This window comes from Protomyctophum bolini (assembly GCF_963924005.1).
Source record: "Protomyctophum bolini genome assembly, chromosome: 17".
Taxonomy (NCBI): domain Eukaryota; kingdom Metazoa; phylum Chordata; class Actinopteri; order Myctophiformes; family Myctophidae; genus Protomyctophum; species Protomyctophum bolini.
Genome location: NC_137878.1, coordinates 14,666,141 through 14,801,780, shown reverse-complemented (window position 1 = coordinate 14,801,780; position 135,640 = coordinate 14,666,141). Strand labels below are relative to the sequence as shown.

Below are 135,640 nucleotides of genomic sequence, written 5' to 3'. Positions count from 1 at the left end.
ACACACAAACACACACTCACACAGCCTTGTCTGGCAGTTAGTTACTGATTAGCAGTGAAAAGTCTCACAGTTCATTTTCCTCCTTCACCTCAATGATGCTATTCTATTCACTCCATTTGTTTCCAAAAGTTAGCAAAAAGCCCCCCTGCTGCTCAATGCTGTGTCTTCAGTGCTGTCCTTTCTCCTCGGAGGATGTGAGACAACAACAGAGCTAATAAAAGAAAGCACAAGAGATAATTACGGCCCGCTGATGAAGTTACCACACACCCCTACGCCTGAGACATAAAACAAAACATACGCTAAATACGACTTCTTTTGTTAAAGGCCACTCTCTCCCTCCCACCCCTGTCCCTCATGCTGCCACCCTTTGCCACCTTGCTCGTTATCCCGTCATCATGCGTGATCATTCGAGGTCTTGGGCAGTGGTTCCTCCCAGATGGTGTGCCGTAAGACAAGTTCAAGGGTGCTTTTTAATTGGGTGACAACCACACGTTATTATGCAAGAGATACAGCTACACAAAAAGTTATTATTGCAACATGTGAAACTACACAAAAACCTTGTTTTGTTTTGCACTAATTTACCAATACAGAGATCAAATTATATACGCTAAAAAAACACTTTCAACCAGAACCAGGTCATCATAGGCGATAACCAAAAGAGGAAAATAACACCCCTGCACTGCCTGTCTATAGTGTCTCATTGTCTGCTACAATGTCTGAAGAATCAAAGTAAAATGTTATGTACCTGTCTGTACAGTGTGTACACCATACGTAACGATAAAGAACATGCACCTTGACCACAGTCTTTGTTCATCTCAATAACATTATGTTACAATTCACATTAGGCCTATATGGGATGAGTAGTGAGTATAGGCTTACCTGCATATTCATACAGAATTACACATATATAATTATACTTATAAAATGTGTGTGACTGACGTGTGATTCTTTATTTATTGGGTGTGTGTGCGTGCGTGTGGTGAGTCCAGAGGACTGGCTTGCCATCCTGGACTCAGCCATGGTAGACTATGAAAAATAAGGTAAAGACACCGACCTCATTTTCGCTATCACACAATTCCAGCGAGACTGTAGATCTGCTATCCATGAGCTCATCACCTTTACTGTGTCTTATTCCCAGCTCTTCATCCATCCGTCCATCCATACACTGCTTGTCGATTTATTTTATTATTTTACTTTTGCTTTCCTCGTGGACCTACGGTATAGTAGACTGGCTAATATAAACCAGACCGAATCAGCCGTTGGCAAAAATAAATTGCCTGCCGGCGACAGTGTGATATTAGTCTGGCTTATTAGCCAGGCTACTACGGTAGGCCCAGGTAGGTCACCTACCTGTGGATTACCAGTAAAGCAACCGTTTGTGGAACAGGCCTATATATGGGTGAACTTGACACTTGCAGATACTCTGCACCTAACCTCTTTTGGGACCCTTGGTTTCCTTTTCTGTATTTTGGACGGCGGTACCTACAGTATAGGGTCCCTTGAAAGTAAATCCACTCTCCAATAGACCGCAGCTGTACTACTCATGGTCTGGTCACGGACAAATATAGCGTATAATATTGCTGCATTCTTTTGTTTTAATGATATTAGCTATTTTTGACAGGGGGCAGGGGCATTCGAACAAGTGGCTAAATATCTTCTTTTTGTTCCAAGATTTATGGAGTTTTCTTTATTATTATTTACTATAGTCCTATAGACCCCAGGAAATTATATCTGGCCACAAGAGATCACGGGATCTATTGAATCATGTGAAGGAGGATGTGACAAACTGACATATTGATCCTACGTAATCTATGCATCCCCCAGTAGTCAGTTGTTCGTTCAGACACATGGAAAACAACTACTGTGGCCAGATGTAATTTCCTGGGGTCTAGTAGGACTACAGTAAATAATAATGAAGAAATCGCTGTAAAGTTTGTAAAAAATAATACATATTTAGCCACTTGTTCGAATGCCCGTCCCCTCTGTCAAAAATAGCTAAAGAAAGAAAGCAGCAAAATTAAACAAAATTTACGCTCATCTTTTACTTTAAAAACTAAACTAAACTAAAAAAACAAAGTCCCATATCCCGCCTCCCGCACCGCGTTTGGCTAGCTGACTGACTGCATGTTTCTGTATCTGGGCTCATTTAAAAACACAGTTTTAAAGAGGAAACATGTCCTCTTCTTATTTTGAAATGAACAAAAGCTAAAGATCGGCCGGGCCATATAACAGGAGTTATTAAATAGACCCACAACACGACAGCATTAAAAACATCCAGCATGTACGTGGTCAGTCAATCAGAGGCAGTAACTAGGACGTGCAGATAGCCAATCGTGGTGAGGGAGGCGGGACATGGGAAGTGAGGAAGGAATTTTAGAGAAGCCAAAATTTCAAAAATAGATTTAAAATACTTAACGGCTAACTCTGCACCTAATCTCATGGACAACGCACTGAAGATTAGACGGACAGACGATCAGACGGATAGAGAGACAGACAGACCTTCTGCACCTGGACTGCATGGTCAGATGTAGACTGTGGTCAAAGAAGGCGAAAGTAACATTTGCAAATCAATAACAAAAACGATATATATAAAGACTGGAAAGAAGACCCAGGGACTGACCCGGCCTGTGCCAAATTAATATGATTTGCAATATGATTTGCTATTTGCGAAAAAGGTTAGCAGGCAAGTGAGCCAGCAGGCAAGCAGGCAGGCAGGCAGGCAGGCAGGCAGGCATAGGCAGGCATAGGCAGGCAGGCTGAGCAAGGAACAGAATAAGGAATCAAAACAAGAACAAGGTCCTAGCCTACTTTACACACATAGCATATCTCCATCCAAACATTATGTACAATTGTACATGATGAGGTTTAATGAGCATATTAGCGTGTACTGTTCATGACATATACGTAGACATCAGTGAAGAAGAGTAACCTACTTATTTTCCTATTTATTGTGTATCCTTTCAGGTTGTTTAGACCCAAGGAAGACTGCTTTAATACTGTATGCAGACAGACAGACAGACAAGACAAAAAATCACTTACCCTACCTTAAATTCCGACTCTCATAAAGGGGTGCATATTACATTGGTTAGACATACTAAAAGTCCGACAGGCATTAAGTCCGACAACACCGTCGCTCCCGACATGCACGGGGGTTAAAACTAACCCGTGGCTCCTGACATGTGTGGCAGGTTAAAACTAACCCGTGGCTCCTGACATGTGTGGCAGGTTAAAACTAACCCGTGGCAGGTTAAGATTAGGGTCCACGGTAGGGTACAGGATTTGTGTATTCATTTATTAGTATTATAAACCGATAAAGGAATCTTAGATCGCCTTATATAAGAACTGTGTTTGAAAAGTACACAAATCATCCCTGTTTCACTCATATGGATATGAAGAATCAACTGACTGAGAGAAAACGTTAATGTTACTGCTGCCGAATTAGTTAAATATGAGTGACTGACTGTCGTAAATGATACAGAGACACCTCCCGAACAAATATCGCAGAGACAGTTTATTAATCTTTGGACCACAATTTTTATATGAGACGATGAGACCAATGTTATATATATATTCTCCATACAGAAAACCTCTGCGAACCCCTTGAACCAGGGGATGAGCGAGTGACATCAGGATATCGGTGCTCAATGCCGGCTTGTGGTGGACACCCCCCCCCCCCCCCCCCAGACTCTTAGCTCCATGCAGTTGGGTTAGTTCATGCCAGGGTGGATTTGGGGATCTCAGGGCGTAATGGCTCTATTAGATCACTGCAGGCCTTGGACCCCTGCTGAGGAGGATTGTTGTGAGGGGGAGGAATGGTGTGAGTGTGTGGCAACAGGGGGGGGGGGTCAACATTGACGGCGGGGGTCTCCGCTGTGTGCACGTATGCACACGTGAGACTGGTGTGTGTGTGTGTGTGTGTGTGTGTGTGAGTGTGAGTGTGAGTGTGAGTGTGAGTGTGAGTGTGAGTGAGTGTGAGTGTGAGTGTGTGTGTGTGTGTGTGTGTGTGTGTGTGTGTGTGTGTCTCTGACTGCATGGATATAGGCAAGTGATTGTGCATGTGTGTGTGTGTGTGTGTGTGTGTGTGTGTGTGTGTGTGTGTGTGTGTGTGTGTGTGTGTGTGTGTGTGTGCGTGCGTGTGTGGGGGGGGACAGATTGTCCACGGCTATCAAGTCCATCAGGCGAATGGGGTAGCATGGGTCTGGGGTAGAGGGTAAAGTATTTACATTTACTTAAGTATAATTTCAAGGTTTTTCTACGTTATTTCACTATTTTCATTTTGTTTAATACATACCTCTACTCCACTCCACTCCACTCATAGAGGCAAATATTGTTTTACTTAAGCAAATATTGTTTTACTTAAGCAAATATAAAAATTATATACTGAATGAAGTTATTTCCGCGCCCCCCTCTCCCCGTCCATCTGTTACCGTGGCAGCAGCAGTGGTGGTGACCAAGGTGTTGCCATGGCGAGGTGGACACAAAACCACAAAAGGGGGGTGTGGCGTGGGAACGGGTCCAGGGTGTCAGGAGTGAGGTCAAGGGGTCAAGGGGTCACAGCCAGCTGGACAGCACTAGCGCACAAGGGTGAGAAAAGAAGGAGGGAAGGTTTTGATTTAGTTTTCGCCCCCTTTCTCCCTCTTTCGAACTCTTTTCTTTTCTCCTCTCGCTGATTTTCTTTCATTTTTTTTTGCAGAGGGAGGGGGTGGGGTGAAGTGGACAACCGCTGGACATTAACATTGAACCGCCGTGCAGATGAAAGCACGGGACGCAGGAGGAGCCAATAAGAGATGCAGACTGGGGGAGGGGAGGGGGTACGTTAGGGGGACCCCACCCCCCTCAAGTATTCTTTTTCTGGGGGCATTGGGTTGTACACCTACTGGTGCCTAATCGCGTATAGCATTTGACAGGCAATTGACTCTTGTCAATGTAGGCGCAAATGCAACTATTAAGGGGTTGTGTGCGACTGTGAGCGCGCACGTGCGCGTGTGTGTGTCTGCCCATCTGTGTGGCCATGGTCTGAGCTTAGCCAGACGAGTGAGACCCACAGACGAAGACAATAGGCCATTTTGCTTTTATCGCAGGAATTCAACTCCTTTTGCAGATTTGGAACAAACACATTCCGCCACTCTGTATTTATAGTCAGTACTGTTCCAGAATATTGGATCGTTCTAAAGTTTGTTTTATTAGGGTGTTATTGACTTGACCCTGGCCTTGCATCTCTTACTATACTGGTGGTGGCGAGGTAGGATTGTATATGCTTATTCTAATCTTTTCCACTCTTGTAACTTAAGCACGTAAACTCTATACAGCACAAGGTCAGAAAGTTAAAGAGTGTGGCAGCCACACTCATGACTCAATGTCAATGCTAATGGATTCTATGTACAGGGTGCATGTGTTTGTTCCGACGTACCCTAACCTAACTCTAACCTCACAGGGAAGCCACAGGTGAGTTTTAACCGGCAATGCATGTCGGGAACCACGGTTGAGTCTTGATCAGCCACGCCTGTGTCGGACTGAGTCACGCATGTTGCAGGTCATTTTGGAAAGAACTTGGGCCCCTTCCCAAGTTCCTTCACAGGTAACCGGTGATACTAATGAAGTGTCCAGGCCATTTGGCCTTCATTAGTAATTACAGGTCCATTTGGTTCCATTTGCACACTCTCAAAGTTATGGGGGTCCTTGACTCCTTAGAAGGTTTGAGAGCCATAATAATTACTAGCATCATTCAATCTCATTAGTATCATTGGTAGTTAGTCTCATTAGTATCATTCAGTATCATCAGTATAATTCGTATCATCGGTAACACCTGTGAAGGAAGTAGGGAAGGGGCTCGGAAGTAAGAAGAGTTATTCCGTGTGCATAGCATAGCATCGAGTAATCTCTTATGTCACTGTGTTGTGCGACGTCTCACCACTATTCTGCTATAATATTGTCCACTTGTCTGTGCTTCTGTTCCAGGGAATACACTGCTGTTACCCTCTGTCACACAGCTGGAGGTGGCACAAACATGGGGCAAATTTTAAATATATACTAATGTTGTGTTGGCTGGGGTCCGTGCAGGGGTCCATGCTCATTCCACTCCCCCTTGTGAATACAAGCTTATTTGTAAGAGCTAGAGCATTTCTACTTTGTGGCATTGATACCTTTACTTAAGTAAAACATGTGCACTTCTTCCATCACTGTCTAACTCTGAGATTCTTTGAAAGGACTGGGCTGTGTCAGTGATTAAACCTGTGACCTTTTACTAGCAGGACCATTTGTCTAACCACAGTCACAGATACCAGAATGAATGATATCGGCTTCTGCACGGAGAAGGGAACTTCATTTACATTTTAATGTAATGTGCCATTTGATTATAATGTAATACATGTTCTGCAGTATATTCATGTCCCTACATTATGTGAATAGCACTGACATGATACTGCTCAGGTGTGGTTGTCTATTTGATTTTTAATCGATGAACATCTGTTCTGTGTGTGTGTATATATATATATATATATAATATATATATATATATATACACACATACAGAACAGATGTTCATTGCAACGTTTTGCAAAAATTATGTTCACTATTAACATTTAACAGAGAGCTGGCTAAACAGAGAACAACAGTGGATCATGCACAGATGGTCAACTTCATAAAAAAGCCATTAAAAGCGGGAAAGATTTTAGCGTTGGCAATTCAAAAATAGCAGACATAAAGTACAAGCTCACAGCGTGTCACTTTGTGCCGCGCTGCGAGCTTGTACATCTGCTATTTCTTTGAATTTTTGAAAAACCTTGAAAGTGTGAGAACTATACTGCCTTACAAAGCGTGCAGTAACTATGAAAAATATTTTAACTGATGAATGGAATGGGTTTAAAAGTGTTTCAACTGGTGAAAATTAAATGAGATATATCAGCATATGTGTATCCCCCCAAAAATGAGATATATCTGCATATGTGTATCCCCGAAAATCACAAAGACTAATTTGACATTTGGGATATGGCTTTGTAGGGCAGTGTACTGATTTAGAAGGCATTTGTAGAATCAATATACCTCAGGTTTTAATGGGCTAATGTGAGTTATTGAGCTATATATTACGATTCTATAGCGGGTATTTTGGGAGATTGAAATGTTCACCCGGCTCCACCGTGGCAAAGCCAAGAAGACACCAATACCCTGAACCGCATCAGTGGATAACACGTTATGACAACATGGATAAGGAATAGCTTACAATGCAATTACGCACCGGGCGCACGGACAGGCGCACATGATCCACACTTATACTCACACACAGAGTAAAGAAAGTGAGCACACATGTCACACACACACTCACGCATGTGCGCACGCGCACACGCACACGCACGCGCACACGCACACACACACACACACACACACACACACACACACACACACACACACACACACACACACACACACACACACACACACACAGACACACACAGAGGCCCCCATGGCCTTTAGTGATGCAGGGAGATGAAGGGAGGCCAGTATTCCTACTCTCTCCTCCACAGTAATAGGATTAGGCACAGCCTCAGGAGAACATGGCAGGCCAAGTCCAAAGCTCCGTTTGACACCTTTTGTGTCCTGGGCGCTGAGATGCCTGCTCGCAGCAATAGGACGAGGGACAAAGGACTTTTTAACATTGTGTTGTAGCTACAAATATACCCTGATGGGAGAATTCTGAGCTCACCGGTTCCACAACAGATACAATTAACGGAGGCCGAATTTGATGGCTCAATCGGTTTTTAAATTCATCTGCTCCTCGGATTGGAGTGTGTGTATTGTACGTGGTATACAGTCCTCCTATGTGGTTGATGTTTCTCTATCTATCTTGCGTTAATACTGCAGATAATTTCCAGAATCTGTCTGCAACCAGACAAGACAAGTGAAACATTGATTCGGGACAATTCAGAACGCGTCATTTGAACAAAACAAAAAATGTTCACTTTCACCTTTTTTAAGGCAGCAGATGCTCTTAACCAGAGAAACTTACAAAAAATAAGAGACTACATACATAGTAGTGCCTCAAACTAGCATAATAGGTAAACAATGGACATATCATCTCTCTAAATAGCATGCTAAAATGAAGGTGGGTTGTGAAGTGCTAGGTAAGGTGGAGTCTGCATGAAGAGGTCAGTCGTGAGTCTTCAACTTACGGCAGAAACATTGGGAGTTCTGCAGTTCTGGCTTTCCTTCCAAAGCAAAACCCTGAATTTAAATAGAGGAATTGTATAGGTAAAAGTATAGGATTTACTTTCAGTTTTTCCTCACTCATTGTAATTCAATTCAATATATAGGGTACGAAGAATAGAAGACAAAACAATTAAGTTAGCACTTCATTGGAAGCAACTAAGAAATGACTTATTGGAATTAGTTGCAAGCAGTGACTATAGGCTCAAGCAGTGACCAGGCTCCCTCTGTCAGCACCTAGACTCGGTCCTAGCCTTACTCATCTGCGAGGAGAAAACTGGTCCAACTTTTGGAACTTTTAACCACTTAAACACTAGTCTATACTTTTCTACTTCCTTTCCCCCTCTCTCTACACCAAATCTCGTCACTGGAAATAGCTGATCTACAAGATCACAACACAACCATTTCTGAACTTATAGATTGGCTATTTTCTCCAAAGCTTCACCTATTAAAGATTGGCACGAAGTAAGTAAAAATCATGAAAGGTTCAAAATCAAATCAGGAGACTTGCAGACAACAAAAATTGGCAAAATGTACAACTGAAGACAATACAACTCAGAAATCAAATACCACATTTTAATGGAGAGACAAAAAGTGTCAACCTCTCCCCCATGGCAGCCTACACTTCTACTGATAACCAGTACAATAGCAATCCATCGACGGCGTGCCCCATGTTCTAATCAATCAGGATTAACAGGCACCCCTCAATCAGACTACAGCTACTAGGCTTCAACAGGCCGCTCCCCCCTAAACAGCATCTTCTCCACCGTACAGACAAACAAAAAATATATTAAAGAGATTCCAGGCACAACACCATGTACAGCTTCTGTGTGAACAGAGATACAAATTAGTCTGTGACATTTCTTACACCCTCTCCCTTGCAGAAAAAGAATGCTAAGTTTCATGTGGTCAACATTCTGTTCAGGCATCTTTATAGACAACACAGCTGTTGGGCTACATTTGAAACTGACATTGCACTCAAGCCTGCTACCTACAGAATTCACTCAAGCCTGCTACCTACAGGGCGGTAATACCATGTGGTGGTATTTTTACACTGTCGTACGCCTGTGTCGCTCAGTGTTACGATGCGTCACATTTTCAGCTTGTCAGCAAGTGACACCGCCGTACGATGGAGTCAAAATCGGGCTTTTGCTCTCAAACTGTCTGAGCCTGTGGGGCGCACATGTTATTGACATTCCCTGCAATGTCTTCCCCTGCCAGGCCATGGTGAGGTGACACAGAGACCTCCTTTCTGCTCGGCCGTCAGTCCTCCTCCCCTCGTGTTGCATTCTGGGAGAGAGCCACCAAGGAGCAGTTTTATGACTCGAGCGAGAAACGCTGCCACTTCCTGCCAAGAATCTGCAGGAGTGGAGTTCAAAGTGATCGGTAACACACACACTGACAGATGCATGTGCACGCCAACGCACATGCACGCACGCGCACACACACACACACGCGCGCGCACACACACACACACACACACACACACACACACACACACACACACACACACACACACACACACACACACACACACACACAAACACACTTTTTCTACTCCACTATATAATATTGTACTTTTACTCCACTGCAATTAATTTAAAACTTTATTTACTATAGTTACTTAGTAGTGTTGGATTATTATTACAAAACAACAATTAACCACTTCCGCCCTATATACATTTTGGCCATTTGAAAATAGCCGACCTAAGCTCAAAATTGGTCTCGATGCGACGCATTGGGAGCTTGTAGAGCAGCTATTTTCAATGATTTTTAATACATTTTTAACTTGTGAAATGGGACAGTCTACACAATGAGTGCTTTTACTTTTGGTACTTTAAGTATATTGTGATGCTGTACATTTTTAATACAGGGCATACGGTATTGTCAACATTGCAGTACTTTTACTTAAGTAAAAGATGTGAGTACTTCTTCCATCACAGTATACCACCATGCATCTAGGTTACAGTATGTGTTGGCTTATACGTTTGGTCAGTTATCGGAGCCTGTGTTTTCTCACATCCAAACTGTGCATTGTGTGCGCTAACACGTCATGTTGCTTTAAACGTCTTGACACGCAGTGGGAAGAGATTCTTCCCACTGCTGTAAGGAGAATATGATGAATCAATAAAAGCGGGAAAATGTCGGAGGGAGAGAGAGAGAGAGAGAGAGAGAGAGAGAGAGAGAGAGAGAGAGAAAGGGATATTGCAGAACAAGGGCCACCGGTCGGCATTGATTAAAATGGAAATTGGGAGAGAAAGAAAAGCTTACGTTTTCAAAGCAAAGTCGTGTTTCTTCCAAAAGAAACCCCTCCTCCTCTTCCAAAACAAAATTGTGTGAGAAAGAAAGTATGGAGATAGGAAAAAAAAGAGCGGTGCATGTGATTATTATCAGACAAGGGGCCTGCTGGACAGGGGTCGGGGGCCGGGGTCCGGGGCCAAGCCTGCAGACGAACGGGGTGGACAGAGAGAAAAAAGGGAGATATTTTAGCCCATTTACCTTGAACTCCAATCGTCCCGTCTCTGGGGCGGGGTCAGGTATTGTACCCGCGGTCTGACAAGGTCAGGAGGGGATGGACGTAGACGGGAGAGGTGGCGGGGACAGGGACAGAGGCCGTCTCTAGGGTCGTGTGGCGGGGTGGGGGTGACCCCAATGGAAAGGAGGTGGAGAGGGGGGCCCGAGAGAATGTGGGAGAAAGGGTGGAGGGTGGTGGAGAGGAGGTGTGGGGGCTGGGGGGGAGGGGTTAGTATTGGCAGATTTTCGGGGAGGCAGATGCTCAATATGCAGTTGTCTAATCGAATTGTGTGCCGTTGAATTGGGGTCCCCCCCACTTCCCTGGCTGATTTGCATGAGGACAATCCCTGCCAGTGGCCTGGGGGTCAGCGGAGTCGCCCGGACAAAATGAGCAGCAGCCCCTGCAGACGCCCCTGAGAACGTGTGAACTTGAAGTAGACTTTAGTCGATGACAGGGATATTGATTGATTCGGATTTTGGTCTGTCTGTCTGTCTGTCTGTCTGGAAGGGGGGCGGGGGGGGGTAGAGTGTCTGACATCTGCAACCTAGTTGAACCTACCCCCACCCCGGCCCAGCCCACCATCACCACCACCACCACCAGCAGCGCTGCACGCGGGCAATTTGTTTATCACAGAAGGAAATGTAAGAACGTTTTAGATTCTATTTAGCTGCCACTAAATCCTGTCCATTGACTTAGCGGGTATAGGGGTTCGAGCTTGAGGACATTTTAGCTTCTTGGTTACACAACAGCTTGTGTAACCACTAAGTCAATCATACCCCGGCACAAAGTACATCATTAATGTAAGGTGGTGTACGTGATTTAGTTTTTCTGTCAAAATAAGTAAATAGCTCTATATTCTGATTCATTCTGTTCAGCATGGTCACCCCATGGTCTCTCTGGCAAGATACACAATACAAATAAAATACGTCCTACCGGGGAAACTGCCCCCAGTCAGGTGACAAAAGGCGGCCTGCTCACTCCTCATGCATTGAAGGAAGCATGAGCTCAGTTCGTGGCTCTCCCCGGAATGGCAGAGGGAGAGTAGCACCCAGGATTACAGATTAGGCAATTGGCACCGGGTGAAGAATGGGTTACAAGTGCTGAAATGAAGAAGAATGAGCACACAAAATTGGAACATGAACACTGCTAAGTGATATTTGTGGAGTTCTATATCCCAACCAGAAAATGTGTACACCAATAAAATCGCACAAAGTTGAACTGGCTTTGTGGATGATGTCATTAAAACCTGTCGTTACTGGCCTGGGCCGTGGCTCAGCGGTCCAGGCACCTTCATGGCAATCCAGTCTGGCAGTGTGCTGCGGGTTCGACTCCCGATCCTTTACTGCATGTAACCCCCCCCCCCATCTCTCTCCCCATTTCCTGTCAGCCTGCTGTCTATCCCTCCATAAAAAATATAAAATAAAGGCGAAAGATAATAATAAAAAAAGTTACTAAAATGTTTACATCACTTGGTGTTAAACCAAATTCAGTCAGTGATGTGGGTTGTAATATCCTGCTCACTGCTTATCACTTTGTTATGGTGTGGTCGCCACACATACAGCTGTTCATTTGTATTTGAACCCCAGCATGGAACATTCGTCAAAAATAGCTACAAGGTCACAATGCAGGTTGCAACGCAGCACTGCACGTGACCTTGTAGATCGGCTAGTTCTGGCGAAGAGATTTGGTGTAAACGGAAAAGAGCGGTCAGAGGACAGTTGTACTGAACCTCAAGTCTGTTTCACTAAGACTAGAGGCTATAAATTAGACTAGCTTTCGCAGAAAATAGCAAATAGATCTGATATTTTCAGCAAAGGCCTTCCCCACAATAACATAAAAAAGACTAGTATAGAGCTCTGAGGAATATCCATGATGGAACCCAACCATGCGTTAATTGTTAAGCCACTTTTAGTGCTATGCCCTATGGTACTATACTTCGGCAAGCAACAAAAAGTGAACATCACCATGTGTCACGATGTGATGCGTTGCCAAAGCTTGTAAATCTGCTATTTTGGTAGAAAAGAAAATCACACACGTGTGAAGTGAGTGGCGCTCTTATGATCATCGTACATCATGATGACGTAACAACAATAACGTCTATTTGCTCAGATACTATGACGTAAAATTGTCCATTCATTGTCAATGGGAATTTAATGTTTGTGTAAGACAAAAATCTACACTAACAGCTAGGAGGAGCTAGCGCCCCTCAAAAAAGAAAGACAAAATTAGGCTAATGTGGTTATTCTGCTAAATCCTTTCACTTCTGGTGCAGCAGCTGTCTGGTTCTGCTGCTAATCACCAGTATTGTAGATTAGAACATGCAGGTCTTTTGCTGGAGTCACCTCATCAGGCACACGCTGTTCCTGCCACAATTCAATAAACCTTTCTCTTCCAGCTCAATAGGCATTATTGGTACATTTCAGGAATAGTATAGATAATAAAGGATACATAATATTTCAAGGCCAGGTACTGCTTGGCTCTCATTGGCTGTTGCTTGGTACTTTCTTCAAGACCTTATAGCCTTCTTAATTTTTTATCTTTTGGGCTAGTCTTGGCAGTTGGCACAGTGAAGAACTAGAAAAAAAATGCCCTTCTGGGCACAGGTCTCCACCAGGAGGATAGGAGTGTGTGTGATGTTTGGCAAAATGTTTAGGAGTAATATAAAATATAAATATATATATTTTTTTTTTTTTTTTTTTTGCAACAATTATCCCTTAGTCCCTCCAATAGGCCCGTTATTGCTATGCTATCAAGTTTTTGTTTTCCCCCTCTTTGAACAATGATTAAAATAAATAAATAAAATAAAGACAAAAGACAATCAAAATAACTGTTTGTTGCCTTTGGCAGGATATGTGGTGACACCATCAATCATACATGGTATTCATTTTGAAATTGCCCTTGGCTTTGTTTACCTATTGCTTGCCATTTTATATTTATTTCATGAATTTTATTTTATTTTATTAAAAGTGCAATTTTTTGGTAAGGCATTGAAAGGGAAGGGATGTCCGTGCACTGTTTCACTGCTCCCAGGAAAATATTTATTGAAGGTACAACATTTCGACCCTTGTGGGTCTTCGTCAGGCGGACATCCCTTCCTTTTCATTGTAGCCTATACGTATATTTTTGACCAGAACCTGTAGAATTTCTGGAGATGTGCGTGCTTCCTGCATGTTGGATCTTATCTGTAACAGTTTGGTAATGGTAAGGCATTCCACATTTTCTTGGCATAGAAGGAATTCTGTCTGAGTCTGAGGTTGCCTCTCGTGGAAAACAGATTTTTGATGTCAGCTGGATTAAATAATTAAATGAGAGGGGGTGGGGGGCAGACCATGACAATGCTGAATGTTGCTACTCTCCTGTCATTCTCATGGTTCAGACCTTCAGGGTCATGTCACCCTCCAGTGGAAGTTTAGTGAATTACACACTCCAAACTAAATCTCCATGCAGTCACAGAAGGCTTGCATAGAAAGAAAGAGTGCATTTGATTGCTTACGAAATATGTGGCTATGGAAGATATTTAAAAAAAGAATACTATATAACTAGGCTACTTTATTATCCTGTGAATGGGATTATGATGCTGTTATTTTCTTATTTTATATAGGCCTACCTAAGACCGGCTGTCACAATTTAAAACAGGTCTAACAAATAATTGGAGAGTCTGGATTGGTTGAGCTTAAGAGCACACTTGTCGAAGAAGCATGGCGTGGCTTCAAAACCAAATTTACAGTACTGAACAACATGGCTCAGCTGGACAACCTATAAAAACCACTGAAACAAGCTAAGAAACACTGTTACTGCCATGACCAAATCCGCGAAAAGAAACTGTATCAATGATAAAGCTGAGGAAAACAAAAACAATACTCGGGAGCTCTGGAAGCTTGATGTGGCCAACTACTTGAACATCTTCTTTACAAACACAGCAACAACGCTGGTTAACAAACTGCCCTCCCACTCTGGGCTCTTTGGTGTATAGAGCACATTAAAACCTACAGAACCCTCCATTTTAAAATGGTAATGGTAACAACTGATGAGGTACGTAAGAAACTGAGTGCCCTTCAACCCAACAAGGCCACTGGCCATGACAATATCCCCCCCAAATTTCTCAGAGACTCAGCCATCTCTATAGCTCCAATCATCACCGACTGGCGACATAATAAACCTCTCCATCAAACCGGGACAGGGCCCCCATGCAATCTGGCTTCAGAACATCCCACTCCACTGACACATGCTTCCTCTATTTGAGCGACCACTCCATACTGGTTAACAAGCTAAAAGCAATTGGTTTTGATAGCACATCAGTGAGCTGGATGCAATCCTACCTGGAGGGGAGAGAACAAATGGTGGCGGTGAACGGAACACTGTCGCTATTGTAAATAAGTGTATGCCTTATGGCAGTGGTTCCCAAAGTGGGGTCCCCTTGGAACTCCTTGAGGGAGTTCCATCGGGTCCCCAGCTAAATGATAGTTGATAGTTACATTGAGTTTACAATCTAAGTTGGGGTCCCAGAGATAGAAATGCCCGTAGAGGTTCAGGTCCGTAGACTAGTGCATGTTAAACTGGGGGTCCTTGAAATGAAACGGGTTGAGAATCACTGCTAGAGCCGTAAACACCTTCTCTCATGGGGGTCCCTGGCATATCTTTTCAAATGGGGGTCCGCGCACTCCGCGGGCCAATTACTGTCAATTTGGGGGTCCTTGACATGAAAGAGTTTGGGAACCAGTGCTTTATGGTGTCATCCACAGTTAACAGTTTTGTATTGAGTTGTTATTGAAATGTACTGTAATTCTCCAATCTGTTAATAAATTCTTCAATTAATCAATCAATACCGTAGTCTGATTCTTTAAACATAGTTTAAAGGTGGGTATATTTTTGTTAAAAGGTTAAAGTTCTAAATTCTGATACTGAAAATTACATGGCTGGCAAAATTACATTTCAGCCAGTCAGGAGAGATATACTCATTCATCAGCTTTATTTTTCTGAGAGGCACTAGCCTCTCCTATACACAGGTTTAATGTTTGTCTTTAGTTCAAAGTTTGTTTTAGTAAACGCATTGACAATAAAGGGAAAATGTACATCATAATGTGTCGTTTACGTCATATTGTCTCTTTTTTGTTAATGGCGTTTAATGTTTGTGTTGGCACCGTTTGTTTACACCACCGTTACATCACCTAATCAACATGAGTTAGACTTTTATATTAGCATTTAGCGCCCCTCACTTTTTTAATAGAGTTAATAGAGTTCCAGTTTCAACTTTGTCAGCTCATTTCTTCGTGTCATATTCCTGATTGGACAAAATTGGTATCCTGACCTGAAAATGCATACATTCTGTTTTTATAAAGAGCTGGAGGGACATGGTTCTGTTACTGAACAATTTAACATCTATAGCAATGAGTACTATCAGAATATAAAGCTATTTAACACATATTTAACCAAAACAATTTGTACTCTACCTTAAGCAAACAGCAGGCCTAGACCGGTGCAGGGGGTGGGGGGTATGCCTGCTTCCAGGATGCTCCTGTCCTGCCCTGCCTGATACGAAAAACTAACGGACATCTTCTCGCGATGTTAGATGGATGTGCTATTGTCCTCCTACGGCGAGGTCGGCAGTCGCGCGAGATTTTGATCAGTTGACTAAATGCCACGTCTGTGTCTCTCTCTGTGTGATAGAATGAAACAGACTTCCAGACTCAACAACAACACTGTCGTGGACCAATAACAGTTCAACATTTAGATCTGATATTTGCCACGTCGTATAATAAAGAGTGTATTCAACGGTTTCTCCAGGCGCTGGTCATTAGGAGCAGCCAGGTAAGAAAGAAAGGAACATATAAGGAGCAACATGTCATGATGGTAGCAAGTTGTTTAGCCAGGGCTAGCATGCTAGCAGCTTTGATGAACAACTTGATTGATTGAGTTGGACTTTGTGTTTTGTTTGCGATCAGACTTATTTACTTTGCTGTTGTGAGCTTTGCGATCAACGAATAATAAGGGCTTAAACCAACTAGGATAATCAATGCAATTACACATAAAGATAAGCTAAACGAACATCACACACTGACTGGAGTTGTCTTGTCCAGCCTGCACGTTCCAGTTTAGAACATTATGTAGATTACCGGTATGCCCATGCCGTATGTTAATCATGGTTTGAGATAGCCTAAGATTATACACACACACACACACACACACACACACACACACACACACACACATATCAGGGTCCTCCATTTTCAATTCATCAGAACATTTTAAGACTTACAGATATACACTTTCTACTGTAAAGACATGCTTTCTGTGTAAAGACATTCCGTACATGTGATTATTTTCCAAGTGTTTTCAATAACGCAACCTCCTGCATTTATTATGTGCAATTTCAAAACAGGTCGTACAGGGCCGTTACCAACGAGTGCTTCCAAACTCCAACACTTGGAAAATAATTACCTGTCCTGCTATGAATTTATTGACACAGTCTGTGTTTTTGCATAGTATAGTCTGTCATTAATGTCATTCAATGTTTTGATGAACCCCAATGGAAACAAGCCATAGTGCTTTCTCAGGTGTTTAATACTATTAGCACTATAGCAGCAGACCTTGTATTGAACTGTACTTTCCTGTGCTTGTCTTTGCAAACTGCAATATTCAATCAAAGTGAACTTGTGTGATTCTCAACCCTTTACTACTGTTGTTGTTCTGTTTGTTACAGGTGGGTTAACTATGGCCTGTGTACGTCTACTCACACTAACACTGTTTACATCATTGCTGCTGCTGCTGCTGCAAGCGACACAGCTGACAGTCGCACACGGCCACTCCCACGATCACCACGGACACTCCCATGGTGAGGGAGGTTGCCATGGACACGGGCCTCAGGTGAAGATGCACCACGGGGCGAGCAAGTATAGTGCGCAAGCCAACCTGGACCCAGAGGAAGAGGAGCACCACGGGCACGCTCACGGGCATGCCCACGATCACGGGCACGCCCACGATCACGGACACGCCCACGATCACGGGCACGCTCACGATCATGGGCACGCTCACGAGCACGGACACGCCCACGATCACAAGGACGTTGTCCGCGTGCACAAGGAAGAGGAGGATCACGGGCACGGGCATGACGGAGGGGAGAGGGTGAAGAGGGACGCGGAGGGAGAGAAGAGAGACCTGCTGGAGCTGTGGATGCAGGTGTGTGATCACATTGAAAGAGCCTTGGTGTTGTTGATTCATTATCCCATTAAGACCGGAGGCAGATTCTCAAAAATAGCAGATGTACAAGCTTTCAGTGTGGCACAGAGATTTTATTTTCCACTGTTAACAATTCTAGAATTCAGTCATACGCAATGAGGACATGTGAGAAAATAAATGTCCTCTTCTAGCCTAAATTAATTATATTATTATGTTTTAGCAAGTTCTTTTTGGGTTATACTACTAAAAGATGAGAATAACAGACCTGTAACCGTCCATTTGGTTCCTAACTATCAATAATTTAGCATGGCCCATTGTGCTGCTCTTCTTGTTCATGGCATCATTGCATGTCCCTGCCCTGTTCAGTGCTTCCACTGGACAGTTCCCTGGTGGGATTGTGTGTAACTGTGTCAGCGTCAGAGCATGTGCTCTCCTCTCTCCTTTCCCTAGGTAAATAAAAGATTACAATTAAAGTGTTGTCCAGGATGTAGGAGTGGCTCTGCTGAGCAGGGCAGCCACTTTCCCCTTGTTCTCAACACAGACATACTTTTACCTAATTGGAAATCTGAGAAAACGCAGAGGGCCACATGTTTTTGGCAGATGAGTAAAAGGTGCTCTTGATTGATTGGGACTTTGTCGACCTAGTCACTCTGTGGAAAAATGTGAAAGGCTTTATTGTATTGGCTAGACTCTAGCCAATACAATAAAGCCTTTCACATTTTTCCATGTGCATTTTAAGGCTCTAGCCGCTAGAGCCTTAAAATGCACCAACTGTCATAGCGTGACTATACATTTGTGAGGATTGGAACAAATTAGTATTATATAGAGGGTAATGGTATGTGTGTTCATGAAGTGAGAGGCAAAGTGAGTGGCAATTGGCAAAGTTTAACGTTTCACGTCATTTAATGCAATCAGCTAGAACTTTTCTGTTTGGATGTATGGGATGTGAAGGCCAGAAAGTAGTTTTCTGCCACTCAGTAGGCGTTCCCGCATTTTCTGGGTATGATGATGTCACACGATGTCACCCTCTAGGAAACGTCATCATAGTCTCATAGTCATTACCATATTAGTTTTGAGCAGGTGACCAGATAAAACACACGTGTATGCTACAAAATAGCCTGTGTAAAACGGTAAAACCCACCATGGAATTATTGACGTCGTTCCGGTTGTTTCTCCATTCTCCAGGCTATAGGGGCCACCCTGCTGATCAGCGCCGCTCCGTTCCTCATCCTCTTCCTCATCCCGGTGCAGTCCAACTCCGACCAGCACCAGAACCTCCTCAAGGTGCTGCTGAGCTTTGCGTCCGGAGGCCTGCTGGGAGACGCCTTCCTTCACCTGATCCCCCACGCCCTGGGTTGGTGGATGACCCGCTGTCTGTGTTTCTCTCCACGTGTCTCTCTCGCTTTGTTTTTCTCTCACTTTCTCTCTGTTTTAACACACCGCATCGCTTGCCAAAAATAGTAGATCTACAGTAGGCCTGTCACAATTATTACATTATCGTCTAATCACAATTATTTGAGATAATCGCAATTGATTTGCATAATCGCCATAATCATTTCCATGTTGGGGGGGAAAAAAAACAAAAGCAGAAATAGCAAGTAAGCTTGTAGATCAGCTATTTCACTCTTATTTAAATAAATAAATAATATAAATATAAAATTATTAAATGTCAGTAATTTCTTTGTATATTTTAGTTATTTGTCGTATGTGCCCTGTGCATTTTTTTAATTATGAATCCTAAAATAAATAAGAATATAGTTTTTTTTTTCATATACATACAGTACAAGCTGTTGCGTAATGCTGCATGCTGCTCAGATGAGTGACACATGGCTAGGCCTGTCACAATTGTTACGTAATCGTCTAATCATCGCACTTATTTGAGATGGTCTTCATAATGTTTTGCATAATCATAATTGTTTCCATGTGACAATTAATCGTCAAGTAAAATGTCATAATCCCTACACAGGGCTTTGCAAACAAGCAAGCGCACATGCATGTTTCACCCGTCTTCTGCACACGTGCCCGCGCACACTCAAGTAATGGCACCTGTGCACTGTACACAAGCATTTCATTCCACTTCTAAATTGCCAGGCATACGACACAAGCTTACATGACGATAAAGCATATGTTTTGTATGTCTTCCTATTTGCTCCTTACAGCGCCACACTCGCACCATGGAGGCGAAGAACACGGCCATTCAGTCGCCAGTGAAGAGTCACATGACCATGGCCACTCCCACGGTATGGAATCATTATCTGATGGCATAGAACAGTGGTATAGGTCAATCTAACTCTTTGTGTACTACACATGGAACCAAACGGACCCTTACAGGTCCATTTGGTTCACACTTGAGGTATGGGGGTAAGAAGGGGGCAAAGAAGAAGTGCTGTGTACTGCGGTCAAATGCCACCAGTGATTTCCCCCTGTAAAAAATCTCTCAAAACTCTAGTATTGTTTCTGTGTCTGTCCAGGTGCGGCCCACGACCACATGATGTCAGTAGGCTTGTGGGTTCTGGGTGGGATCATCGCGTTCCTGGCGGTGGAGAAGTTTGTTCGCCTGATGAAGGGTGGCCACGGGCACGGACACTCCCATTCACATGGTACGCTGCTGTTAGAGCTGTGCATTTATCAAATATCAAAAATGTGTCAATGTTCCAGTAATTGACTGGTAGATTTATATTTTATATTTCTATTCCCCATTATCAGATATATGGAACAGATATGCAAAGGGAAATAATTATTTCTTGATTATGCAAGTGTATAAAAATTAGGTGGAAAATAATCGATACGTATCGGAAAATCTATACAGACGTGCGTGATGCGAGTGCAGCGGTTCATTCATTGTATCGGATACAATTGACGGGTGAAATCGCGATGCATCGTTCACGGAGTGCTTGCGTCGGTAAAATCCAGGGTTTTTTTTTTCATGTTGAATTTCACCCTAGACTGTGTTTACGAGGCGCATTGAATGCACCATCAGCAAAAGGGAAAAAAAGACGACTGTCCTCTCTCTGCACACTGCAGCGGCTCGCTGCGCGGCCAGAGTCACTGAACACACAAGATGTACAGACAGACAATAGACAAGCACCCGCGACTACAGAAGTACAGTACAGAAGTAGTTAAAATATGCAAGAGATTGAAGAGAAGCAACACGTAGCTTTATAAAACCCCTGTGTCCAAGTGTCCGTTGATTAGCAGTGGCGTTTAGCGATAGTGATCGACAGCTGCATGTTTCTTCTTCTCGTCGATTTGACGCAATTAATTGCGATAATTTTGTAATTAAAGAAAGCTTCTGCACACATGAACAACGGCAACGCTAAAAATGCTAAAAATGCCTAAAATAGCAGACCTACAAGCGTGGATGCGACGCGTTGTGAGCTTGTAGATCCGTTGTGTTTAAAAATAAATTGGCTAATAATGCTGGATTATATCCATATAACAAGACAGGCCAGGGTCTCAATGTTTTTCAGGTCAAGGACCCTTTAGCTGAGAGAGAGATCAAGCAGGGACCCCTAGCCTGGCTTGGCCAGCCTCATAGTGGGGATTCACTGAAGATGCGGGGAGGAAATGTCAGTGAACCCTCGCTATGAGTCTGGCCGCACCAGGCTAAGGGACTCCCACTACATAGTCTATTATATTATAAAACTGTGTTTAAACTAGACATAGACTTGATTGACAGCACTATCGGTGTGTGACAAATTCATGTTTTGTGTTTATTTGTTAATTTTCTATTAATATGAAACATAATCCATTAATGACATTTAACCCATTTAGACCTACGTTAGATTCTACAAAATGTCTTCTAAATCATGACTGTTTTCAGAAAAAACAAATTTTTCTATGTCAGTGGTGCTCCAGCTATTTCATGTCAAGGACCCCAGAAATTATATGTAATTGGTCGCCGACCCCCATCTGAAAATAGGTAGTTCCAGGGACCCCCCAAGATTTGAGTTAAAAACGTTTGCTCTGAAAGAACATATATTCAAAGATTTGCGCCACATTTTCACGATTACAATTTTTTCAATAGTTAAAAGTATGACATAATGCTTAAAACACCAAAAGGGGATTCCGCCCAAAATGGGTTAATCTCTTAAAACCTCAAATTGACCTTTGGAAAATAAAAAAGGTTCCTATCACACAATATTTGGAATCCCCCCCGCCCCTGTAATAACTTTGAGGACTATAGGGGTCCCCTGTTGAAGACCCATGTAATAATATATACTAATTATATCCTATAGGCTACTATATAATTAGTAATCAGAATTTTGGTCAGAATTTTATTGAAAGGATAGCCCCTTGAGATGCAGCATCTCATTTTAGAGGGGGTCCCATACACAGGGAAAAACATTACATACAGTACAGTGCAGTTGTACAAATGGACAGTGCACAATAGACAATACAGACATGTACAGATACAGTTAGCTTGCTCATCCTCTCCCACACACAATCAAACAATTCTAAACCAGCAGAGAGCTGACCCTTTGATTTCTTACAGAATTCTATAATTTGGGTTGTTAGACAGATGCAGAGCCTATACTAACCTACAGTAAACCAATAAATTGCTTTGAATTTAAATTTAATGCATTTTTAGTAGCCTACATATTGTGTCGAATTTGACTGCCATCATATTGCACCGTATCGCATTGGGGTGAATCGTATTGCATCGCCAGGGGATTCCATGTATCGCTGGAAGTCCATCTAGATGCGTATTGAATTGGCCTCAGTGATGAGATTCACATGCCCAATAAAAATGTACGGGCTCATGCACAAGAATATTTACTACAGTGTAACCTACAGTACACAGTATGTATCATATCGTTGCTGTTGGCCAGAAGAACCCTTGTATGTCCATATTGCTTCTTTTCCAATGGCATTACTCAAACCACCGTTCTGTTGTTCTCAGCTGCTGCCAAGGCCAAAGACAGCGACACGGAGGAAGATAAGGAGGATTCGAAGGATGAGAAGAAAGACAAGAAAGAAAGCAAAGAAGAGACGGCACCAAAAACAGAAGGTAAGAGCAGCACAGGTGAAAATAAAGATCTCATTGATTCGAATGATTTCGATGATTTGATCTTACTAACTTCAAACAGGCTGACAAAATCACTAAACACATTTCAGACAAGCACACAAGCAACCAATCAATCACAACAGAAAACACTAACAGCTTGTGCTGACAATCATGGTCAAGTGACCTTAAAGGTGCAGAACACAAGCGCCTCTGAACATCCTAATGCATCATTGGAAATAATAAATTACGATAATGCACGTGCAGGGAAATGAACATGTCATGCCAAATTAACTATTATATTCCTGACAACCCTCTGGCCCCAAATAAACTAAAACATCTGTTTCTGATCTCCCCAAAGTGCAACTATAAAATAAAGTGAAGAAAATGAATATGCAGTATATTAATTAACAAATGCAGAGACATTTACTTACTAAACTTTGTTTATGTTGTTTATCCTAACTCTTGATCTTAGTCCCAGACATCAAGGTGTCTGCTTACCTGAACCTGGCTGCGGACTTCACACACAACTTCACGGATGGTCTGGCCATCGGGGCGTCATTCCTAGTGGGGCCAGCGGTGGGAGCTGTCACCACCCTCACCATCCTGCTGCACGAGGTCCCCCACGAGATCGGAGACTTTGCCATCCTGGTGCAGTCGGGATGCACCAAAAAGAAGGTACACCGGCTGACAGTGAATGGGTGTTACTGTTTAGCACAGTTTTTCTGCCTAAGACAAGATTAAAGTAAAGTAAGTAGCCTTGCCGAGCCATGAGGCCCATAGGGCAGGAGCCTATCTCCTGTTTCTGTAGCATGAGGCAGCTTGATGTACAAGTACACCCCCTGGACATGACTCTAGTATGTCGCAGGGACCCCCAATCCAACCCTTGATGCTGAGTGTCAAGCAGGGAGGCATTGGGTCCCATTTTTAGAGTCTTTGGTCTTTTGGCTAAGACGAGATTGGACGACTTTAATTTATGATCACAGATCGCTTAGGGCGAGATTGGACGAGATAAGGGTTTATAGTGTTCAAAAATGAATTTTACCGGCTTTTGTTGTGATCGTCGCTTGGCAATGGGTCCCTTCCGCGATCGTGACATCATTGGTTATTTATTTTCCATGCACTGGTCCCCTTTGTATTGAAATTGAGCTCAGATTGATGTGATAATAGAAAACATCCATGTTTTCGGAAGGCAATAAAAACCATTTGTGACCGTGTGGGACGGTTTCCAGTGCTTCTGATAAAAAAGGAAGTATGTGCCCTGTCCGCAGTGTCCGGTCTTGCACACCTCATGAAGAAAGTTTAAATTCAAGTTTAATTTGACTCTTTAGTTTATAGTTTTTTATAGTGATGCACCGAATATTCGGCAGCAGAAAATATTCGGCAGAAAATGGCTAAAAATGCATTTTCGGCCTATTCGGTTTCGGCCCCAAATAGGCAGAAAATATATCACCGAATAGTGGATGCAATTAATGCATTCAAAAGAGCTGAATATATGTTTTATGGACCCATAAGTGATTATTATTTAAGTGAAGTTTTGCATTAACCATTTATTTTGCCATAAATCAGGTAGCTTTAAGGTACGGCCATGACAGCAATGGTAGGAAAAAAGATATATATTATTATTTTCGGATATTCGGTTTTCGGTTTCCGGCGAACTGTTTCCTATATTCGGTATTCGTTTTCGGCCAAGAATTTCACTTTCGGTGCATCCCTAGTTTTTTATTTGATGTACCTTGGTGGTTGATTTTCTTTCTGAATTGAAATAATCATTATTTCAATTAAATTTCTCTTCTGACCATTACCCATCAGGCCATGTGTCTGCAGCTGCTGACCGCGCTGGGAGCTCTGGCCGGCACAGCTTGCTCCCTATTGGCCGAGGGCGTGGGTGCCACGGCGACCGCCTGGATTCTGCCCTTCACAGCCGGCGGCTTCGTCTACATCGCCACGGTGACTGTGCTTCCCGAACTGCTGGCAGGCCGCTCCAGCTTTGGCCAGTCACTGATGGAGATTCTGGCCCTGCTGTTTGGCGTGGGCATGATGGTGCTGATCGCAGAGTATGAGTGAGACGGAGGGAGAAAAAAAAGAGAGGGACTGATGCTAGCGTAGGGCAGGAGGGGAGACGGGGAGAGAGAATGAGCGACAGATGGTTGGAGAGAAATAAAAAGATCATCATACAGAGACGAAATGGAAGTTAAAAGGGCTGAAAAATGGGATTGAATGTAAAAATGATAAAATAGCTCTTGAGGACATACTTTTGTCTTTTATCGATTCAATCCTTTCTGACGCACATCCCCTGTCGAAACGGATACATTTGTCATTTTGTTCTCTCGTATGTACTCCTGCTCCTGCTGATTTATTTTATTTTATTTGTACCTGTTTACTGAGAATGAGCACTGTGGAATTCAAAGAGTGAAGCTAAGACGGTAACTTACAATTGGGGGGGGGGGGTTTCATAGTGTCTCATTTTTCCCAAGAGACATTAGCCACTTTCACTGCATTTTTCCTGCCAAACAAATTCTTGCTCTTACCCATGACGGCACTCACAACTGTAATACTTAGTAAATTGATTAGTAAAAAAGAGAGGAAGAGAACGAAAACATTACTTTGCTGAACCTTATTTGCTTGTCTGCTCTGTTGGATGGCTTCACAGTGAGTCAGGTCTGCTCTGTTGGATGGCTTCACAGTGAGTCAGGTCTGCTCTGTTGGATGGTTTCACAGTGAATCAGGTCTGCTCTGTTGGATGGCTTCACAGTGAGTCAGGTCTGCTCTGTTGGATGGCTTCACAGTGAGTCAGGTCTGCTCTGTTGGATGGCTTCACAGTGAGTCAGGTCTGCTCTGTTGGATGTCTTCACAGTGAGTCAGGTCTGCTCTGTTGGATGTCTTCACAGTGAGTCAGGTCTGCTCTGTTGGATGGCTTCACAGTGAGTCAGGTCTGCTCTGTTGGATGGCTTCACAGTGAGTCAGGTCTGCTCTGTTGGATGTCTTCACAGTGAGTCAGGTCTGCTCTGTTGGATGGCTTCAACAGTGAGTCAGGTCTGCTCTGTTGGATGGCTTCAACAGTGAGTCAGGTCTGCTCTGTTGGATGGCTTCAACAGTGAGTCAGGACGGAGGATATCGGGCATTTCATTTTTGGTAGTTTCGTTGCGACCTCAGAATTGTACGGTTGTATTTATAGACATTCAAGTGAAATGGAATATGACATTGTATTGTAATTGGTGTTTATTGATGGCTTCTGTTTTCAGTCATTGTCGACAGTCAAGAGACCAAAATGTCCTAGCCGAGAGACATTGTGGCATATTGTCATCAATGTCATCGTCATTGTCACGGAGGAAGGTTTACATAGAAAGCGTAAAAGGTCTATGCTGCAGTTACTTTTGCCACTTTTTCACACCAGTCCATTAGAGGGCACCATTCATATTACATTTTAAATTGAAGGTTCAGCAGAGCTTCAAGTGTTGGCTGTTTGAAGCTGTGCAAGTGTACATAGTGTTTCAGATCCCATGTTTGTGCTGACCTTGAAGTCCAATATAATAATAATAACACAATACTGTTATCTGATTCCGAATAGACAAATCCACAGAGCGCTGCCCTGTAGTTGTTATGTAGCTCATTATTTCCGCCTGACAACGCTGTTATGATTGCTGTTCTGTGCATTCGTCTATACTGTTAATTGTGTGCAACTCTGCAATAATATCAGATTAGTCGTGCATTCTGACCCATTGGTTGACAAACTAGAACAGTCATCACACATGTGGTATTGTGGTTGAGGAATATGATCAGGTGTAAAGTCTTGTAATTGGGGATAAAGTTGGGTGAGAAAACATAATCAGCTCACATACCCATGGTTACACAAAGGTTGCCGGGAAGTGAAGAAAAGACTACACGATGTAATTGTAGACCCGTTCCATTCTCATTTGATTTTGTGATGTAATTGTAGACCCATTCCATTCTCATTTGATTTAGTGATATCTGTATCTTGGAAACATCAGTGATGTGGCCTAGTTGAGCCATATCCACAGCCACCATCAGTGCATCAACACCAAGCAGAATCCAGGTTATATGGAAATGACATTTTAAATGCACATTCAAACTGGACGAATGCCTTTTGCAGCACATTTGTAGACATAAGATTAGCAGAATGACTTAAGTTGAAACTTAATGGGTTTCTGATTTATTTCATTTGAATCATTCCAGATTTTTTTTTTACCTTTGCAATTCCAGAGTAGGGTGTACTCAATTAGGACAATTCAGATAGTGATGTATTGGTTGTCTTTTTTTCTCACAGTCAAATTGTGTACTGTAGGTATAATATTTTACCATGTTAGGGGTTTTCAACAATGATATTGGCAGATCTACAAGGCAAGCTGTGTGTGAGTGTGACCTGAGTTTGTACATGTATGGCTATTTTCACTTTTTTTTAAAGTGAGGCCCAAAGCCATGAATGGCTCACCCCCAAAGCGTGGATATCTCGCCCCACGGCGTGGATATCTCGCCCCAAAGCGTGGATATCTCGTCCCATATTTATTTCATGTTTATTTTACCTTATTTTCCACCTGTCCTAGTGCACACGTTGATGGAGAAGATATTATTAGGCTAAATGTATCTGGGTCAGCTGGCTTGGAAGCTTGGCAGCTGTGGTGTTTCAACAGTGGTTGCCAGTAGCTGAAAGAATACACCTGTTGGGCCAACAAGGTGAAAGTTAACTGCATCGTTTCTCCTCCCAAATATTATAGCATCACCTTAGCACAGAAAAAACTGCTTTCTTTGTCTTGTATTTTGTCATGAAGGAATAAGTAACGGTCACAATTTACTCCTGTTGTCATCACTTGACATTGGCATCACCATGTGATGGTTTTAAAGGATGTTCTGTGTCCAAACGATGATATTTTTAAATTGGGAGTGTTGGTTATGGGTCTGTAGTGCATGTTTTCTTTCTTTCTTTTTCTCTTCATTTTGCCGAGTTCTTCATTTTTCGTAGAAAATATTAAATGAAAATGTGAACACAGTGTCATATTGAATGTTTTCCGTTTTATATCTGCTGAATCAAATAAAAAATATATACCAACTAGAACTGCACTCTGTCGAGTGCATACTTGCTTGTTGCACACTAGTAGGCCATAAATGGCCTACTAATGCGCAAGAAGAGCGCGCAAGTACTTTCGACCGCTACAAACTGTCACATCTCAGTTTCTCTGTGAAGGAACGTTTGAAATGTTGAATTATTAGGTTTAACTCTTTTCTACCTACCTACTTTATGCATGTAACGTAATGACTACTTGTGCCTGATATGGCAATGGTGCCAGATTACATACATGTATACATAGGAGCATTACCTTTAATCCTCCCAACACTAAAACATATCGTCATTACGTCACCATCGAAAACCAATTACACTCTGGCATTGGGTCCTTTAATCCACATCTTTATTACGTCATCATTGAGAGCTAGTTATACATATACTATGTATATGTAATTTGTAAATTGATTAGCGGTATACTGTGGTTACTTTGCACCGTCCCGCCAATTTTGATGAGTATGCACCGTCCCAGCGATTTTGATGCGTACTTCGAAAACCATTGATTTTATACATATACATAGTATATGTATAACTAGCTCTCAATGATTACGTAATAAAGATGTGGATTAAAGGACCCAATGCCTGAGTGTAATTGGTTTTCGATGGTGACGTAATGACGATATGTATCAAAATTGGCGGGACGGCTGGGACGGTGCATACGAGTCCCGGGCGAAACTAGTACTTGCGCAAGTAATAACAGATCTGCAGAACTGAAGGTGAGACATATCCAGCTTGCGTGTGTAGTTTCATTGGAAAGCCTAGAATTGACATGTTCCCTATGTAGGCCTACCTCTAGGCATTCAGATAGTCTGGCCATGCCAGGCTAAGTACTAACACTGCATATATATTAATCTAGATTCTAGAACTTCTGCGTGGAAGCAAGACAGTCTCACTTTGAGGGGACCAATCTCCCCAGGGAATCTTCTTTTCCTGTGGCAGATTTGTCTGGTTTTCAGGCTAGCGTTCAGAAAGTGATCTATGATATCAAATCAAAGAAAAAGGCACCCTGTCTGGAACTTTATCTTTCTTTGATTTGATATCCGTAAGGGTCCATTTGGTTACCAATTCTCCATCATTTAGAACCCCCTCAAGGACCACTGGTTGAAAACCACTGTCCTATGCTCATGTCAGTTGTCACTAACCTTTGAGGTGTCCATCAGCTCTGTGAAGTAAGTAAAAATTATTGAATATACTTAGTCTCTAAATACAAATGTACTTGAGTAAAACAAGTATGTGCACAGAGGTGGGAGAAAGAGACTCACAGGTCCTCTTACAGGTCCTCATTTGGCATCTTCCTTTAAACAGCATGCCAGTAATACCAGGGTCATCTGAAAAGACAACAATGGGATTACAATTTGTGGACAGACACCATTGTATGAAATCTTCAGTTTCCTGCATGGCTGACTCTGTCTCTGTCTCTGACAAAAGCTTATTTTTCTTCTTTTTTGCAAAACAATAGACTGGTGTGTTGCTGTGATCCTTGGGTGAAGCCTTTTAAAGTATCAATTCCCATCAAAAATGTAAACATTTCTGTGTGATGTTGTGGAAGCGAGTGAATTTATGCAGTCCCTTTGAACCATTTTTCATTCAGTACAATGCGCTTCTGATTGGCTGTCGCTCTGGCTCGCCACACATGCGGCAGTGGTAATTGATAATCGATAGGTACTTGGATTACATGATCATATTGCACCCTATTGCAGTGGCTCTTTTTTAGTTCCATTTGATTGGCACCTCTCTGATCTGTTTATTTAAACTAAAGCCTAGATACTTTAGTCTTCACCTCCTCTACAACACCACACCCTCCGCTAAGCAGCAGAGGTGTAAAAAAGAAATTGGCACGAGGTCAGATGTCAAAAAACGTCCCACTTCCAGACTAAAGTGGATCGACTAGTGTGACATACGCACAGAGGAGGTCTCCCCGGAGGTCTCCCCCAGTGTCCACTTTGGTCATTTATTTTTACTAGTGATACCACATCAAATAATGATCATATCTCAGAGATTGAAACTCTTCACAATGACTACTTGTTTGGCTAAAGTCTGCATGCCTTTTATGGTGTTGACAGAGGCGTGGCCTATGCAAATGCTCTGAACGGGCACCCACATCCGATACAATTTAGTGGTATACCTGGGCCACATCTAGGGGCATTGCATGTTTTTCACAGGCTCTTCTATCAAGACAAAAGGTAAGAAGTAGCCTAGATTTTAGAAAGGTTTTGTGAATGAGGCCCAGTGATTTCTTTTGGTGATGAATAGCACTACTTTGTTGCAGTGATGTCAGGTAGATAGAAATATGTCAATGTCACATAATGATATAGTTATTATTAGAGCATAACAGTTCCTGACGGGAAATGTGTCCACAATGTGACCATTTGGAAAAGGTTCATGAATGTAAAACTGTTATTATCAGAATTTTGTGCTTTAACATTTTAACCAAAAAACAAAAACAAACGTTTTGTTATAACCAAAAAACATTTTGTCAAAGTTGTGTCACATCCTGGAAACCAGAATTGTCAGTGCCAAGGGCATTAAACAGGGTTGGTGTTTTATCCAGTTCTGGAAATCTTTAAACGTTACATTAATTGATGGGTATGATTGGCTGCTGACTAGAGGTGCTCCGAGTGATCGGCCGATTTTCATTCCAAATGACTCGATCGGTGATCGACAATTTACCCGATCTGGAGAAACCGATCTTTTATACCATTTAAGTGGTATAAAAGTCAATCAGATATATCGTTTTGGATCTTTGTGACAGGCCTAAACATTCTCCCCTTCCTCCCCACACACACAGGATAAGATTTTTTTTCCCTTTTTTGTTACTTTTCTGCCTTCTGCCTTTCTGACTTTTTCACCCCTGTGCCAATCATCTACTGTGATCCTGGGCTCTACACACCCTCCGCCAACCTGGGGAGAGCAACGGACTTAACTCATGCTCCCTTCATGCCTGAGTGTCCAAGTTGCTCCTTTACACCTGACAGGGGGGAGTTTCCCTGGTTGGACGTAGCGCGTGGAAGGAACACGTTATTCCAACCAGTTCCTTTCCCCTCCATCAGGCGCCCCGGCTGGCCAGGGGGAGGCAGTTTAGAGACCAGGATTACTGCATGTTTTTGTGAGGGTACCTACCCTAGGGGACACGGGGAGAACATGCAAACTCCACACAGAATTAATTTTTTGATAGTTTCAAGTTTCAGGAAAGAGGGAGAGAGAGAAGGGGAGAGATTTGATTACTTTATAGAAAAAAGGATTTCAAAAGGATTGAGTCACAAGAAAGCCGTTAGGCTTGTTTCCGTTGTGGTCCTCTTGGGGAAAGGGGAAGGGGAGCAAAAAACAAACATTTATTTTCTTTTTTCCCCTTATTTTTTTTAATTTGTGCTATTTATCTATTCTACACTATTAAAGTCAGTATATGAGACATGCAGCAATTAAGGGTCATCATAAAATAAAAGTCGACAGAGCTCGACCTGGACCAGATGTGGACCAGACCCCTCCACGGAGCCCACCTGCCTATTTCTCTGTCTATTTCTCTCTCTGCTGACAGTAGAATGGAAGCATAGGATGATATTCAGCAAAGCAAATGTAAATATTTATAACTCATCTGTTGCTCAGGACACATTCATCATCCACAGCTGGCATGTCTGAAGAGAAGCACATAGTGAAGTAAGTGCACCTTTGAATATTTGCATGCAGCTCACACATGCACGCGCACACTCATGCACGCACGCACTCGCGCACGCACACACGCTCGCACGCATGCACACACACACACACACACACACACACACACACACACACACACACACACAATACTGTACTGTATGTATAGGCTACTCAATGTACTGTATAAGTGGCAGGAATTATGTCATTCCAGCACTGCTATATTGTGTGCAAAGCAACACACATAACACACATGTGGTGTGAATGCTGATTTGTTAGCTTAGACAGCTAGCTTAGGTCATATTATCATTCCCTATGGAATTCCCCATGGTTAAACAAATTCCCTGCAGCATACCAGTAATCCTAAAATCACCTGGCAGAAATTGTCATGTTTTGATTGAAAAAATAAAAAAACTGATTATTTCATAGAAGTTGTTCAGTAATCACTACTTTGTATTGTAATCGTAGAGCTATCTTTTCTCTGGTATTTGGTGTACTGTATAGGTAACTGCAGACCTATAACTGGACCTTCCATGTTAAATAAAGTAACACATACAGTGTAATTGGTGTGTGTGATGTAAAAATACTGTATTTCTTAATTTGTTTGCATCAGTTTTCTTTTTTAAATCAAACAACACATGTTGTGTGTTAATCCTTTATTCATTAGTAGACCTTGGGACACTTGCCGTCAGGTGCCAGTGGTCCATGATGAACAGACGCCTTGGAAATTGATCAAGTTGCTTAAATTTGTCACTTTGTGTGTGGTGACACTGATGGTGTTTGGACTGGCAATATGCAGCAAGGTACCACACAGGATTCATATTCCGAGAATATACAAAAATATACATTATGTTAGTTATTTTTTGGTGTATTATGACGTGCTAAATCTACTAATACTGTATAGCGCCTAACTAGTGTAATATTGGTATCCTTGGTCTTAAAGGAGTAGTTCACCTAAATAAATACTTATTTTCTACACACACCCCACGAAGCCTTGAATTCATGGAGAATGTTTTGTTATTGTCGCATTCCGAAGCCTATAATTTGATGACCGGCAGAGTCGGGTTCTGGTCGGAGATTCAAAGAGACTCAAAGAGTGTCCTATACTGAGCAGCCACCCGTTCAACGAACTTCACCACTTTTCAACCTATCCACTAATAGCACAAAATAGCACCATTTTCTTCTACTTGGTCTGTGTGGTCTTCTACTTGGTATACTTTCCTTCGCCTGGAAAGGTGTCAGCTGAGGTGGTTCGGGCATCTGGTTAGGATGCCTCTCGGCATCCTAACATCAATGGATTCCCCATTGATGATGTCACTGGTGGACGGGCTTCTGAACTGCCCACAGCCGTGAGGACCAATTATATGAAGATAGGTTAAAAAGTGGTCCTTTAAGAATGTGACAAAAAACGAATAATCTCCATGAATTTAAGCTTCATGGGATGTGAACGTAATGCTCATTCTGTGATTTCAACTTCTTGTGAGGTACTGTGGAATGAGTGCTAACTAAATAACAATGTAAACACATTTATATCAGCTTGTATAAAATGACTGTGTTTTGACTGTTTTCAGACCTCTCTCCTGCTGCTCATCACGTTGTCAAGTAATGCCATGCACATGGTGCCAGCAGACCACAAACCCCTGACCCTGCTGTGTGTGGGCTGCACCCTGGTCACTCCCAGCATCCTTCTGCTCTTCAAGAGCCTCTGGAAGGCCTGCTTCAAAACCTCCAAAATACCAGCCAGAGCAACTGCTGTCTTTGTAAGAAACACTGATATTAATCCAAGTGCTTGAATTGCGTGTATTAAGGTATAAGAGTACAAAGGTGCATATAACGATGCCCTACTTGGAATAATGATGTATGCAGTTAAATTTCAGCTATGAAAGAATAACATGGCATATTACTAGTTGTACTTTGTCTCTCCCTATCACTCTCTTAGTCATTGTCTACCTCTCCATATTTCTCATTGTCTGGGTCATGTAATGACAAGGTTTTGGGGTTGGGTGTGAGACTGCAAGTATGAGAAGGCATTACATGGTGCAACCAGAGTAGATACTGATAGGCTATTATTTAAGACACACATACGGCTATTTGAGAAGGTGGTCCGGTGGAAATTTCCAACTGTGAATAACACAGATATCAGCTTTACGTTTGTGAGATAAATAGTAGATACAGTATCCTTTGCTGTTCTAGCGCAAAACTATTCCTGCTGCAATCTCTGGGCCAATTCTGAAGGGTCACCATACCTGTGATTAAAACGAATATAGGCCTACAAGATAATACGATAAAGGCTTGCCTTGCTACAAAATATTTTTGTGTGTGTTTAATCGCAAGTAAAGAAGACAGAGTGCAGGAGTTGTTTCTTTCACGCTGAGTTGTCCACCCACAGTGTACAGTTGAGTACACTCATAGAAATGTTTTAATGTTTAAAGACTGGCAAAAGATTACAGTCCTACATTTCAGATTTTCAGTCTAGGGTGGTCACTGTGACACTGACTGCATAATAATAATCTTCCCTACACTCCATATGCATTTGAATTGAAGTGAATTGAATAATACAGTTTATTGGGGTCACACACTGTCTATAACCATAGCGAAATTATATGTGAACCCCAACAACATTTCCCTATCACCCTATCCACTATAGACAAAAATATGTTTCTATAATATGTCTTCTTGTCAACCTCCTTCACTTATACCTGGGTATTATAATCTTCCTCTGATTCATGCTTTTTCTCTGTGTTCTTCTGATCTCCAGGTTCTCTTCATAGACATCCTGGTGGCACTGGGTTCAGCTGTCCTCCTCATCGTGGTGATGCCATCCCTGGATATCATCACCAATGTGATGCTTCTTAATAGCATTGCTCTCCTCTCCGCTGTCTTCCAGGTGGCAGCCCAGTGCTCTGCCAGGGATGGGAAGCGTTTCCTTTTACCACCCATCTCTGCGTTCGTTCTCATCCTACTGGGACATGTTCTCTTTCTTCTCTCAAGTGGAGAGATACTCCTATGGTCGGGCGTGGCTGTTGTCGCGACCGTCTTGGTGTCACTCAACTGGTGGGAGAATTATGTTAGCTTGTTCAGCAGCAGCAGGAACAGCATTGGTACCTCATTGGGTACAGGTGGACATGGCTTTTTCTACCGGCTGTCTGAAGATTTAAACCACTCCCAGAACATTCAACACATCATGTCCAGTCTCATGAGGATCGTGGTGACGGCTGTTGTGCTTGGAGCATTTGTCCCTCTGTCCGGTAGAGAATGGACCTCGCTCGCCACTGTCCCTGTCGATGTGAAGAAAGTGTTGCTGACCCTCACCGTGGTCCAGCTCGTGTCTTCGGCCCTGTGTCACTGGTTTGCCGTGGCGGCCTGCAAGATGCATGCCGTGCGGCGGAGTTTCCTCCTGCCCATGTACCTCGCCTCCCTGGCCGTTCTGGTTCTTTTTGTTTCTCCGGTGATGGTTTCCTTTCAGAACCACAGAACTGACAACAAATTGACCCATAACTTCACCTTCACAAATTACTGCAATGACACTGTTCGTGTTTGGAACAGAGATCTTCAGGGCGGTTGGTACCAGCTGTTGGTTTTGGACACAACGCACACTTTGTGTGGTCGAGACCTAACCCAGGTGACTGAGATGGTTCTACTAGGAGGTATGAGAGTAATATTTGTCAAGAATTTGTTATTTTTATTAAATCATAACATAAGTTTCATGTTCACAAATACAACAGAGCCAATTTGACTAGACTCTAATTGCCATTGTTGGTTTGTAGATCTGCTCTTTTGACTTGTTTGGGTCCCGGGGAGACCTCTGGGTCTCAAGCTAAAGCTGGTGGAGGACACCGGTTTTAGGGCCTCGTAGTTGTGTGGAGAATATATATAAATGTGGTGGTCAGCATTAAGTGATTCTGTTTGATGATTGATGATTGGACAAATGGGAGAAAGAAATTCCGATGTCGTCAAACTTCTTATCGAGAGGCATAGGTCTGAAACTGTACAGAGTGAATGAAGGAGTGAATCAAAGTGGGAAGAGGTCATCTAAGACGTGTTTGCCCAGCTCTGAAGGTTTCAGATAACCAAGGAGCTGCCAGATACTGCTGGCTTGCAAGGGAGAGGACAGTCACAGGAGATGAGGATGTCGCAGAGTCCGTAGAGAGGGACGAGAGGAGAGGATAGAAGAAGAGAGAGGAGGGGTTTAGTTTAGAGAACGCAGGTTCCATCGAGACAGTTTGAGGTTGGATTCAGGTGGGAGAGTGAAGCGAGATAAATGGATAAGGTTATAAAGTGGTGATCTGAGACATGAAGGGGAGTGTAGGTATACGAGAGGGCGGAGGATACCGGAGAACACTAGCTCCAATACATTACCACTGCCAGCCCTATTTTAGGAGGGGAAAGGAGGAGGTTAAAGGAAGACAAAAGAAAAGCAACAAGAATATCTATGTGGGTAGAGGTGCCATCTTTTGTGAAGGAGCTGAAAAGAGCTATCCTCACTCATTGGCATCCGTCAGTCTCGAGAGACTATGGAGTCGCGCTCTGGATAGGGGTTCTTCGGCTTTTGGTGCAGCGTTCAGTGTGTCTGAGTAGACCAATGCGGGATTCGCACTCCCTTCCGCACTTCACACAGGGAAAGACTGATGCAATAGACGTGCTCGTGCCGTTATATCAATGAACATACACATGTCTAAAATGTGCTGTTCCTTAACTTATCTACTCACTTTGAATTACATTTATCTCTCTCTGAAATGGGCATCACTATAAATCGATTTAGTCTTGATGGCATGCTTTAAAGCTACTCTATTGTACTGTTCCATAGGTTCAGCATTGGCTTGGTGGCTGGGTCTTCTGCTGTCCACCATCTACATTAGCTCTCTGAAGCTGCAGCGTATCCAGAGAACAGAGCATCTGTTTGTCAGGAGAATGTACGAGGGAGCATTTCTGGAGCAGTCCATGCTGCTCAACACACGCTTTGAGATAAAGACGACTGGCACACGCAAGTTGTATAAGTGAGTGTGTGTGTGTGTGTGTGTGTGTGTGTGTGTGTGTGTGTGTGTGTGTGTGTGTGTGTGTGTGTGTGTGTGTGTGTGTGTGTGTGTGTGTGTGTGTGTGTGTGTGTGTGTGTGTGTGCGTGTGCGTGTGCGTGCGTGCGTGCGTGTGTAACATGCTTTACTGCATGTCACTCCCCCATTTCCTGTCAGCCTACTGTCTATCCCTCCATAAAAAATATAAAATAAAGGCGAAAGCCACAAGAAAAACATAAAAAAAGGCAAATCTACCAGTAATAGGCTCTAAGGCTCGATCTGATCTGACCTGTCGGACCCAATTGACCACAATACAACACACCCAAACCGGTTAGGGTTTTGTCTCGGTTCGGGAAGAGCAGTGAAGACCTATAGATTTGTACACTTGTATTTCTTCATAAAATCTTGTTCTAGTTTCACAGAATCAGTGACCGTGTTCGTGTGTGCAACCATGTGGCACGAGACTTGTGATGAAATGATGAAGATTATAATATCACTATTCCGGTGAGTTACTGTATGTTGTATGACACGAATCTGATGAAACAATAGTCCAATTAGACAGACTATTGGTTCAGACCATTTTCGAATGCTAATGCAGATGTAAATAGTTTATTTACATACATACACAATTACACATATACTCACATACACACACATACATATACAATATACACATCCACATAATTTATATTCATGTGAATACCACATTTCACATACCTGCTATATGCCAAATGTGTCCAGGTTGGACCGATACAGACCAAAGATGGCTCCAAAGACCAGCGATGTGAGTTTTGAATGCCATGTCTACTTTGACGATGCTTTCAAAGACGTGCCAGGGAGTCAAGGCCGCCATGTCAATGAATATGCAGAGGTCCTTGTGGAGGTCATCAAAGAGGTTTACAGGTACAATGTCTTCACATTTGAGTCAATCATAAAAAAAGATTATTTGACTTCTATTTGATGTTTGGAATATAAAACTATAATTACACAAACTTCTAAACAGTTTTCTGAAATACGTGTGTTGCTATATCAGTATAGTTCTCAAACCTTTTCATGTCAAGGACCCACAAAATTATATGTATTTGGCCGCCGACCCAATCTTAAAAAAATGTAATACTGTTTTTATTAGGCATTTTTTGAAGAAATATTATCGACAATGATAACGAGTAGTTCAGTTAAATAAAATTAAAAAAATAACAGGCAATGTAAATGTTCCACATACAATACATAATAAAAAAGACATAAATGTGATAAACATGAAAAAACAAAAAACAGTTAAACAATGAGTTTACAGACAAACAAAACAGACAACAGGACAGACACTCTTGCTCTCAAACTTTCCCAACATGTTGTTGTAAATTAAGTGAATTACAGACATTCTTTTTTTAAATGATACAAAATAAAATAAAGAAAAAACACAAATTTCCTTTTTTTTTTTTTTCAATTTTCTATTGTGCTATCTATTGTGTAGGAGGGGTTAGCGTGCACCTATTGAAATATTCAATGAAGGGTTGCCATGTCTGGTAGAATCTTCACTCTTCACTCCCTCTCAATTCAAATTTCCAATTGTAAGTAGTGCATAACATCTCTCATAAGTGAAGTGTGAGTCGGAACCTGTGCCAATTCAACAGTATCAGTCTGCGAGCCAGTAGAGTCACATATTTTACCATGTTATATTGGAAAGTAGACAGTTTGACCCCGGGCCCCCTGACTCCCATAACTGCTGTCAGTGGATCCGGGTCAAAAGGTCTTCCAACAATGTCTGACAGTGATTTAAATATACTTTGCCAATATGATGTTAGTTTAGTGCAATGCCAGAACATATGAGCTAGAGTGGCCTGCGCCTGGCCACATCTGTCGCAGGCTGGATTCACATTTGGATACATTCTGTTGAGTTTTTCCTTTTCTTAAAATATTTTTAAGCAAAGATTTGAGTTTAAAAATAAATCACTTTAAAAAAATGCTCACATTTTTATGATTTTTCAATAATAACAGAGCTACAAGCTCATAGCGCTGTCACTGTGTATATCTATTTTTGAATAGTCCAAGTATAAAATATGGTTCAAGTGCTTAGGATGATTGTAACACTACTACTACTACTTTTGTTGGAGGCCCCACAGGTAATTCAAGCCTATACCTAACTGTCTTTGATTTGATGGTCAGTATTTTCACACAGGTCAGTGGGAGACTGTTCACATTCAAGCCACCGATACCTGGACAGCGGCTGCTCAGGACGCCGTATGGAGGACGCCTGGAGGTCACAATGCCTCAGGGGAACAGCCTGGTAGTTCATTTTAAGGACAAACACCTCATACGCCACAAGAAGAGGTGGTCCCAGGTATATACATATTTGAGGCCCTATTTTCGTCAGTGCCTTACCCCTTATTCCTAAACGTCTTTGACTTTTTCACAACGTGCTGATGTAGATAGGTTAGTTGAACAAAAAAAGGCTGTTTAGGGATAAGGTGTACAGCATGGCGAAAATAGGGAACTAAATGCTTATGTAGTGCCCCAGACAAGACCAGGCCACAACAACTCAGCTCTAGTGGCATGGTCTTCAATATATTTTCAGGCCAAAGCCCCCTAGTTAAGATAAAAATATGATAAGACTGGTTGATTAACAAAGATTCCTGGAAGACCTTACTCTATGAAAACAAGTGAAATTTATTTTTGTCAGGTGAAAACCTGACCTAACAGGCCAGTTTTTAATAGTGACCTAGTCTAGCTAGTCTTCATCAGTCATCATCATCCTCATTCTGCCTACACCAAAGGGAGTCTGACCCCATACCTTCAAATGCCACCTAAGCCAATGGGAGTCTGACCCATACTCTGAACCACAGCCAGAAACACAGCCAGCCAATTCGCGTAGTATCATTGCCTGCCTCCGAAGCTATGACACACACACTGTGGAAGGGCTGATTTTCGCACCGCAGCCAGCCACTCTACGACCGCAACTGAACACAACGGAGGCAAAAACACAATGGAGACAGCGTTTCTTTCACCTGACAAATATGACTATGTCATCCTTTCTTGTTTTTGTTTTATTTCTCAGTGAAATCTGTTGGTTTATTGTTTTCTAGGTCATGTACATGTACTACCATCTGGGCTGGAGGCTAACCACTAAATACTGGATGAGTGGACGGAATATGAATGAGCTGAAGAAACAGATGCAGGTTCAATAAGTAGAAAACATACCTGCTCTTATATCAATATAGAAGTACATAATAATACAAATGCTAATATTACTACTACTACTAATACAGTACTACTTACTGTTACTTACAATTTGTGTCCCCCCCCACCACCCCAGAAAGAGAAAGAAAACACTTACATCCTGGCTTTAGATGGAGACACAGACTTCCAGCCATCTGCAGTGATGGTGCTCGTGGACCGTCTCAGACAGTACCCCCGGGTCGGTGCAGCCTGTGGACGCATCCACCCCACAGGGACAGGTTGGTGCATGGGAATAGTAGGACATTCAGAAAACTAAAATCACACCCGTGTGAAGTGAGGGGCGCTAATATATAAGTCTAACTCATGTTGATTAGGTGATGTAATGGTGATGTAAAACAAACGGTGCCAACACAAACATTAAATGCCATTAACAATAAAGAGACAATATGACATACATTGAACAAAAAAAAAACTATTGTTGTCATGATTACTGTGTTATGTAAGGTTTTTTCTTTTTTTTGTTCTGTTTGTTTTTTGTATATGCATGTTGAAGTTGTACAAACTATTATGATGTGTTTGATGGGTAAGTAAAGTATGCTTACTGGAAATTGCTCTGGATTAAGAGCGTCTGCTAAATGCCTAAATTGTAATTGTAAGTAAATATTATGTTCCATGTATGCCATGGCCTTTCTCTTGAACTTTTGGATATTTGCTTAAGCTAGAAACTTATTTGCTTAAGCTAGAAACACACAAAAACATATCAAGGATGTTTATAAGGTGTTAATAAGAATCATAGAGCGTTTATTATTTTTCACTGACTCATATACAAGCATCGAAATGTTAATGTGTGTTCTGCATAACTGTGCTAATAATTACAATATAGGCCTGGCTACACAAAATAAGAATAGAGCAAATACTTGATTAACTGAAAAATAAGGCAGGACCCACATTTTAACACATAAGACACCGTGGAAAGCATCTGTGTTCATTTTAGATTTTAGTGTTTAAATTAATTAAAACATAGCATACACAAATTACACAATACAGGCTCACAGCATGTCACTTGTACATCTGCTATGTTTGACATTAAACATAATGTTTATGTCATCCTGTCACTCAACCTCTACTGTCTCACTCCATCAGGTCCCATGGTGTGGTTCCAGAAGTTTGAGTATGCAATGGGACACTGGCTGCAGAAGACAGCAGAGCATGTGCTGGGCTCTGTGCTGTGCAGCCCAGGCTGTTTCAGCCTGTACAGAGCAGCTGCTCTCATGGATGACAATGTCATGAAGACATATACCAGCAAATCCACAGAGGCCATACACTACATACGCAATGACCAAGGTAGGGGAGACGCTTATAGTCTCTGTTGGTCTCTGTCTGTGTTTTTTCTTTTATACATAATATTTTGTCACACGCCTATCACTATAGTAAATGAGCAGTGAGCACAATGAGCTGAGCACATTTTCAGACACCAGACTCTCACGTACAGAGCTCAGCTCACAGTCACACGGCAACAAGAGGGAAACAGGAAGGGGTGGAGGACAGCGAAATTATCATTCATTTCTCAAATAAACCGCCATATTTATTCCCCGACCCCGAAATACAGAACCAAGTGTATCAGTAACAATCCGGGCGTGTCTTTTAGTTTTCAAATATGGGAAAATGTATTTTTTACGTGACGTTTAGTAACCTTACTTGTAGTGGTCTCACTATTATAGGCTACTATACTCACTATGAGTGTAGCGTTTGTCTTTCTACTCATGGAGACATGCTGTGGATGGGTCAAAATCGTGGTCTACCTGCCAATAACATCATGGCATAGCGTAGTGCATTTTAAGCCCGTTCGCTATTCTCAGACATTCCATTATTATGTAACTCATTCATTCTACCCATATCCCCGTTTCTCTGTTTGTGTTCAGGTGAGGACCGTTGGCTGTGTCTTTTGTTACTTCGGCAGGGATGGAGAGTGGAGTACAGCTCTGCATCTGACGCCTATACCAATGCTCCAGAGGGCTTCAAAGAATTCTACAATCAGGTGAGGGCACGCTAATTCAAGGCAAAGCCACTTTGTCACTTTGGATGAGAGTGTGCGCTAAATCTATCTGGTAAATTCCTAGCGTCGTCGATGGGTCCCGTCCACCATGGCCAACACTGTGGAGTTGCTAGGCTCCGCCTTTCTGACCTCTACGAGGAACCCATCCATCTCCAGACTCTACATCTTTTACCAGCTGATGACCATGGTCACAGCCATACTGGGGCCTGCTACCATGTGCATCATGATTGCAGGTTGAATTTGATTTTCCTTTAATGTAACGTTGAGAGGAAATATATAATTTAACCTTCTGTACAAAGCTCTCCCTATCGGTTTATTACCAGACCATGTCTTGCAACTTCTGGTTGCAATAAAAAAACAAGCACTCTCAGTTTGTATAAAATGCAGTTTACAGTTGCCAGTTAATTTGTATGTATGAGGAAACGCTGCTTGATGCTGAAATGCGTCCCTGTATGCTGTGACTGTCCGTGCGTATATGAATTAAAAGTACCAGAAGAACATAAGTTCGGTTTGCTGGCTATTACTTTCTTACTGTGAACTTATGGTTGCAAGCCAACAGAAGTAAAAACAGTAGCTTATTTATTTTATCTTGGGAATGGAGAGTCGATAGATCTGCAGGACAGTGATTATGTAGCAAAACAATAAAGTGTCGTGTTCTCTCCAGTGCCCATACTCGAGGCAGGGTTGGCGAAAGGGCCTTTCTGTGTGGAGTTTGCATGTTCTCCCCGTGTCCCCTAGGGTAGGTTCCATCACAAAAAACATGCAGTAATCCTGGTCTCTAAACTACCTCCCCCTGGCCAGCCGGGGCGCCTGATGGAGGGGAAAGGAACTGGTTGGAATAACGTGTTCCTTCCACGCGCTACGTCCAACCGGGGAAGCTCCCCCTGTCAGGTGAAAAGAAGCAGCTTGGACTCCTCATGCATAGAAGGAAGCATGAGGTCAGTCCGCGCTGCCTCATGCACGCCAGGATTACATTAGATAATTGACACTGGGTGAAAAAATGGGTTGCAAAATCCTAGGATAAAGAAATAATAATAAAACAAATAATTTAATTATTTCTACACCCAAATAACATCCTAGGCTATAATGTGTATACTTTATAAATTAATGATGGTTTCAAATTGTCACATTGATGACGTTACTTTAAGGAACATGCCAAAAGACTTGTGTACAGTTTAAGGGTAAAAAAAAATCATTCTTTGGGTATACTCACACTGCATGCACTTTGACTTCACTACGCACGCAACTCCAGTTAACCTAACCTACTGTTAAACTAAACTGTACTTTTTATTTATGTATTTATTTTACTTTCAGGAGGTTTGACATTGATGTTAAACATAGAATTCAACGGTGCATTGATCCTGTCAGTATTACCCCCTGCCATCTACCTGGTTCTCTGTTTCAAGCTGAAGTCAGATACACTGGTCACTATTGCTGCTGTCATGAGTGTCGCCTATTCTATATTGATGTTGGCGCTACCCATGATCTTAATGGGCAAGTAGTGATTCAATTGCAGATTCAATGCTCACGTATATGTGTGTAATAGGCTTTATGAAAAGAAAAGAGAAATATTTTCTTTATACTTGAATGAATAATAACAATCTCTATTTCTTTATGTACACATTCTTGTTTTCAGTGTTTTATTTTCATGACCATCATTGCTGTTTTAACAGACACCATGATAGAGGAAGACACCATTTTGAGTCCCAGCAGTCTTTTCTCCGTCTCCTTGGTGGTCATATGCATTGTGACTGGGCTGATGCATCCACAGGAGATCCACCTTTTGGGCTACGGCGTCCTCTACCTCTTGAGCGCCCCCAGTGCCTACCTCCTGCTGATGATCTACTCCATGACCAATATGAACAATATTTCCTGGGGTACCAGGGAGTCCATGCCCTCTTCTGGGGCACAGAGGACTGCACCTACAGGTTCCGTATATTTCCAAATAGTAGCACTACTGCAAATAGCCAGCCAGTTTATTTTAAACGCCCGGGGTCTGACACTATTTCGCATATTAAACACCCGTCCGAATAAATGCCCCGGTCTGTAACAATTCTAACAAACACCAGGGCTATTGTAGTTTCTTCAACCTATGTTACATAATCGGGGTGATTATGGTAATTTGGTTATTTATCAGTCGCATTTATCAGTAATAACCCTAATAATAGCCTAATTTAGGTCTGTGCAAACATCGGGTGGCTATTATTTACTTGGAAGCGAAGCACAAGTCTTAGCTGTATATGCAATGTTATCGGTAGAACTTGTATAATAGTAAATTAGACATTTAATTTCTATGTCTTTTTCAGTTTTTGGTAGGAGATTCCTTCATACCCTCACAGATACGAGTCCAAGCTTGACCAAATGCTGTAATTGCCTCTGCTGGAAGCCTAGTAAAGAGAACATGGTATCTATAGAGGTAGTGGAGCCTGTGGATGGTCCCCATTCCATTATAACAAAACACATAGAACTGGAAGAAGAGAGGCAAGTACTCATGGTTGGATAATGGCCATTTAGGATGTAGATTTTATTTTAATCATATGATATGCTATGCTATATGATATACTGGTACTCAGTTTTCTGCAGTATACTACGGTACTTAGATTTAAAATGATATATATGTATGCCACTTCCATGGTTTTTATTGTGTAAAGAAGGAAAAAAATGGAAAAGAAATAATAAATATTTATTTTGATGAGATAAGGACTTGGTGAATTGCTCACATTAAAATCAGTTAAATATAATAGGCATGAAAGCTGGTAAATAGTAAATACAAATAAATATGCCCATACAGTAACAGTCTACTATTGGTGCACTGATTAGTCATGGATGACATTGGTAGTTATTGTAAGAGTGATATCATAATATAATACAATAACACTTACATTTTATTTTCCTCAGGGAAGATCCTCATTTGACACGTGTTCATCAAGGTAAGACCACAGATATTCCCTCGCTTAAAAACACATTGAATTCATGTCATCTGTGTTGACAACATAAAAGGTATTCAGATATCAATTATGAAATATTACCTTTCTTCTTTATGAATTACATTCATTTATACTCTTGTTTCTGCCTCTTTGACTTTGACTACAGACTGGATCATGCAGTTACAGACCTTGTCGGATGAGATGTCCCTACATGAACATACACTTGACACAGTGAGTGGAACATTTTATTTGGTCTCACATACACTTTTAAAGCAATTGTAGCTGCTTATACTTTTATTAAAGCTTCACGTGAAAGGGAGGCGGAGCATGTTACATACTGGCTGTCGGCTCGGCTGCTCTGGTGACTCACAGTGAAATCGTCCGTGTCGAAACACATATCAATCCTATTGTCACACTACTGACTCACCTGCCAGTGAGGAGACCCCACCGGGAGGACGTAGTCGTAGAGCCTTCGTCCTTCTCCTGCCAAACACTCCCTGCTGACAGGTGCCACTCCAGCCCGTATGAATATGTGCAGTGATTAAAAAACAATGTAGGAAACAAACAAAAAGAGGATATTTACTCGCGAGTCACGACCCATTCAAATTGGTCCACGGCCTAAACATGGGTCCCGAGTTCCAACCCAGTGTTTGGGAACCAGTCAGTGCAGTACAGTATACGTAGGCGTTGCACCTCATTTAAGAGTTGCTTTGTGTTTCTCCACAGGAAGAGGAGGAATTTTGGAAGGAGCTACAGAAGAAGTATCTTGAGCCACTGGCAGAGGACAAAGAGAAACAGATGAATATCACAGAGAGCCTCAGAGAACTCAGGAACAAGGTCACCAAATTTAAGAACTTGAAACACATCTATGGAAATCTTTTGCGTGATCACATCCACAATGTACACTGAATAAAGAATTGAATAGAGGAAAGTATAACTCAGACCTTCATCAGACATCTGAATGAAGTTCTGAGTGACCAAAACATTGTATTTAATACATTTTTGTAAGTGAAGACAGTGTGCAGGACTACATTTTTCTGCTCTTCAACTTCATTACTCCGACGCACCTATATCTCCGTAAGTGTGCAAAAGGAGATATGTGCCCCCACCCCCTTTTTATTTTAACAAATGGAGCATACTGCCAGACTGGATTACCAGCCAAGGTGCCTGGACCGCTGAGCCACGGCCCAGGCTTGACAGCACATTTTAAGTTTACTTAGAAGTTGTTATGGCTTTTTACACTTGGTTGCATGCTGAAAATAGCCGATCTACAGTATAACTTCACAATGCATTGCAACGTGACGTGTTGTGACCTTGTATTACATCTGCTATTTTCAAAATTACTTGTCTTTTAGTTCTACTGGATCTCTTCTCCACTAGTCCCTGCCTAACATTTTTGTCTAGTTTTTATTTGTTGACGGAATTGTCAGTATATTAGTCTTAGATTTAGTTATCATAGCTTTGTCTGTTGTTAATGTTCGATGAACATTTTTCATCAGTTTTAGTCGACAAATACAACACGGATAAGAATGTAATTTAATTGTTCTGTCGCGCAGGTGTCTTTTGTGTTCTTTTTTGCAAATGCCTTGTGGCTGTTGGCAGCATTCATCCTCCAGTTCATCAACCTGAAGATTCCCATCCCTAAACTCAACCTGACCATCATGGAACACACCGGGGACTACATTCACATTGACCCCATCGCCTTCATGTCTCTCTTCAGCTTTGCCTTGTTGATCGCTATTCAGTTCCTGGCCATGCTCTATCACAGGTGAGAGCACCGCCTTTGTTTCGCTCTCAGTGGTTATGTTCTGATTCAGTGTAAAATGATCACAAATGACCACATTTGAAATAAGTATGTCATTATACTCTAGAGTCTACAATATAATATCTAGAGTGTTATCCTTTGTATGATTTATATTGAATTTTACATAAAGTTTATATCAAATAAAATCCCATCCATCCTAGATATGAATGATTATGTAATTTTGCTCATTGCCCGGCATCATTGATTTCCAAAATATGTTAAATATATTTATTGTTTATGTGACTGCTATATTATGCCAGAGGTACTTATATTTAATGTGATTTGCATCTAGTCAAGAAATGTTTTACCAATTGTATGCCCTTGAAATCCATACAGTACTATTTTTAAAACATTTTTCATTCGATTGTCTGTTTCTTTACTTTCTTGTCTGTCCAGACTATACACACTGATCCATTATGTGGCCTTTGAGGACACCGAGTCCAAGTCGAGAAAACAAGCTAAACAACATCTGGTATATTTACCACAGGACAATGAGGTAGTAACAGCACCACAGCTACTGCTAGCCTAAGTTGGTCATCCATTATAGAATTCCCATTTAACTATTTGTTGCCTGCTAGAGTACCAAATTGGCAGTTATCGTATTGCCTTTTGGGGAAAGCGTCAACCATCGGTGCAATCTTTTACCATTTCAACAAATAATTTGTCAATTCTATTTGATCCAGGTCCATACAACCCTTTCCGAGACCCTGAAATCTGACATTGAGGATGTAGCACTATCTGAGGTATCATTCATATAGAACTATACAATATCTTTTCAGGTAGAAATATGTTGTGAAGTCCAGTGTCTTCGTGAATGTATTTTATATTTTTAACTTTTGATGATTGAAACGGTGCAAATGAAAAATAATTTACAGTGGATCCTTTCTTTCTTGGGTGTTTGACTACCTTTGTACACTTAAATATGTTTGTTAATTCTGTCGTATTAATAAGTTGTTAATTTGGTATTAGTAATATGTAAAGCAGATGTAGTACATTTTGAGATTTCTCGTCTACTTTTCATAGATCCCGGACTCTGACTTTTATGAAGCCACCACTGACATGTCACTCTCAAGCGACTACAGCGGGTCCAATGATGGATCGAGTAGAGCATCATCAATCGAGTACCACACACGAAAAACAGTCTAAGTCCAAATTTCATTCTGACCCCTCCACGAAAACGCCTCGTTGTCCTGAACCCTTATCTATCATTTATACATTGTGGATCAATAGTGTGTACTTAGACAGTTTTTCGTCTGTGGCATTCATCATCATCAAATGAAGATCACGTATAGCAAACGTTTGCTATGAGTGAGGTTTAAGTAGTGACTTCTGTGACAGAAAGGCTCTGTGATCACATCGCTATCCTGTGTGATTATGTAGCCTCGACTAGTGTAAACATGGGGTTCCCACATTTTCCTCTGTCAGAATCCCCCACATTTTCTTTTATTTTTGTCAGGTCTAGAAATGTCTACATCTTGAACAATGCCTATACGTCCATGCTGTCTCATCGATGGCCTGATAAAAAATAATAGATGTTCTTTTTAAAAAGGAGCAATTCTCGTCTCCTTTTTTTTATTCATCATTGCTGCACATTCTGAGGAAGGATCCAAAGATAATATATACAGTAAATGCATTTGTTTTGTATTGTATTTTGTAAAACCTTATATAGCTCATATTATGTACTTTTTATATTTGGTATAGTAAGAGCAGGATCAGTTTGGCTACTGTACTGTAATGTTTCCAATGATCTAAATTGTTTAGCTGAGCTTACTTTGAATACAACTTCTCCAGGGGTCAATATGTCTGTACACGGAAAGTCCGTGGCAAAGAAAGACTCATTTTAGATTTTGTTTTTTTTTACACTTACAATGTTCTTATTTTGATCAATACCCAATTATGTATGACTTGAATATGTATGTTACTGATTTACTATGACACATGTGAAACTAGTACTAGTGGTTCTCAAGGACCCCCATAACTCTGAGTATACAAATGGAATAACATTCACCCATAGGGTCCATTTGAACACTCTCAGGTGTACAACAGAGCTGTTTATATATTTCAGGGCTAGCCCTTATTTCTGATAATATTGTCGCTCATTTTGTTTGTTATGGCAGAAAGATAATTTTGACAAAAATGACCACCACAACATCCACAAGTCGGCATGGTAATGACCTGATGTTCCTTATACGATAAGGAGAAGGTGGTGCACTTCTATGCAACGTAGCACCTTGAAAGAAGACATTTTGCCCCAGTTCTTGCTTCAAACCTGCTTTCAGTGAAACAATAAACTCAATAAAAGGTTTGATGCTTTATGAACTCATTTTTGTTGGGGAATCCCCTGGAATCCTCTCAAGGACCCTGGACTCCACTTTGAGAACCCCTGCTCTCATCTGTGCAGTTGAAGCATATTTTGCACACTGGCGCCCCCACCTGTAAGTTGCCGTGTCAGCTAAACATGACACAATTAGAACTTTAAAACCACTCTGGATAAGAAGGGCAGCCAACTAGCTCAGATGTAAATCATAATACAAGAGGATCAAAGATTGATCCAAGTAATTTAGATATTTATGACAATTTACTGAAACAAGGTCAACTGGTCAACATTCAAGAGCAACACATCATAATGCAGTATCTACAACAGCAACACATTCAATTCAATCACATTTACAATCACGTGAAAAAAAAACAAGCATTCACAAGCATACCCATGTATAAAAGAAGACAGAAACATGAGCAGCATGGCAGTCAGAACGCTGCACTCTTATAATTGAAATGTTTTTGGCACGTTTAACCCATTCATTATAGGCCAGTCAATCTAAGCTAAAAGGGACCCAAAATAAATTATTCAAAGTAGGGTCATCCAAATAACATTAAAATTTGTTGTATTGAAAAATGGTGGATCATGGTAAATTCAGGGGTTGAAGGTTATATATATATATATATATATATATGTTTTAAGTAGAATGTCAAACTAGGTTTTTCATGATTCTGAACCCATTCCAAGCATTAGTTTTGCACGAAAAACACTCCTTGGGCTAAATTCGGCCATAGCCACCTGCTCAAATGTCACATTTGTGATGACAGCCATGGCCATTTTTTGTCGAAAGAGTGTTTTTTGTGCAAAACTAATGCTTGCAATTGATTCAGAATCATGAATAACCCATAGTTTGACACGCACATGCTACTTAGCATAATTACATTTATTATTTTTTGCGTTAAACAGGTTTTCAATGGTACCCCAACTTTCAACCCGAATTTACCATGATCCACAATTTTTTAATGCAACAATGTTTTATAAATTATTTGAATGACCATACGGATCATAAAAAACCTTGAACGATTACTATTGCAATTTCTTTTGGGTCAAACCTTAAATTGACTAGCCTATTAAGACCCCCCCCCATATGAAAATGCCAGGGGGTGAGAAGATTTGTATTCAAGATTTTTCTAAAATGTTCAAAAATAGCACATGTACAAGCTTGCAGTTGCAGTGCGGCACAAAGTTACGTGCTTGTGAGCTTGTATATCTGCTATTTTTGAGAACCACTGTCCAAAACCACTGTTCTAAATCCTAAGAGCTTTCTGAAAAACGCATGTTGCCAATATACAATATAAAGCTTGAATCTAAAATGACAGATGCATTCCTGGTAATAACGGGTTAGACTAGAGTCTGTTAACACGCTTTTTTTTTTTTTAATGAAAGGAATTCATTACGATAATCCAGGGATTGTAGAAATGGTATTCCATCCAAGAAGAAGATATAAAGCCTATTTAAAAAAAATAGAAAAAGGAAAGAATGTCAAAGAATAACAGTAAATAATACACACATGACTACGGTAATAGTAAAATACAACAAATTCTTGTCTTTAACAGAAAAATGACAAGGTTCTCCCCACTATTAGTATTTCCTTCTTTATTGAGACAGGAGTAAAGTTACCTTTCCAATCCTAGACCTTTGGCCTTTTTTGTAAAATACTGCATTCTGCAGCCTTTTTATTTTATTTTCAAGGGTGGCCAACTGGTTTTAACCCTTTTATCAACCAATTTAGTCACCATTGAACCCACCTCCACACATTTCTGCATTTGACACTGCTGTTGTACACTACAGGAACCATCACCTGTCTCTACACCCGACCCAAGACAGAATTGCAATGTTTTTCAGCAAGTCTCAATTTACTTCTGCTTTCTAAGAGAATCCTACCTGAGAATTCAACCACCTCGTAAACCCAGGGTCAGCGGTGGTGGTGAGTGCGGATCTTGCGGCTGAGGGTGCGAGCCAGATGGTCGATGGCATTGCCGATGTGGCCACGCTCTTTACGGGAGGAAAGACCCTCAATGTTCCCACTGTACCACATCACCCAGCCCGCAAGGGACATTAGTACAAAGAGGGCCCCTGCAACGACACGGCAAGGGGGTTATGGAAATATGGCCATTATACGTTCATAATGTAGTAGTTCAATAATACAGCACTACAGGGCTGTGTTTTACACTTAGCTTTCAGTTCACTGTTGTTTCATTGTATATAATGTATGTATACCTTACATTTGTATCTACCGGAACAACCCTTTAAAACAACAAAAACAATAACATAGTACCTGTATAAACAAGCAGGTCTCCAAAGTCTCGACCTTTGATTTCCAGGGGAGCAAAGACTCCGACCAGCAGGGCTGCACCACCGAATATATCCATCAGCACAGCAAAGACCAGGGCTATCTTACAGTGGGACAGGCGGTCACATAAACCCATGATGAGCTGAAATGAGGATCACGTCAGACTGTGGGACCTGCAAAGGAGAGGTTGCAATGGAAAACTTGATGAACATCAGAATTACAAGTATGAGGGTAGCAGTTAGGATGAGGCAACATAATCATTATACTGACATCAATGTGACAATGTCATTCATATTCTACGTCTCCTACGTCTCAAAGCTGGGACAAAGGAAAGGAAGGGAACTCAAAATAGGCAAAAATTGATGATGATCACTAAACATTATGTATGGCCAGACAGTTGTGACTCAATGAAAGGCAATGGAAATGCCTTTCAGCAAACAAAAGCGTGTGTGTGTGTGTGTGTGTGTGTGTGTGTGTGTGTTTAACTGGAGATAACACAACATTCTCCAGATTCCAATAACCAAGATATAGTAGGGGCCTATAAATACCGTTATCTACCTGCATGTTTTGAGTCTTTGGATGTAGCCTATGACGCACAATAATGATGAGCTGCATTATGCGAATACAACTTGTGCTTTAAAAGTAACCTTTGGCTGTGATCGCTAAGCTAATATCGCTGTCTGTGGCTGTGCAGGCAGCAGCTTAAAGTGTAGGGTTTATACATCCCTTTACTACAGTACAATACGCCATGGTGCAGACACGATCGTTGCAACTTAATTGTCAAGCGTTGCAGTCTGCAGGCGTAAATAAACGCAAATCTATCGATTATTTTAAATTGTATTTCAACTCACTTGGTTCCGTGTACCTGCAAGAAGACGCTGGGTCGTGTTGTTCTATTCTGGAGAAGTTTTTGCGTTCGTTCAGTATATATCTCTGGGCTGGAGGTCTGAAGAATCACCTCCGATCCGTCCAAGTTCCTTCCGTGTTGTTTTTTCCCCTTCCCTACCGCTACCTGGCTGTAACCTGCCCCGGAAAGCCTGGTGACGCGAGGTTAGCCTGCACCACACCCAACGGTGTCATGTTTCTATCTGGCTGTTGGATCTAAGGACCCCCAGGCCAGGGGTCTGCAGGAGAAGGTACAGTCCCCAAGTTCCCAACCAAATGAGAATAGTAGTTTATTGTTACTAACTATTATGTCATTTTAAACAATTTGATGTCCCAAACCTTTGTACCTACACTATGGCTATCTAGGGAGGCCATACATTTGGGGTCCCAGTCCCATGCATGGTCTAATCTCAAAGTTTGAAATCCACATGGTAGCCATTCTCTCCTTCCTCTTTATTTCCAGGTGAGGTCAAACTGACCCCTAACTGTATTTTCCACACTGCAGTAATGTGCAGTTAATTATGTTCAGTTGCAATAGTGTAGCCTAATATAATAGGCTTATATCTATAGGCCTACCATCAACCTTGGAGGTATGTGGATAAGCAACCTGAATGGAGATGTGTTGATTCTACTATATAGATCTCCCAACCAATGTAAGTTTACTCATTACTATTTAATAGTAAGTAGCACACAGTACAATTTACCTCTGATATGAAGCTATTGGCATGAAAGTAGCCTACAGTTGACAGCTTTAATTATAGTTACTTTGCACAGTTTGCAGATTCAGAAAATAGGCCTATAAAACTGAAAACTTATATTAACTAATTATGTATTATTACAGCTCCACAGTAGGCTACAAAGTAGCTAGGCTAATTAAAATCATGATAATCATCCAACATTTTTACCAGCTGCAACGTGGGCTCATTCGTGTTATATTTATTACAGTCCAATAAAAATGATTATGAAATGGGCCGTTCTGCATAATAAGTAGATTTGCTACTGTATGAATATTTTGCTGCCCATGCTTTTGTACTTTTCCTCAAGTAAAGATATTCAACTTTAAATGCAGGACTTTTACTTGTAACAGAGTACAAGAAACATTGTGTGTCATATTAAATCAGTACTAAATGTCTAGTTTTGGATGGTTAAGAGGCGACAGTCGTGTGCGCATGCGTACACGGAAGCGTTCCAACTGCAGTGAGTTGTCTTAATAAGCAGGTAATTGCAGGAGACCACATGTGTGCTGCAGTGAGACTGAAACACATTACTGCACTATTACCAAACACATACGCACACTTTACAACGTTCTTCTGCGCCAAACAGACGCGGTAATAGTGGGTTCCTGCGACAGTTTTTCGGTTAAACATTCACTTCATTCATTAAGTTAAGTTTTGACGGAGTGAGAGAGATGAACCCTCCGACTACTTCACGGAACACCAACCCTGCAGGTAATAACCAACGACTCAATGAGCTACCTAGCTGGTACCTGCATGCTTGGCTGCTTCCACGTTTTAATGTAATTCCACCAGTTTATTAAGCTGTGTTGTTTAATGGTTTGTTTGACCACTTGCCCGGCGTCCCTAGTTTGGGCATGTGATAAGAATATATCTTAAAATAACACATCGCCGCACGGATTCACACGATACGGATACGCGAGCTCTTGGATCTGCAATTTTCACTAAAGTCGTAGGTAGGGCAAAGCAAAGTAGAACAAGTGGTTGGAGGTGGGAACCGTGGGATACACTTATTTTCGTTGTTGTTTTTGTTAATTTTTGTTTTTGTTTAATTTTTTGTGTCACTCTCAGGTCATTATGTCCCTCGAGGACCTGTAGGAGTTGTAAGTGGAACAGGAGGTGGAGGAGGTGGAGGCTTGTATCTGGACGCTTATGAGGTCTCCTTTCCTTATGAGGAGAGAATGGATAGAACACCTGGCCGCTTCCACCTCAACCTCAACCAGAGCCAGCACATAATGGAAGGTATGATGATGGCACGTTGGACGGTTGGAATATATATATTGGAGCTCACTAGTTCTCAACCTTTTATAGTTTTATACTTTCAGTTTGAAGGACCCACAAACTTAAGTAAACCCTGTCAAGGAACGCCCACTTGGAGAACCACTGGTGTAGTTCATTGAGTTATCATGCTACAGTAACATAGCAATTATGTTATAGCCTATTGATGGTGATGCCAATATTTACAGTGTTAATACTAATTAGACCAAGGCCCGGGATTCATGAAACCTAAGCTATAAAGTCTAACATTCTTCAGAGTTTCTTCTCTTCTCTTCTCTTCTCTTCTCTTCTCTTCTCTTCTCTTCTCTTCTCTTCTCTTCTCTTCTCTCCGTCTCAAGGGAACTTGTACTGTATATATAACACTGATGAACATGACCATAATGTGCTGTTTGCTTAGCTGTTCCAGTGTGATAAATAAATACTCGAAGGAAAACAGCATTGTGTCTGGCTGTGTGGTTGTTCCAGAGCCTCAGCCTGTGGTGCTGGAGCCTACTCCTCAGTACAGTCCGTTCATGCTGATCTCCAACCTGCGCACCCACCTGTACGTGTCACTGGAGAAGAACGCCTGGCTGCAGAAACGCATAGAGGAACTGGAGGAGGAGCGAAACTTCCTGCGCTGCCAAATGAGCTGCTTCATTTCCAACATGAGAGGCCACTCAGGCCAGGAGGGTAAGTATTAGCTAAGTAGTCCCAAATGGCTACTGTGTGTCATATTATGTTCAAATAGCACAATGAATTGTTGCATTTGTGTTAACAATAACATTTACATTGTAGGATTAATACGTCTATTTTCATTGTCTTCATGTAATGTAGACACTTGGTTTGATGAAGACAAGCCTACAACGTAAATGGTGCATTTATATAGCACCTTTATCCAAAGTGCTTTACAATGTTGCATTTCATTCACCCATTGACACGCCGATGGCAGAGGAATCCATGCAAGGCACCAACCTGCTCATCCGGAGCAGTTATTGGTTAACTTTGTGATGCATTGTGTGACCTTGTAGATCTGTTTGTTGACACAGGCGTACAATTATAAGTAATGTTACAATATGGAAGTCTACATGGCTTCTGCCCTATCTGTGTATGATTATTTATTTGTTTTCTTTTTGTCCCCTCTTTTCCTAAAACGATACGTATGTATAGCATTTAGGAAATGGCCTGTTATCCCTTACTACATCCATATAACTGCCTGCTCTTTGTGTTTCTTCTCTGTGGAACTGGTCTGGGTCTGGGAACTCCCAACTGAGAAATTGTTTTTTCTCTCTCTCTCTCTCGTCTCTGTATGTCTGTGTCTCTTTCTCTCCCTCTCTCACTGACCAGTGGACCTCCAGCATGGCGTGACAGTGAAGGAGCAGCCAGCCAGTTCGCCATCTCCTCCCTCCCCCATGACCACCAGGTCTGGGATGACCCTCAAACGCCGGGCGCTTCCTCGCCCCCGACGCAGCAGCACCGCCACCATCCCTGGTGAGACTGCATGCCGTGAAGGGGAGGGCTTATGGGCCGTGAACATGTACACAACTAGGGATCGTTAATCAATGAATCGATCGTTATTAAATTATAACTATCATTGGACGGTATTCTGTGAATGTAATGCTCTGAGCGTGTGTGGCCGAGGAACGCACATGTATGCTGGTTAAAAAAAGTCCCCCCCCGGCCCGGGCGGTTAGCTCAACCGTCTGGGCACCGTGCCGCGGGTTCGACTCCCGATCCTGACGGCCTTTGCCGCATGTCTTCCAGTAGTACACATGTACATAAAAAAGTACTTATGGCTTTTGATTTGCTAATAATCGCTCCTTGACATATTGTATGTTGTTTATTTTTATTTTATTAACTTGTCTATTGATCATTTTTTTCTTGGTTGTAGCCAAACAAGAATTTGATTTGATCATTCTTTTGTTTTCCCATAGTCAAGCAAGAGTACTACGCAGAGGAAGAATACATGGAGGAAGAGGAGACCGTGGATGAAGAGGAGGAAGACTCTTCCGTGGAGAAAGGGCAGAGGAAGAAGGGCAGATGCACCAGAGAGCCCATGATGAGGAGGGTGTTCAGGATCACCCATGGACGCGAGAGGCAGAGGGGTGAGTGGGGCTGATGCCGCGCCGGAGAAAACAAGAGAATAGACTAGAAACCTTTTTAATTTCCACATATACATTATACATGGACATTTTTCCACTATGGTATAATTTAACCACTTAAGCTATATTTTATAGGCTATTCAAAAATAGCTCATCTATAAGCTCACTACGCATCTCGACTACATTGTGATCTTATACAGTAGATCGGCAGTTTTTGATTCTTAAAAAAAAAAAAGCTGACTATCAACTGATTTTCAACTATAATGACGTGCCCAAAATATGAACGCAGGGGTGAAAGTGGTTACAAACTGATCCTATACGAACACAACAAGATCTACTCACCCAAAAAAGTATTATCCCATTGCTGAAAACAGCAGCACTGGTGTTGCATACTATAAGACAAACACACAGTCATATACACTAGTTATTTGTATATGACTTTGTATTTGTATTGCATTTGTATTGTGTGTTTGAGCTGACAGGCTCTTTTAATCAATCAGTCACCTTAATTCAAGTAGTTTTTTTTAATGATATATATTTTGGTGCATGTCATATGGTCTACCTGCAAAGCCTTTGTGATCTACTGGTAGATCGATCGCGATCTACCTTCTGGGCACCCCTGCCTTAGATTACCATCTACTTGCAACCTCTCATTATTAATGCATTATCCTTCCCATATCTCTCACACCTACAGTGAAGGACCCGGACGGCGTTCTGATGCGTTACAAGAAGATCCTGTCGACATACCAGCGTGTGAGGAGCATGTCCCGAGCCTTCCAGGTTCATGGGGTCGACCGCAACACCATGGCCTCCACCTCCCCCATCGCCGAGCTGCTGCTGGTCGCACCAGAGAAGGTACTCCTGGCTCTCCCTTTCCTTCATCTCTCTCTGTCAGTCTGTCTCTTTCTTCTGTCTGTCTGTCTAGATCCCCCTCATCCTTTCCTTCATATCTTTGTCAGTTTGATTGAATACTTTTATTAGTCAGAAATGTAAACGGCACAAGGTACAGTCATAGAATACATATCATTTTAGGGGGTCCATGGCACAAAATCTGTGAGAATTACAAATTTTAGAAGGTAAATGAAGAATCGGCCTCAGGTCTTAATGGTTTATAAACCTTGTGAACTTCCTTGTCCCCAGGTAGCTGAGGTGGGTGAGTTTGAGGCCTCGAAGGAGAAGCTCTTGGACTACGCCAGACGCTGCTACAAGGCCATGGACGAGCCGACTCACCTGCATGTCCAGGCCATGAAGAAAACCCATAAGCTACTGCCCATCTCCTATAGGTTCCGTAACTAACTGACCTGTGGCACAAGAACAAGAGTTGAAGCCTAATTTCGTTAGCCTCATAGCATAATTGCCCTAAGCCAGATTTTTAAAGATGGAGTGCAGTGATTTTTGTACTGTTTTGTGTCAAGAGGCCCAATCGAAATACACCACTTTAGTGTGTCATCGTGAAATCATCCCCTCTCCTAACCCCTCCTCCATTATCATACAACAACAGCTTTGGGTGAGGCTTAAGTTCAGGTGGGTGGTGCTCAGGTGAAAACCAGGTACATGTAATGAACTGGTGGGTGTGGCCACATAAAACATAATTTTAACAATTTCTGTACACTTATTTTTTTGTTGTTGAAACAAATAGTATAATCATAGCACCTGATGATCACGTTTTAGGGGTGTAAAAAAATATCATGGCACTCCATCTTTAAGGTTTTCAGCAAATTAGAAGGAAAACTATCCCTTAATTTTTTTGTTTCCTACATTTTGTTTTGAATTAATATTATTGAAATAAATATATATTAAAAAACAAAACAAGCAAAATATTTCATGAAATTACTTTTTCAATTAATTTCATGAATAAATAAATAAAATAAAAAAGAATCTAAGAAATTCTATAAATTAGAAAACATGTTTAAGAAGTAGTGAAAGTAATTTGAGTCCCGGGCAAACATCTAATTTCTGTTTTGAGTCAAAGGTATGGGAACCACTGATCTAGTTGACTTGGGCAATCATGAGACTTTTTTCATTTCTTTTTTTTTACCTAAGTCCTGTTTATCTGCCTTTTATCTATCTGCCGCAGCCTAACTACTCCTATCAATGCCTGTTACATAAAAAAACCGTTTCTGCCTAAGACAAAAAGTTGACTTAAACAGAAAGTGATTTTGTGTAGCAAGCATTCTGATAGGCGGAGGACATGGGCAATAAGTCACAATGGAGCAGCAGTGTTAGGCAGAAATGTCAATTTGGCCCAAAAGATATTGGGCAATTAGGCTATGAGGCTGTCACACACCGGTTTTGTGTGGCAAAAACGGCACCTCCGGTGTCGTGAGATTGTAGGTTTGTTACTTTTGCCGTGCAACTAAGTATGAATCAGATTTCGGTAAAACAATGCTCTATTGTAACAAAGATGTCCTACAATTACATGTACCTCAGCATCACGATTTCATTTGATTATTTATTTTACGTTTTCTTTCCTATAGCGTAGTCTAAGTTGTAATTGAGGGGATTTACTCCAAATACTGTATACATGTGCAGATTGTTTTATTTCCCCCCCCATACCCACGTAATAGATGGGTAAAATGGACAGTTGTATATTTTGGATTACTATAATTGTCAATAAGTTCGCTATACATTATTTTTGTAGAAAAGAAAAGTTGTTTGTGGTAATATTTTAATTTAATTTTGTTGTGTGTGTATGTGTGGTTGCTAAGCTTTATGCTAATCTGTTAATGTTGTAAGAAATGACTGACGATCAGTCCCACAACCCACACAAATAAAAGCACTTTGAAAACAATGACGTCTTAAATTACTATATTATAAAGATAGTGATTATGTAACATAATAAACGGGTGACATTTTGTTAACTTATTTTCTCAACTGAGACAGTTTGAAAAGATCAGTATAGTGCAGTTCTCAACCATTTCAGGCCGCAACCATATAATCATATTTGAATTGGACCCCCGCCAAAATAATTATATTACAGTGACCCCCAGGGGTCTTTCTTTGTAGCTCCAGGAGATCCCAGAAAAACGAAGAACAGTTTACTTTAAGCCCTTATTTTTTGGGCTATTTGAAAGTAGCCGATCTAAGTTCACAATGTATTGCACCACGATTCATTGTATGATTGCATATATAAAGCTATTTTTGTTAAAAATTAAATACTTGACAAATCTTTATACAGCTTTATCTTATGGGGCTCCCTGGTACAGCCTTTTTTCAAATGGGGGGTCTGCAGCCAAATTAATAATACATACATTTGGGGTATTTGACATATTTGAGAACCACTGATCTAAGTATCCAGAAATGCACAATAGAAGATGTGTGTATATTTTATTGTCCAGTATGTCCACACTTCTGAAACAAAAAGGAGCTGAGTTTGATGGGCTGAAATAGGCTGAAAGAGATGCTGTGAAATCAAGCTGTATACTGTCACCCTGTGGCAGAATGGAGTACTACGCTCCAGATACTACACATTTTGCTTTTGAGGGCCAGACTTTGACTAATAAATATGGATGTTTTATATTTGATAAGATATGATCAAACTTAATCAATCCACTGGGGACATATTGGTAAAGAGCTCCTTGGATGATTTATTTTGTATCAGCCCTGCACTTATTTGCTCTATACTCCTCATCTTTTCCATAATGTTCCTCGGTACCTAGGCTTTTATTTTCGTTTGCATAATGATTTCATCACTAATACTATTTTCTATCCATGTGTGTTTAATCATATTAGGGAACTGCCAGGAGGTCTCAGTGGTTCTATTCATGGCTAGGGGAGCCATATTGAAGAGGTGGGTGGTTTTGAATGTTTGGAGGGCCTTTGAGCCAGGCATTTCTGTGGTTTGAATAACAGGTTTATACCTAACCCAGTAGCCACAATCCCTGGTCTGAACATGATATTGGGTAATTGTAATGGCAACTGAATGTGCCCAGCCATCCCCATTGGTCCGGTAGGCAGCATTATCTCACACAACCTCACAGTTGAGTGAGTTGACTCAAACAGAGAATGCTAACCCTCAGTGGTGGAAAGTAACTACCGGTAACGGTAAGTATACTTAATTATAAGTACAACTTTGAGGTATATTTACTTTGGCTTATGGCAAAGCTGTTTGTTGTTTTGTTTGTTGATCATTCATCATTGTCTTTCTATCTTGAAGTAAAGCATTCTTCGGTTGGGTTGCACAAAAGGCACTATATAAATTCAACTTCAAGCTATTATTATTGCGACCATAGGTCGCATTTGGCATTTAGCCTACTATGAAAACCTACATCTCCCATCCGTCAGTTAGTGTTATTCACCCACGCCTTTCATAGATACCCTTAGAAGTCCATCACGCCTCGTGACATCATGCCTTGTGGCACGCTACATATGTTAATCTGACATCATCACCCTCTACCCTCAAGACATGCTATAGAACCCTGGCCATACTTTTTTTTTCATTGTGCATTTTTTGGTCAAAGTTGATCCCATGCCAAAGCGACAGCACTCACCCAGGATATCCAAAGCCATACATGGAGAAGAGTGGAACATCAGGCTACTTCACTACACCTCAGACAGGCAAATATTGTAGGCTACTTTTCCCTCCACTACGAGTTTTAGTTACTAGTTAACTACTAGCTCACCTTGCATAGGGAAACTTATAGATCAGCTATTTCTGAAAAAAGTAAAACATGAAAAGAAGGGGAAAGAAATAAAAAGTGAAATGGGTCATTAATAAGTTCAGTACTTTTGAGACTTTAAGTATATTTTGTTGCCAATACTTTTGTGTTTTTCATTTTAATAACATTTTGAATATGTTTGATTGAATATATTTTTATATTATGGAATTGGTACTTTTCCATAAGTAAAAAACAAACAAACTAACAGTACTTCTTCCACCACTGGTATCAGGAGACAATAAATAATGCAGTACATCTATTAAATAAAATAATTGTGCCCAACAGAGGGGGGTGTGCTCCTCTCCAAAAACTCATGTTTTACCTTTCACCTCTCCAATCCGTCCAATCACCGCGAGACTTGCGCGGAAGGAAGTAGAAAACTCCGTCCGCCACGAGTGACAACCGAGCCCAGCCAATGGCGCGACGGGGACGGCCGCGAGCGGCCAATGGGCCCCCGCGGGAGGCGGGACCGCGCGTCCACCAGGGCATCCGAAAGAGGAGGAGGTGTTCCTGGCAGCCATCTTGGATGTTCAGAGTGATTGTTTAGCGAAGGGAATTTAATAAAAAATAAAATAAAAAATAAAAACGGAGAAAGCACCGTTGCACGGGAGAGGCTCACGTTTTAGCAGAGTGGAGCGCCCAGGAAACGAGAAATTAACCCGGGAAGACCCAGGTAAACTAAAAAACAAACCAGAGACGGTTATTTATTTACCTTTTTTTGTCTCTCTCTCTCTCCCCTGTGTGTGTGTCTGTCTCTCCTCTTTCCACAGCACATCACATAAGATAAACCCAGTTGCTTCTCAAACTTAATTTTTTTCCCCAGGTCCCCCCATAACTCTGAGAGTATACGAATGGAACCAAATGGACCCGTTCCATTTGTATATACTCTCTGAGTTACAGACCTGTAAAGGGGTCCATTTGGATTGGAACCCCCCCTCTCAAGGAACCCAGAGAATATCCCTGATGGATTCCCCACTTTGTGAGAGCCAGTGTCACTGTCAGAGGCAGAGTATAGCCCGGTTGTAGATGTGATCTCCGCATTCACGGGTCAAGTTGCTTGTTGATCTTTTAATAGGAGATGCTGAACTTTCTTTGTGCCAACGTGGCTGCTATAACTTTGGCTGAGGAGGAGTGAGTTCTTGTGGAAGTGCCATACTGTCCACACACACTTATGTGGCACATAGTTTTGGGTGCAGATCAAGACCAGTCTTATCTTGTTGCATTTTACAATTCAGGCATTCTTATCAGACGCTCAATAATAAGCAAGATAAATGATCACTTTAATAGATGGCAGAGAGAACAGTGGCTGAAAGAAACTAGGTTACCACCAGGCAAAACCACGAACTTAGCATCTGTCTAGACATCATGCTATCAAAATGGGGTGCATACATATAGCATTCTGTACATTTAAACTATGGGTCTCAACAACATGGCATCTCTACATTCTGTACATGCATTGAAACTAATGGGATACCATGCGAACAATGAACCTAGTATCTAAACAACAGGATATCTAAATTGTGTACATTAAAATTAGGATACCAGGTGTAAACCATGAACCTACAGTAGCATCTGTCTAGTAAATGGCATGCTATTTATTTAAATCATATTCGATACAACTCTAAGATACCAGGCAGTCTAAACATCAGGCTATCTATTAAAAGGGGAAAAAACATTATTTCCAGTTGTTTATTGGTTGGTATTCTCTAGGATTATAAGATTCCAGTTCCACACAGAGTACAAATGGAACCAGTAAAGGTCTATTTGGTTTCATTTGTATTTTGTACACTCTCAGAGCTATGGTGGTACTTGAAATTAAAGTGAAAACCACTGGATTGGGTAGCAGACGTAAAGTCCACATAAATTACCAGATAGTGTGACAAAACCGTTTCCGGAAACAGTTCCAACTTCCAAGTGTGAATGATGAAATCGATTCCGGTAACTCAATGTTGGATCCTCGATTCCTCCGGTTCTAGTCCCCAACCCTACAGTTGTTGTAGTAGTGGTGGTGGTGATGATGATGATGCCTGTGTTGTTTATAAACACTTCATGTGAATGATCTCTCTCTTTCTGTTATAATGCTGACCACACACTCACTGTCTTAATTTGGAGTCGACCAAATCGGGTGACTAGAGAGAACGCGCTCGCCCTGGGTCAAATCCGGCGACCTCGGCGGGGTTTCCACCAGCCAGAGCCATAGAGTAAGACAGAGTTACGCAAACTCCGTTCACTTCATGGGGCCAGTCCAATGGCGGCTCCTCTACATAGACTTCTATTGAATGGGGACAACCGGAAGTTTACGGAATGCATTGGACTGGAGTCTATGGGCCCCCTCACGCAACTCTTCTATTAGATCCCACCAGCTATTCCAAATAGTAACCTCAGTAAAACCTAAACCTAAACTTAAACTTATTCCAAAACTATGCCACAGTAAAACAAATAGAAGATTGCGAGGACCGCCGGGGGGCGAGCGTGTTTTGGGGTGAGCGTTCCGGTTACCCCTGGGCTGTGATGCTTGAAACACACTTGTTTGCAAAAAAAAAAAATGATACTCGAGCTAATGAGCTGCTTTGTTGCAGTGTGTTAACATGGGTTCAGTGTTGGTCTGTTGGAACATGCAGAGTATTTTGATGTATGCAGACTTTGATGTTGGCTGGTGGGCTCCTCGCCTGTTAGATCCAATTTTCTTTCGTGTGTGTGTGTGTGTGTGTGTGTGTGTGTGCATGTGTGTGCAACTGGCTGATGATGACTGTAACAACGTTATTGAAATGGACACCGGCTGTCGATAATGATGTGGACTGGCTGGGATGCAGCTAGCCTAGGGGACCATTCCGCTGTATATAGTATGGAGTCTATGGACAGAGTAGCAGAGGTGTTCATAACTCTGCTCCATGGGGCGCCGATGGCCGAGTGGTTAAGGCGCATGCCACATACCGTATTAGGCTCTAAAATGGTAAATGGTGCATTTATATAGCGCCTTTATCCAAGGCGCTTTACATAGATTGTGCATTACATTCACCCATTCACACACATTCATACACCGGCGGCAGAAACCATGCAAGGCAAGGCACCAACCAGCACATCAGGAGCAATTAGGGGTTCAGTGTCTTGCTCAAGGACACTTAGACACTAACTCTGGGGGAGCACGGGTTCGAACTGGCAACCTTGGGTTGCCATCCAGCCATTCTACCCCTGAGCCACCACCGCCTAATGCAGCCTGACGGCCGGTCGCAGGTTCGATTCCCAAGCACAGTGATGTTTGCGCCAATGCTGCGTGTCACTCTCTCAGTCAGTCTCTCTCCTTTTTCCTGTCACCTCCAAAATATATATTAGAAATATGTATAACTCTGCTCCATCATGTTGCTCTGGGTCAGATCTGGGATATTAAACCTTTTTTTTAAAAGTACATTTTTCATGCTTTGGAATGGTCAGAAAATAAATAAAAAATAAACTTACAGGTCCTATGTAAGGATAGTGTCAGGCAAAAGTTTCTCCAGATTAATTTTCAAGATTTGTTTTACGCTTTTGTGCCTTTTTATTGGTAGTCACAGTGAAGAAAGAGGGAGAGAGGGACATTCAGCAACGGTCGTCATGAACAGGACTCGAACACGCGACCCGCTGTCAGGCCAGAGCCTATATGTGGCATGCGCTTGGACCTCTAGGCCAGCAGGCTCCCCAGATTCAGTTGTTTATTATAGTAACAAACATATAGTATTACTATTAATAAATATAGTATTATTATAGTATCATGCTATCATTATACTATTATTATAGTAACATTTCACATGTCATATCTACAATGCTGTTTAGATTGCTTCAAATCTGTGTGCTCACAACAATAAACACAGACCTCTCTTTCCATCTAGGCTTCCAAAATAATTTCACGTTCATTTAAACTATTGAATTATTCAACAAAATTGTCAGAATCACTTCAATCACCTGAATATATTCATCTGTTGGAAAAATGGTGAAAATACCTGATCTGCAAGCTCTACAACTCATCATCGCGACATTTGGGCTATTTCAGCTATTTATTTACGAAAACCTATACAATTATTACATGCATGGCCTGTTTTGGTCATTTTCTATTATTGCTACTGGACTACCGGTCATTGTTCAGTCATTTCTTTGTTTATTAAAGTTATGTCATATCTGCCCTGTGCAATTGTTTTTTGACAAAGTCTGAAACAGCAAAGATTGATCTGTTTAGTAGAAAATGTGAACCCAAGTTACAAATAAAACTAAAGTGATTATATAATAATTGTGACAGGTCTACCTGTATCCGGAACTAGAAGCCTTTCCTGAGCTAATGTGAAAAGCTTGTTCCTTCCCCTTCACACCGTGTTTGTCCTCGCGCCACCTGTCCTTAACTTCGTTAGCTCAAATCAACAGAGCTCAGAGGGTTCGCCGCCACAATCTGAAATGCAATGAAAAAGTAATGTGTTCTGAAGTTGTTGTGGTAGTGAGTTAACAACATGCATGGACTGAGGAAGGCTTGGACTTTAAAAAAAGGACAGGAAAAATTAAGTGGGATGTCTTCTTTAGTGGTTAGAGGGACAGTTAAGAGAGGTTTGTTAAGAGACGATGTGACCGACGGCAGCCGCATATCGACTCTGTGGAATGTCCAATACTGTTACTTACTTACAAATTCAAAATAGCAGATTGGCAAGCTCTAAACACGTCGATTATGTTGTGCCGCATTTCAAGCTATTTAGTTTGTGTCATGCTGTAGTAGTATTATCAAGTAGGGGGTTAGGGTGTTAATTTGAGGAAAACACAATATGGAAATAAGAAGTTTGTGCCCGACAGCAACGATATCTTCTGGTTTGTCAGTGCCCTTGAGCAAGGCCAATCTCAGTCGAATCATGATTTATTTTCATTATTTTTTGCATGATTCGAAAGAGATTTGCAGTCGAATCAGACTCGGTCAATCGATTTAGTCGACTAATCGAGGTTAGGTTTAGTAAAAACAATACAGTATTTAGTTTTCTGTACATTTCTTCAAATATTGCCCTTAGGTGCAGGTTTCATATCAATACTCGTGCTGTATCCTTGTGAAGCTCATTTCATGCATGTCGTAAAGCTAAGCAATTTTTCTTTGTTTTTGTCCACCCACAGTGAAAGAAGGCATGAAGACAGCATCCTAGTTTTCAGCCATGGCCGATAAACGAAAACTACAAGGTGAGATGAATTTCTCTCTCTGTCTGTCTGTCTGTCTGTCTGTCTGTCTGTCTGTCTGTCTGTCTGTCTGTCTGTCTGTCTGCGGTGTGACGTGTTCTGTCTGTTTGCGAGTAGAGCCAAATAGCCTTAGCATTTTTCAAGTCGTTTTCACAATTAATCGAATTTTAATCGTCATCACGATTTTGGCTTCACACTAATCAATTTTCAATGATTGATTGATTGTCCAATTAGTTAACATTTGATGTATTAATCTTTTAGCAGGAATGTATAGGCCCAATGCGAAATCAGTGCTCTGCTGGTTGGTTTTCATTTTGTGCCAAGTTTTGGGTATTCATTCTGAGATGCACAGAATTGACAGAAGGAGTGAATAATGAGACCCAATTTTATTTTGATTCAGAAATGTGTACAGTAGCATAACATGAATGTGGAAGCAGTGCTGTTGTGTTTATCCCATTATTTGGATGTTTGCAGTGGGTAGAGGTTTGGAAGGTACAGCACAAAGTAGAAAGTTGAGACAGTAACTGCAAAGTATTCGAGATTGGATACATGGATTAAAGTCGCCATGACTGATTTCAGTCATTTGAATTCCATAGAAGTCTTCTATGGAAGACTGTTCTGTTCATATCTATCTACTTGTAGATGGGCTGTTTTTTGGTTATTATTTTAAGGATTTGTAGTGGTCAAACTAGCAATGTGTTCAAAAGCATTGTCCATAATATCTTAATAGTCTTGGTCTCTCAGACATCTTTTGTATAAAAGCAAAGGTTAAGTCTCACTTCTTCACCTGGTTGGCAGTTGGCACTGTCTCGGACCGCAAGAACAATATTACTAAAATATCATAATGTTACATATTGTGGTAACTGTTTAGGAATCAGCGCTAGTGCCCTGTTTCACAAATCTCACATTAGGAAGGACTTGGGGTCATACAAACATTTTCAAGCCGTGAGATTTTACTTTGCTTTAATCCACGTGGACAACTTGTTGGACCTTTGCTGTGACTCTCACTGTCAGCTTTACCTGTAGCACGGTGTGCATCACCTTGATTCTAAATGGAACCTCCAGCCAGCCAGCAATCCCCTATAGTGCTGGACCTTTACCCCACAGGAAAACATGAGGCATTAGCACTTCAGCAGCTGTGACAGATAGTAATGTATTATTACAGAGGAGGTTGGCTGCCTCCTGCTAAAAATATCACCAAGAAGACGGCATCTGCCCAGGCGGTGGCGTAACCGTCTGGGCACCCGACTGGTAATCCAGTCGCAGTGTGCCGCGGGTTCGACTCCCGAGCCCGACACGGCCTTTACTGCATGTCTTCCCCCATCTCTCTCCCGTTTCCTGTCAGTCTACTGTCTGTCCCTTCAAAAAACCAATAAAAAGGCGTAAGCCGCAAAAAAAATATCTTAAAAAAAAAAAGAAGACGGCATCTAATGCCTTGGTTTATACTTTGGTCGTGTGCCGGCCCACTGTCCTTGTATGCCTAAAATATCCGATCTACAAGATCGCGGCGTGTTGCGGTGCGACGTGCTGTGAGCTTGTAAAGCTGTAAAAGGCTAAAGTCGTTTACAGTGAGACTTTATTGAATGGTCCTCCTAGAGAAGTATTTTTTGTCATTTCACTTGCTGTCTCTCCTCAGTGACACCTCTCACATTCTTGCTCTTCCTCTTTATATATTCATCATTAGACCCCCCTTCCCCCCTTCTCTCCATCTCTTTCTCAGCCCCCTCCCCATTCCCCCGGCCCCCATCATGACAAGAGAATGTCTGCTCACCAAGCACGATAAACAACGATAATTATGTGAGCGTTCAAAAAGATGAACGATAACAATGTTATGCAAACAGTGGCACCAAGCACTCACTGTGTGCAGTCCAGCAGCCTGTGTCACAGAGATCACACGGAGGGGGGAGAGACCACGAGAGAGATTTTGTGCGCTAAAAGACACATGCAATAGGACAGTGGTTCTCAAACCTTTTCATGTCAAGGACCCCAACATGATATGTATTTGGCTGCAGACCCCCATCATCTAAAAAATATTTTGTGCCAGGCGCAAAGATTTGAGTTAAAAAGAAGAGTTTTTATATCTGCTATTTTTGAACAGCCATATCAAATATGGTTTAAGTGAAAGTGGTTAAAATGATTGTGACGCAATATAAGCAAATTTAGCTGGAGACCCCCTGGTACCTAACCTGACTCTGCCAGATTGCGGCAGTATTGAGTTCACAAGTTCCCTCCTCCTGCCTGGATCTGGGCTCTCTCAAGCAGATACACCGGAAGCAGCGGGACAAAAATGATTATCTCAATAATAATTTTGAGTTGTAGTCTTGTTAGGTTGTGTTTACATTTGCACTGTGGCAGCGCTTCAATACGTCATCAGTATCGCATTGATCCTGCCTCTAGCGGCCGCATATCTCTCCGGTCAGAAATGCCTCGGAGTACATCGTCTCTGCCCGAGAGGGACCAGATTGGGAGCAGTTGGAGGAACTCACTGCTGCCACCAGCTGGCGGAGTCAGGTTACCTGGTAACCCGCCCGAGTTGAATTATTTAATTATTCTTAATTATTTGGGGGCCCACTTGCAATATCCTCATGGCCCACATGTTGTGAATCGTTGCCCTAAAGTAAGAATCAGTCTGTCTCTCCTGTCTACATCATCCCCCTAACCTACTTCTAGAATCACTGCCATTGTCTCATCTCTCTCTCTCTCTCTCTCTCTCTCTCTCTCTCTCTCTCTCTCTTATCAGAACTAATCTTATTTGTTCATACTCGTCTATCCTCCTTGTTTTCCTCTCTGCTTGTAATCTTTCTCTTATCATTTTGTCACACTCTAATAATCCTGAGTGTGCCCACAGAAACTACAGTAGACCACCTTTTCATTCGAGTTTTATTCATTCTAAAAGAACCCCATCACAATACATCAGGAAAAGGAAAACAAAAGGTATACATGTGAATTACATAGGTTACAAATAGTTACAAAGAAGACAAATTTCAAAACGCTCTAAAAACAGTTACATATTGTCTCTCCTGGAGTTTCTCCTGGTGCTCTACCTCTCCACCTCCTCTGTACGCCTCCTCCCCCCTCTCTCCTCCATCTGTCTGTCATTTCTGATCATCCTCCCTCCCCCCGCTCTCTGCCTCTCATCAAGTCACTGATGTCTGGCCTCCTTCACTCTGCAACACCCCCCAACCCCCAACCTGCCTCAGCTGTGCCACTCTCAGTCACTCACTGTTACAAGAAAGTGTATTAAAATGTTTACTTTGAGAATAAAAGTACAAAAGTATTACCATCAATCTAGTTCTACTGCATATACTTGATGCCATCGCCCCGCGACAAGCCATGAGCTTGTTAATCGGCTGTTTTAGAATAGCGTGTGTATACAATTGGGCTTAAGTGGTTGTTGTATGTTTTCTAATAATTTTCCTATATTCAAATTGCTTAGAGGGTGGGTGGACACATGGACTGTGGACGTCACAATCATAAGGTTCGGACTGCACCGAACTTGACATTGTTCAGGGGTCTGCCATGAGGATAGTCACACCAGGGGCCATGTTGTACAACCCAGCTTACTGCTGCCAGTGGCAGCTGGAACGCGTCGCTCGCCCCAAAACACACGCGCCCCCATTTATTTTGCGGCCCGCTTGCCCATAACTGTTCTTGGATTCTAAGTTCAAGGTTAGGAATAGGTTCAGGGTTAGGCATAGTTTTACTGAGGTTAAGGTTAGGACTAAAGCTAGGTTTATGTATAATTTCACACTGGTTACGCTTAGGAATACCTGGTGGCGGCAGGCGTTCTTGTATCCCCCCCAGGGGCCTCCATTCTGCACTAAACTTGCCATGAACAGACGTCTGTCATGAGAATAATCACACCACAGCAGGGTTGGAGAGCAGTGTGTTTCAGATGGCCATAATGTGGTCACCTGACCATTGCTCTGGTGGTCAGCGCAATTCAGGACTTGATTTGAAGGCTTGAAAATCTAGCAATAACTAATAACTAAAGCTGTTGTGTGGTAGTGTAAAAAGATACAATATTTGCCTCTGAGATCTAGTTAAAAAAGTATCAAAATTGGAAATACTCCAATACTAGTAAAAATATCTCAAAATTGTAGTCAAGTACACAGTACTTACTTGAGTACTTAGTTACTTTCACTACTGCTCCCTCAACACATTCCTCATACTCCTCGACACCCCCCCCCCCCCCCCCCCCTCTCCAACCAGTGTTGCCATTTCGGCTTATTATGAGCGACCTTTTCTGTAATGTTGCTTGTAAATATATGTATATATTTTTGGGGCTTGTTTTTAAAATGTAGTTGCTTTTTTGAGCTTGCTCAAACATTTTCATGTCAAGGATCCCCAAAATACAATATATTTGTCCGTGGACGCCCATCTGGAATTACAACATTGTAGTTGATGATTAATTGTCATACAAATAATAATTGTGATTAACGATTACATTTTTGGCATTTCTGATTTTGGCATTGAACATTGGAACACATTTAACAAATTATCCAGAGAATCGTAATATAACATTGCACAGGGCAGATATGACAAATAACTTTTAAGTATACAATTACAGTAATAATGTTATACTTGATGATCTATAAGCTTGTATATCTGCTATTTCTGCTTTTTTATATTTGAAAATGCAACAGTTTTCAACATGGAAACGATCATGACGATTATGTAAAATGATTGCGATTATCTCAAATAATTGCGAGATTTTCTCGCGACTAGATGTCTGATTATGTAATAATTGTGACAGGCCTGCAGATCTATACAAGCTCACAACGTGTCACATCGGTGATCGGCTATTTTCAAATAGCCAATGTATATATATATAGGTTTAAAGTGCTCATGTGGCCTATATTAGTCTCCTCTTTTGGGCTTGTTGTTTTCAAAGACCTGGCTGCTTATTTCTCGCGCAAAATCTGGCAACTCTCAGCGTCCAACCTCCATCGTCCTTCTGTCCTTGGTTCCCGCTCACCCGCCTGTCGCCGTGACGACGCCGACGGTGCATTTTTAACCACGTCCGTTCGTGGTGACACATCATTCCCGCCTGGGATGAGGGTGGTGGGGGTTGGGTGTTCTCCCGCTTGCTTACAAGAATGTGCAGCTTTTACGCCATGCATCTTTGATGAGATGCCAGCCATGTTCCGGAAGAGAGAGAGAGTGTGTGTGTGTGTGTGTGTGTGTGTGTGTTTGTGGGGGCGCTTAATGTGAGCTTAAATTGGTTATTATTAATGAAAAATATTAGCAAGAGGCGAGCTTGTGACTAAATAATAAATACATTGGTGACTTAATGCATCATATACTGTCGGTGTATCCTGTATTATACTGTGTGTGTGTGTGTGTGTGTGTGTGTGTGTGTGTGTGTGTGTGTGCGCGCATGTGCATGCAGGTAGTCCAGGTGTGTACACATGATGTGATTGGTTCTGAAGGCACTTACTGTAAACACTTACACCCTTTATTACTTCCCACAGGGCCCTACACTAGTGGCTTTTACATTAAATTGCTCTGAATTAAGAGTGTCTGCCAAACGCCTACATTGTAAATTGTAAATGCACGCCACCCGACCCCTGCATAAATAGTACAGAAAATGTATTTTCCCCCATCTCGGTGGTGTGATGAGGTATGAATTACCGGTAGGCCTAAGCTTGACGTTTGCTCTGTGTTCTTCTCTTGCCCTCTACATCCAGGTGAAATAGATCGATGTCTGAAAAAAGTAGCGGAGGGGGTGGAGCAGTTTGAGGACATCTGGCAGAAGGTAAAGGAAGAATTTGATTTGATTTGATTTCTATTAAGGATCCCCATTAGCTGGTCCATAGCAACCAGCTAGTCTTCCTGGGGTCCACATAAGAATAAACATTACAGTAGACATACAATTACAAATACACATTTGTTAAAAAGTCAGTATTCATTCAACTACATTTGTTCGGATAAAATAAAAATAAAAATTGCTAAGATTACAAGTGAGAGCGTGAAAACAACAAATAAATAAAAACACACAACACTTCACTGTATCAAATGGAATTTTAGATGCTTTTTAAACGTTAATTTACTGTAAATGCAACAGAGGACGCAGAGAAGACCTTGGGGATATTGGGGAAACAGGGGCGTGACTGTTCTATTGTAGCCTAAGCTGTTTTGCCTTTTTCCATGTGATATCCTGTTCCTGTTTTTGACTTGCCAAACATATGTGCGGCTGTTTTGGCGTTGATCGATGCTGCACTGTTCGAATCCCAAGATTAGTTGCTGTGTTCCTCACACTTTCAACCAGGTTTGTCCCCATTTTGGGCATATTTTGTGGAAAAAGAAAGAAAAGTAAAAAAATGTTCACATTCAAACTGACTCAACTGTTAGGCACTGGCACGCACAGCCCTTCTTGTTCTCATATTGCTGTCACCAGCATGCAGAATTCTGCAACTGCCGATATGAGTTTGGTCGGTGTAACTCATATCGCCAGTTGCAAAATTCCGCAGCAAAGAATCAATATTTCTTTAAACAAAAAAGAAAATCCTTATTACGCAACATCCACACAGTTGTCATTGTGGGTGTTGGGTGCACATTGTGTCTGAAGCCGCCTGTTCCTCGTCTGCCCCCCACGCAGCTTCACAATGCAGCCAACGCCAACCAGAAGGAGAAGTATGAAGCCGACCTCAAGAAAGAGATTAAAAAGCTACAGGTGAGGAGGCAGTTTTCACTGGGGCATTCATTTTATATGTTTGAGTTATTTGTGTTTGAGTTGAGTTGGAATGAGTTGAGAGGTTAAAAGCATTGGTTCTCAAACGGATTTGTGCCAAGGACCCCCAAATTGACTGGATTAAATGGACCCCCCCCCCCCCCCACACCTGAAAATATGTTTTGCCAGGGACCCATACAGAATAGAAGATTTGTGTTATAAAAATACAAAATTATTAAAACATTTTGTGATTTACACACACACACACACACCACTCACTCATTCACACACACATACACACAAAAGCTCATCTTCTAACTATTGTGTTCTTTTGTGTCTGGACTAGCAGTGTGTGTGTTTGTTTGGCATGACAATGTGTGCTTATTCATGTTAAGTGATGCAGTTGGTAGTATGTATGTGTACACAGTCTGCGCGCCAACATGATTGTTAATGCGCAATATATTCAATATCATAGCAGTCAGCCATGGTGTTACCATGAACACCAAACACTACCCCAAGCCAAGCTCTCTCTCTCTCCCCCACATAGGCACGCGCGCGTGCACGCACACGCATGCCATCCCTGACTGCACATGACCAGTCCCTGCATGCTGAAACCTTTTAACTCGACTCACTCTCTCTGTCTTTCTCCCTCTTTCCCTCCTCATGTCGGTGGTGTTCTTGCACTTCCTGTCGTTCCCCAGCGTCTTCGAGATCAGATCAAGACATGGGTGGCGTCCAATGAGATCAAAGACAAACGGCAGCTTGTAGAGAACCGCAAACTCATCGAGACGGTAAGTAGACGCAAAACGCATGTTGGCACGTTTGTTGTCAACTTCCTCCCAGCCAGGTGACTTGATGATGACGCCACAGGTTGTGTCGCTCAGTGGTCCGCAAACGTTTTGGTCGTTTTGGCCTCCCTATCAGACAATTTCTGTCAGGGAACCCTCATGAAAACTTTTGCTGGCAAAAATAGATAGATAGATGGATAGACTGATTTATTATCCTGCAGGCGGAAATCAGTCGCCTAGAGCCGGCAAAGCAGTTAAGGTTACAAAGTTATAGGTAAATGGTAAAAAACATAAAAAGCACTGTTGTGTACAGCAATACAAGGCAAAAAAAAAAGAGGAAGCGTCAACAATACAAAGCAACCTTAAAACGGAGGTAAAAACAAATAGTGTGCATCACAGTCAGCGCCTCATAAATGTCTCAACATATCCCGTCGACATAAAAGCAACATATAAAGGTCAGAAGTGCCATTGACCTTCTGTGAAGGGGACTTGTGCACAGGTGATACAAGCACTGCTGTGAGCCTCTTGCTCCTGCCTGCTCCACTGCTCTCTGGGGGTGTTACTACTCTATTGGTTGTAAGATGCAGATGTGATATATAAGCAGTGGCAAAAGCAAGCAAAAATTTAAGGAAAACTGTAACAGTCATTAACAAATTAATTTCCCCCGTGAAATGGACACTTTGACCCGTCTTAATCGACACATTGCAAGCCAGGCCTGGAATCGAACCTGGGACAACTGGAGATCCTGCTCCACAGGCAGACTATCTAACCATTCATCTGTGCCAGCCCCAATTACAATGGTTCTGGTTAAAGCTAGTGGAAATGTGGGCCGGTTCGCGAGCATGTTGCGTATTTAAATAGTGAAAATAGTAATCTACAAACTCTCAATGTGTCCGAGATGTCAACCCTGGTGATTATGAATGAGTATGGATCTAAAGAGCCCTGTAAAGTGCAGAGGTATTTGGGTTGTATTAATGTCCTGGTTAGTACAGGACTCTCTCCTGGTGTAAGCTGGTCAATGATCTTGAAGGTTCTAATCTTAGAGATAATGGTAGCTTCTTTGCATCCCCACTGAACCGGTGACACACTCGTGACATCTCCCTGACGACTAGAGGTGTTCCGATAGATCGGAACACATTAGGACTTGGCCAATGGCCATACGTTAATTTATTTTTATTTTTCTTTAATCCTTTGTTTTAACTGAATCAAACATGTGGCCCTACGTTATGGACTGAACTTACTTGGGCTTGGTTTAATTTCCCAAACCGGAACTGTCCACTGTTAACACACAAACGTGTTTTCATAGCCCAGGGCTTTGAATTTAGTCAATTGGGTTATATTTCATTATAGCAGCTTTTTGTACACTCTCAGATGTTATGATCCTATAAGGGTCATTTTGGACCCACCCCTGTTTTGTTTTTTTGAATAAATATCAATTTAGGGGTCCTTGCCTTGATATAGACCTAACTAACGTTCCCCCCGTCCTCCTCCTCCTCCTCCTCCTCCTCACAAACCCACACAGCACATGTTCATTATGGCTCTTCTGGTTTCAGTGAGCCAGTATCAGGCCCGATCCGCTAAACAAGACACCTGGTCTTTAGCGTACTTCCCAAGTTCCCTGAGGTCACGCAGTCTCCACAGAAACACTTTGATGAGAGCTATTGAAATCTCTTTCCAAGCCAGCCACCTGGCGCTTTGCTCTCATCCTGATGAGCGGCTTTCATTCCCCGCTCCGCTATTCAACTCGCCTTTTTCTCTCCCTCACAGGAGGGTTTCGTGGTTGACCTGAAATGAAACATTTCGTGGCTGTCGGGGCAGAAACCTCCTATCTCCATATTGTAACTTTTATTCCCCCCGTAAATGTTTGCCCCTACTTGAGCATACCACAGCGTCACAAAAAAGTATCAGATCCACAAGCTCGAAATACGCCACAAAACGACACCTTCTGAGCTTGTAGATCTGCTCCTTTTGCTGCTTTTGGATTTGAATCCTGAAAACACTTTGCGGTTTTTGGACATTGGAGGTTTCCACCCGACAGACGATTTGCTTTACAAGCGACACACATTACTGCAGGAATGGGCTGGCATGGAAATAGCTGGGCAATGACATGCAATGCAGCAGGGCAGGGGCCCAGGCTAACTGTCATGTTGCCTTCACTCTCACTCACCTTGGAAGTCATCTGTTAATTATTTTGTTGGCCGTTATTCTAACAATCTTCTTTATTTTAACGATTTCTAATATTGTTATATATTATCTACTAATCAATGTGTTGATTAGTCTGATTAATTACTTAAAGGAGCATTTCACCCATTTTCATCTTCATGTAATTCATGTAACGATCATTATAAGACATTTTTTGTTGACTCGGTCTGTGTCTCAGAGGAGGGCTGTGGACAGTTCAGAAACTCGCCTACCATCACCATCATCGATGGTGAATCCAAACTAATAGAAACGTCAGACTTTCTATTCCCGGAAAGTTGCTATTAATGAATGATGGAAGCCAGAGTTCTCGTGGTAATAAAAGTCTAAACATGTTGATTGGTATCCTCTGTCGGGTGGAAAGTGGAAACCTCATTACTGTTACTTTACCTCTGTCGGGTGGAAAGTGGAAACCTCATTACTGTTACTTTTCAGGATTCAAATATAGCAAAAGTAGCAAATCTGCAAGCTCCTCAAAACGTGTCGCGTGCAGATTTGTATGATTTTTTTGTATGATGCTGACTGTAGTGTGATCCTCTGTATGTATGCATGCCTGGGAGACACCAAACGTATCTTTTATTTAGCTGTGTTTCAGAGAGGCCTCTATGGGCAGGCTCCATAGAGGCACGCACACGCACGTGATCTAAAGCATTTATAGGGCTCAGATTGAGCTAATGGACGATGTTTAGACCTTAATAATACTTTAATCCGACCTCACCAGTAGAAAATCATTGTTTACACTGAGAGAAGACTTCACCGAGTTAAGCTATGACTCATCACACAACTACTTCTGGTTCAACGAGTTCACAGCTGTCCAAGTTTTGTAGTTTAGAGCTGGAATCTGGCACCATATCGCGCTGCGCGGCATGTAATTGCCGAATCGGTTAATGGGTTAATTACAGACAGTACTTTAGTAAATGTACTTAGTTATTTCCACCACCAACATGCATCATGCACACATCCTACTGTATTTGACCTGGTGTGGCCTCCAGTCAGTGTGGTATATCAATCTTTAAACGGCATCAAGCTGAACACACTTTCACACATAACACCACCTGCCGTCTTTATCACCACGTCTGCCATGTCTGTCAGTGCTGGCATTTCCACCACCATAATCTGATAATGGCTCAAGGGAAAGTCAAGAATATCAAATATCAAAATAAGTGTGCGAATCCAATAGTACTTGCTTAGTTTACTTTAGAACACTTTAGAAGACGTAGAAGATCTTTTGGCTGTGGAGCTGAAAAAGTTTGGGGAAACTGAGCACTAACCTCCTATAACAGCTTCCAGGCTTCCGTCAAATATGAAATGTCTATCTACAGAAGTGGTTCCCAAACCTTTTCATGTCAAGGAAACCCTGATAACAAACTGATATGAATTTGACTGAGGACCCCCATCCAAAAATATTTCCAGGGACAAACCAGCAATATAAATACCCATTCAAATTGCTCATAAGGTAAATTGATGTTCAGAAGCATCTTCCATAAAAGCAAAAGTTATCTCGGAAATTTCATAAAAGCAAAGGCTGAACCTCAATTTGCACTTTATTCAATTGGTTGGCTGTATGTAGAACAAATTATTTAGGAAACACAGCACTAGTATGGCGAACTCCTTTCACTCATGAATCAAAGATTGAGACTTGGTCAACAAACAACAAAGAGAAACAAAGATTTTCAGTACTAAAATGTGTATTTTTCCCCCCACAGCAAATGGAGCGGTTTAAGATTGTGGAGAGGGAGACGAAGACCAAGGCGTACTCTAAAGAAGGGCTGGGTCTTGCACAGAAGGTCGACCCCGCCCAGCGCGAGAAAGAGGAAGTCGGGACGTGGCTAACGGTGAGAGATCATGGAACTTATCTGCTCAATCCAACAAATACATGTCTGAAATAGTCCAGCTACAAGCTTAAGTCTTATGTAAATGTGACGTCTGGTAGAAATGCCTGGGGAACCCGAGGAGGCCAGCCAGTGGGATCTCAGGTGTACGGTTTTAACAATGCTTTGTTTTGTCTCTTCTTCCCCCCGATGCAGAACACAATAGACACGTTGAACATGCAGGTGGACCAGTTTGAGAGCGAGGTGGAGTCGCTCTCAGTCCAAACGCGGAAAAAGAAAGGAGACAAGGAGGTCAGTGCCCGCCCCATGTGCCCCTAGGGGCTGAATGCCCGCCCCATGTGCCCCTAGGGGCTGAATGCCCGCCCCATGTGCCCCTATGGGCTGAATGCCCGCCCCATGCTGAATGCCCGCCCCATGTGCCCCTAGGGGCTGAATGCCCGCCCCATGTGCCCCTAGGGGCTGAATGCCCGCCCCATGTGCCCCTAGGGGCTGAATGCCCGCCCCATGTGCCCCTATGGGCTGAATGCCCGCCCCATGTTCCCCTAGGGGCTGAATGCCCGCCCCATGTGCCCCTAGGGGCTGAATGCCCGCCCCATGTGCCCCTAGGGGCTAAATGCCCACCCCATGTGCCCCTAGGGGCTGAATGCCCGCCCCATGTGCCCCTAGGGGCTGAATGCCCGCCCCATGTGCCCCTAGGGGCTGTATCACCATTACAAACTTTTATGTTGACGATTATTTGTCGTTCAAATAATTGCGATCAACGATTGGATTGTGTTTCTGCCATTGAACATATGAATAAAAAAGGTTTGGCCTTTAAGATATTACAAATAAATTGCATTGCTGACATATTTAGTCATTTTATATAGCTGATCTACAAGCTTACAATGCGTCAGGATTAGAGATGCTCCAATCGATCGATTCACCGCTAAAAGTAAAAAAGATATATAATAATAATAATTAAATAATAATTATTAAAAGAATCGGTGATCGGTATCACCCCCCAAAAACGTGATCGGAGCATCTCTAGTCAGGATGTGAACTGCTATCCTACTAATGCACATTTTATTTTGTTCACTAAGCTCACAATGCGATTCGAAACAAGATACAATTTATTTTTAAACCAAATTATTTTCCAGACAAATGACCCAAAAGTATTTTTTTGTCTCTTACACAAATCCAGTATTTTCTTTCTCTTTTCATTTTCTTATCCTCTTATCAATAAAGTAGTAGTAATGACTGAAAACTAATTTTTATCAATTCTCTTAGAATCTAAGAGAATTGATTGTCTAAGACTTAGATCCTGTAATTTTCTTCTCTTTTAGTACGTGTTCTCTGCTGTTTGCGACACGATTCAAACCATTTGCTGAGGTTTTAATATGTCATCATCACTATCAGATATCAAATAATAATGAGAAGCAGCACAACGCCAACGTTTTTAAATTATATTACATGTTCATGAGAGAAATAAATCAAATATTTATGTTTTTGGACCATACAGTTTGCGCTATCATTTTTACATCATGTCACTCAGCTGTAGAAGTTGGTTAATATTTAAAAAGCAGCATCCATCCTACGTGCCTCTGCCCTCTACACTTGACCTGCTGTGAATGAGAAAACTGCTTCTCGACATCAGGTTCGGGGACCACCAGGGGTCCCAACTGGACCCTTACGGGGCTGTAACTCTGAGAGTTAAATAAGCGCTGAGCGCTGAGGACTTTTGCAATGTAGGTTGGAATGTTAGTGTAGTTTTTAGATCAGTGATTCTCAACTATTTTAATTTCAAGGACGCCCAATTGTGTATGCAATCAGCACAGCTGATTGGCTCTTCCACATGTTTGGTTTCTGCAAAACGCCAACACAGTGCCTGGGTCTGCAGAAGAATGGCACCAGGTGGACATCTGGTGGTTCCATTTTGTACACTCTCAGAGTTACAGACCCCATAAGGGTCCAATTGGAATTGGTGGTCCCCCGAACAAGTTGAGAACCAGGAAGGCATTGGAAGCTTTGGACAATAGTTAACATTAGTTAGAATGCAAGCACTCGTCAGCTAGTAATTCACTTATCAGATGCATGGCTCTGAAAGGAAAAAAGCACATTAGCCAAGGTTGTGGATCAGTTATTAAAAATATATATATTTGGAAAAGATTTTGGAAACTTTAGACTATAATTACATGCCCTAAATAGGGACGACAGGGTTAACGCTAACCTTCTTTTGCAGCTTGTCTTGGAGGGGAGGCCAAAAGTGGATAGAGGAGCACTTTTTAGCATAAAAGTTTTAAACATAATGAATTAATTAGGTCCCATGGGTTTCTGTGTGCACATGAAGATGTTCCCGCTACAGAAAGAGTGTGAACTTGGCACCATTTCAGCTGACATAAGGAACTTTCTACCGAGTTGGAGTTTGTTTCATGTTCATTCGCAGATCTCTTTTGATTTTATAGATCTAGTTTAGGGGAGAAAAAATGTACTTCTACTTTCGTACTGTATAGAGCTGTCATAATTATGACATTTTACTTGACAATGAATTGTGATTAACGATGTGTTTCTGTGTTGCTTTCAGGCTTTGTAAACAACAGGTGCTCAGGGCATATATGACAAATAACTTCATTCATTTTAATTTAGCTATTGAAAAATAGCAGATCTACAAGCTCATAGCGCGCCACCGAGTGGCGCACTACGAGCTTGTAGGTCTGCTATTTTTGAAAAATCGTAAAAATTTGTCGCAAATCTTTGAATATATATTCTTTCAACTTCTTTTTAACTCTGGTCTAAATGGGTTAAATGAATAGTGGAAATAGCCAAAGTTTTGAGCTTGTAGATCTGCTATTTCAGGTCCAGTACCGTACTTTATATATATATATTTTGATGCAAACAATTGCTCTTACTCAAGTAAAAGGTTGATCACAGGCCTTTTACTTGCAATTGAGTACTTCACCATTGACGTGTTGCCACATTGACTTAAGTATAACATCAGAGTTTTTCTCTCCCCCCCCCCCCCCCCCCTGCTGTGTGACTCCATACTAGAAACAGGATCGCATTGAGGAGCTGAAGAGGTTTGTGGAGAAGCATCGGTTTCACATCAAGATGCTGGAGACCATACTGAGGATGCTGGACAACGACTCCATCGTGGTGGACTCCATCAGGAAGATCAAGGTTGGTTGTCTAAAAGTCTACTTCAAAACAGCAAATTGTCAGCCTGTGGGCTGCGAGGATATTGCAAGCTTCACATTCGAACATAATTATGTAACCAATGTAAAACCAATGTATTATTTTGATATTGATTCGATACCGATATGATGACCCCGATTAATTGTTCATCCTTAACACCCTGAGCGGCATAAACGGAGTTCTCCGTCCTATCAAATTGGCACGCCCAGCGCTCAGGACGGAGATTAATAAAAGGACGGAGATTTATTGATATCAAAACCGATAGCATTGCTCCACAGGCTGGGAGCGTCTGTTGGGCAACATTCTATGTCATTTCCGGTTGTTATCCAAAATGTTCCCCCCCATTTTAGTGGATGAGTCAGAAAATCTTAGAATGTGAATAACTCTTGATCTAAATCATTCCGTCCAATTCTAAGCAAAGATTATGTTTTAGACAGGCCATCGCGGTCCCGTCGCTAGTCACGTTAGAATTCATCATACGTTGTTTTCAATCGCCTCGGGGGTGTTTTGGCTAGATCTAGCTACTTCAGCTACATCCTGGATAGCTAAATGTGCTCCGTTGCTGCAAATCGCTGGGTGCTCTGATTTAATGGTCCTAAATACCCCCAGGCGTTCGTGGTGTTAATAGGAATGTAATGTTTGTTCCATTGAACCGAAGCCGGAACACAAATCAACAGCTTTGACAATGCATACGAGCCATACCACCCAGCTGACCGCTTAAAATGGCAGCCAAATGTGGTACCGTATTGAATGGATGAAACTAAGTTTATGATTTACATTTTTGACCCCCTCCCTTTGATCTTTGCTGATATATTGACGATATATATACGGCCTACAGGACGACGTGGAGTACTACTTGGACTCGTCACAAGATCCAGACTTTGAAGAGAACGAGTTCCTGTACGACGACATCGATATGGAGGACATTCGTACGTTTGTACTTTTTAAAGAGACATTCCACACACGCACGCACACACACACACACACACACACACACACACACACACACACACACACACCTTACAGGTCGTGAATGTAAAACCATTAACCATCTTGTGCATCAAAGCATAAATGAGAGCAAATGACAAAACGGACTAAAAAAAACATCTTTATTTCTGTTTGGGAAAATTAACATCCAGTAAAGGAATTGTACCGAGGGATTCACCAACAGAATAATGATGAATGCTGGTGATGCATAATAAAATCCTTCTACTGCTCCATTGCTATTAGAATTTAAACTCTCTCTCACACTCACTCCCTCCCTCCCTCCCTCCCTCCCTCCCCCCTCTCTCTTCTTCCCTGCTTCTCTGTGTGTGTGTATGTCTCTCTCTCTCTCTCTCCCCCTCCTCAGCTCTGAATGTGGTAGCCACGTCTCCACCAGGAGGACCGTCCGCCCTGGATGATGAGATCTTCCAGAACTCCAGCAGTACTCCCACCTCCACCACCTCCTCCTCGCCCATCCCCCCCTCGCCCGCCACTTGCACTACGGTAAGACCACCACCTCCCCCCAAATAGTCAATCTACAAGCTCTCAATGCGTCTCCTTTCGGTTAATATTGTGATGGTCAAACTAGCAATATGTGCAGAAGCATCTTCCATAAAATGCTAATGGTCTCGGATATTTCATAAAATCAAATGTAAAAGCCTCAATCTGTGATTTCTTCCCCCAGTTGGCAGTATGAACAGCAGGAACAATATTACTAAAACATCATAATTGTATTATTTTACATATTAAGTTAACTGTAGTCTGTTTCACAAATCATTTTTCAGTTGTGAGATTTTAATTTGCTTTAATCCCTGGGCCTTTAGCAGTTGATTAGTTTATTTAGTCATATTTAGTAGGGCTGTTTATTTTCTTAGCAAGTCTATCAATTACTTTTTTGATTAATCGAATAAATGAGAAGTGCAGTTGCAATTTGTTTTAATATACAATTTAATATACTAACTCTGAGATGGGAGACTGCATTGGCAGTCTATGAAGTTTAAAAGTTAATCTAAGGGCTAAAAGCCCGTAATGTAATTTGGTATAATAATTGCCATTCAGTTGAAGGTGGGGGCGTAGTTCTACAAGCCATTGTGGCGGTTGCCTTTGCTATTGTACCACTGAGATTTCGTGCCATTATAGCAGTCTTATCTCCCATCTAGCCCGCCTCCAGTCCCATGGTGAGGCTGGCTATTAGGGTGAATAGTGTGGCTTTGTGTTGGTACTGTAGGGGCCTGTATGAGGGTTCCTCCAGCATAATGCTGTAGACACGACTTAAACCCCAGCCAGCCATCCGTGTTCCGGGGAAAGCTTTTTACAGAAAATAGCAGGTCGACAAGCTCACGACACGTTGCGCTGAGATTCATTTGTGAGCTTGTCGATCTGCTGTTTTCTGTGAAGATATTTAATGTAGAGCGAAACAGAAAAGGGACTTAGTATAGAGCCGTGAGAAACTCTGCTCAAAAACAGCGTAACGGGGTTAAAGAACGTGGATCAGGGTGACACAAGGAACTGAAAATATATCAAAACCGACATTTAGATCCTCTCGCGACTTAATGTACTGACATTGTACTGTAGGTTAACTGAGTAATTGAGAAGCATTTTTCTTTAATACCATACTGTATATATCAACAATTAATCTCTTTAGCCCTGTGTTATACTTCAGTGTACAACTACAATGGTGGCAGGGAACCATAGTGAAAATAGCCAGTCTGCAGAGTGCAGACTCTGCAAGCTCACAACGTGTCGCATTGCAAGTCGTAAGCCTCTCCAATTGATCCAAAATGCCACAGCTCGCTTGGTCTTCAACCAGCCAAAATTCTCACACGTCTTCCCCCTTCTCCGCTCCCTCTATTGGCTCCCGGTCGCTGCCCGCACAGAATACAAAACTCTGATGCTGGCCTTAAAAGCAACCAAAGGCATGGCACCCCCATATCTGTCGTCTGAAAACCCACCTCTTCAGACTCCATCCTAGCCCGTAGCACATGCCCTAGCCTTGATGACCTTACAGGCGTATGCAAAGGCTCAATTTACGTAACTTAGCTAGCATTTTATGTAGACATAGCACTCTCTGGTGTATACGTATATTTTCATTATATAGATATTCCACTGTTAGGTTCTTAGCTAACGTATTATTCATGATGACTTATTTTTATGTATTTGATGCATTACCATGGTTTTGTTCTTGCTTACTGTAAATCGCTCTGAATTAAGAGCGTTTGCTGAAGGCCTAAATTGTAATTCAATATTCACTCACTATTGTTTATGCAAATCAGTTTTTTTAATGGCATCTTAGCCACTAGAGACCATCTTAGCAACTAGAGAGCTTTTTTGTCACCCGAATCCACTCGTGCATATTAATAATCCGCCTGTTATTCGACCACATTAATTAATTAATTCAATTTATAAATCTGCAACCATCCGCCACCCGTTCTCTGATGAATTGAAAAAGGTGGACCCTTTTGTAAACAAGTGGAATGCTTTATCAGTGTGTCGTCCACAGAAACAGTCTTTGTATTGATTTGTGCGTTCATATAAAATGTACCCATTCTGCACACAGCACAGTCCATAATACATAATTCAGCCATTAATCAATCAATTTATAGTACTTCTACAAACAATAATGTCACTCACCACTCTCGAGAGTCTTGAGTCGACAGTTCACCATGTTACGAAGTGGTTGTATATGTCCATTTCCATGGCAACAACTAGCCGTCTACGTTCATGTTCTCATATCTTAACGTATTTTCATACGGCATATCCAGATGTCGTCTGCAGGGTTAAGAATTTAATCCCATGTCTCACGCCAAACTTATATTCCTCTCTTTTTTTTGTTTATGTAGTCTTAACTTTCTTTCAGTCTCAGACTGCCTGTTAGCCTGTAGCCCACTGTGTTATTGTTTTGGGTCCTTGAATCCAGAGGCAGCGTGTATATGGCGGCAGGCCGAGATTTTGTGCATTTTAAAAGCTATAATAAGCCTATAGATGGATGCCATTAATTTATTTCCGGCATTATTTCACCCGTTTATGCTTGAATGGTTTTCTCCAGGAGAACTCGGAAGATGACAAGAAGAGGGGACGATCGACAGACAGTGAAGTTAGTCAGGTGAGTGTGAAGCGTCTAGTGGTGGAAGAAGTACTGTTAATGTTGCTATGTTCTGCACTGGACACCATCATATAACAGATCAGACTTCCAGCACCAAGCCCTGCTGTGTAGAGTTGAGATCCATTCTAGACCCCTCCAGAAATACTCGGGCGAAAATCCTTGATTATGCGGGCGAAAATTATTGCGATTTTTTGTGATTTTTTTTCCCAGCATGATTATGCTGTGAACTTGCAAAATATGCGGAAATATTAGAAATGCGAAATGTTGTGGAATATGCATATATGTGTGTGATTTTATGCGGTGAAATATGCGGGCAGTTGCGAAATATGCGGGACGTTTTTGCGATTATGAGCCCTTTTTGAAAAACATTGACCCATGCATAATCTGCGCCATTTGGCTGATTATCCTGTAAATTATGCAATTACATAATTGCATTTTATATTATTTTGATTCTGTTTTAAGCGACTTTGAGTACTTAGAAAAGCGCCATATAAATTATATGTATGAATTATGTTACTTTTCTCTCCCTCCCCGCTCCAGTCGCCTGTGAAGAACGGCAACCCTTCCTCGTCGTTGTCTTCCTCCTCCTCCTCCTCCTCCTCTTCCTCGTCCTGCTCCTCTTCCTCAGGGCCGCAGCAGCTGTCCTCCATGATCTCCATGGTGACCTCCATTGGCGTGGGCGCGCCTGGGACCAGCAGCGGCGGCATGGGCATCGCAGCGGGCATCACCGCAGGGAACAGTCTCCTGGGCAACATGGGTGGACTGCTGTCCAACACGTCCGCTGGCAGCTACAGCAATGCCACCCAGCAGCAGTTGCTCAACACGTCAACGCCCTAGTAAGACACATCGCTAATGATTTACAACCCCTTGGGGGTCCTCAGAGTTACTACAGTGTGTGTTTGGGGGATCTTGTTAAAAATAGCAGTTTTCAGAGTTGTTTGTTTTAAAATGTATAACACTATTAAAAAATAAATGTTAATGTTGGAAAAAGAAATGGGATTTGCTTTACTTGAGTCGGGACCCATAAAAATGTGTCCTGTTTGGGAACGCTGATCTAAAACGTCCTGGTGTTTTCAGCCCGTCGCAGCAGCAGCAGCAGGCCAAAATCTCCATGGGCCCATTGGGCCCCTCCCCTTCCCTCAGCAACCCCGCCTCCTCCAACAGCCTCCTGCCTACCTCCTCCTCCGCCTGCTCGCCCCCTAACGTCAGCACACAGGTACTGCAACTACACAGCGTTTTATCAGATATTCTATATCCAATACTTTTTTGATTAATAGTAGAATATTGGATTGATCAACATATTTGTTAGATTGTTTTGTTTATATAAACAAATTGACACAAAAACATTCAACATTTTTTCAAAAAAAGAAGTTTGTGTAAAAAACAAACACTGCTCTTCTAACAGTAGACTTGGGTGAGGTGCTGGAGTCATAATAAAGTATAGATGAAAAATAAAGGGAGGTTGCGCACTCACAAATCTGATTTTTATTTCATTTTAAAGATGGCAAGCTTTCGTTTGTTAAATGCCTGAAGAAGGTCTAAAAAAAATGATTAACCCGTTAACCCATCCACGCAGGGCCCCATGATGACCTCCAGCTCCCAGCTGCTGGCGCTGTCAGGGTCCACATCCACCTCCAACAGCCTGGGCCTGGGGCTGGGCCTGGGCCTCTCCATGGGGAAAGCTTCCAGCTCCCTCACATCCACCAGCAGCCTGGGTCTGTCAGGGATGCCGGCGTCCCTGAGCTCCATGGCGGGCCTGCTGGGAGGCTCCACCCCGGCCCCTTACGCCCAGGCGGCGGCCGCAGGCGCCATCGGCTCGGGCCTGTCGGGGGGACCCCTGGGTGGGGTTGGCCCCATGTCCTCCATCAGGTACTGTTAGTTCAAGGTCGAGATCCGAAATTACGGGACCCAAACATAGCAAAACTAGCAGATGTACAAGCACACCACGCGGTATCAGCTATTTTGACTACTTACCCGCCAGGATTAATTAATTAATTCACCTTGTACTGCCAAGATGTCTCCCCATTCAACCCTTATTTTGAAGAGCCAAATCCCACGACCGGATGTTGCAAATGTTACTTACACTGTGTGTGTTATCGAATCGGCGATGAGAAAGCCATTACAGCGTTGGTTATAGACCAATAAAGCTTGTTTTGACCAGAAATTCCATCCATTGACAATGAATTGGAGATAAAGGCGATTGAAAGAAACAGAGTGGGCGCGTTTGTGCGTGCACTTCAAGATGGCGCTCATGGAGTTAGGACAACTCTGTTCACTTCATGGGGCCAGGCTCTTCTACATAGACTTATATTGAAAAGGTACAACCGGAAGTTTACGGAATGCATTGGAGTCTATGGGCTCGTGCGACGTCGCTTCTCGCCCTCAGGCCGTCTTACTGGTTATTATTATTATCTGTCTGTTTTGTTTTTGGTATCGTCCTGTTGTGCACTGCCGTTTTATTTTGTCTTGACACAAAAGGTAAAATAAAATATCATATAGAAACTTTTTTTCTTCTTCTCATCAACAGCTCCGCGGGGAGCATCATGCGTTCCCACGATGGAAGCGGCGGAGCAGTGGCGATCGGCGGGCTGACATCGGGGGGTCTCCTGGGCGCGGCCCCGGGGATGAGTGGTGTGGGGGGCCTGGGAGCCGCCATGCTGGGTGGGCTGGGCTCCACTCAGTCAGTGATGATGATGCAAGGAGGAGGGCCTCCTCTGGTCGCACCCAGCCCCATAGGAGGTAGGCACAATGGGCTCTATGCACACAGAATAACTCTTCCTACAGGGCTAGGACAAATAAAGAGGATAGAGGACGGAGGCTCCTGCGGGAGGGAGTGTTCCAGCAGAGGTGCTAGATAGAAAGATCATAACTTGTGATGTAAATAATGAGATCCGGAACAGTTGAGAATTAAACAGCAGTCACCCTTCCCTTTTCAAATGTTTTATATCACCCACAGCACTTGAATGAACAGTATCCATGTTCCTTTGTCATTTCACAAAAATAACCGTTTGATACATGGTCAGCAACTCTCATGCACCTCCAGCACCTCTGCTGGATCGCAGTTCCTGTTTACGCTGCACATGTGCAAACCTCCCGCAGGAGCCTAGGCCGCGCCTCCGTGCTCTATCCTCTTTATTTATTCTAGCTTCAGGGCTGCTTCCCCACTTCCTTCCCAGGTGTTGCACATGATTGTAACTAAGGCTCTGTTCCATTTAGTGTGCAATGGTTCTTTTTAATTTCAAGGACCCCCATAACTCTGACGAGTCCATTTTGGTGTCATACAGTATCTGCCCTGTGCAACTTTTGCTTATGGAAACTTAAATCGCAACATTTAATGGTCAAGTAAAATCTATTACTTTCTCGAATAATCATGTTTTATTTTGTATTTTATTATTGTTTTATATATATCAATGAATCGATTGATTATTCATTCATTATATTTTATTACATTTTCATTAGCGATAACGTGGATTAAAGTTCTCAGTTGCCACGATTGATTTGGATTCCATAGTCAGCATGTCTTCTATGGCAGCATATTGCACAGCGAAAATTGCCGATCTACATTCTACAGGCTTGTAGATAGGCTATTTTCGGTTATTATTTTAAGATTGGAGCATTTGTAGTGGAAAGATATTTCATATAAAAGTAAAGGTTAAAGTTAAAAGCCTCTCACCTGGTTGGCAGCAGGAACAATATTAATAAAACATCATCATTTTACATTATAGTGTAATTGTTAAGGAATCAGAGCTAGTGTATGTGTGTTGGGGGGGGGGCTCCCTTCATAATGTTTCACAAATTGCACATTAGGACTTGGTCGTACAAGCATTTTCCGTCGTAAGGTTACATCTTTACTTTAACCCATTCTAGACGGGAACCCCTTTTGGTGTTTTAACTAAGCATTATGTTATACTTTAGCTATTTAAAAATAGCAGATCTACAAGCTCATCGCGCCACCGAGTGGCGCGCTACGAGCTTGTAGGTCTGCTATTTTTGAAAAATCGTGAAAATACGGCACAAATCATTGAATATATATTCTTTCAACGTCAGGGTTAATATAATCGGTGTGTTTTATAATGGATGAACTGGATGTGAATCCTCTAGGAGGTGTGCTCAGGGAGCAGCAGGGAGGTGGAGTGGGAGTCATAGGCAGCGCTGTGGGGAGCAGCTCCTCCACGTCAGCAGTGGGCTTAGGAGGCCTGCTGGGCCTCGGAGCTCTCTCCACCAGGTCACCCAGCACACACAAGCACAACGGCAGCTCCAGTAAGCATCAGCTGTGTTTCTGTTCCTTTGATTTCATTTATATTGTTTTATCTATTTAAAAAGAAAACCACAACCAAAAACATCTCATTAACCCATTCTGACCTGAGATCAGATTTTTCAAAAATAGCAGACCTACAAGCTCGTAGCACGCCACTTGGTGGCGCACTATGAGCTTGTAGATCTGCTATTTTTCAATAGCTAAAGCATAACGTAATGCTAACGCCAAAAGGGGTTCCCGCCCAAAATGGGTTAAAGACCTGATGCCGATTCTACAAAGGCCTTCTGAATCAGTAGTTCTCACACGTTCAAGATGATCGAAAATAGCAGATGTACAAGATGTGACACGCTGTAAGCTTGTATATCTGCTATTTTTGAGAATCACTTTTCTAAATCCTAAGAGTTTTCAGAAAATTAATTTACAATGGGAATGAAATCAATATAAAATATTCAAAGTAATTTAATCGAGCAACTTTAAAATCGGTCTGGGCTGCGCACACAAAAGCCAGACATAAAAATAAATAAAAAAGTGCTGTAAAGTCAAGTGAAATAACCTCTTTACTTGCATGAGCTCTCACTAAAGTCCTGGGAACAGCCAGGTCAGTGGTCCATGGTTCTGTGCTCAAGGCAGACCATAATTATACACTTTACGTCAGAGTCACAACCTGTACTCGACTCATAACCATAATTGTCAGGTGGTAACCCGCTTAACATGAAGTGGCATCTTGAGTCTACAATATTGTTGTTGTCGGTCTACTACAGAGTCATACAAATTATATCAACAAATCCACACAAATAAACTCTATATATATGATCGACTAAATCAATTAGCCTGATGAACTACTTAAACCTCTATTGTCCTTTGTTCTAAAATAGTGGCGTACAAAATGAGCAAAAGATTGCCAAGCTTGTAGATCTGCTATTTTCCCCAAATAATTACAAATCTTCATTAATTGTAATCAAAGCTTTAGTCATAGTTTTAAATATTTTTTTATTTTATAATTTTTATTGCTTTTTTATTGCTGATTTGAAAATGCTTTGACAGAAAAAGACTCGCTCACCATATAGAAAATAGAAGTAAGAGACTTAAGAAAATATATTTAATTTTATTTTATCATGCACATAAAGTGCTCTGTGCTCAAAGTGCAATTAAAAAGCAGTCTTTTTCTGTCAAAGTTTCCCTTATGTTTTTGAGACCACCGCTACCGTAGTCAAGTTTGGAAAGAAAAAAAGGACGAAGAAAGGTACAACAGTTTTCTCAGTGCTTCAGATTTGTAAATGCTCACAGGACTTTTGTGTTTGAAGTGAACCAGAGTTCCCTTAGTTGAATTGAAGGTAAAACCAATTGGAAAGAAAGGTTGTGAAACATGTTGGGAATGGTTCCATCTTGAACTCAAGAACATGAAGCAACAAATCATTCATTGCATGTTATTACTGTAAGAAAGCTGGTTATTGTGCACTAGGGGTGTTATTGACGTGCGGGGGTGGTGGGGTTGTCGTCACTTCTGGGTGAATGTTGCAGTCAAAATGCAAGTTGCAACTTATGACTCCTCTATTTTACAGCTTTTGAAAAGAGTGGAAGCTGCCTAAGGGCTGATTCAGTATAGTGAAGAATGTAACTTAATTTTAAATCCTATGTATTTTAAAATGTGAAGCCTCTCAAACAAGTTTTGTTTTGCTGTACGCAGTTAAGCCTCAATTCCACTTAATTTGCTGTTCTCTCGGTCTGTGTCCCCAAATAAATTCAACATCGGTAGGTTACAGAACATTCTCCTACCAAGACAGGACCCTCCATTTAGAGCAGTCAGCATTTGGCATATTTTAATCTGTACCAAGTACTACACCACACGTTTTACCAGTGTGCCATTTTGATGTTTTTGTTTACAGTGTTTTATGTGTATGTACATTGCACTTGTACAGTATACATCCTTTTTGCTTTTAATATTCTGTTTTATGTGGAGCCCTCTGGGATGTGATTTGTGAAATTGAGCTGTACTGTATAATAAAATGGGACTTGACTTGTCTGTTTTCTGCCTCAGGTTACAGTGCTGTGGTAGCGGACAGCACGCCAGACTCCGCCCCCAACAGTGCCAGCCAGTCACAAAGCAGCCAATCCTCATCTCTGACGTCCACAGCCAATCAGCCTCAGCCGTGAGTATGCTACTGTAGTGTACATGTGCTCCCCACAATGGCTAATGCTGAACTAATGTGAGCTACTCCTTTGAGGACACAATTATGTCGGACTTAGCATGATGTAAATTTGTATCTGTAGTCGCTGACATGTAACGGTTACGCAAGATGTTTCAGAAAGAAACAGATATATTTCCCTGACATGTAACAATCATAGAAGAAACCACAAACAATACAACAATATTAAAGTATTTCTTCTCCCCTCCCCAGCAAGGAGAGTGGTCCCAGTTTACTGGGGTCCATGTGTCTACCCCCCAGCTCGCCTTGTTCGGTCTCCTTCAGCGAGGTGAAGCCTGCAGGCGGTGTCAGTCTTCTCAACGGACCGCTCTCCTACACGCTGGCCTCCGACAGCCTCAAGGTGAGACGGGATTTCTGCGGGTAAAAATATGTAAAACATTATGTAAAAAATAAGGTCTAAAAATCATGAATTCATGCTTCAAAAGTGTTAATGGTGCGTTCACAATTCACATTGGCAGATGCAAAGCTACACAGAATATTGGTCGCTTGACTCGCTTTGTGGCGAAAACACCTATTTCCTAGAACTTTTGGAAGTCTCTAACGAAGACTAACGATTAATATATTTATAATCTACGGTAATACTTTAAATAAATAATATACATTTTATTTTTTGATATACATATCGATATACAAATTGATTAACGACTTAAATCAGCGGTCCCCAAACGTTTTTGGCCATGCACCCCCTGTTACCTCCTGACCAAGTTGGTGTGTGCGACCCATTACCGTTATGTTTTTGATAAATGAATCACAGAATGTCACTGCACTGAGAGACATGCAGCTGCTGTATACTCCCGCAGCTGCTCTATACATCTCCTTACAATAGTGTTTTAGCAGATTTTGCCGTTTGTGTTAAATAACACCATAAACCCGCCATTACCCTTTTCATGTCACGCACCCCCTAGAAGGCGTTCGCGCACCATAAGGGGTGCACGCACCACAGTATGGGAATCCCTGACTTTATTATGTTATACTTTAGCTATTGAAAAATAGCAGATCTACAAGTTCATACTAGCGTGCCACTCAAATCGTGAAAATGCGGCACAAATCTTTGAATATATATTCTTTTTTTTCGACGTCAGGCCTGCAGAAAGGCTGCCTTGCAGTTTTGTGTCTTTAGTAAGCTGCCAGTGTGTGAACGCATCATTCATGAGACCTTATGGAGAACAGTTTTCTCATGGTTTCCTGTGGTCTCGTCCAGCCACAGGAGCCTCTGAGCAGCCTCAAGTCCATGGCTGAGAGAGCAGCACTAAGCTCAGGGATGGAGGGGGACATGCCCTCCCTGCATCTAACCACAGGTACACATTTCATCATTTCCTCATCATTCATATGCTTCCGTCTAGCACACGCACGCGCGCGCGCGCACACACACACACACACACACACACACACACATAGTTGTTGGCCCAGCAGCAGATTTGAACCGGAAACATAACATTGACGCCGCCACATGTATTCCCAGTTCAAATCTGCGGCTGAGCCAATCGAAGTAAGCTATGGGAAGTTGTAGTGAAACAGGAAACCTTGGGGCTACAGTTGAAGCACAGAGCCCCTAGCCCCTCTCTCCCCAATACTCAATGCCCGCCACGCAGAATCACCACCAGCATGTTGTGTACACACATAACACCCATGCAAATGACAACGTGCCCAGTGCCCACATACAGACGGTGAAAATCCTGTGTTCATTAAAATGAGCGGCGCTAAGGCTGTTAAATCAAACTCGGGTAGTGAGTGTGTGTAGGTAAAGACATTTCAACGATAAGGAAAGTGCATGCATGTGGAGATACAGAGATCTCATGCACGCACGTCACGCGCATACACACACACACACACACACACACACAGTCACACACGCAGCCCAGTAGCAGTGTGTTTGATAAAAGGTACTGTATGGCCCCACTTTGCTGCCAGGCAGAGCATAAATAGAAGAGCAGCAGCATACTGGAGCACGGTGTCACCACCTACACTCTACCACCTTCTATACAAGAGCTGCTGATTACTGACTTTCAGCCCTGCCTTGTAACGCTTTCGCTTATATGCTTGTTTATTTATATACTCTGTTGTGTGTTCGTTTTGCATACCGGAAATCAGCAGCTCTACATGCTCACTATCCCCTCAGGCTTTCATTCATTGGGAAACGGCCAGATGTGCTCCGCTCTTCTGTCCATTGGCTGTCCCTCGCTCGGTTGAGCTCCACACATATTGTGCAGCCAAAAAGCCAAACGGGTAGATAGTCTGGCACAATTTAAATTTCGTTTAACTTCATTATTCAGACTGAAAGCCCTTCCCACGGCAGCGGTTTCTGGGATGGGTGTTGCAAAAGTGGCAGTCTTTGCCGATTGGTTCACACCAACCAATCAAAATACCGGTAGTAGCAAAGCATATGATGTCGTTGTCAATCATTGTGGCTAACACTGTTGCTAACTAAACAAACATAGTCAACGTGCAATACTAGCATGTAAACAAACACGGTAAAATATGGTGGATGATGATGTTTCTAAAAACCTGTCGTTTCTGTAAAGAAACTATTTATCATAGCTCACTATCCCCATTTACTTTAGTATACCAGTAGGTTTGATTGATTGATTGAAATATTTATTAACAGTTTGCAGAATTACAGTACATTTCAAGCACAAACTCAATACAAAGACTGTTAACTGTGAGTGGACGACCCAATTAAGCATTACACTTGTTTACAACAGGGTCCACCATGTTCAATTCATCAAAACATTTAGAGACGTACAAATAGACACTTCTATATAGTTAAAGAACAGAACAGGAATTCAGGTACCGTAGTTCAAATTTGTATAGAAAGGCCTAACCAGGGACTGGGGTTGCAAATTCGCCGTGGCTATATACCCTATGTACAACGCAACGGTTTAAAATAAAAGATCGATACGGTCGTAAGTTACCACACTGGTGGCATCCATGTTTTTTTTTTTTTTTTTATCCCACAATTTTGCAACCCATTTTTTCACCCAGTGTCAATTATCTAATGTAATACTGGGCGCTACACTTCCTCTGCCAACCTGGGGGGGGCAGCGGACTGACCTCCTATGCATGAGGAGTCCATGCTGCTTATTTTCACCTGACCGGAGAGAGTTTCCCCGGCCGGACGTAGCGCGTGGAAGGAACATGTTATTCCAATTTCCAACCAGTTCCTTTCCCTTCTATCAGGTGCCCCGGCTGGCCAGGGGGAGGTAGTTTAGAGACCAGGATTACTGCATGTTTTTGTGAGGGAAACTACCCTAAGGGACACGGGGAGAACAAGCAAACTCCAATCAGCTGCTGCGATCAGATTTTTGATCGAGACTAGGCCCGCCATAGGCCAAGTCACCAGACCTGAATCGCCATAACATATTTTTGAGGGGCGCTAGCCCCTCCTATTCCAAGCTTTGTGTGTTTGTGTATACTACAGAATGTGATGATTTGATTGGCTGAGCACGGAATGTGATGATGTATGATGACTTCTATAAACAGCTTTTGTCCCCACACGTCTCATGATTTGCCATTGACCCGGTAAAATAATTCCGGTCAAATGTCTGCTAAATTTTGTCCCCGCCCGCCTCAAGTTTTGCCATTGACGATGAACAGAGAAATTCAGAGAATTCCGCTAAATATGACGTAAATTAAACATCAAAACATTAAACGCCATTGACAAAATGTATGTGATATGTAAACGAGCAAATTACTGACTCAGATTATTGACTGACTGCCTGCAAGACTGCCTGTTGTGTTGCCTAGCGTGGGAGATTACCAGAAACTTGCCTGGTTCTGGCCCGTTTATCGCTTTATTATTAGGGAAATCAACAGTCATAGGCTTCCTCGATTGGCCAAACCAGAGATTACTAGAACCTTGGCTGGACCGTGATTGTGCCGACGATCAGTTTGCTATATTGGGGACTGGCAATGGAGACAACATCCACGACATCAATGCACAATACTCGCACATGTGTCATCCTCTTTGGAGGATCCGAAACACTCGATGGACTGTACATCTTAGACATCTTAGTCCTAGTCTGGAGATGTTATGTAAACTGGCAGTTATTCAGTACGGTCTGGAGCAGTCGGAACTCCCACACGACAGCAGGTGGGAACTGACTACTGACAGCAGAATTAGCTGGTGATAACATGATGGCGATGTTGCACAGAAAGCTGTGACCCATTAAATTAGTTACTTGCTTCCCATCATGCATCTGTATCCCAACATGCATTTCACTGTGTGACACGCGTATATCTATTCTACATCCGAGCATAGACGACATGCAAGGGTACTGTCGCGTACAACACGCGACAGAAACTTGTAACTTTAATTAGAGGCAAACTAATATTGTTTGTGCCGTTTGCTTTGATTGAATAATTGATTGATGTACTATGATTTGATTTGGCTGTGTTCTAAACTAAAGTGTTAGTGTTGATTTTCGTGTATTAATCTAATTATAGTAAACTAATACTATTATGCTAAAAAAGATAAAGATCAAGGGAAAAGAGACCTTTTTACAGTATAATAATGTTTCAAGTTTACACATGTATACAAATAAACAGGCCAACGGCTTAAACAATATAAGTTACTGCTTAAGTTACTGTCGCATGTGCCAAGCTGTCATTCTCTTATATCGTACTTGTATTATTTATTCATTTCCCACCATGGAGTAACCTCGCGGCAGACTATCCACCAAGACCACCATGTATCTTCCACCTCGGAGGAAACTCTGGTAAGGCTGGCAGTGTCGGTAGGCCAATCAGAGGCAGGCGGGGCGTTGCCATGTCTATGCTCGGACGTAGAAAAGATATATGCGCGTGACACACGTGTCACGTGATCTGCGGTAGCCAATCAGAGGAAGGAAATGGCGGTGCGATGCTAGGATTTTTTGTTGTTTTCTTTTTTGAGAAAATGATAAATGTAACCCTCCCTCGTCAGACATCTTCCCTAGCACTACGGCCCCCTCCGGGCCCCCGGCGCTCCCCCAGCAGCACTCCCTGTCGGAGGTGAGCATCCCCCCGTCGCTGGGCGTGTGTCCCCTGGGCCCGGTGCCCCTCTCCAAAGACCAGCTGTACCAAGCGGCCATGCAGGAGTCAGCCTGGACGCACATGCCCCACCCCTCCGACTCTGAGAGGATCAGGTACGTCCCAGACTCCCAGTACAACCACCGGACACTCTTGTCCTGGTGTTTCGCCACCGGGTGGGGCGGGGTTTTGACGTTAGGCATAGTGTTTGTGAGGTTAGGGTTTAGGCATATAACCACACCCACCTGGACAAAACGACAAAGAAAGAGGTGGAAAGTAAATAAAGTATATTTTGTTGTTGTCGTGAGGCCGAAAACCTCTTATCTTGTATAGTTTTTTTCCTAAATTAATACCCTACTTGATCATACTGCAGCGTCACACAAAAGAAGCAAATCCACAAGCTTGTCAATTTTCGATGTTACTTTCTAGATTTAGATTATTATTTTTTATTAGAAACCATGCATTTACCCACTTAGGTTTGAGAACCACTGATTTAGGTCATGTCATTATTTAGGGCATGTCATTATAGGTGAAAGGATAAAGATCTTGTCAAAATGTGTGTCAGATTAGATCCTGTCTTGGCTTGACACGATATATATGCCTCAATAGAAGAGCAGGGAGACTAAATACAACCACCCCAAGTTATACAGTATAGTGTGTGTATATGTGTATTATTCTACCGTACAGATGACACATTTTTCATTAAAAAAATATGTTATGGATATTGAAGTGTGTGTGTGTGTGTGTGTGTGTGTGTGTGTGTGTGCGCGTGTGTGTGTGCGTGCGCTTCCTACACTAGGCAGTACCTGATGCGGAACCCGTGCCCCACGCTGCCTTTCCACCACCAGGTAATGATTATGTAACGGCCTAAACTGACCACAATTATCTCTATTGTTTGCATGATGACCATGAATCATCATCCAGTGAAATGTCATTGGTGACGCTGACAAAGACTCTCCCCTCCCACCAGGTGCCCCCTCCTCACTCAGACTCTGTAGAGTTCTACCAGAGACTGTCCACAGAGACCCTGTTCTTCATCTTCTACTACCTGGAGGTGTGTGTGTGTGTGTGTGTGTGTGTGTGTGTGTGTGTGTGTGTGTGTGTGTGTGTGTGCGTGTGACCGTGTGTGTGTGTGCACGGTGGGTTGTAGCGGTTTGTTGGGGCAAGTGTTGGGGTCTGACAAATAGGGTTCAATAATAATACCCCCAAACACCGTACACGGGATTGACATATAATGATATCAATCCTTGAAGCAAACAATACACACACAATGCCATAGAAAATCATGAAGAAAATACACAGACAGAATTTACCAGCAGTGTATTATATTCAGAAGTGAAAACCAAACCCCAAAATGAAATAAATGTTCATATGTTTTCCTACAGTCAATGCACAGTTCCAGAGTGTCACTCAGAGTGGTCAACAATGTTCAATCAATAATATGACGCACGCAATGAATGTTCAGGAGACAGGAACACAATACAATAGCAATTCATAAATATTCCCCACCGCAAATAAAAGAAACAGTCAGTCAAAACATCAGTCAGTCACTCATGGTCAGGACGCTGTAAATCCCCTCATGGAAAGTTGGTGCAGGTTAGATGTTTCCTCATCAAAACTCTCTCCAGGAGGACCCACACTCAGCCCTAGCGGTCGCTTTATTGCCTTTAAGGCGTATTACTGGTAATGATACAATTGTTCTTATGATGTCTATGATGAGATCTAACAAGATTTTTCTCTCCTCTGCAGGGCACTAAAGCTCAGTATCTGGCAGCCAAAGCGTTGAAGAAGCAGTCATGGAGGTTCCACACCAAGTACATGATGTGGTTCCAGAGACACGAAGAGCCTAAGACCATCACTGACGAGTTTGAGCAGGTCAGTCACTCTGCCTCCTTAACTACTGAAGCCCCATATCGTTGCTGTTGGGCATAAACCTCCTATCTCCATCTTCTAACTTTTTGTGTTTTTTTTTTCATAAATTAACACCCACGTTTTTTAGTGGTGCAACCACTCCAAGGAACAGCAATGTCCCTATGTACCTATCCCTGTGTCCGTCCCTATGTTTAGAGTACCAGTAGGGGCAAAATTGGTGCTGTTGTGCTAGAAACTGAGAGAGAGAGAGAGATAGTGTTGCACTGTTGCCTGCTAATTAGAGAGAGAGAGAGCGGTGTCTGCTAAATGATAATTCCCCCACAGGGTAACTCTGTCATTTCTCGACCGGTTCGGACGCGGGGCGGCTCGCCGGAACCGGGCTGGCACTCTGGGCGCGTTCCTGTGGGCCTGGAAGTTCCGGGGACCCACCGGGGACCCCCATACGGAGTTGCACCACTCAGTTCACACGGGTGTTTTTTTTTTATCACAGAAAGTTAAGGTTGGATATATGAGGTTTCCACCCGACAGAGACGACATACTTTGTTGACCGGGAATTATTTGACCCCCTTCTTTTTTTAACCTCCACGATAAATCCCTACAAGCTCACAAATTGTAAGATTGTAGATCGTATTTTTTCAAGAGGTTGAAGGAGAACACCCCACTATTAATTATGTTGACATTTAGTCAATTTGTCTCAATAACTCTGTCCATCAATGCAAAAAACATTATGATGAGAAAACTCCGTTTTTCTGTCCCGTTCTGCACATGGAGTTTAGCTTGTAGTCACCTTTGATGCCAGTTTCAGATCAAACAAGTCAGCACTGTAGTTGGAAGTATCTTTTTCCAGATGGGAGTATTAGCTAAGGTCTTCCCCCATAGATCTAGAGAGGATTATCCACGTCTCCATTCTCAACCAGACTCCACTGTTGTAACTCCCTGTATGTCGGCATAGATCAGTCGTTGCTTAGGCGTCTGCAGCTCATCCAGAACGCAGCTGCCTGCCTCCTTACTGGCAAAAAGAGGCGGGCTCACATTTCTCCTGTTCTGGCCTCGCTCAGAGGCCGTAGAGCAATTAGTTCTAACATATAAATGGATAGAGTAAATAAAATTAGTTTAATGCTATATTAATTACTTTTTCTGGGGAGTGGGACCCTCTGGAAATCGGTCTGTGACCCACAATTGGATCCCAACCAAAACAGTGGTTTAGAAAACACAGCGCTAGTGTGGAGGACTCCTTTGACGCCGTTTCACAATTCACAGGTTTCGGACGACCCAACAATCCCTGCTTTAATCCCTGCAATCTGAGCTGCTTTCGTTTCGACGATAGAGCAACTGACCAAACTCGACACCATGTATTGATCATTACTCCTACTGCCCACAGGGCATGCACTGTACATGAGGCTGGGAAACAGTGGAGTGCTCCTTTACGCTGTAGAAGGGAACACTGGTTCACTGGAGCGTGTACGTTTCAGTTCACGTTTCACTTTCAAGTAATTTAGTGGACGTTCTTATCCAGTGCAACACTGAGTAAGCAATTAAGGTAATTTAGTGTGTGTGTGTGTGTGTGTGTGTGTGTGTGTGTGTGTGTGTGTGTGTGTGTGTGTGTGTGTGTGTGTGTGTGCGTGTGTGTGCGTGTCCGAGTCTGAATGGTCACTGGCACAACTAGAATCATTTACAATAGAAATGTGCAGGAGTTTATCTTGTTGAAGTCAGTCCTCAAAATGTGTACTCTTTTTAATGGCAGGTGACACATTTTGGCATTTTGAGGGTTTTAATCGCAATAAGTGGTGTACCTATTTTAGGCACGGTATTACAGCCAAAGTCTTCAAATTCAAAACTTCATAACTGTCGACTGTATTTTCGCTGCCCCTCACCCACTTTCAACCGTATCTTCACATAATTGGTCCTCATTCACTCATGTTCACGATAAAACTGTGCTTGCGCTGTCATCTTGTATATCTGCTATTTTTGGGGGGGAAAATGTTTTTTTTAACATAAATCTCTTCTCTTTAGGGGTCCCTGGCACAAAACATTTTCAGAGGTCCATGACCAAATGCATATCAATTTCGGGTTCCTTGACTTGAAAACGTTTGAGAACCAATGAATGAATCATTGTTTTTGTTCCTTGTTTGCACTCTGAAAATTGTTGTCCAACTGACCTCTGCCCCCTCTCTCTTTCTCTCCCTCAGGGAACATACATTTACTTTGACTATGAGAAATGGGGCCAGCGCAAGAAGGAAGGATTCACATTCGAGTACAGGTACCTGGAAGATCGAGACCTCCAGTGACACGCATAGACACAACACACAGAAAACTGACTCACACACACGTACACACACTGACTGACGGATGGACAGACGGACGGATGGACTGACGGAGGAAACAACGAGAGCAGGGGCGAGGTGCAGGCGCAGGTGAAAAAGACAAGCAAAAAGGATTTCGACGGAAAGTAACAAAAGAAGGGTGGACGTTTAAAAAAAGGCCCTTTACATTCCTGGATTTGACACTTGACTTGCGAAGAGGGAAGGAGCCAAGGAAAGAGATGGGAGAACCCCCCCCCCCCCCCCCCCCCCTCCCGAGGGCGTCCGAAGGAAGTCCACGGATGCAGCGTCTGGCGAAGCACTTCAAACCAAGCTCCTCCCTCTTGACCTTCTATGTGTCCACCCCCCCAATACCGTTCCAACACTTGACTCCTTCCATTCCCTCCTTTTCCTTCTGTGTTTCCTCTCTTCTCCTTTCATGTCCTCTCCATCCCTCCATCACTAACAATGCCTTCTTTTCTTTCTCTTCTTTGCAAATTAAGCTGTTTTTATTCTCTTATTAGAACTGGAACTCTCTTTTAAAGACAACAACTCTCTTTTCTTTTGGCGGAATATCATGTAAACAAAAAGGAATAACTTAATCACACAACATCCTGACTATCAAAAGCTCAGTTTTCGCTGTTATGTTTGAAAGCGCTGGTTCTCAATGTCTGGTTCGGGGAGTGGGCCGTGAACCACATGAGTGATTTGGACCAAATTTCACCTATGTCAGACCTTTTGGGACAAACCTGGAGTGCTGCCTCCGACCTAAAGAATGTTGAGGCTGGCATGAAGCTAGCTTTATTTGAAGTTAACTATACTTTCCATTTTAGTTGGTGATGACATTATCGCTGACTACTTATTGTTTTCTCTGAACGGACTAGAGACGTTTCAGGTATGTTCGGAAATATGACCTTTGACATCTGCATTAGATGTCAAACTACACAAGACACACTGCGGGATCAAAGCTATATCATTGGAGTAGGAAACATCACCATCACAGTTCCAAACTGCACAGCAAGCAGCTTATGATTTCATCAGAAACCATGGTGTCCACAAGGACCGTTAGGAGTCTCTAACTCTGAGAATGTACAAATGGAACCAAACAGAATTTGGTACACTCTCAGATTAAAATTACCCCGGAGAATTTTATAGTGTAGACTTTGGTCCCAAAGAGGATTCCATTTTAATGTACACTCTCAGAGTTACAGACCCGTAAAGGGTCAACTTTAACCCCTTTAGCCCGGCCCCCTGGATCCGACATTGAGAACCAGTGTTTAAAACCCACACGTTGCCCCTTCCTCATCCCCCACTCTCCGAGCCAAAGACGATTGGTTGTCGTTATACTGCTGTATATTGAGTGGCAGCATTGCAGTGCAATGAGAACGGATTATGGTGGTAGCCAGCACAATGATCGTCAGAAATGCAACGGAAGACGTGGAAATGAATCTATAATCAAAGAAAGCTTCTGCACGCCTGAGTTGCGTGGCAGAAGATCCAAAGTTGCGCACACACGTAATACGAGACGCTCTCATCATCCATTGTCTCTTAAGCCACACTTGTGCGTGTTGATCAGACCTTTTTGTACTTGCAATTAAGACTTTAACTGAGACTTTGGTCAGGCTTAATTATGACATGCCTGGAAATAAATCATGTCATTGCACATTTTAGATTTTAGTAGGAGTATCAAAACGTTCATTTTCTGATCATACGCCGACGGTATAATCCAAAGTGTTGTGACTTAGGCGCTGGCTGATCAAGTATTCTCTTTGTATGCGTTTTAAGGTCTACAGTACACGGAGTCTAGACCTTAAATCTCACTCATCAACTCGCTCCTTACAAATGGACTCGTTGCCGTCAAAGCGGGGGTTGTACGCGCAAAACACTAAAAAGGAGCAGGGTGCGAAATGGCCACCAAGCCACCAGTTATGTCCCAGTGAATCTTTTGTCTGTTGCTGGTAAAGATACATAGTGTCTACTCTACTACCAGCCCCTTTGGCAGCTAAACCAACCATTGTTTTGGAGGTCCTGTTGTTTTCATAAAATCCAGCTGGCTGGTAATACACTGTGTCTAACGACATTAATTGGGACGAGCCAGTCACTGGTGGCGGGTGGGCCAAGAGATTTGGCTTGACTTTACAGTTTACAGTTGCCTCATACATACAGTACCAGTGAGTTAACCTCCTAACAGTACATACACAAGGAAAAATGCATAATATCATTGCTGTCGGCCAGAAACCTCATATCTCCTCCATATTGTTTAATTTTACTTATTATTTTTTAGGTACATTTACGCCCTACCTGATCATATTACATACGTCACACAAAAGCCTCAAAAGTAGCAGATCCGCCGGCTTGAAGCGCGGTGCAAAGCGACGCGTTTTGAGCTTGTCTATCTGCTACTTTTGATATTTTGGAATTTGTAAAGACATTTCCACCTTACAGAAACGACATTCAAAGTAATGCATACGATGTGGTTGCAAAAATTATTTCCTCATAATGCAATAATGTGACATTTCACGCTTGACCTTCCAGAAATTGAAGGACATGTCGAGTGTCAGATAAATGCCCATACAAATTCTAAATGTATATAACTTTCCAGGTTAACACACTGGTTAACATATGAAAATGAAGCCATTGTACAGTATTGCACTAAATGCGCTACCCTGTTCCTTAGAGAGCCACCAGGTCGCTTCATGCCACAAGGGCTTATAGAAAACTAAGGCCGTTATTTAATAAACCCTTCCTTCCAACCGCACACGCAGCCATCAATCAGCCAGCTACACTTTGTCCTCATCACCAATCACTATAACCAACTCACCAGCCACCTTGGTTGAATATTTGGAAGCCCTATTTAAGGAAATGGGATTTCGCCACTAGCCCTGCCTTTTTAGTTGTTGGTTTCAAGGCCCTGAAGTTCTCAGGAAGATTTCAATAAACCAGTGTTTATCAGGGACCCTCAGGGTTGGGGGGGGGGGGGGGGGGGGAGTGTCCCTTAACCCTCAAATGGCCTGTAACTCTTGACAGTTATGGGAGTCCTTTGAAATTAAAACATTTGAGAACCACTGCAATAAAACCCAAGGTTTCTCAATGACCCAGACTGCTAGGTACTATTATCAGATATATTTTTTCCCCCGGGTATAATGAAATGAGTGCCTGGCCTTGTATCGTTTGGAAAGAAGCCAGCCGTCTTGGTTCTAAGGACCAGGGCTGAGCATCACTCACTACCATAGGTGACAATCCCATTCCTTTAAAAAACACTAAAGAACCACACACGCCAACCACTCAGGGTTTTACAATCTGAACTGAATTCGGGTGCAAACCTCACAATCTCAGAGTTTCGAGCCTGCAGATCTGTATGTATGGTTAAGCAGGGCGTTCATTTACAGAAAAAAAGAGATAGGTGGATTCTGCCCAGACAAAATTGAAACACGCCTGAGGCTGTTGCGGCAGTTGAATCGACAAAGTCTTTCTTTGAACCCTTCATCATTCCTCCTTTTTGGCCCTCCTTCCGCTCTTCTGGTTGTACTGAAACAGCAGGAACCAAGTGACATCTTACCAGCACTGCCGCCCTCCTCCGACCCCTCTTTGGTCTCTACTTCTCAACACTGGATGTTTACATGAAAGAGGGCTTGAACCAGGCAGAACGAACAGGGGGCCCACAATTAATTAACACATTCACTGCCTAAGTAAATATCCCTATTGTTATTGTTGATATTATGTTCTTAGCTTTACCCCCCCTGCCTTCAAAGTCTGTTGCATGAAAACAGTGGTTCTCTAAACTTCCTTTGTGTAATATTTCAGACGAGCATCTCCTGTTTTGTATGCAAGGCCACATACAGTACCACCATAACTCTTGAGTTACAGACCTGTAAAGGGTCCGTCTGATTCCTAACCATCAATAACCATTGGTTGATAGCTGGGGACCCCCTGGAACCCTCTCTTTGAGACCTTTGAGAGCCACTGGCATAGAGCAGCTAGCTGTGTAGCTCTCCTGTCGTAACCCTCCTCGTCTCTCTCTTCCCTCTACTAGGGGTGTAACGATACCAAAAAAGTCACGATACGATAATGTCACAATAATTGTTACATCCCTTCCTCTTTCTTTGGCACTCTTCTCTCGAGCGACGAGCAAGCCAGCGCCATTCTCCTCCCTGTACAGTTATGTTTTCTTAATTTCTTTTTTCGTTTTCTCAGGAAGTGTTTCATTGGCCATTTTAAAGCCAGGAAATAAAGCCACACTTATAATCATTACATACCCCCCCCATTCAGATTAAGCAGACTCACAGCAAAACTACCATTAATTATTTTTCTCAATTCAATCAAATCCGATAATTACCAATGGCCCTCTCATCATAAATAAGGTTCTTATTATTTGTAAGAAAGAAAACAAAAACAAATACGTCTTATCCTCCAACATTTGGAGCGTCAACCGCGGAAGAGACCTTGTATTTCGTTGTTTTTTGAACACGTGTTTGTGTATTATTTCTTTCTTAAGAGAAAAACACATTGAGGAGTTTGACTCTTTCTTAAAAAATGTGGGGGTGTTGGAGGTGGCGTTTTGATAGACGGACAGACAGACAAATCTTTGCTGTCGGGTGGAAACCTTATTATATAATGAAACGGTGGAAATTAATTTGAAGATCAGTTAGTTTCGCTACTTTTGCGCAAAACTCTTGTACGACAAAGTAGGACAATAATTTACAAAAAAAACATAATTTGAAGTAGGAATATACAAGGTTTCTGCTACGATGGTGATGGAAAAATAACTCTTTTCCACATTGACGAGACAGACCAGCTTTTCTTTTCTTTCTCATTTTCATTGAGCATATTTTGGTGAAGCTGAAAGGTGGCGAGAGGGCACCGGAGAAGCCGAAATGTCAATGTCTCTCTCTCTCTCTCTCTCTCTCTCTCTCTCTCTGCCCAACTTTTTACAAAGTGTTGTACAGTTTTTTTGTTTTGTTTTTGTTTTGTTTTTCAAACCAATCCCCTCCTCTCCGCTCTCTCTCTCCCTCTCTCTCATTCTTTCATTTGTCATCGTCATCGGGGACAGCGTGACTAAATTGACACTTGTAAAGTGGAGCTGGGGGGAGGGGCGGGGGGAAGACGAAGCAAAGTACATATTGACATAACCATGAATAAAAGATTGTAAGATATTAATAAAATAATTACTTTTCAGAAAATAAATGACCATTTATTTTAATGTATTGATATATACAACATATTTATAAACTGCACTATGTAACTTTCCTTGATGCTCACGAACCTCTTCAGCTCCTCGATGCGATCCTGCGTCTGTAGGGAGACAGCAGTGGGGGAGAACACACAGATGTCTGTAGGGAGACACAGCAGTGGGGGAGAACACACAGATGTTTCACTTAACTGTAACTTTGTGCAAGTGTTGAATTGATTTACCATTGAACTACTACCGTATTGTCCCGAATATAAGACGATCCCCATTTTTCAAGACTCCTTTGTGGAAAAATAACATTGAATGCCAAATAGTCTAGTCCCTGATTATAATACAACCCTGTTTTTTAGGATATTTCCATTGGAAGAAAACATAGTCTGATATTCAGGCCAATAGGGTAATAGAGCCTGCCTACAAATTAGTTGTGGTAGGTTTGCTGTTTCCATGCAATGTTGTCACCTTTTTTTAGCCCTTACCTGTTTGCATCCCTGAGTCACTGTTTTAGAGAGAGAGCCATGACACAGACAAGGAGAGGGAGACAGCAGACAGGCTGGGATGCAACCGAGACCAGCTACTGTTCATACTGTATGAATGCTGACTGATGATCTGGAGCTCTTCAATGTACAGTAAGTGATTTTGTTGTTATATGCCTCTGTATTCTTCTGTCTCACACTATAGCGTCACGTGATTGTTCAAGTAACTACTGTAGTAACTAAAGTTTCCAAAAAGTACAATGTTTGCAATGTCTCTCAGATCTATAGGGGTTCTTGAAATTAAATGAAAAGGTTTGAGAACCACCAGAATAGATGGAATCATCTTTATTGTCACATCACAAATGTGCTTTTGTAAAATAAAAAAATGTTTTTAATACATTTTAATAGCATATCCATTTTAACTAAATGAAGTACATTAGCTTTATAAATAAGGTGCATGAGCATAGAAGCTAGTATACTGCATACTGTCATGCCATTAGTGCAAGAAGAGTATGTGTTGTGCATTAAGGTGCATCGCAAGTTGATAGATGGATGGATGGATAGATCCAATAATCGCTGTTAGTTGCAGCCCTACCTAGCTCCCCAACCTGTTGTGTGTTTATGAGAGTGGCTAGATGAAAGCAATGCTGCACAGAGTGGATCTGGGGCACAGCCAGGCCAGATAAATAATACACAGTAGTGTAGTGCTTCTCAAAGCATTCTCATGTCCAGGACCTGCACTGCACATCAAACTGCTGTCTAAACCTGTGGCTCTCGGTTTCGGCCCGGGGAAACCCTCCAGGGGTCCTTGGAAGGGGGTTCCCCAGCTAAATTAGTTATAGTATACAATTTAGGCATTTGGCAGATGCTCTTAATCCAGAGCGACTTGAAACATTGTTTCTGGACATAGGAGGGAGCTAGTGCCCCTCAAAAATAGAAAAATGTCAGCACTTGCGCGGGAAACCCGGGTTCAAACCCGGGGTAGAAGAGGAAAGTTAGTTAGATAAGATGAACTACTTTAGCTGGGGAAGCCCTTTTCCCCCAGACCCCACTTTGACAAGCTCTGCTTTGGATGGAGAGCAACTTGATGAAGGCAGAGTCAATCTGGGGCACGGCCAGCTGAATAATACACACTGCTACTCTGCTCTGAAGTCACACACACGACATGGGCACTGGTACAAAGTACTGTACTCGACTACTTTATTATTACTTTATTACTACAAATACCACTTCAGCTAATCGAAAATAGCCAAAATTACAAGCCACAAGTTTGTGAGCTTGTAGACCTGCAGTTCCCGAAAGCGTCTGACGATTTTGGCAAATTTTGTGAAATGGGTCATGAATGACTACTATTACCTTTTGCGTGCAAACATTTTGATTACAAGGCCTTTATATTTGCTTCTTCTTCCACTGGCTTCTCTCCTAGTTCGGCCATGCGATATGGAGTGCAGCAGTCAACATGCATTCATGTGATGGGGAATCACATGAATATTACAATACGCAGCGCCAGTAATGCTAGGTAATGTGTCAGGCCTTCTTAAGAACGTTTGAGTGCAATTTACCTCCTCCTTCCATGGAAACAATGGAGCTATAATGGGCCTGCACAGTATAGGTGGGAGAGAGAGAGGGGCAGAGAATGGAGGAGACGGGGGAACAGGCTGTTCCCGTGTCGTAAGTGCACGCACCTTTTTAATTTCTTGGCCATTATGGAGGAAGTGCATTAGTCGACATGTAGTTTGGCACACAAGTCGAAGTGAGGGTGACATACAGCAGTGGTTCCCAAACTGGCAGTCGGTGTAATTGAGGTCATAAAATAAAAATAAAAATAAATTAAAATGAATGTCAACTAACCAACAAACTATACTATAAAAATGGTCAAACTAAATGTAATGCATCAACTCCTACAAGTGCTTGTCAGGGTGGGGGGGTCCCCAGTTCGAATAGGATTATTTTGGGTTGGTCACAGCCTGAAAAGTTTGGGAACCTTTGGCATACAGATCTAGCCTGGCTAATCAGCCGTTGGCAAAAGAAATTGCCTGCCGGCACGGTGTGATTTGAGTCTGGCTAATAAGCCGAGCTAATACAGATCTACAGTACACGGAGTACAGACAGTAGTAGGGAGGCATGGGTGATATGACTTAAAATCACTATCACCATTATTTCAAATGTTTGCCTCATTTACAATGAATGAACAATTTGCTGTGTTTTTTTTATAGTGAAAATATCAGATCTACAAGCTGTCAATGGTGTCGCGATGCAATCAGACTCAGATTAAAAATACATTTCGTCAACCTACCTCAAACCCTAAGCTAACCATAACCGCAAGCACAGGAGCAGCGCATGTTTGACCACATGTCCGACCGTTGTTTCCGCATGTCGGACCTTTGGTATGTCGGATCAGCGTGTGCATTCCCATTTCGGTACCCAGGTCATCTACGTACGACCATGTTTTGTGTTTAAGAAGCTTTTCTAGCTTTTATTTTGTATTTAAAAAATGCAGTGGAAAAATACATTCTGCCATTATTCATTTCCACAGTTCATTTTATGCATTTCCAAGGATTCCTTTTTGTGATGTCCTTTTGCACATGTTTATAGTCTCCTTATATTAAGACAGGAAGTGAGTTAGGTCGCTTGTAGGTGATTCAAACATGTCTTTTAGGAGAACAATCACTTCCTCCACCTCCTCGTACAGACATGGTGTTGTCTGTACGAGCAGGTGGAGGCCAGCCATTACCTTAATCTTCGTGTATGGAGGAGCTTTTGTATCGCCTCGTCCATTTAGACATCACAATTCAGAAATGTAGTCAAATTACAATTAAAGAGATGCACTCATACATCTTTTAAGCTGCTGTAGCACTGCTCCAAGATGCGAACGCCGCATAACTACCAATTGTTTTGTATATCGTCCTTACTTATACCAGGGAGTGCAGTGGTGGCAGAGGCACTGTTCTCTTCAACCCATCTTTATATAATTGGCCTTCACTAATTGGCATTTTAGGTCTTGAGCTGAACTCTCTGCCATATTTTTGCGTTTAAACAAACTTTTTTTTTTAATGTGTTTATTCAGTAACAGGAGTGTCCCTGTCTCTGCAGCTCTTTCATAAACATAAGCTTCATGTTTAGTGTTCCAGTTCCAATTTTGTCTGCTCATTTCCTTGTTTCATCACTTCCAATTACACTTGTTTAGTCTGTATCCTGAGTGCGAATTGATGTCTCAACATGGAAAGGCATTTTCTGTTTAATAAAGAACCGGAGAGACATTTTATTTGAGACTCCTGTTACTGAACAAACACTCTATAGCAAAGAGTACTATCAGAATATAGAACTATTTAACACTTATTTTAACCAAAGAAAATAACTTGCTCTACTTTTAATATTTTGGCCAGAGGGTGGAACTACTGTAGATCAAAAGGGCATGGCATACGGCTCATCCCCTCAATAACTAGTTTCATGGCAATCCATCCATCCATCTTCTACCGCTTATCTGGAGTGTACTTTTGAATATTTGAGTCTTAAAAAAATATATAAAAAAAAGTACTCCAGCACTTTAACTACTAGTACAAATTTGACAGAGCAACTTTCACTTGTTCTTGTAGTATTGTACTCTGAGTATCTATAGTTTCAGAACAACAGGGTTCTCAAAGCCAAATTCAGGCCAGTCCAATACATGAAGACGTATTGACAATGATATTTCATGTTATTTGCCTGCCATGCACCCCGTAAATTAAAAAAAAGGCTTTAATCATCCAGTGCTTTCTATCTTCTACTTTGACTGGAGTACTAGCTGGCCTGGGGATGGAATACTCTGTGCACCACTGACTGACTGACTGACTGACAGACAGCAGGCCTGAAGGCTGGAGGTACTTTTACACTGTGTGATGAAACCGTCCGAGGGTCTATTCCCCACACACACACACACCATGACACTGACCCATCCACCCCCCCCACGTAGTAAAATGTATGAACCGATAAGCGTCAATACGGGCCAAATGTAGGTCACCGCAACGATGGCGGCGGGTGACTGAGAGCCCGAGAGGCACTTTAAGTCATACTCGCGTATTATTCACATATTGTTTGCTGTCGGATGGAAACCTTGTATGTCCAGAACTGTTCCCTATTAATTAATATTTTTTTTAAAGAATATTTTAAAATATTGTTCACAACGGTATGCTTTGTGAGCTTGTAGATTGGCTATTTTCACTACTTTTGTGAGACAGTCTTGTACAACGAAGTATCTGGGCATTCATCTGTGAATAGAAACCATACAATGTTCAAACGCAGAGATACAAGGTTTCTGCTCGACAGTGATAACATTCGTACATGCAAATATACACTTTTACAAATTCATGGGCAAATAATCATATGCACACACACACACACACACACACACACACACACAGCATGGACATAACATGTCTTGTTTGGCACAGCCCACATTAATTGTACATTTTCAACACAACATAACTTAAAGCTGCAATCCAGAACTTATTTGAATCCTCTGGCGTCTCACATTTTGTTTCATAATTCGATTTTAATGGGTTCTGCGTCATGGCGGTATAGCTGACTTGGAAGGAATCGGATTGAGTAAAATGTTATTTGAACTAATCAGTATGGTAGAGTTTTTTATGAATACAATATACCTACTGTAGCACATTTACAGTGGTTGGAGGTGGACCCCCTACTCTGTGTGACCTATACGGTTCAAGAGTTATAGGACAAAAGGTGCTTACAAAGTAACACCCTGATCAACGGTGCCCGAGAATAGCTGTACACAGACAGAGAGAGAGACACACGGACGGACAAGGGGTGAAAACATAATCTGTACACAGACAGAGAGAGAGACACACGGACGGACAAGGGGTGAAAACATAATCTAATAGCTGTACACAGACAGAGGACGGACAAGGGGTGAAAACATAATCTCCGACCTGGCGAAGATACCGACACGTGTATTTCGTTGTCTTGGTCCCCAGGAAGAATAGCTTTCGTTCAGGTGGCAACTAATTAATCCATTCTAAATAAACAATAATCCATAGTGTCATCGTTGAAGCACCTACATAATTGCCTGTTTTTCTGGGCGTTCTTCTGTCTTCATCTTGCGATAATCGCCTGGCTTTATTTTCCACGTCACCCACTCTGGGGTACGGAGGTGGGCGGCTGGGGGGAGGGGGGAGGGGTGGGTCAACACAGAGACATGAGTCAAACAGTCCTCTGGACAGGAACAAGTGCGTCACTCACAGAAGCCCACGTGCATGCGCACGCACAACACACACACTCATACGGTGACACGCATGTCCGCTTTGTAGACAAAGGCATCCACTTTATTATGCATAATGCAACACGCTCACACAAAACACTTGTGTAGGAGACCGAGACACAGTAACACACACACACACAGCCATAAACAAACATTCTAATCTAAACCATATATTGTCTATGTCGGGTGGAAAACCAAATGTGTCCAAAACTGTAACTTTTCAAGATTCAAATTCAGCTGTTGTGTGATACTGTAGTGTGATCAAGTAGGGTGTTAATTTACGAAAAGACACTTAAGTTAAAATATGGAGATGGAGGTTTCTAAGCGACAGCAACGATATATACAATATGATACATAACGTATTATACTCACAGGCATTTTACACAAAAATGAATACATACACACTCGTTCGGTACACTCCACAATGCAGATGTGACTTACGTCATAGTGTGCTTGAAAATCATTGTTGGTGTTGACTGCATCTGAAGTGTATATTTGTATACGCCCCATGTTTTTCTATGCGCTATTATGAGCAATATTGAACGCATACGTCCAAAGGGCGTCCAACCTTTCTTTATGTATCTGTTTTTGTGTGCGAGAGCGCTTTCCTCCTGTAAATCAGTATATTAGTGGACTGGACAGTATACTGTACATGGACAATGTACATAACAACCATTACAAAATGACATACATATTCATATTACATTCTTATGCTTATGGTATGTTCCAAACCATGCTCAACATGTTCACATGCACGTGGCATGTGCTCCTAATAACCTCCCGTCACCCACGCCCCAATCCCAGCACCGCACTTTTATACTTTGTTGCAAGACGGGAGCATAAATTAAGCATCACGTCGCATGTGTGACAAAAAAGGGGGTCTCCCCAGCAGTTCTGCAGGGGTTTAACGGAACCCAGGTTAAACTGTAGTAGTCTCTGCTTAACCAGATGTTAACCAGGTGTGGCCATGCGGTGAACATGCAACCATGTCAACCGAGAGAGACTAACGTTTTTGTCGGATGTAAACCTCATATGTCCAAAAATGTTACTTTTCAGCTGCTTTTGATGCTTTTTGTAACGGTGTAGTATGATCGTTAATAAAGTGAAAAACTAAAAGTAAAAATATGGAGATAAGAGGTTTCTTCCCGACAGCAACACAACAGCAACCCCATGGCACGACACCACCATATGTTACAGAGCACTTTAGAGTTACACACACACCCACACGTGCACGGTTGTCTTGCTATACTTGTGAGGACGACGTCAACATTGTTAGGAGTCAGGACTTATGAGGATAATTTTATCAATGCCACTGTTTTTAACCATATTAACCTCATCATGTCTGACTTTTATCGTGTGCCAGCTTGTAGATCAGCTATTGTGAGTGTAGTATACAGTCAGAATCGTACAGCACTAAGTACGCATCAAGCCTAAATCTAACTGTTTGGTCCTCGTCTATTTCTGAAATGATGCTATAGTTGTTGTGGGGACATTTGTTTCCCACAACAGTGTATAGTGTAGTAAAGTAATCAAGTGCACACGCGCATACACACTGCTGTGCTGGAACAAGGAAGTGCACAGTAAAGCAATTAATTAAAAACAGAATTAGGGCACCGAGTGCCTCAAGGAGGTCGAGCGAGTTTGGCGATGACAGGTTAGGTTAGTTTTTTTTAATTATTTTTTTATCGTACCCTCGGACAAGGTCTGTTTGGGGAACTTGTGAGGAGGACGACGAGCAGCGAACAAACGGGCCCGCACCGACCCGCGATAACGGTCGGCGTAAAATGCCCTTGAGCAAGGCACTGAACTGTGTGTAGTCACAACATTAACACACGCCAGTGAACTTTTGCCCTTTCCCTCAACAGCTACCGTCAGGGTGCCTGATGTGTGCTAGGCAATTAAACACATGAGTCCCTATTTTGAGGGGGTGGTGGTATCTCCATATTTTATCTTTGTATTATTGTATATTGGTATCTGTAGTGTCAAGTCCTATACTTTGCAAAAAACTGCTTCTTTCCATCAGCCACACCTGGGCTTTATTACAGACCTTCCTAAATAACCTGGCCAACCTTGGCCTTGACTAAGCAGTTCTGTGAGAAACAACCGAAATCATATACAGTAGCTCTTTTATATAGCTTTTTGTTGAGTTAATCGTCGTGAATCAGTTGTTGCTAACATTTCAGGCATTTAGTATAGGTTTATAGCCCTTCTTTTGTGTGGTGTTAATTCATGTATAGAAGATAAACAGTTGACTCACTGTGAATCATCCTAATTTGTGGATGTTGGATTTTCTCATTATTTGGCTGTTCTCAAACACCAGTGGTCCCCACCTAAATGATGGAGAGTTGGTATAACCAAATGGACCCTCGTAGATCTTTAACTCTTGAGAGTGTAAAATGAAATTTTACGCCCTCAAGTTGGAGGTGGACTCAGAGTTAAATGATTATTACACATCTGCATTACTTAATTTACAAGACGTCTATACACAATTAAAGAATGTAGAAGAATTGTTATTTTGAACAAAGTTTGCCTATTAAACAAAATATTCTTTAGTTTTGGGTCTGCAAGGCTACTAAATCTCATGAAATGGTGGTCTGTGGCTCATAAAGTCTGAATGGACTTTGATATGAAAATGGTTGAAAACCACTAGAGACATCATTGTTATCTTTCAAGGTAGTGACATAATGCAACCTGTATTCGCTTGGCCTTGAGTGCATCATCCACTACTCACTTCCTGTTCCTCTTGACGCACCACTGAGGAACTTGAAGCATGTCATGGTGAGACAAATAAATAAATGTGCACGTCCTGGCTTTCTTTTTTAACGCTGTGAGAGCTTGCTGCGTATTGTCTGGTGTTAGTGTATCAGGGTGGATGATATCACTGTCAGGTGAAATTCAGGTGCTGCGTCACCGTGCCCTCTAGGGTGTTCTCGTGACCAAATATCGAAGGGACATTGCTGTGATTCAGTGAACTATTACGTACGGTACATCGGTGGTTCTCAAAGTGAGGTCCGGGGACCCCCAAGGGGTCCTTGAGGGGGCTCCAATGGGTCCCCAGCTAAATTAGTTGATATAGTATCAAAATATGTTTAACCAGTTATCTTAAACTCTCTACATACTGTGCATTGGCTATTTATAAATATTGAAAACGTGTGAACAAAAACTATGGCACAATTTGTATATATGTTTTTTTTTTACAGATGGGGTGGTCCGCAGCCTAGTGGACAAAGACAGCTCCCCTGTGTTATGTGGGCACTGGACATAAAGACAACCTCCCCTGTGAGTGTTATGTGGACAGTGGACAAAGACAACCTCCCTGTGTATTATTTATATGTGGACAAAGACAACCTCCCTGTGTATTATTTATCTATGGACAAAGACAACCTCCTTATGTGTGTTATATGTGGACAAAGACAACCTCCCTGTGTGTTATATGTGGACATAAAGACAACCTCCCCTGTTGTATGTGGACAGTCGACAAAGACAACCTCCCTGTGTGTTATATGTGGACAAAGACAACCTCCCTGTGTGTTATATGTGGACAAAGACAACCTCTCTGTGTGTTATATGTGGACAAAGACAACCTCCCTGTGTGTTATATTTGGACATAAAGACAACCTCCTTATGTGTGTTATATGTGGACAAAGACAACCTCCCTGTGTGTTATGTGGACACTAGTGGACAAAGACAACCTCTCTGTGTGTTATATGTGGACAAAGACAACCTCCCTGTGTGTTATATGTGGACAAAGACAACCTCCCTGTGTGTTATATGTGGACACTAGTGGACAAAGACAACCTCTCTGTGTGTTATATGTGGACATAAAGACAACCTCCTTATGTGTGTTATATGTGGACAAAGACAACCTCCCTGTGTGTTATGTGGACACTAGTGGACAAAGACAACCTCTCTGTGTGTTATATGTGGACAAAGACAACCTCCCTGTGTGTTATGTGGACACTAGTGGACAAAGACAACCTCCCTGTGTGTTATGTGGACACTAGTGGACAAAGACAACCTCTCTGTGTGTTATATGTGGACAAAGACAACCTCCCTGTGTGTTATATGTGGACACTGGACAAACAACCTCCCTGTGTATTATATGTGGACATAAAGACAACCTCCTTATGTGTATTATATGTGGACATAAAGACAACCTCCTTATGTGTGTTATATGTGGACACTGGACAAAGACGACCTCCCCTGTGTATTATGTGGACACTGGACAAAGGCAACCTCCCTGTGTTTCTGCTGGCATGAGGGTGAGTGAATTTTTAGATCATGGCGATGTCACTGGGTTTTGGGGCATTTGGTGCGTAATCCCGTTAGATTTATTGAGATTGATCGTGTTCCTGTGTCACTGGTCTCCGGAGTCAGGCCAGCCTGTTGACTCACACACACTCAGAAAGGACCATCATGGAAACAAGCCTGTGGGCTTTCTTGTGTATATATTATTTTGAATGAATAGACAATCAATCAAATCATCTCTGTTGGGTGGAAATATCATATGTCGGGGGGGGGGGGGGGGGGGGGAGTTGAATATGGAGATAAGAGGTTTCTGCCCAATGGCAAAGAAACGGTCCTATTGTAAATTGAATTCGTGGAAGAACATATCACTTGATGCTCAGCATAAATGGAAATTCAAAAATATATTTTAAAGGGCATGAACACTTTGGTAGAGGGTTGTGTATTACCTTGCCATACTGTACTGTATATATACTGAGGCTATATATAGCAAGGTAACTACACAACCCTCTACCAACTGACTAAGTTAACTGCATGGCAGAGTTCACACCACTATAAACGAAATACAATAATGCTCAGTGTGAACGGTCCGTAGAAATTGATCATTCAAAATATGTTCCTCACTGATTTAGAACGTACGGTGAACAGATATCACTATTTTAGTAGTGTTGCGTAGCCAGACAACTATTCCACAATCAACCTCTGAATGATATTTAGAGCACTTAAGGGTGGGTGCAATTCATAACTGGACCCCTGTTTTTCTATACTGTACATATTTTCCCTTATTTTCTAACCGTGTATATGATGATTTCCTCTTTTTTGCATAGAAGTGTACAGTATATCTGTATGTCTTTAAATGTTGTGATGAATTGAAATTAGAGGAACGTGATGTAAGCAAGTCTTAGCAGATTTTGTATTGACCTGTACTTTCGTTGAACTGCACCCATTCTACAAACTGTTAATACAATTTTCAATCAATCAACCAATCCGAGTAAGGAAGCTGGCATTTCCGTTGAGCAAGCAGCAAGCTATATGCTTCAATAATTAAAATTTATATTAGGATAAATGTGCACAACTGTAAAGAAGAAACTGAGGTGGGGAGAAGGCTTCACATCTGCTTTCTCCCTTAATCATCAACAGAGCTTCCGTGTGCCAGTCTGGCCAGGCGACGCTATACTCTACATAAATGCATGCAGACAAAGCTGATTCAGACCATATACAACCAACGTCACAAAACCCAGTACTTTTTTAACTCATTTTTATTAGGAAGAAACCCCGGACTGGACCCGCGGATCCGGATCCGGAATAGTAAAATCAGCAGGAAGTTGGAAAAAAGCCAGTAATGACTTCTGTGATATTCTATATTGTCAGAATTAGATTTGTCTGCAGGGGGTTCGCCAAACTTGTGTGATGGGGAACATTAGCCCAAAATAGCAGATCTACAATCTCACAACGCCTGCTTCATCGCTCTCTCAGCTAAAAAAAAAGGTTGCCCTGAAAAACACCCCTATATATAGCATTCAGAGATTGTGGAATTTGTCTGCCAATGCAACTGGCTACTATACTATACTGTGTCACCAACAACCCAATCAATAATCAATAGGCCTCTCCCTCTCTCTCCTCTCATTAATCTCAATTCATAAACACACGTATCATGCTTCAGCTGCAACAGTTAATTGAACTAATCAATTTACTCTATTATTAAATAAATAATTGATAACTTAATAAAATAACTGATTCAGAATCAATCCCTATTTTGGGCATGTCAAAATAAAAGAAAGAAAAAAGCTGATTTCTGTGTGATGCGTTGTGATCTTTTAGATCAGTTGTTTTCACTCTTTTTTTCACGATATATTCGGGGCAGAAACCTCTATAGCTCCATATTCTAACTTTTGGTGTTTTTTTTCCGTAAATGAATGCCCCTAGCCCATACTGTACTTGATCATACTACAGTGTCACACAAAGTATACTATCAAATGTAGCAGATCCACAAGATCAAAGCATCCAGAAAAGTAACATATAGAGATATAGTATTGCTGTCGGGAGGAAACCTCCTAACTATTTTCTTCATAAATCAGTGCTATTGAACACCCTTTACATCTGTGTGTTGCTTCGAAAAATTTGGACCAATGGAAAATAAAAACCCTTTGGACAAAAGCTCTTAACTCGTCTCCATTGGACCCTCAACTCCAGGTCGTCCTCAGACCTCCGTCGTTGCTCCCAGTCATCCCGGTTCTCCATACATCTGGCCAGTTTGTTGGTACTTTGTGCTCCTGCGTCGTTCTTGAGTACATCCACGTATGTTAGCGTGGGACGTCCTCGTGACCGGTGCCCGTCGGTTGGTTCTAGTTTGCTGGCTGGCAGCTCTTGGTGTCTTTGGCAGTGTCCTGCTATAGTCTCATTATCCTGGCTGCTATATGTTCTGGCTCGCCCTTGGCATTCCATCATACAGATTTGTGTTGGTACTGTAACATGTGGGCTCTTACTGATGTTGAGTGCATTCTGGTGTAGCACCCATCGAGAGACTTCTGCAGAGACTTCTCAAACTGTCTGCTAAACAGCTAAAGCAACTAACTCCACCACCTCTCCCCCTCTCATGTAAGTAATTGACAACATATAAAGTCACAACTTTGATGATGTATGTTAATGTTTGATGTATTGCTTTGTTTTCAAAATATTATGTTTTCTTAATTCCCTGAAAAATGAACATTTTAGAGTTTGGTGGTTTCTTCCCGACAGTTGAGATATAGGCTATATGATAATATAGGCTATATGCACATGCTTATATTTTTCGATTAATCGAAGAAGTAATTAAAAGGAATAATCGCTATGGCTATTTCCAGCCCTATAGTGCTCTCATCTGTGTACATGGTCAAACTGCATGGCCATCTACACACACACACACACACACACACAGCACTCTTTTCAGCTCACTCCTAGAAGGCTATATTATTGATCCAAATGACCCACAATTCTCCCTGGGGGAAGTTCACTAGAGGAGATGTATAATGCATGCACTGGGAGGTAGCAGATCTGTTGAAGTTTGGGAGAGAGAGCTACTCCTGCGGATAAGTGTCAGGGTTACAGATGCACACAGGTAGATTAGGTTGTCCATTCCCTTTCAATCAATGCAGGCCACACGAGGCATGGGTTTTAATTGCTTGTTTTTTATGTCAAGCACATTGAATTGCCCTTGTTGTTGAAATGTGCTGCAGGCTATATAAATAAACTGGCCTCGCCTTGATTAGTGGAATCAAATATGATATATAGCATGCCAAAGAGAATAAAAAATACAACTCTGAGTGATACATTAATAGACGTAGGCCATTATATATATAGGCCTATATAAATAGCCTACTGCTCGTCTGCTCCTAATAGAAATTTACCAAACAACCAATGTTATTGGTAATTGAAAACGTGCATGAGGCTATATGCTATGGTTTACAACAGGAGAAAAACAACCCATGGGGGGGGGGGGGGGGGTGATAGGCTACTTGTGGGCGTACAAGTCGATCAGAGGCTACTTATCGATTGCGAGTTTAGGTGACGCATCGATCTATAGTAGTATCGATAGCTTCCACTTTAAAGCTCATGTTGTGGAAATTCACTGAAGCGCAGCTGGCAAAACAGTCCGGGTATCTTTGGCGACATGAGGGTCTCAGGTAAAGATAGAAGATGGAATATTTTGCTTCCTTCCATGTTGGAATACAAATCAATAAAATGTGTCTACTGCTCCCTGCGACATATTTATAGAAGGTGTAGGCCTACGCAGCAGGCCAACGCTGCTTGCTGTAGGCCACTACGTCAAGATGCTACAGAATCTGGTTCTCATACTTCGGGTCCGGCCGGGGACCACCATGGGTCCAATTCCAAACATATCAAACTGGGGTCGATAACGATTCCTTGAAATCAAAAAGGTCGACGAGAATCACACGATACGGCTGTTACGGAATACTGCCGCCGCCCTATAGAGTAGCCTATAAGAGTATATATAGCGCTATATGAAATCACATAAGCTGCCTATGTCTTATACCGCTTCGTCGCTTTTATGACATAAAAATGTTCTGTTCCTCTTGCGTGCTGCACTCTGCAGATTTGATTTGCACAAACGAGGAGGCTTATATGTTTGTTCGGACTCCAAACCAAAATTAGCAGATTTTAGAATCTGGACATTTGATATTAGGCCTATTGAGGAGGACTTTATTTTAGGCTAATCTTTAAAATATTATTGTGTGACACGTGCGTGACACGGTGACAGTGACACACCTGTCTTTTGAAACCTGTGATGATCACGCTGAAAACTGCATGAACAACAGAATAATGAATATTGGCCTGACTTTAATTGTTAAGGATTTCAACCACACGCCACAACAAGGCACGCCACGCGGAGATGATTTTACGTATATGAGTGTGCAGGGCCGTTAATTGATAGCCTTTCATTCATTCATGCCAGGCCTACTTGGCTACTTTAATTGCTGTCGAAAACGAAACCACTGCGTTCTTAATTTCATCGCGCGCGTGTGTGTTGTGCGCGCGTGTGTGACCGGAGAACAAGCATCTGCTAATTTTCTATTTGAAAAAGAAAAAAGAGAATCAAGGGATGCAACGCGAGGTGCCCGTGGTTGGCATGGCAACGATGACACCGCATTATCCCTCATTTCTCGTCTCCTCTCCTCATTTCCTCTTCAACGCGTCGGTGCGTGAGCTTGTAAGTCCGTTATTTTGTAGGTCTGTTGTTTTCGGGGCACAATAATGAAATAATAACCCATCTAATAAAGTGCATTGAAAATGAAATGGACATAATCGGGGTCTTATTTTAATGTATTGTTTATTTATATTTTCTACCGCGCGCACACGCTGTGATTTCCCCCTCTCCCTTCTCCCCATGCAGTGCGCATGGAAGCCCTGTGTCTGCCTGGCGCATAGCCTATGCTTTAAAAGCCTTTAAAGCCCCCCCCCCCCCAACGTCTCCATTGGAAAAAGCCAATGGCTCCTTGGCTCGGGCATAAAGCGGTGTCGAACGATTGGTTGATCGTTCGCAGCACTTAACGAATGCCAACGCGGGGCTGAAGGAGCGCATTGTCCAATCAATGGGCCGGGTGCATGAGTGCGGCGGACCTGGTAGGGAGCAGCGCATCGCTCGGCACTAGCCTCGTATCATCCACTGGCTCCTTTTGAGCATCAAACCAACCAGGGGAACGCAACGCAACGCACACACCACGGACCTACAGAGAGAGCGTTTATGATAACAATAAGAAGGAGACGTGATTTCAGCCTGCAGGATCGATCATCTTTTTTCTAACCCCTTCTTCTCCTCGACTTTTGTGGCGCTCCCCCCCCCCCCCCCCAACCCCCCATTTTTCTATCTGAAAGGATCACTGACTTGACTGATAGGCTCAATTGAGGCCAAATCAATTTCTTCCATAACGGGAATTACAATGAAACATGTAGATGACACGTTTTTTTTTGTTTTTTAAATCCATGGAATGACTGCGGGAGGACCGGATGCGACTCATGATAGACTTAACAGGTAATTATAGCAATACATAACCCTTTGAATGCCTTAATTGTTGTTTGTGAGGAATGAATGACAAATAACCGAAATGTGTATAGGCTACGTTGGAGCTTTTATTATGCGCATAAGTTCAAAGCCATTCACCCAGTCAGTGGTCAAGCATGTATGGGGGAGAAACGGGCCTCTATGTAGGAGTGTCGTACTTTTAAATTATACATACCCATTGTCTTCCCTGCTCTTCTGTTAATGACCAGCAACACTAACTTTATATTACGTTATAGTGTATTTATTTAGTCAGTGAATGCTGCTACATGTTGGGGGGGGGGGGGGGGGGGGGCTGGCTGAGGAGAGGACGGTGCAGCCTTTCTTTACGCATGTGTTCATGTTCCACTGCAACGTTTTGCGCTTTGTTATTTAACCCTAAAAAAATGAGGCAAGGCATATGCTCCCATTTCCTCACAACGTGTGTTTATTTAAAAGTTATTTCAACCGATTTCAGTCATTTAAAAAAATATATGATTAAAGGAGGAGGAGGAATTAAGATTCTCTGACTGAACATATATATAGCCTATATATTCTATTGCTATTTTAACCAATTCTGATTCTGAATGTGTTAAATGGCAATAGAAACATGTTCAGAAGCAATGGCATCTTCCCTATAGCGTAATGTTTTACAAAACCAAAGATTAAAGCCCCAATCTGCAACTGGTTGCATGGCTGTAGAACAGATGATGAATGATAAATATGTAAACATAATTCTACATATTGTGATGTTTGTTCAGGAAACAAAGCACTAAGTGTGGAGGACTACCGGACGGTGTTTCACAAATCACACATATAATACATTTAACAATAATAATAATGCTGTTAGATCAACATCGATGCATCTCCAGCAACTCAATTGACATGATGTATATAGTTTAACCACCTGAACCCCTGCAGTATCCATTGGCCCCAAAAATTGCAGATCTACAAGCTCACAATGAGCAAGACACGCGGTGAGCTTGTAGTTCAGCTATTTTGAATCATTATATATCGGGTCCATTTTGAGCCACAATGAGAGTGTTAAAGTGCTTCATGTGCTTGTGTTCTATTAAGGGAGCATGTTGATGGATGGATCAGCCTCTTGTGTCTGGAGCCTGCTCTGCGTACGACCAGCGCTTCTCCCATCAGGTAATTGGACGGCCTTTTATTATTGTGTCTGGGCTGTGTCGCCTGTGCTGTGGTGCAGTGGTTCTCAACCTGTGGTTCGGGCCCTGGGACTATACACTTTTAAGATCTTTTTAATACCTCAAGACAGACAGAAGAAAGAAATTAGAGCATTACTGCATCCAAAGTAATCAACAAACTATCTCACAATAAATGTACCACATCTGTGTCATGTGTATACGTACGTCTGTAATCCACGTAACTCCAGAACCGTTCGTCCCAACAACTTCAAATTTGACACACCCGTTCCACACCCGTTCCACACCCGTTCGACACCCGTTCCACACCACCACACAGAGGGTAGTGCCCGGCTCTGGTCACGCTCTGCCAGTGGACCTAATGTGCTTAAATCCCCTCACCTGGATTATCAGCCTCTGCCTCAGCCAATTAATTGCCATGGCAACCCCACACCTGCCATTTGATTACTTAACAACCAGTCCAGCTTTCACAGTCAGTTTGCACTCTTCAGTCACAGGCAGACATCAGATACAGAGAACTCTTATGGGAACAAATGGGACACAGACATAAAATAGACACTGTAGGAGCCATTTTATTTGATTCGACCAAATGGCGCCCCCACTGGTTGCCTTGAGAAATGGCACCATGGTTCCCTTTAATTAAGCCACAGGCTCACAGCTGTAGAAAGAAAGACGCCAGTAGAGATACAGATTTTCAACGGCTTGCACGCAACGCACAAACAGCGCAGTTAGAGAAAGAAAGGAAAGAAAGAAAGAAAGAAAGAAAGAAAGAAAGAAAAGTAGCCTACTTTATTATTTGTTTACTGAACCCTGCGCTCGTCTGTTTTTTGAGACCTTTATTTAGTTTATGTCTGGAGCCTGTTCTTGTTTTGTTTGCCCCCGTTTATTTTGAACCATACACTCACACAACACAAACTCCTACAAATAATACCAACTTGTTGCAGTCATCAATCGCCATCGACAAACAACTATACAACAAGTGAGTAAACAACAACAAGACGCCCAAGTCCCAAAGTGTGAGCACGTTAAACCGTATATATCTCTGGTGAATGATTATAGAAAGAAAGGCATATTGGCCCTACAGACACTATGTCTATTTGCTCAGACACTATGACGTAAAACTCACCTTTCGTTGTCAATGCGATTTTAATGTTTCTGTAAACACATAGTTTGTGTGCACGCCAAAAGCTGGATATAGGAGAGGCTATAGCGCCCTTCAAAAATGGATCAAACTTTGGCCAAATGTCAACCAGGCGTTGTGAGCTTGTAGATCTGCTATTTTCACAATATTTAGCTCAGCTCCTACATTCCAAGTGTTTGTCAGGGTGGGGGGTGAGGGCGTCCCCAGTTAAAATATGATTATTGTCTGATTGTTGTATGATTATTGTCTGAAAAGGTTGAGAACCACTGCTGTAGTGCAGTGACACTACCTGGCCTGGCCCTATAGTGACACGTGAGAAGATGAACGTCAGTTAGCAGGGATGCACACGCAGATTAGACACACCAACGGACCGACATGCGGAAACAACGGTCGGACATGCGCTGCTCCCGTGCTTGTGGTTACGTTTCTGGTTTAAGGACTTCAGTGTTAAAGCCTGTACCCCAGTCAGCAATCTGGAACCCATTCGGTAAAAAAGAAATCACACCGTGTGAAGTGAGTGGTGCAACTCCGTGTGGGGGTCCCTGGGGGGTCCCTGGAAGTTCCAGAATCACAGGAACGCGCCCAGGGTGCCGGCCCGGTTAACGGTCGAGAAATGGCAGTACCGTGTGGGGGTCCCCAGAACATCCAGACCCCCAGGAGCACGCCCAGGGGGCCGGCCGGTTCTGGCGAGCCACGCCGTGTCCGAAATGGTTGAGAAATGACAGAGTTACTGTCTACTGTACTGTACTCTACTGTGACTGTACTGTACTGTCACACCCGAAATCATCATATATACAGTTGTGTGTGTGTGTGTGTGTGTGTGGGTGTGTGTGGATGCACATGCACATGCACATGCACATGCACATGCACATGCACATGCACATGCACATGCACATGCACATGCACATGCACATGCACATGCACATGCACTGTATAAACCCTGAGTGTTAATTTAACTCTAAACTGTAAGAAGCTCCATTAAATTTACACTGGGGATTGCTACTGCAGGAGATGTCTCAATCAGCATACAGTATGTGTGGATTTGGCCTGCTTTCCACACACGCACCCGCAAATGCACGCATGCACGCACGCACACACACACACACACACACACACACACACACACACACACACACACACACACACACAGTAAGAGCCTCATGAATGCAAATGTGGAGACACTGCGGAGAACTTACAGTTTAGGCATGTATCGAAAGAAACCTCTTATCTCCATATTATTATAACTTTTGTTGTTTTTTTTGTAAATGAACGCCCTACATACTACAATATTATGTCACACAAAAGCATCAAAAGTAGCAGATCCGTGACTAGCTCGAAAGGTAACCTTTTTGGACATCCAACCGACAAGATGATTTTTTTTAATGCAGCGCGACGTTGCAAGTGTGAGTTCATTCGCAAAGTACAGAGTCCTGTTCAGCTGCCTCTTGGCACACAGGTGCTTAACCTGACTAAGCATTGCTGTTTATTTTAACTTCATTATCCCCTTGGGGAAATTTGCCCTCTCTGCTTTTTGACCCAATTTACAATTCAGGCATTTATAGCAAAGAGTTACTTACATTAAACAAGGCATATATAACCACATAAATACAGCAGAGTACATATACGTCAGAGAGAACAGTGTAGTGCCTCCATCAATCAATGAATCAATGAATCAATGAATCAATGAATCAATCAACTTTATTGTCACAACACAATTACAGGTAACGGTGAGGTGAACCTCTTTGCTTATGCAGGCTTCCACGTTTGCAACTCATTGAGCAAAAGAAAATAATTAGTCGTGAAGAATGGAAAACAAAATGAGCACAGGAGGCCTGAAGAAACAGCATGTTAATTAAAATCAGTATCCTAAATCACACGTACAGTAGTGCATTTAGTATAATTCATGCCAGTATAACACACTGATGCAAATCAGTTAGCCACAGGTGACCATTTTGTTCAGCTCAATAAACTACATGCCAGGTAAACAATTAACCTATAGCTTCTGTCTAAATGAATATGCTATCTAAATCACATTCTTAACATCTATGGAAGAAAAACAAAAACAAATAAAGAATAAAAACAAGATATCTCTGCATAGTAGCCATATCTTGGTCGGCGGGCATATCTCAAAAGAGAAGCTGGCAAGAAAGAAGGTACGGGGGAGGGTGAAGTGCTTTGGGGTATAAGGAGGTGGAGTCTAAAAGTGGTCTCCAGATAACGGTGGACAATTGGTAATGAGTCTGCGGTTTTCTGACTGCAGTGAGGAATTTATTCCACATTTTGGGAGCCAGCCAGGAGATGGACGTGAGGGAAGAGCCTGGGACATTCTTGAGAAGCGTTGTCCAGGGTGTTTTAGAAACCCGCTCGGTACGACTTTCCTGTGTTTCCAATTTTAGATCAGCCCTGACTGATACATAGGCTACATGTGTAAAATATAGGGCTTAAGTCAAGTAAACTGTATATCGGTAAATTAAAAAAATACATCATTGGGGCCCTGCTGGCTTAGTGGTCCAGGCACATGCCAATAGGCTCTAGCCTGATAGTGTGCCGCATGTTCGAGTCCCGTTCATGACGACCTATGCTGCGTCTCCCCCATCTCTCTCTCCCTCTTTCCTGTCATTATTCACTTGTATCTATCAATGAAGGCAGAAAAGCCAAAAGAAATCTTTAAAAAATAATTAAAACAAAATACGTCATTGTACTTGTTACTTTCCACCACTATAATATAGTGGTGGAAAGTAACAAGTACAATGACGTATTTAGTTTTAATTGAGGTTTCGACCCGGCAGACAATATATTATATTGTCTGCCGGGTCGAAAACCTCATATGACCAAAACCTTTACTTTTATGATTAATTGAAATATATCAAAAGTTGCAGATCTACAAGCTCAAAATGCATCACTTCGTGCTGGGTTCCGAGCTTGCGGATCTGCTACTTTTGACACTTTTGTGTGATTCTAGTAGTATGATCAAGTAGTAGTGTATTAATTTATGCAAAAACACAAAACGTCAGAATATGGAGATAAGAGGTTTCTGCCCGACAGCAACGGCATGTTACATTGCACTGCACTGCATATGACTGCTTAGCTTGTTGTACTTGTAAACCATATTAGATGAGCTATTTGGCATAATTGTGTTATGCCTTGTGTAATTTTATTTTAACATAGTGGCCATGCCCTCTTTTCTGGCTCCTGCAGTAGTTTGGAAATACGTGGAAATGTTTCTTTGCTAATATTATCAGTAACCCATTCTGGACTTGAACCCCTTTTGGTGTTTTAACTAAGCATTATGTTATACTTTATTTATTGAAAAATAGCAGATCTACAAGCTCATAGCGTGCCACCGAGTGGTGCGATATGAGCTTGTAGGTCTGCTATTTTTTTTAAACCGGTGGTTTGAAGAAGAGTGTGCAGGCATGGTGGAACGGATGGAGGAGAGTGTGTTGTGACAGAAGGATACCAGCAAGAGTGAGAGGGAAGAGGTATTATATTATAAGACGGTGATGAAACCAGTCATTCTGTAGTGAGTATACAGCTTGGAAACGGGAGGCGGAGGTGGCAGGATGAGTTGAGGATGGTTCGATTTTCATTAGGAGGGACAAGAGGAGGAATGACTGCATTAGAGGGTCAGCCCAGGTTAGAAGATTTGGGAGATTGTTGAAGCTGGAGAGGCGAGGTTGAGTTGGTCTGTACTAATATCATCACATATTAATCTAACTCAGAGAGTGTATACAAATGGAACCAAATTCGGTGTGTGTGTGTGTGTGTGTGTGTGTGTGTGTGTGTGTGTGTGGCATTATACGTTTTAACGAAGCATATTCTGAATATCATGATAATATCATAAATTGTTTTTTTTTGGTCCCAATAATTGTGACAATTTTCATATCATTGCATGCCTGCGTGCCTGCGTGGGTGCCTGCGTGGGTGCGTGCGGGGGTGCGTGCGTGAGTGAGTGTCATAGATTGGGAATTGATTCAGTGTATTTGGTGTACGGTCATAATAACAATATGGCTGCGAGGAAGCAGTGTACTCACTGATAGGAAGAGGTGCGCTATGACATCACAGCTGTTGGCTCTATTATGAGTCAGTGTGTGTGTGTGTGTGTGTGTGTGTGTGTGTGTGTGTGTGTGTGTGTGTGTTGGGTTGGGGGGGGACTGCATCACTGACGGGCAGGCAGAGGTTTTACTGTTTGCTGTCAGCTATACTGTAGGTGCAGGATCTTTTTTCTTTTCTTTTTTTCCAGGAATGTGTAGGCCTGTTGTTACTATAGTGTTACTCATTATGACATCATCTACCGATTGCAATTATGCTTTGAAATAATTGAAAATATCTTTCGTATTATTGGCATAACCGCTCACACAACATACACTTAAAATTCGTGTTGTTGTGACCTTGTAGATCTGCTAATTTTGGCAAATCGATTTGTTTAGAGTGAGATGAGAGCGTATCAAATACAGGTACGTTTCATCAAGTGTAGAGGGTTGAAGTGGTGAATTTGCAGCTAGACAAAAGCTAATTCTTCCTAGTGTACGACAGAGGACACACTTAAAGACACTTAATGGGAAAGTAATGCCAAAAATGTCTACTACTGCTGCTGAGCTATAATACAGAAAACGCATCATAGTCTCTAGAGATCAGATCATTGGGCATGATTCTTTTGACCTACATACTATGGGATTCTTCTTGCAATGTCGATGACCTGGGAACTTAACTAGGAAATGTGCAGTACAGTAGTACTGTACTGTAAGTCACACTGGGCGTGAGATCAGTGAAATACCTCCACAGTGTAAGTGTATTGAAGTACTGTAGCATGCAGTGTTGCCATGTCTGTTTATTGTTAGCGACCTTGGGCTTATTTTACTGTAAAGTCGCTTATAAATATTCGTGGTTGAGTTCCTAAAGTGTAGTTACTTATATATGGACTTGTTCAGAGCAGTGGTTCTCAAACTCTTTCATGTCAACAAGGACCCCCAAATTAATTTATTGTATTGTATTTATTCACTGACAACCCATCCAAAAATATTTTGTGCCAGAGACCCCATACCAGATTTGTGTTCAAATGTTTTGAAAACAATATTCAAAATGATTCACTTTTTGTTTAATAGCATGTTCTACATTAAGATCTCAAGCTTGTGAGCCTTTATAACTGCTATTTTGAAATAGCCAATGTTGCAATATATGTTTAAAGTGCTCATGTGGCCTATAGTCGCTTCTTTTGGGCTCGTTTTCAACTTTTCATAGACCTCGTTGCTTGTATCTCTCGCGAAAATCTGGCGACAGTGACTTTAGCTCTTTTCTACCTCAGCAGAGGAGAGTTGACAGCAACTGGGACACACTGATTTGAAATTCATTCGGCAGCCCCTCCAGTTGTCCCCCATTTGCGTCATCTAGTGGTTATGTGACCCAGGTCTTAATTCCCGTTGTGCTGCTGGCGTGCCCTGTTGAAATCAAATGTCACAACAGCTATTTTTCACGACTTTTGTGCGTCACTCTGACTCTTGTGTGAGATGAAGTGGGGCATTCATTTAACAACAACAACAACAAAACCATACAAAGTTAACAGCAACCCGACAGCCATGACACGTTTGTCAGGACATGTGCTCACCCCATATTCCTTCGGGACACCACTAGATTCAGTGCACTCTGCAGGCATCTGTTCTGCTGAAGGTGACATTGAGTCCAGACAAAAACAGCCCAAAACTTCACAGTCACCCAAAGCAGTGGTGTCTAGAAGAAGTAATCTTGATTTATTATTTATTTCTACTTATTAGTAAGTGAGTAAAAGCAGCAATACCACAAAACATACTCTGTTACAAAAGCAAAACACCTGTATTCAAAATGTATAACATGTATGTGTATACTATATATACACACACATACACACACACACACACACACACACACACACACACACACACACACACCCACACACACACACACACACACACACACACACACAGGGCCGTTTTATTTGTATAACACATTTCAATGACAAGGCAATTCAATGTGCTTTACACAGAACATCAAGCAAAGGAAACACAATTACACAATGACATTAGGATAGCAAACAAGTACTCATTAGAAAAGAGCCAATCGACATGCTCGGTAGGTTTACAAGATTGTAGATCGATCGTACAAATTTCAATAGCCAAAGTATAAACTAGGGCCTCTGAAATGTAGTGGATTAAGTTTAAAGTATCAAAAAAAGTAAAAAATGGAGGCATGTTATGCAACATGTCCGTGAACCATGATGCTCCAGCGCCTCATTCCATCTTTCTACAAAGTTGTACTTAAGTACAGCACTTAAAGTAGTAGAGTAGTAAAGTAAATGTACTTTACGCCACCGTCCGTTGCCATCTCAGAGCAGATTAAGCCATCATCATACAGCACTAACAGCAGACGAGGGCTTCAGAGGGAGACAGTGATGACGCTTGTCGGGGACACTGGGACTGACGGAGTAAATTAATCACACTATGCATGCCCTGTTGGGACGTCTGCATTGTAAAGTAGAGCATGAAGCTACAGACATTCTGTATGAAGGGGAAACAGTTTGCTAAAATCATGTCCTCTCTAATTGCTACTCATTCACCAGCTTGGGTCCTTGCTACGTGGCAGAAAAACAAATCAATAAGGTGAATCATTGCAGGAAATAAGGACCTAAGTATAATATTGTTGCAGTCGGGCAGAAACCTTGTATCTCCAAAGCGGTTTCCACCCGACAGAGACTAAATACTGTATAAAGTGAAAACAGTTGTCCTCTCTCTATATTGCTACTTAAGTGCTTGCCTCTCAACCTTCACTCTTGTCACCAGTGTTAGTTTGGGTCCTTGCTGTGTGGAAGAAAAATCAAAGCAAAGGTGAATTGTTTCAAAAAATGGTATAACATTACCGTATAATCCATTGTTGAACTGTGTAATTAGTCAAGCCTGGTTCTCTGCAACAGCAAGCATATGCAATTTACAGTTTAAGCATTTAGCAGACGCTTTTCATCCAGAGCGATTTACAGAGAGACACAGGATGTGAAAACCAAGAACCTATACTGTATAGCATCAGTCTACTCTAAAGTAACAATGTAGGCTACTCAAAATATAATCTGTAAAATGTTACGTTGTGGTCAGTTAAAAACAAGCCTGAGTAACAACAAATATACAGTGTCATCATGAGCTCATATGTGAGGAGGGGGTCCCCACCCAGGGGTCCCTGATACAAAACAATTTCAGATGGGGGTCCGTGGGCAAATGCATATACATTTTTGGGGTTCCTTCATGACACTAGAAATGTTTGAGAACTACTGCTGTGGTGGTTAAAGTCATGCAGTGCTTACTGTGCTTCTCACCCATTTTAATTTCACACAGACCCCCAGTTCGATTATGCCTTAGGCCACGGACCCCCACTTTATACCATTTGTCATCTCTGGGGACCCCAATCTATACTGTCAAACGCTCCGTGTTCATTTAGGGTACCCAGATTGAGCCAAATGGAAGCAACACCTGACACGCTGCACGTGCGCATGTACAAGCATAGTCACATGCCCCCCCCCCCACACACACACACACACGCTCACACGCGCGCATGCACACACAGTCACACACTCACGCCTCCCGGCTTCCACTGTCTGTGTTGTTTAAACAAGTCATCAGACAATTGAGTGATATAATAAATGAAAATGAGATTTCTCTCTCTCTCTCTCTCTCTCCCTCTCTCTCTCTCTCTCTCTCTCTCTCCATTGAGAACGATTAAGTGTCACTATGCTATTGTTGCTGTTATTGTTGCTATTGCATTGGCTTGTTTCTCTCTCTGTCTCTCTCCCTCCTTCGCTATTTCTCCCTGTCTCTTCTCTTTCCCTCTGGTGGCCTTCACCATCAGTCACAGTGGCTTTGTGCCTTAAATGTTAGGCATTCACCCAAGACTGTTATTCTGAGTGTTTTACTGTACGACTGTGGACCTGTTAGTGCAGTTCTGTTATTGTATCACTGGCAGGCTGTTTGTTGGGAGCACTCTGAGATTGCATCTCTTAACTTCAGTCAGATCCCTAACAATATGGGAACAAAAGGGGGCATGCACATAATTCCAACACGTAATCTTCTCTTATGGGGGTCTTATGGGACCTTTTTGACGCTAGCCCCTCCTTTAAACAGCTATAATGTAGATTCTGTCTTAACACAAACATGAAATGACAATGTATGGAAATCGACAATGTATGGAGATTTTACGTCATATGTTTCTGAGCAAATCGGCATATGTATGTCGGTGGGAACCCTTGGCCAATAAGGCACCACCATTCTTGATGTACGATGATTAGAGTGCCCCTCACTTCACACAGGTGTGATTTGTTTCTTCCTTCACATGCAAATGTTTGAGAACCACTCTGTCCTGACACGGTCTCACATTCAGCTTTTTTGATTCTCTCTGATAATCAAAAGTCTTTTGCCACATGCAGGTGCGTTGGCGGAGTATGCGTATACTGTATAGATCATAAATGGGCAACTGGTGACATGTGGGGGCCACATGCGGCCCCCACCTACACTTATTGTGGCCCTCAGGTTAATATCCCAATATTGATTTATTACTGATTTCAGCTGTTAGAATTCCAAACATCCAAACATGACCCGCTTTAAAGTGTACTTGAAATGTCACACATGTACTTACTTCTGCTGTGTGTGTGTGTGTGTGTGTGTGTGTGTGTGTGTGTGTGTGTGTGTGTGTGTGTGTGTGTGTGTGCGTGTGTTGTGATAGGTATAAGATGGAAGTAGCGGATTATCACAAAGTGCTGAAAAACCATGCACCTTTGCATCTGTCAGAACATGATATTTGACTCCAGTAAATTGGAGAGTTGTTGAATGAGGGCACAGGATATTTTGGAGCCTTCTGAGATCCTCGATCATGCATGTGGAATTCTCATTCGCTCATGGTGAGCGTATAGTGTTCAAGATTGCAGACTGGCGACCTGCTGCTTGGTGGTGGATGCTGAATCAAAGCCGCTGCGGAGCTACGGTAGCTGTAAAGGAATGAGGGAACGGGTTGGAAGACAGACAGACGGATAGATGGAGACTGAGAGGAGGGGAAGGGGTGACAGAGGAGGGGGCAGACAGACAGACGGATAGATGGAGACTGAGAGGAGGTGGAGGAGGGGAAGGGGTGACAGAGGAGGGGGCAGACAGACAGACGGATAGATGGAGGTGGAGGAGGGGAAGGGGTGAACCTCAGGAAGGGCAGTGAGGTGAAACAGGGATTGGAGGGTGAGCGCTCAGCATTGGAGCAAGAGGGGCCAGCTGCACAGAACATGGAGGGAGAGAGAGGGGATGGAGGGAAAGAGACAGAGAGAGAGAGAGAGAGAGAGAGAGAGAGAGAGAGAGAGAGAGAGAGAGAGAGAGCGAGAGAGAGGGATGGAGAGAGGAGGGAGGGAGGGAGGGAGAGAGATGTTGTTATGTTGTTGTTTGTCATATCTGTGATTGTGCTTTGGCAACACTTGTAAAATGTCATGCCAATAAAGCCTGTTGAATTGAATTGAGAGAAAAAGAGATAGTGTTCTGATAAATGTTGCGTCGGGAGACCACCATGGTTCACTCTCAGAGTTACAGACCCTTATGGTTCACTCTCAGAGTTACAGACCCTTATGGTTCACTCTCAGAGTTACAGACCCTTATGGTTCACTCTCAGAGTTACAGACCCTTATGGTTCACTCTCAGAGTTACAGACCCTTATGGTTCACTCTCAGAGTTACAGACCCTTATGGTTCACTCTCAGAGTTACAGACCCTTATGGTTCACTCTCAGAGTATCTCTCTCTTCCCTCTTATTCTCTCTCTCCTTCCCTCTCTTTCTATCTCTCCCTCTCTCTCTCTCTCTCTCTCTCTCTCTCTCCCTCCATCCCTCTCTCTCTCTCTCTCTCTCTCTCTCTCTCTCTCTTTCTCTCTCCCTCCATCCCTCTCTCTCTCTCTCTCTCTCCAGTGCTGCAGTGCTATTCTGAGTAAGACAGCACACAACCCACGCGTTGCCAGAAAGGGAGAGAGAGAGAGTTCATGGGATTCAGGGATGGAGAGAGAGAGAGAGAGAGAGAGAGAGTGTGAGAGATAGAGGCAATAATGGAGGGAGAGAGGGAGAGAGAGAGAGAGAGAGAGAGAGAGAGCGAGAGAGAGAGAGCATGATGGTCACAGTGGGAATGAATGGGGGGCGTGGGGGCGGTCAACAGTGTTGTGTTCACACGCTATCTCCATGTCAGTGTGTCTCTGTGTCTTCATGCAGGCAGACACAGAGCATGTCAGTGTGTCTCTGTGTCTTCATGCAGGCAGACACAGAGCATGTCAGTGTGTCTCTGTGTCTTCATGCAGGCAGACACAGAGCAAAAGGCGGTAGAACATAGAAACATCATATATAGGTCTCTATAGGTTCGGCGGATTATGTGAATCGGCCAGAAAGACAAAATGACAGAAATAGGCTGTGTCATTCCATTCCCGATATACGGATCCATCTCTTTGTAATTTTCTTCTGTAATATAATTAAATAAGTGAAACGGTCACATATTCTACATTTATTGCGCATAAAGTGAAATACGTACTTTCTGATTATCGCATACAGTTCATGAACGTCAAAAATCCACAAATCAAAATATTGTAATATTACATAAGACCACTCAAAAAAGGGTTTACAGAAACGTAAACGTCAACCATCTGAAAAGTATGTCCATTTATGCACACAATACTTGGTCTGGGCTACTTTGGAACAAATTACTTCAATGGGGCGTGGCATGGAGGTGATCAGCCTGTGGCACTGCTGAGGTGGAAGCCCAGGTTTGCTCTGATGACAGCCTTAAATTTAAGCTCACCTGATGTCTCTGACCTTCCTCTTGAGTCTTGACCATACAACATGCCAGGTCAGGCCAGTTGGCTGGTCAGTTGAGCACAGTAATACCATTTGGTCAGTACAACAATTCCTCGTAGTTTTGGTATACTGTGAGGAGGTGCCAAGTCCTGCTGGAAGAGGAAATCAGCATCTCCATCAAGCTTGTCAACATACGGAAATACAAAGAGCTCCAAAATATCCTGGTAGATGACACAGGATGTGATAAAAATGCATCAACATCAGCAGATACATTTTGAATCATTGCAATTTCTTTTTACATAAATCTTCTCTTCTGGGGGTCGCTGACACAAAGCCTTCTCAGATGGGCCAAATACGCATCAATGTGGTGATTCTTGACATGAAAAGGGTTGAGAAAACACTGCTCTAATAAATGTATGCCACTGAGTGAATGTGGATTCAGGGTCTAGTCTAAGCTTTTCATTTTGTGTTTGCTGTTTTGGCTTTCAGCCCCCCTCCCGCAACATTGTATTTAGTCACAAAACACATTATTTTGACAGCATAGTAACCCAGATAGCTGTCGGGTGTGTGTTGTGTTGTGCTAGAAACTGCTGCATGGGTGCCCTGCCTGATGCCCTGCCTGCCTGCTTTATAATCTGTGTGCCATGTGCACGTGCGTGCGTGCATGCGTGCGTGTGTGTGTGTGTGTGTGTGTATACCTCGGGGGGATCGTTTTCTCTCTCTGATGTCGTAATTACGAGGCTCCTAGTGCCAAGCAGCTGACATCCCCCCCCATGTCACACGATGTCACAGTACAGCCCAGTGATCTTTCAAAGCAAAACACTGGCACCGCTGCACAGGCATGCAGAATGTGTGTGAAGCATAATAACTAAGATATCTCTCTGCTGTCGGGAGGAAACCTCATAACTCCAAAATGTCAATTTTTCAGGAAATGAAAAATGTAAATTTTTCAGGAAATTAAGAAAGCCTTACATTTTTTAAACAAAGCAATACAGCCTCGTCAAAGTTGGTGTTGTAACTTTATATATTGTCAATTACTTCCATGAGAGAGGGAGAGGTGGTGGAGTTAGTTGCTTTAGCAGACATGTTGAGGGTCCAATGGGGTTAAGAGGTTTTTGTCCAAAGCACTTTTTACTACTTTCCATTGGTTCAATATTTTCAACACAGACATAAAGCACTGATTTATGCAAACAAAAAATCTAAAACCTCAACGAATGATACAGTACAGGCCTTCTCACACACACACACACACACACACACACACACACACACACACACACACACACACACACACACACACACACACATGCAGGTTACAGTGCAACATGCATTGCTATTACTATTGTACTATTATTGTAAATATAGTTTTGGGAAAAATGCTGCAGTTTGTCCCAAAAGTG

At 42.3% G+C, this 135,640-nt stretch overlaps 5 protein-coding genes across 12 annotated transcripts; 4 read left to right on the top strand and 1 right to left on the bottom strand.

Moving 5' to 3' along the window:
* The first annotated feature begins 16,361 nt into the window (after window positions 1–16,361).
* Window positions 16,362–27,969, top strand: slc39a7 (solute carrier family 39 member 7). Of its 5 annotated transcripts, none has more exons than XR_013965658.1 (9): window positions 16,362–16,522; window positions 17,415–17,890; window positions 19,076–19,244; window positions 20,050–20,130; window positions 20,362–20,490; window positions 22,794–22,901; window positions 23,371–23,573; window positions 24,708–25,522; window positions 25,897–27,969. XR_013965658.1 is itself a non-coding variant. In XM_080787653.1 (8 exons), exons 2-8 carry the CDS (start codon window positions 17,426–17,428, stop codon window positions 24,960–24,962), a joined length of 1,410 nt encoding a protein of 469 aa, XP_080643779.1. In that variant the 5' UTR covers window positions 16,362–16,522; window positions 17,415–17,425; the 3' UTR covers window positions 24,963–27,969. The 5 variants fall into 5 exon arrangements, 1 of the variants encoding a protein (XP_080643779.1); XR_013965659.1 differs by having other exon boundaries at window positions 24,708–25,692; window positions 25,967–27,969; XR_013965660.1 differs by having other exon boundaries at window positions 24,708–25,862; window positions 25,967–27,969.
* A 5,267-nt stretch (window positions 27,970–33,236) lies between these two features.
* LOC308331618 (chitin synthase chs-2-like) lies at window positions 33,237–46,567 on the top strand (the record flags this gene model as incomplete). The annotated part of the gene is made up of 15 exons (XM_080787104.1): window positions 33,237–33,386; window positions 34,385–35,273; window positions 36,434–36,623; window positions 37,053–37,142; window positions 37,380–37,541; window positions 38,802–38,976; window positions 39,719–39,811; window positions 39,949–40,090; window positions 40,956–41,156; window positions 41,735–41,850; window positions 41,933–42,101; window positions 43,183–43,292; window positions 43,505–43,801; window positions 45,522–45,695; window positions 46,352–46,567. 15 exons carry the CDS (start codon window positions 33,237–33,239, stop codon window positions 46,565–46,567), a joined length of 3,174 nt encoding a protein of 1,057 aa, XP_080643230.1.
* Window positions 46,568–49,773: 3,206 nt separating this feature from the next.
* LOC308331865 (transmembrane protein 238-like) lies at window positions 49,774–52,200 on the bottom strand. Its single transcript, XM_080787389.1, has 4 exons — window positions 52,064–52,200; window positions 51,198–51,385; window positions 50,804–50,995; window positions 49,774–50,369 (listed from the first exon to the last, which is right to left on the bottom strand). The coding sequence occupies exons 2-3, from the start codon at window positions 51,346–51,348 to the stop codon at window positions 50,835–50,837; spliced, it is 312 nt and encodes a 103-aa protein (XP_080643515.1). The 5' UTR covers window positions 51,349–51,385; window positions 52,064–52,200; the 3' UTR covers window positions 49,774–50,369; window positions 50,804–50,834.
* Window positions 52,201–53,505: 1,305 nt separating this feature from the next.
* LOC308331617 (coiled-coil domain-containing protein 106-like) lies at window positions 53,506–57,483 on the top strand (the record flags this gene model as incomplete). The annotated part of the gene is made up of 7 exons (XM_080787103.1): window positions 53,506–53,545; window positions 53,903–54,073; window positions 54,575–54,778; window positions 55,433–55,576; window positions 56,020–56,190; window positions 56,882–57,042; window positions 57,328–57,483. 7 exons carry the CDS (start codon window positions 53,506–53,508, stop codon window positions 57,481–57,483), a joined length of 1,047 nt encoding a protein of 348 aa, XP_080643229.1.
* Window positions 57,484–61,357: 3,874 nt separating this feature from the next.
* Window positions 61,358–105,573, top strand: LOC308331472 (CCR4-NOT transcription complex subunit 3-like). 4 transcript variants are annotated; one of them, XM_080786920.1, is made up of 25 exons: window positions 61,358–61,518; window positions 65,964–66,026; window positions 71,714–71,781; window positions 72,262–72,294; window positions 72,625–72,699; window positions 73,398–73,487; window positions 77,390–77,518; window positions 77,711–77,806; window positions 80,546–80,668; window positions 81,522–81,612; window positions 82,035–82,171; window positions 84,714–84,770; window positions 85,311–85,606; window positions 85,848–85,986; window positions 86,347–86,639; window positions 87,298–87,509; window positions 88,872–89,030; window positions 91,067–91,178; window positions 91,428–91,575; window positions 92,437–92,533; window positions 96,157–96,358; window positions 97,042–97,090; window positions 97,213–97,296; window positions 97,992–98,117; window positions 100,304–105,573. In XM_080786920.1, exons 2-25 carry the CDS (start codon window positions 66,002–66,004, stop codon window positions 100,400–100,402), a joined length of 2,940 nt encoding a protein of 979 aa, XP_080643046.1. In that variant the 5' UTR covers window positions 61,358–61,518; window positions 65,964–66,001; the 3' UTR covers window positions 100,403–105,573. The 4 variants fall into 4 exon arrangements, with proteins under 4 accessions (XP_080643046.1, XP_080643045.1, XP_080643048.1 ...); XM_080786919.1 differs by having other exon boundaries at window positions 80,540–80,668; XM_080786922.1 differs by lacking the exon at window positions 72,262–72,294.
* Window positions 105,574–135,640: the final 30,067 nt, after the last annotated feature.

Excerpts from the sequence above, each read along its gene's own strand:
- slc39a7 (XM_080787653.1), top strand. The coding sequence starts at position 17,426 with ATGGCCTGTGTACGTCTACTCACACTAACACTGTTTACATCATTGCTG. Across the intron at positions 19,245-20,049 it reads CCTGATCCCCCACGCCCTGG|CGCCACACTCGCACCATGGA; the intron begins GTTGGTGGATGA and ends TGCTCCTTACAG. Across the intron at positions 20,491-22,793 it reads CGGACACTCCCATTCACATG|CTGCTGCCAAGGCCAAAGAC; the intron begins GTACGCTGCTGT and ends TGTTGTTCTCAG.
- LOC308331865 (XM_080787389.1), bottom strand. The coding sequence starts at position 51,348 with ATGGGTTTATGTGACCGCCTGTCCCACTGTAAGATAGCCCTGGTCTTT. Across the intron at positions 50,996-51,197 it reads AGACCTGCTTGTTTATACAG|GGGCCCTCTTTGTACTAATG; the intron begins GTACTATGTTAT and ends GTGTCGTTGCAG.
- LOC308331472 (XM_080786919.1), top strand. The coding sequence starts at position 66,002 with ATGGCCGATAAACGAAAACTACAAG. Across the intron at positions 72,700-73,397 it reads AAGAGATTAAAAAGCTACAG|CGTCTTCGAGATCAGATCAA; the intron begins GTGAGGAGGCAG and ends GTCGTTCCCCAG. Across the intron at positions 77,807-80,539 it reads AAAAGAAAGGAGACAAGGAG|AAACAGGATCGCATTGAGGA; the intron begins GTCAGTGCCCGC and ends ACTCCATACTAG.